This window comes from Ceratotherium simum, chromosome 7, assembly GCF_057802395.1.
Source record: "Ceratotherium simum simum isolate JZ-2026a chromosome 7, ASM5780239v1, whole genome shotgun sequence".
Taxonomy (NCBI): domain Eukaryota; kingdom Metazoa; phylum Chordata; class Mammalia; order Perissodactyla; family Rhinocerotidae; genus Ceratotherium; species Ceratotherium simum.
The window spans coordinates 71,343,617-71,487,795 of NC_141906.1; the positions used below are offsets into that span (position 1 = coordinate 71,343,617).

Genomic DNA, 144,179 nt, shown 5'->3' on the forward strand with positions numbered 1-144,179 from the left:
TCATCAGGAGGGATCTATTCCCCCCCAACCCCTCTGAGATGCTTACTGGGCATCAACGGAGGTTTCCAGGGCACGGTTTGGTTTTTCCTTGGGAAAGATCATGCCTCACACTGGTTACCTCATTCCGGTTTGATGGAAAGTACTCTGGCCTATCACACTGCACAGTGGTGTATCAGAGAGCAAAGGGAAGGAATAAAACCTAGAAAAGTTTGGGAACGTTTCTTTAAATACTTCATGCATACCTGTGAAAAAACAGAGCAAAGCCTCTCTGTGCCTACCGTTCAAAACCAGAGAAACAAAAAAAACTTTAGTGGAAAACCAACTTCATTTAAATGTTGGAGGCAGCAGCTTTGTGTGGAGTTTTAATCCCATGCTGGTGGATGCTAATTCTGTAACACTATACAGTTGCCTTTTTTTTTGGGTACAAAAGTAGAAGGGGGGAGTTTCTTTTGTGTTTTTCAGTGCAAAGTGATTCCTATCAGAAAGGACCAAGGTTTCAGCTCCCAGTACCTGACATTTCCATCTGAATCTACTTTTTTTTTCAGGGGGGAAAGAAAGGTCTAGTTTTTCAGGAAAAGAACCTCTCTACGCAATCCTGAAACTGATCTTTAGATTTACTTTTCCTTAATCAATAGAAAAAAACTTGATTGCAACTCAACACTCATCTGACTCTAACGCCGGACTAACTGAATTTTTGGTTTTAAGAGTAGGGGATTCAGACATCATTTCAGGAATCAGAAATAATTGGCAGCAAGTAGGGGAGAACTGACATGAATTCCTGTTCTACTTAATTTTTTCCTGGTTTACCAAGGTTTGGCTTAATATTTCTGACTCAATTCCTCCAGTCTCTACAGAACAGGTTAGTGACATTTTTCATAAATACAAATATTTAAATGAATCCTCCTTACTGTTCTCTGAACTATTTCCCTAAGGGCTCCAGGCTTCAACTCGCGCGGCATCTCTCTCTGCTACAGCTGTGTGTGAGCTCTCCTAAAGTCTTTATACCATTTTCAACAAAACTAATATTTATGATGTGCTTGAGATTTCAATGTGTGTGCTCGACAACTGAAGACTTACCAAAAAACTTTCCCAGGGTAAAGTCACTGATTTTCCATGAAAGTTTGGCTGAAGAATTGTGATAGCTTCAAATAATAAGAGGAAGGTTTTTATTTTTAAGAATACTGTCAGGACCAAACTTCACAGTCGACCCATGCACTTGGTCCTCAGGCGGGCGGATGGCTAACGTGGAGCTCGTGTATGCATTTGCATCTCAACTTCACAGAGCGGCACAGACCATCCCGTGGGTTCAACTGATTTTAACTAAAATGAAAACAAGTTCAATTTTGTAGTGTCCCTTATTAAAATTAATTTGCTGGAACTAATTACTAGCTTGTGTGCTAAATTCTATTTTTATTGTAATTTCAAGGAGCAACCCTGGCATGGTTCTTTTTAATCATCAGTGTATTTATCATTCATTTCACTGTGGAAAGTCAGTGAACAGTCTCACACTACCTGTGAATCTGGTCAGTGCTTCAAAATGATGGATTGGCTCCATACTCTAGAGAAGGTGATGGCCAACTCTAAATCCCGCCACCTGTAGAAACACATTGTCTCCCAATCGACTTTTATTTGACCCTGATTGAAAGCTGTTGTGAAAATTAAGAGAGCCAGGTCTCCCAGAAGATAAATGTCTGTTCCAGAAACACAACACGCTCTATTTAGAGTCGGGTCCTATTTTTTGGTAGCTTCCGAGTAGGTGCCGTTCCTTTACTCATTGTCGCTCCCATTGATTCTATATAATTTCCTGACAATTTGAATGATCTCATTACCCTTCCAAACCGGCTTCTCATGGGGAGTCTAATTTGTTCATGAAGTGTTGAGCTTAGGAGGACCTGCCAGCATTCAGGGAATTTCAGCCTGACTCAGAACTGCTGATGTTGTTATGTGAATTTGTCCTATGATGGTTGTGCTGTGTCTTGGGATTCGCCACCAGACACACCTGGTGTTCTGTTTACTCTGGCAAGCTGGGGATTTTTTTTTTCTTTTTCTTTTTAAAATTCCAGGATGAATTATTCATCATTACTTAGAATTTGGGTCTCTTTCATCTTCACGCTTGTACGGCACCAAGGTGAGTACTACAGAATTCCATAAAGCTCTTGACTAGCATGCTCTTGAATTTATAAAGAGACGCTTTTGTTGGAACCATAATTGTCAGGGCAGGTGTACATGTGTCTACGGATACAACAAGAAAAATGTAAATTAAATTCTGTTGTCAAGGGCAAAATACATTAACTTTAAATGACGTTCACTTACATTCCTACTTTTTCTTATTTAACTTTGAACACTGTTTGTATATACTGCAACACAGTTTGTTGCCCTGTGTTAATGGAGTACGTCTTTAAGATGATGCAAATTATTTTCATTAAAAGTATATAGGGTAAGTGTGTGTGCACCCCATGCCTGATGGTTGAGTCCCATTAAGGCATTTAACTTGTGGCTCAGACTTTAAAGAATACACTTATTTTAGCCAAAATTCAGAAGTTACAACGTGATTAATGTTGGTAACTTGTCTATCAGTGGCCTTTTACAATGGCTAAGAATCTAAAACTGCCAGTGAAACGAGAAAATTATTCTCCTCAGAGATTCCTTCTTTTTCTCTGTGTAGCATTGCCCAGGGTAGGTGAAAGCCGCACATTTCTTTCTACTGGTGTTGGATTTTAGACAAGAAAGATGGGAAAGTCTACATAGATTTGAAACTTTTATGGCTAAAATTCTGAAGCATCCTTCTTTGTTTTGTTTATTTAGTTCAGCTGGCGCGTGATTACAAGTCTGAGTGAACAAATCTATAAGGCATGCGTAGCCCTAACATTTTTCCAGAGTTGGGTAAATTTAAACAGTGGTAGCATGCAAACTATAGTGTGAAACCCTACAATAAAAAAAAAAAGATCCACTGACTCTAACCTCCTACTCCTGTTCTAAGAAAGTATGTTTTATTTGGTGAAAAAAAAAGTTCTGAAAACATAGTTATGTTTATTGTGAAATTTGCAGCCTAAAGCCAACCTGAGTAGGGATATTCTTTCTTCTATTTACTCTCATGCTATTGATAGGCCATGCTGTTAAGAAGTTATATTTTTATAATAGTGATAGCTTCTAAGGTGAAAATTACTGCAGTTTAAATCTACTCCCTTTTATTAAGCACCCTTTTTTTCAAGCAACAAGTATTTATTAAGTATTTATAGCATTAGATATCTTTATAATTTGTATTCTTCTTAAAATTTAAAAATTTTAACTGTCCATTCTTTCCTGTTCAAATTCATGAACTAGTTAGAATTACTCATGAAGAGAAGAATCTTGCAAACCTGCCTCACTTTCGGAGCAGAAAGAGAAGTTAGGGACAGTGTCCATGACCACGGTTTTCTGCCTCCTCCATGAGAAGTATGAATTTTCCATCTCCTAGGCAGATTGGCCAATGCGGCCCCAAATATCAGTTAATCTTTCCATTAAAAAGATTACAATTCAGTGTGCATGTAAGCCCTTATTCACACTTGGGCATCACTCTTAAAAAGTTCCCCAGGAAGGATAAATCCATGACATGATTTGATTTATTGTCATTAATTTGAGAAAACTCATCATTCTTCAAATTTAATAAGTACTTGTGTATACTGCTATGATAGGGATTATAAAGAGACTTTTTTGAATTCCAACCTTCTAGGGATTTGGAATTTGTTACTTTGGTATAAATACGAATACTAGAGAGTTCTTTTTTGCCGACTGATGTGACATTAAATGAAGCATATCAGCTGAGTGCTCCTGTGGTTAAACTGGCTGCAGCATCTCCTAAAAGTTCAAATTTGGTTGGCTTCCCAGAGACTTCTGGGGCTTGAGGAACAATGCTTACACCCCAATGACCTGGCTCGTTTCCCCTGCCTCCCTCCAATGTGAGGCCCTGGAAACAGATTAGCTGTCTGTCCGGGAAGATGGCCTCTTGCTCCCCGCTCCACAAGGAGAGGAGCTGGCGCTTGGCTGGGTGCTGCTGGGCTGGTTTCTGGTCACTCTGCATTCTCTCTTACATCAGCTGTTGTCTGCTCACTAACAGGCTCCTGAAGGAGCCGGACACCCTAGGCCACTTGCTCACCAGTCTATCGGCTCCATCAGCACAGAGCAGGGACTTCCCCAAGGAGAGGGCCCCAACATGAGAATGGGGTGTTAGCATCTGGAGACAGCAAGCAAGTACCTCAAGAACTGTGGTCAGAAGCTCCAAATGGATTTGCCACTGCCCCTGACAACTAATAAACTATTTAAGAAAAGGGATGGGGAGGGGAGAAAAGATGATGTTCTGTTGTTCTGTTTTTGTTCAAGAGAAGAAAGCAGAGGCAGAGAAAAGTAACACCCCAAATGTAGATTATTTCATAGATGTCCTGATCATCAGTAATGTAGACCCTGGAGTAACTGTCTAATTTTTCTCACCAAACTGGGCCACCCCTTGGAAGAGGTTAGATGAGAAACTTCTGAGAAACAAGTCAGGTTTTCAGTGGGTGACATGGTTCCAGGAGGGGAGCTGTGTGTGTTTGTACGATGACTCTCACCTTTGACCAGGGTGATGAGGAAGAGCCTTGCGCCTCCTCTCCAAAGAGTTCTCAAGGGCCCAACCTCCCTTACCCCAGAGGATCCCATGTCTGTTTTTTGTAAATAGGAGCTGGGCAGAGAGCCTTCTCGCAGGGCCGAAGCTCAATCAAGGTCATTCACGGGCCAGTTACTACATACCCTCTCCTCCCACTTTTGTCCCAGTTCCAACTGTTGTTTATTTCCTTCTGGGATCTGGTATCTTCTCTTATTATGTGGCAGGATGAAGGGGACTCCTTTCAGGAAAAGGAGAGTAGAATTCTTAATAGAAGGTAGCTTCATAGCCACAGGCCACTTTCTCTGTTCCTTGCCTTCTGATCAAGGATCAAGTGGTGTAAGCCATGCCAGACCTAGAGACCACCTCTCAGTGCTCTGAGAGCTCCAGAGATGATTTCACAACCTTTCAGCCTGTTTTAACCATTTCTCTCTCCAAAACATATGGAAGCATAGAAATGAAGCACGAATTGATTTCTCCTAATGAGAAATGGCATCATTCCCATTCTCCCCTTTCTAGAGGCAGAAGATAGTGCACTGTGTACAGCTTAGGTTTAGGATAAATGAAAACGCAGTCTGACTTGCATTTAATTTGTAAGACTTACTGAAAGAAGGTGCTTTAGTGGGTGGGAGGGAAGTAACTTGCCAGAAGGAAGACGGATCTGCCATCCATCTAACCACCCTCTCTCTTGACAGCTCAGCCCAGGGAGCTCATGTATCCGTTTTGGCAGAATGACACCAAAACCCCTAAAGTAGATGACGGAAGCTCATCTGAGATTAAGTTGGCCATCCCTATTTTCTTCTTTGGCGTTCCTTACCGCACTGTCTATGTAAGTGGAGAAACAGCCCGCTGTTGCTCTGTGGCTCTCCCCTTTGTTTGTCATTAAGGAAAACATTTCAAATACCTTCTTCCAGGGCTCCTGGAATGGAGGATTTATTGGCAGCCTAAACAACAAGTTCTGAGATTTCATGAGCTGATAGGTTTTATGATTAAGAAAGTCAAAGGTATATTTAATGGCTAATGTTCATAGTAGAGGAGTATACAGGGCAATAAATTGCTCTTGTGGGTGATTAAACACAGAAGTGGAGCAGAGGCCCCAATGCCATGAACATTATTTCTGCTACTTGACGAGGTAAAAAGATACAATGGACCACAATAGGAGCAATATCATTTATCTTCCCCTTCTGGGGGTGTGAAAAGTTTAGGCATCTGCTGTTCTTAGGCTTCCTACCAACTTGGAGCAGACTCAGAGCATAGCAGAGAGGTAATCAACTATTACATAAAAGTTGTTGGCAGAATTGGCCACTCTCATTGGGTCTGAGATACGCCATTGTCAAACCTGCATGAAGAAATGATACCATTTGCTCTCAGAGCTCTCCTGAGGTATTCGCAGGTTATTTTTTTTTGGATCATTGTGTTTGCTGCTAGTAAGACTGTTTCATATTGAGAAGAAGGTTCAGAACAACTGAACTTGCCTTTATCTTTGGCCTTAAAGGGTTGGGTGAGGCATATGTAGATTACATTACATCCTATTCTATTCTGTGTCCCGCCCTGGAGGAAGAAATGAAACTCCAAGCATCTCCACCTCTGGCCATCTCTGTATCTGAGACTGTCTTCCCCAAGTTTTGACTGATAGCTCAGGGCTGATTCCCACCAGAAGATAGGTTCCTCTTCCTTGACCTAACCAGTGGTCCTTGAAACTGCAGCACCAGCATCACCTGGCACTTATTAGAAATGTCACTTCTCAGGCCTCACCCCAGACCTCCTGAATCAGAAACTCTGGGAAGGGAGCCCAGTAATCTGTGTTTTAACAACCCCTTCAGGTGATTCTGATGCCCACAAAAGTTTTAGAACCCCTGAGCTTAACTGTAGACTAAATAGACTATATAGACAAAACACGTCTGAGTCATTACTAGCTTGCTCTGCTAGTCTCTGTGCTTTAAGTACACCCATTATTCCCTAGCAAACACATTGTTCTGGCATCCTGAAATGTCTTTTATGCTCTACTCATAGCAGAGCCTCCTTAATCAGTAAGAGCTGATTGGAAGTTTCAGAATGTGTTGACCTGATTCTGGAGATGAGAGAGGCGTGCAGGGCTTCCATTCTGGAAGCCTTAGTCTCTCAGGCTTCTAGAACAAATGTGTTTAGTTAAGCTCCTCTTTCTCCTCCGTTATACTATGTGAGATGGAGTCGGTATAATTCTTGCCCTTGCAAAAGGAAGGTCCTTAATGTGGCGCCGACATATTTGAGGGCAAATTGTTCCTTGAGTTTCCAGCACTTTGAGCAATGCATCTTTTTCAAGCCTGTGGGTTGTTCACTATTACTTGCAGACAAAAGACTCTTAATGTCCTTGTAGCTGGATCTCCAGCTTCCTTTCCAAATCCCACACCCTTACGTCCAAAACAGGTCAACATACTCTTGGCCCAGGTACCAATAACTTACCTCTGAGATCTGGGTCACTGTTAATGTCCATAATATTACTGATTAATATGAGCATAACAAACTATTGGAATGTGTAGAAAAATGATCTCCAGGTTTTCTGTATCTGGGAACTGCAGGTATTCCCATCACAGGCGTTTCTGCTGTAGAAGCCACAGGGTTAAATCAGCCTTATCTAGCAACAGATAGAGCTGCAGACACAGGCAGATGCTGAATTGTTTGTAGGTCCTGTGTCAACAGAGTGTACGTGTTGGCTTATGATTTGCAGTAAGGTTTAGTAATTTAATAAGTTTACTAAGCTATTTACAAATCATAATGAAATCACCATAAGATAGTTACTTACATATACAATGTGAAGTACTCATGTGTCCATTTATACGCAGCGATTATACATAGAAGCCATCAGACTGCAAGAGCTGTCAGTGAATTGGGCATCTATGGGTCACAACCTCGTGCTTGTTCTGGGTACAGAGTGGTTGGGACATCAATAGAAGTCCTTTAAACGTCTCTCCCAAACAAGATATGGTTCATCCTGAGATCTGATTTGATGGTGGAGTATTTGATTTATCTTTTTCTGAAATTCTTCTCTTGTCGTATAATAGGAATCAAGGTCTAATATAGAAATCCTCAGTTTTTAAATTTTTTTGCTTCCGTGTTTTTTTTCCTATTATTTTGCATCTGTGACTCTGCATCTTCTTTATTGCCTACATTACCCCCTGCCTGGCCCAACACACACACACACACATACACGCACACATACACACATACCAGTAGCATTTGGTAAGTATAAATAGAGATAACATAAAGAACATGAAAATGAGACTGATTATTAATAAGTAATGAAGCTAACTATAAATTGAAAGTGAAAGAAAACCAATGAGTTTGTCTGGAAGTAAACGAACCTCCTAGTTGAGCAATGGAAGATGGTGTTTGATGGTTCTAATTCAGTAGTTTGCAAGTTGTTTTCCATTCATATGTGATTAGGTGAATGTCTGTCTTGGTTTGCGACTCTGAAGTTGTTAAGATTTCAGATCCACTGTGCAAAACCTCTCTTATTTTTGTAGGTCAATAACAACGGAGTTGTTTCCTTCAATGTGCTAGTGAGCCAGTTCACGCCAGAATCCTTTCCCCTGACGGATGGGAGGGCCTTCATTGCCCCATTTTGGGCAGATGTGCACAATGGAATTCGAGGCGAGATCTATTACAGAGAGACCATGGATCCTGTCATCTTGAAAAGAGCCACCAAGGACATCAGGAAGTACTTCAAAGACATGGCAACCTTCTCTGCCACTTGGGTTTTCATTGTGACATGGGAGGAAGTCACGTTTTATGGAGGGAGCAGCACCACACCTGTAATAATTCACATTTTCCATTTTCCACTTCATATCCTGACATCTAATTCTTGTCCATCTTCACTACTGTGAAGGGGTCTAATTGTTAGAGCTGAGGAACGTCAGTTTCCTTGAGTTAAACTAATGAGTTTTGCCACCCACTTTCCAGGAAGCAGAGGGCGATATCATCCCTAACCAGTCCAGTCAGTGGTAATATTTCAGAAGTTGTGTCATCCCTATCACTGACCATTGCGAATGTCTAGAAAGAACCCCTCCACCATTTTCTTGCAGTCAGTCGCATTCCTAATTTGCAGGCCGTAATTGAGGCGCTGAGACCTCATCCAGGCCGCACGATGAGGGACCCATCTAGGAACTCAAAGATCCTTTTTTCTTGCCAGAGGCACAAATGCCTCTCTCCGTCAGCTAATTTCCTTTTTTTCCCCTTTTTTCACGAAACCTGGTAGGAAGAGGAAAATAGGGTACTGGATTTGGGCACAAATGACCTGACTCATTTTATTATACTATGATTTTTTTATTGTGACCGGGGCCGGAATTATTCATATTTGATGATAATTGGAGTGGGCAGTTAAAGCGTTTCATGAATAAAGTTTCAACATCTGCTCTGAAATCCCAAATGAGCAGTCAAATAAAAGTCAAATAAGAAAGATTATCACTGGCACTATTGTAGAGATAATCGACTTTCTACATAAGGGGACAGAACACGGTTTTCGTGAAAGCCTGCAGCTTGTGTGGGTGACTTTGGCAGTGGAGATTTCTGAAGTCGTAGACATGTCTTCAGCTGCATAATTTCCAGTAAGCCAAGACACTCAAAAATCTGCTCTCCTCTTTCTTAGCATTATTCCCAGTTCCATCTGTTTTCCAATTTCCTTGGCAATGAGTCAGTCGTTTAGGTGTGGAACAGAAACTACTGAGTTAGACTCCGAGGTGGAAAAGTGCTGGGCTTGCAATTCATAGCTGCTACTCAGTGAGCACACGGTGTTCTAGCACCTTCTGACCGGAGCATCAAGATACACTTTATCGCTAAGAGGTTCTGGAGAACAGAAAGATACAAGTTTAAACAGTGGATGCATTGGCTAGAAATAACCTCTAAAGAAGCATACATTTCCCTCTGTCACGTTATGGATTGCTAACGACTCCTCGGGTGATGTTTTATGTCCTTTAAGCCTCATACCTTACAGCGTTTGAATGCAGGATGCCAGCAATCAATAAATTTTAGTGTCAGTGGGGGAAAAAAAAGGGAAGAAATACCCATCAAATGCTGACCACCATTTTTTCAAAAAAACTTCCATTGGCAATAAAAATGGCAAGATAATTTAGATACTTTCTGGTTTGTACTTTGGAGTAAATTTCTGGACTAGGTGAGAACTCTCTCAATGAGGATGAATGAGGTAACATCGACGTGCTTTGAGCTCCTTGGAGAAAAAGATGATACAACCTTCCAGAGCTGCAGAAGGGCCTATCCATCCCTGTCTTTGAAATTGGCCTCTTCTTCATGTCCTGTTTTCCCAGGTTTCCTCTTCTCTATGGGAACACATATCATCAGGCCAACTAAACACTGGGTGTGAGAGGTTTTTTAGAGGGAGAAGGTGTCATGGAAACCATTAGAGAGGGAAGGGGAAGGGGACATGTTTACTTCAAGAAAGGAAAATTCATATTTATTGAGGGCTTACTGTGAGCCCTACGCTGTGATAGGCTATGTTTGCATATCGTCTAGCCCTCACAAGAATGTTCCACAATAAGCTCTCTCTCCACTTTAAAGGAAAGGAACAGGCCCAGAGAGGTTAAGTAACTTGCCTGAGCGGCAAGAAAAAAGATTTGAATCTCATAGGAGGCAGAGCAGTGTTTAAACTAAAGTCTCCTAACTCCAAACCCTCAGCTCTTTCCTTGGCTGCCTCCTCGAGGCATCATTGGAAGTCGTCTGAAGGATAAAAGGGTTTTTCAAGAATTGAAAACATGGCTTTACAGACACAGACCCAGAGGAGACTTAAAACTGATGTTGAAGAGATGTGTACATGTAGGAGTGTGTGAGAGCGAGCCAGAACGTGCCTGAGGGCGAGAGCCAGACTCCGAGTGTTGTTAGGATGGCCGGTTGGTTTTGAGGTGACTTCTGGGATCACAAATGGGTTGCTCTCAAGACCTGCTTAGACCAAAGATATTTCCCACTTCATTTCAGGAGAAGGAATTCACTTCGTGAAGGAGAATCCTAGTCTGAAGGAGAGTTTAATTTAGACCTTGTGTCACCTTGGCTTTATACCTGTCTCTTGAACCTGACCCCGCAGTGACCTTATAGCAATCTTGAGTTCCCTCATCTCTGTGCCCCACTTTCCTCTTTTGTTGAACGGGGCCAAAGAATGGAGGCATATACCTGGGCGACTCTATCCTCAACGCCGTCAGCTGTGGCAAGCACAGAGCCTGGGGAGAAAGTTCTCACTAACAAAAAGGGCTTTTCTTTACTTGCACCTTGTCTCCCTCCCTGGGACTGTCTAGGATGGGAGCTTTGGGGCTTCCAAGATCCTCTACCCCAGTTTGATTACACAGGATAAGGATTTGGGTCTTCCTCTGCATCTGACAGAATGTTAACCAGGATAGTATCAGGCAGCTGGGAAAAGTGCGAGGTTTGAATGGAAAGGTCAAAGCAGCCTCTCCTTTTAACTCTATTTTTATTTGAATTTCCTGAAAACACGTGTCAAGGGGTAGGAATTAGCAAAGGGAAATAGTAAAAGAGTTTGCTACAGCTTGTTTCTGGAAACTGTTGGCAAGTCTTGTTTGAATTTATATAACATCTCTGTCGTAAAAAGTTTAAAATGAAGACTGTGTAATGACAGTGCACTAAGAGGTAGACTGGGAGCTCTGGCTCAAATCCCATCTTCTGTTGCTGGATCATTGCAAAATTTCCAGTGATTCGTTTCCCTTAGCCCTCAGTTTTTAAGCTGTAAGATGGGAATGGGACAAAAAATTGCCCATCTTAGCGTTGGTCTGAGGTACAGACGAGTGTTGAGAATTTTGCAGATATAAAGTGATGCATAAATATGTAATTAGAGGAGTAATTTCTCCCCCACAAAGTGCTTTTTAAAAATCACTTTCAACTTCCATTTTAAAAAAGAGGAGACATCTCACCAAGATTAGCAATGTTTTCTAAGAATCGAGAGAGCACAGTCCATACCTCCACTTCAGTCACACTGACAAGCATTTGCTTGCTCTTCTCCACCCCACTCCCCATGCCCCATCCAACCTGCTCTGGGAACAGGTGCATGCAACCCTTTCCTTGGCTGGACTACAGATTTCCTATAGTTTATTCTCATGCTGCCATCTATAGGTACTCATGTATTATCACAAGTTGAGCCGGGCCTCTGAATTTTCTGTCTGGTTCGAATCAGAGATGTGAGAGAGGCACTGAGTCAGCCTCCAGGTTATTCTCGGGCAATTTCTCTTTTAGACGCATGTCTTGCTTTTGCCATTGGAGGTGAGAACATATTCAGAGAGGAGGCAGAGAGTGAGAGCTGGCAATGAGCAGCTCTGAGCTGCTTCAAGGCAGGGAGGGTGCAGGGTAAAGGGAGCTGCTGTTGGGGAGAGGAGTTCCTGGGCAAGGTAAGTCATGAGACCACCCATTCCCGTCCTATAGGTGAACACCTTCCAGGCCGTCTTGGTGTCTGATGGCTCCTATACATTCACGCTCTTCAATTATTATGAAATCAACTGGACCACTGGGACGGCAAGTGGTGGTGATCCCCTGACAGGTCTCGGGGGAGTGATGGCACAGGTAGGTTGTTCTCCACTTCATCCTCCTGCATGTTTCTGAAGCCCTGTACTTTCTACTTATGCTGCTCGGTATCCTGGAGGAAATCCTGCCAACAGCTTTTAGCTAGAGAAGTGTGTCTGATCCTGCAAGTGGATTGAGAGGCTATCCATCTTTGGTACTTTGATCCAGGTGTGGCATGCACTAGGCAGGCCTTTCTCACCTAGAATGGTGGCCCCAGGGACTTCAGGAAAAGGAGTCTCTTGATTTCAGGTGTGCTGGATTGTGAAAATAAGGCATTTGAGCAAGTTAACCAATGGGGGTGGTGTGTGTGCTCAAAAGTCCTGTCTTTCTTTGTGCTCTAGGCAGGATTTAATGGTGGAAACCTCACCAATTTCTTCAGCCTCCCGGGGTCAAGAACCCCCGATATTGTGAATATCCAAGAGACCACAAACGTCAATGTTCCAGGCCGCTGGGCATTTAAAGTTGATGGGAAGGAAATTGACCCGGCCAATGGCTGCACCTCCAGAGGTAAAGACTTTTCCGATTCTCTGTGGCAAAGCTGGGTTTGTTTAGCTTAGATTGACAGGCGGGCTTTTAAGCCACGGGGGCGGACTCACTCCTGATGCCTTACTCTTTTGACATCTCTCAGCTGGGTAATGGAGATCAAGGTAATTTGAGCATGCACATTCATCACACCAGGAGCTGAAACCCTGCATCTGCTACACTGCAGCTTCCAGACTCGGTGCCTGGGGTGTGAACACAGCTCCCTGTTCGGAACAACTCTGAAGTGGACGAGGATCTTGAGTGATTTCACAGCCAGAGGGACAGAAGGGAGCCCTCCTGTTTAACATTATTTTTGTTGTCATTGTTTCCCTTTCCCCTCTTTCAATTTTTCTTCTCATCTTTACTCCTGCTCTGCCGTCTGCACTTTGTAGATCCACAGGAGTGGGCGAACGTGGAGCGTTGCCAAGTCTCTAGGAGAGTAAATCAGTACTTTCTAGTCTGATGAGAAGGAAAGGAAAAGAAAGTGTCATAGTCTTTAGGGTAGCTTCTCCTAAAATCCTCCCAGCAGCAGCAAAGCATGCGGGAATTTGGGGAAAATCAAAGCAGGCTTTAGGTCTCTGTGAACAAGCTGTAGTTGAACCTCTGCGGGTTTACTTTATATTGGCATCCAAAGTTTGAAACCTTCTCTGAACCATCAAAACCACTTTGGGTGTACAAAACAGTCCAGGACTCTCACAGGAACATCCTGGTTTATAGATTCCTGCTTCTTATGTGTCTTAAAGTATTCAGAAAACAGGATTTCTTTCTTTCCTTTTTTTTTTTTTGTGAGGAAGATGAGCCCTGAGCTAACATCCGTGCTAATCCTCCTCTTTTTGCTGAGGAAGACCGGCCCTGAACTAACATCTATTGCCAATCCTCCTCCTTTTTTTCCCCAAAGCCCCAGTAGATAGTTGTATGTTATAGCTGCACATGCTTCTAGCTGCTGTATGTGGGATGCCGCCTCAGCATGGCCCGACAAGCCGTACATCGCTGTGCGCCTGGGATCCGAACCCAGGCCGCCAGTAGCAGAGTGCGCACACTTAACTGCTAAGCCCCAGAAAACAGGATTTCTATTAATATTTCTGCTTCTAGGAGTGGAGGCTATAGCACCTAGTATTAGTAAATATCCATCCATCCATCCATCTACCCACTCACACATCTACCTATCTACCCATCTACCCATCCATCCATTCAGCCATCCAGCCATTGCATCTTTCCAAAGAACATTCTGAGAGCCCCAACGAGGTGCTAGCCACTCTGTTAGGTGCTGGAGATGGAGCTCTAGCCTCCCAAGACACTACTACGGTAGAGAAGACAGCCACGGAAACAATGATGACACAGTGTAAGACATGTTATGATACACATGAGTGCAGGGTGTTGTGGAAGTGCCGAGGATCACCCTGGAGAAAATGTTTCCAGATCTCTAAGAAAGTTTTGGGTTGAGATGAAGGTTTCAGGCCATCTCTTGCCCTCCTCAGATAGACAGCATGGCCTGGTGACCTGCATGTCTTGGCAGCCCTGGGGGGCCTCAGGTTTCTCTTTTGGCTCAGCTTCAATTTGTGTTGTATACAGAAGAGCCATATTCACCTGGTCTGAAATGCCTGTGCTCTCTGCCCCATTCCCTGCTCTGTGGTTAGGCTTATCAAACCTCTGCCTTTACTCTAAGGAAAGGTCATTTGTGTAGATGGCCTGCCTGGGCATCCTTGCCTCTGTGGACTCTGTAAGTCCTCCATGTTCAGAATATCAAATAAATGTTTTGGAGCTAAGCTGATATTAAACTGGATAGGAAAGAATCCAGCTCCACAGCTCACCAGGATTTCAGAAAGGGTGCCCCCCTCCCTTCCAGAGTGTAAATACCACTTCACTTAAGGTCTGTGACAGATACCAAACCAATACTCCATTATCCCTCTCCCCTTTATGGCCTGGACTAGGGTCCTACCCAATGCCTCTCCCTCTTTGTCCAAGCATCACAGAGCTGACTGGCTGTGGCCGTGCAACCTAAGTGCCCAGTGACAGCCTCTTGCCTGAGTCCTGGGAATGAAGCGCTGTGATAATGGAAAGCATTGGCATACAGAGCTATGGAGCTGGTCAGATGCCAGCCGTGTACAAAGTCCCTACTTTGACTTCATTCTTTTCCTCCTGAGTTATGGGTTTGGGTTTCACATACGGGACAAATTCAATATCCTTCTACAGACTGCTGTGCATTTTTATGTGCCACTGGACATACATCAATCTAATGAGATGGGAATTTGGCCTGGGTGATGGCAGGGGAAGCGTTGCATAGCACCGGTTTATTATATCATCATTTCACAAACAAAATGATCTCAGAGAGTCTACCTTTTGGTCCAAACCTCCTCTATTCGAAGGCATTTTCCTCTCATTTATTGCAAGCCTGAAAAAGCAGAGACTGGAAATTATACTGAGTGGAGGCTGTCACAGTATATGCAGCCTGGAGTAGTGCCCATGAGTATTGAGGTGCAAGGGGCCTGTTTCCTGGGCTAATGCATATGACCTACCGGGAATATGAATAAATCTATTATCCCATTTTTGGGACCTATTCTCAACAGGTATGAAACAAAATTGCCTGTTGAGACATAACTGTATCTGTTGGACAGATATGGAAAGGACTGTTCCTGAGGCACCCATGCCTTCTGCTTGGGTTAACCTTGCAGCCTTGTGCTATTCTTTAGGTATTCAGTTTTATCAAAACTTGAGAAATTTTTTCAGACTACAGTTTCAAACTGTAGTTACTCCTGTTGTATGACATTATTTATTACACAACATTTCTTAATGTTGTGTCTTTGATACTTTCCTTTTCAGACATTCTTAATTTACAAATGCTTCTACCTCCATCAACGTGTGCCAACTTTTAATAGCATCACTGCTTCCCATGAGGCAGGGATGAGAAAATAGCGTTGTCCACATTTCACAGGTTAGAAAACTGAGACAGATGTAAGTTGTTAATAGTCTTAGATGTTGACTGCAGAGTTGGACCATTGTCTAGTTCTCTTGACTCTGACCCCCAACCCAGGACTACATCACAGCCCCCAGCCCAGAGACGCTCCTATTGCAATGGAAGTTTGATAATAACAACTGGCAAATTTCAAAGATTATGGTGGGAGAGATCATGTATTTAGGAAAATGGTTTTAAAGATTGATTGTCTACCAAATAAAGAGTAGTAAATATTTTAAAAATTAGCACATCCCTTAAAACCATTCCCCTCCCCCTTCCTCATTCTCCTCCTGACCTAGATTCTGTCAAGAAGTTCTGTCCAGTGGATAAACAGAGAGACGTTCTGGACTTGGACAGGGCCTAGAACAAGAGAGAAGACAACTTGTATAGGTGTAAGTTCTGCCTAAGCAGCGTCTGCAGGATTAATAAGCCGTTGAAGGCGCCAAGCCAGAGGTCAGCCCTTTCCAGAATCCTCCCAGGGAGCCTGTGCATCTTACTCTTGATTCATGCTATTGAGCTTTTCTGGCACATTCTGGGCCCCCAACTAATCGTTGTTGAATGAGTGGATGAGTGGACAAATGAATGAATTAGCAAATGAGCAGTGTGTGACTTACCTGGGCCGGCTAGGCTTTCTTTTGGAATACCCTTCTTCTTATTCCTGGAAGGAATGATATGGCTCCTATGTGTCGTAGCCTTTCCCATGGATTAAGACAGTGTGTCTTTCCTTGAATGAGAGTGTGCTCACCAGCCATGGAGACGACAACGCCAAGAGCTTAGACTGGATTCAGACAGACTCGGCTTGGAATCCTGGCTTGGAATCACTGAGTTGCTGAGTGATCTTGGAGGAATTACTCAACTTCTCTTAAGCCTCAGTTTTCTCACTTGTCAAGTGAGGGCGACAATACCTGCCTAGTAGGGTTCTTGTGTGGATTAAATGGTATAATGCAAGTAAAACATTTAGCCCAATGCCTGGCACAGAGGGTAAGTGCTCAATAAATGTTGGCTCTAATGTCATTATTCCCCAGGACAGTTCCTTCGGCGAGGGGAGGTGTTTTGGGATGACCTGAACTGCACCATCAAGTGCCGCTGTCTGGATTTCAACAACGAGATCTACTGCCAGGAGGCCTCTTGTAGCCTCTATGAGGTGTGCGAACCCAAAGGCAAATTCTTCTTCTGCAGCCCCGTGGAGACCAGCACGTGCGTGGTGTTTGGGGAGCCACACTACCACACTTTCGATGGCTTCCTCTTCCACTTCCAAGGCTCCTGTGCCTACCTGTTGGCCCGAAAGTGTTTGCAGACTTCCAGCCTCCCCTTCTTCAGTGTGGAGGCCAAGAACGAACACCGCGGGGGCTCAGCTGTCTCCTGGGTGAAGGAGCTCTCTGTGGAGGTGAATGGCTACAAGATTCTCATCCCCAAAGGAAGCTATGGAAAAGTCAAGGTGAGACGCTCTCCCTCCTTCACGGGGAGTTGGAGAAGCTGGTGATTCTTCAGCTTGGGGAAGACTTTCCCAGATCTACTGGTTCTACTGTTTGCTGTTTGCACCAAAGAGAGGCACGGCTCTTCCTGCCTTGCAAATATCTTGTAAAATTCTTTACTAGGCTAAATTTTATTTGTACAAAAGCTAACCTGAGTTCTCTTTTTGACATGTCTATCTTCTGTTTATCTTAAAGTATGTTTACATACCTAGTTCCCTCACAATCACTGGTACACACACCACATGCACACACATGTCCAAGCTCAGAAGTAACTGGGAAGACAGGTAAATTCAGTGTCTCAGGGACCTGGCTTGCAACAGTGGTAGCCACATGGCCATGCCCTGGAGACGGTGTAAACATGGTACAAACCCATAATTCAGTACAGCCTTTGATTAACAATCCTCACCCCTCATCCTGTTTGCCCAAGAGCTGCTGCTTCATTCTCAGAGAAACCTCAGAATGATTGGTGTCTCCAGAGGCACTGCCTACGCAGGCACCGGAATGGGCTTGGTGACTTCTTTAGTGAAGCCTGGGTGGGAAGGTCTCATGAAAACTTTGCCCCAACAACCCCTCTATCAGAATCCTCCACTCCTGCCTGGAACAAGAGAGAAGAACATGGGTCTCTTTTGGCCTGTTTAGCACAGGCACATTTGCTGTCATTGTCTACCTGGATTTCCAATGGGGGCATTGACACACGAAGGAGAGCAAAAACCACTAACAATTACTCAATCTGTGGAGGCCCCAATTTTCATAATGTTAATGAAGACCTTGTTGCAACCCTGTATTTATTCAAGCAGTAATAACCGAGACCACAAGGGGTTGATTGCTGCGACCTCGTGCATTCCTTAATCCCCATGCATGGAGGTCATTACAGAGATTACACACTGGAACTGACGCCAATGTAGGGATTTCTTTCTGTTTTTAAATATGTGTTGTAATTTTAATTGATGCAGTATGTCCAACAAAAGGCAGGACCGGGGAACTAATTCCACTTTTTCTGGCTCTGCCCTTTCTAGGTCTGTGCAGCTTATCAGTGTCATAATTAGAAAATCGAGCTAGTACTGTGGCTGAAATGCCGATTTGCTTGTTATTGGGTTAGTCTCCCTAGGGACAGCTCTGTGTATCAAATCAAAGTTAAGGGTTTGGGTGCAGAAGTTCGGAGTGTGTCCCTTTTAAATTTACATTGTGCTGTTGAGCACTATACTTATCCTTGTAGAAAGATGCTAACATTTCAGGCTAGAAAAATGTTCACTAGCTTTCTCCTACTGCCTATATTGTGGGGATGATGTGTATAATATCTGTAGTTGAAAAGAAAGCTTCATGCTTTATTCTCACTTTCCATTTTGATTAAAATTCTTTTTTGCTCACAGTCAGACTGTTTTTTTAGAAGGAAAGGAGCATCATCATTTTTTTCAGCCTCAGCAGCTCTGCTAATTTTGCGTGTCTCTTTTCCATCGTCCAAGCATAGGGCATGGGTTCTTCAATTTTCTGTAGCGACAGGGAGATGTGGATGTGAATGTAAATGTTTCAGGAAAAAAAAAGGTTATGTGACTCTGACTGCAAGCTAACAAAGTCTTCCTTTTCCTTTTGCCAAATGGCTTCCCAGTGTCTCTGAATACACCTGCTCTGTTGGGGAGGCTGGCTCAGTGGATGGCAGAGCCCCCACCCAAGGTGAAATGGGGACGGCAGGGAGAGGGATGGCAAGCAGGAGGAGCTGGATACGCCTGCCAGGCAGCTGACTTCAGACACGCTGGGCCAGGCCAGGAATGGCCACTGAGATCTGTTCTTGCAAACTATAGATCGCCTTTCTCCATATGCTGCGTTAGGAGCTGGGTTCTATCTATGGCTTTTCCCCCTCCGAACTCTTCTCAAATAACAAAATAAACAATTTAGGATTGTATATGCTAATGGGGGCCAAAGACAGCCAGCTAAAATCCATCTATAATAAACATCTCCTTCTAGCTAATACTTACCAGTTTTCATATTTCTCCCCTAGATAAACCTGAGTAGTTTAGGGTGTTCCAGTGAAAAGAGTGCCAAGGCCAAATAGCATATGGTGATGAAGAGCTCAGACCCTGTGGTCAGATCTGCTCAATCCTTATGTCACCACTGCCAGCTTAGTGGCCTCTTTGACCTTCCTTTTCTCCATCTGTAGAATGGGGTCATAGTGTCTACGAGGCGGGCTCCTGGGCAGTAGTTTGGACTTGGCAACCTGTACTCAGCACTGGGATAGAATAGTGGGGAGCAGTGGAGAGAGCAGGGTGAGCCTAGGAGGTGAGAGTCAGGCCCTGTCTTCTCAAGTCATGCAAGCCCCAAGCCTCAATTTCCTCATCAGCAAAAGGGGGAAATGATAAGGACCTTCTTGGGCTGTCATGAGGATGAAATGGAATAGCCACATGTGCGATATCTAGCACAAAGCCTGGCACACTGTTGGCACTCAATACACGCTTGCTCCCACATTGCATTCCCACCAAACTCTCTTCATTCTAAGACCTATGCTTCTACAATTCTACTTCTCTCTCCTACCCTTGCCCCTACCCACATCCTGGGTGAGACACCGGCAAAGAGGGAAATGGCTAGAATATGGGAGAAGGGAAGCAAGGAGGTGAGATTCATCAGCGATTGGTTAGTCCGGAGTTGAGGACTGGGACTGGGGGAATAAAAGAAGAAATCAACAGTTGGGGTAAGAGTTCTCTGGGAGCTCCTACTCTGAGCACTGTGAGGCACAAACACAAGGACTGGATAATATGTGGTTTCAACTGAGACACGTGGAAGAGCGAAAGGAGGTGCAGCGAACACTTATGCCAGGAAAAAGGTATAAACTGGGAAATACGGACCCCTATCGTCAGCCTAGGGATAAAGTCAGTCCGAGTGGGACAAGATCCGATGCAGAGAAACCAGGGGGACTGTTGCAATATCCAGAGACAGTCCATCCCATGGCTTCTGCTTTGAGAGGCAAAGACAGCCCTTTGTTAGCAAGAGCTTACGTGAGAGGAGAGAGAGCAATTAGCAATGGATATATTTGGCATTTACAGTTATACCAACCTTGGGGAAGATTTCACTTTCTACATCTCAGCATAGAACAACACATAATAACCATCCAATGCTCTTACTAGTTGACCTTCCTTATAATATGGTTTTTCTCACCATTGTTGGCTACCTCACTACCTAGGAGATGAGGATACATCAATCAACTCCTAGGTTTTTCTTTCTACTTATAGCTTTCTGAAGGATGGCTTATTTCTCGAGCCTATTTTTCTTGTCTCCTTCCCTCACTAAGTCATACTAATCTCTAGAGACAGAGAATTGCACATGGCATCTGCCATGGTAAATCTTGGGAGTGATGCTGGGACAGTCTAGTGTCTCACTTCCTAGACAACTCAGAAAGTAGCAACAATGATGGCCATAAGATCCTTGTCCTTCCTGTGTGCCAGAAATCAGTATGGGTCCCGGGCAGCCTGCAAAGCATACGTGCACTTACAGTCAAGCCCACCTAGGACTGTCCAGCCCAGCCCACAAGTGTGATGTCTATAGGTGCTAGGCATGGTAAGAGTAAAAAAGAAGAAAATTAACTCTCTCCATTGGAGGCTTATCAAGCCACCTACTCAAGAGAGCCAGACACTTGGGACGCACTCTTGATTCTTCCTGCATTTCTCACTCCCCACTGCAAAACACCACAGGTCCTTCTGAATGTGCTCCCTGAGCTCGTTCCTCCCTCTCCGTGTCTGTATGTAGTTCAGGCCTCATCCTCCATCACCCCTGGACTCTTGCTGCAGTGGCCCGTCTGGTTTCTCTGCTTCTCATCTTGACATGCTGGCAGAACGGACTCTGTAAAATGCAAGTCTGACTATGTCATTCCCTTGCTTAAAACCTTTCAAGGCTCTCCTTCCAGAAGAGAAATACAAGTTGTTGTTTTGTTTTTGTTTTTGTTGGTTTTGTTTTGTCTTGTTTTAAAACATGGCTTCCAAGGCCCTCCAAGGTCTGTTCCCAACACGGAAGTCAGAGCAATTCTTTTAAAATGGAAGTCGGATCGTGTCGACCTTTTGCTCTAGACGCCCTCTTGTCTCTCCGTCTTGCTCAGAGTCAAAGCCAGAGTCTTTACCACAGCTGACAAGGCCCTACCTGTTCTGGCTGCTCTTATCTCTCTGACATCATCTAGCCCTGCCCTCTCCTTGGTCTCTCTGCCCCAGCCACACTGGCCCCTGAGGTCCCAGGAGCATCCAGGCACACTCCCATCTTAGGGCCTGGCTGTCCCCTCTGTGTGAGCCACTCTTGCCCCAGATAATGGCACGGCTTGCTTCCTCATCTCAAATGTCCTCTTCCTAGTGAGATCTTCCCTGACTATCCTACTTAAAGTTAGAATCCCTCTTCCCTAGCACTTTTGATCCACATTCCCTGCTTTATTTTTCTGCAGAACACTTTTCTGGCATACCTATATATTTTACTTACTTTGTTTGTTGTTGGTCTCTCAATGAAAAAATAAAGTTCCATGAAGCAGGGATTTTGTCCTTTTCACTTGTGCCTATTCCTCAACTCTTAGAACAGTGCCTGACACACAGAAATGGCTAATTCAGTATTTGTGGAATGAATGTATCTTGCCTGTGTCTCCAGCTTCATTGCCAGCCACCTCTTCTCTCTGCAGCCCAGTAACACCTTGACAACCGTCCCCATACTCAGGCAACTCTTTCTAAGCACCCTGCCTTTCTTCTCTTGTCCCGGAATTCCCTGCCCTCCACTCTTCCCTTGGCCCCTTCTGTTAATCTTTAAAGACCCAGGTCAGACTTAATTGTCTCTGAAAAGCCTTATGTGACTCTTCCAGTGGATTAAGTGTTCATTTACTGTTTTCCCATTGCATCACCTATTAATGCATATTTAAAACAATATTTTATAAATATCCATTTGTGTCCCTCTTCCTCTGTAGACTGAGAGCTCACGAGGGGCAGGGACAGGTTTTCATTTTTTATTTCTCAGCACCTAACATAGTGCTTGGTACCCAGTAGGCGTTCAAATTTGTCGTCGTTGAATGACTACATGACAGTCTTGGTATCAGGAAGTGACAGGATGAAACACTCAGAGAATAATAGCAGGGCAGCCTCAAAGCTAAATGGTGGGGAACAGTTTATAGGACACATTTCAGCTGGGAGGAGGGGTCAGGAAGTGTTACAGGCAGTGGTGGGTCGTGGGAAACATGTGACTTAAGCTGAGACTTAGAGAATGGATTTAGAGGAGTGAAGAGGAGAAGCGAGGTAACTAGTCTTTCAAGAAAAGACTTGAAGCTAGCCCTAGAGCCAGCCAGGAGAGGTGGACAACCACCTGGTCCCCAGAGGAGTCTAGAGTGGCGCTAGCGATGCACGTCTATCACAGCTGAAATGCACAGCGCTCAGCTGGCCCTCACCAACCTGCTCTCCAGGGTTCCCCCAGGCCTCTGCCTTGTAGGAGGCAAGCCCACTGGAGCCTGGACATTTGGGGGGCCATTCTCTCTGGAGCACTGAACTGCTTTGCCTCCCTTTCCTGATCTTGGATGGACCCATTGCCCTGGCACCTGCTCACCTGCCTTTTACTATTACTGTTGTTGGCAGGTTAATGACCTAGTGACTTCTTTGCCCATCACCTTAGACTTGGGGGCAGTGAAAATCTACCAGAGTGGCATGTCTACTGCCGTGGAAACGGATTTTGGGCTCTTAGTGACGTTTGACGGCCAGCACTACGCCTCCATTTCCATCCCAGGCTCCTATATAAACTCCACTTGTGGGCTCTGCGGGAACTACAATAAAAACCCGCTGGATGATTTCCTGCGCCCGGACGGCAGGCCGGCCATGTCTGTCCTGGATCTGGGGGAGAGCTGGCGGGTCTACCACGCTGACTGGAAGTGCGACTCGGGCTGTGTGGACAACTGCACCCAGTGCGATGCCGCCACCGAAGCTCTCTACTTTGGCTCCGACTACTGTGGCTTCCTCAACAAGACAGATGGCCCCCTGTGGGAGTGTGGCACTGTTGTGGACCCCACGGCTTTTGTGCACAGCTGTGTGTATGACCTGTGCAGCGTGAGGGACAACGGGACACTCCTCTGTCAAGCCATCCAGGCCTACGCCCTTGTGTGCCAAGCCCTTGGCATTCCAATTGGAGACTGGCGAATCCAGACTGGGTGTGGTAAGCTGGCATCCCATCTGAACGGAAGGCTGCACTTGTGCAGGGGGGCAGGGAGAGGGTTTCTGGGCTCTTCAAAAATCTCCTTGTTGAAACAAATTGCCCAAGAGTGAGGGTGAGTTGAAATATCACAAATTAGAAAGAATGAATTGTAAACGGATCTTTACTTTTTTCCCCATCCAACATCATAGCCAGAGAACAAGAAACCATTGATGAGCATAAACCGTCTGGGAACGTGGGATGCGTGGCAGGAAATGTTTGGCCAGAGGAAGGCCCTGTAGCAGGGGGTGGCAATCCCAGAGTTAAGCGAGGAGGTGGAGTTTTCAGAGGTGCAGGTGGCTGTTGCGGAAATGCAGATGCTGGCCTGAGTAATCAAAACTAGCTTTGGGGAGAATAACTCACCTCCAATGGCACCAACGGTGTTTGTTCCTGGCTCTTTCTTCTCCACTTTCAGTCCCTGTAGGTTTTGTGTCTCTTGCGCTGGAGCATTTCAGCTGACCTGCTGCTGCTGGTAGAAGAAGGGGCTGCAGATAAGGAGTCTAGAATACTCCCTAGAGTATTTTCTTCTAGAAGGAAGCCCTTTTTCTGAAATGCCAGGTGGTTAGGAAAAGCCCCAACAGTGTGGTAAAATCCAGCTTCTTTTGAACTACACTTTTGGATTAAGCATTTTGTACCATTTGGTCGTCTTGTTATTTTCTCCTTCTATCCCACTGAAGTCTCTCTTTCTTTTCCTAGTTATATAAATTTTTAAAACAAGCAAAAAAAAACACAAAAACCCAGCTTCTTAGAATTTTGTTTCTTTCCTGGTCCTTGGTTTTTTCCATCTCAGTAAACAGAAAATGATAGTCCATGCGCTTGAGAGTGCTACGGAGGTGAGAAGGTATACAAGTTTCCTTAAATTCCAAGGCCAGTGGGAGATTTTTTTCCTATCAGTATAGGTTGGATTCACAAAACCATCATGTATCAGACTCAGTTCTTAGAGAACTGATCAGACAACTAAGAGACAATGGTTTTTTTGTGTGTGTGACTGACTGGCCTCTATTAGCGGGGAGCATCCAAATCCTGATTCAAGTTGAGATTGATATGGCTTCTCTGATCTTGTATAATCCAAGAGCATGCAAATTGCCTCACTAAATTTTTACCTATAATGGCTATATTTTTTTCTAGTGGTATTACTTTCCTGTCTTCCATATTCCCTCTCCTTCTCTCTCCCTCTCTCTCTCATGTTAGTGGGATGAACTGTATTTAATTCAGAGAGCTAGTTTACTAGGCTGTTGAGCCCTGCCTGTTGGATTCAACCAGACAAACATTTCTGTAGACTCAGATGTTTTTAAACGGAAGGTTTCTAAGGCAAGAAAGGGCTTCACAAGGCATCTAGTTCCCATCCAGTCTCCTGGAGGAACAGGCACACAAATTCTTTTCAGATAACCAAGATTCGTTCTTATTTTTAATGTCCCAGAGACTTCATTTTCACATTCTTCTTTGGTCACTCAAGTATTTTAAGTACTCCCTGTTAGAAATTTCATGTTTTCAAATTACTCCTCTAACAGCTACATTTTTTGTTTCTCCTCCAAGTTGGATTTATCTCTTTCCTAAGAATGGGCCATGCTCTTTAAAATCAGATCAACTTCTATGTCTGTCGGTTGAAGATCTTCAAACATCTTGATGGTTGTAGATCACCAAATAATACATCTAGATTGAATAATCAGACTACTCTAGTTAGGACAGCAGCCTGAAGTTTAATTTCAGTGGCGATGATCAAACGAGAGTCAAAGCTCACAATTCAAACAGTAGTTATCACTGATAACTTGCTCAGTAGTTATCACTGAAAGCAGTTGTGCACATTTCTACAGGCACCACCTCAAGTCTCTCTTCCCCAAATGAGTAGCTACTTGACCCTCACTCCAGGAGTGAAATGGTGCAGAGGGAGCACGCTTCCTCCAAGCTCCTGTGCGTGGTGGACTCTGGCTGGTTAGCCCCTGGGTCATTGACTTTATTGTCACGCTCTTTTCTCTCCCCCACATCAGTGTCCACAGTGCAGTGCCCGAGCTTCAGCCACTATTCTGTGTGCACCAGCAGCTGCCCAGACACGTGCTCGGATCTCACGGCCTCTCAGAAGTGCGCCACGCCCTGCACAGAGGGCTGCCAGTGTAACGAAGGCTTTGTCCTCAGCACCAGCCAGTGCGTCCCGCTGCACAAATGCGGCTGTGACTTCGACGGCCACTACTACACCATGGGGGAGTTCTTCTGGGCCACGGCCAACTGCACGGTGCAGTGCCTGTGTGAGGAGGGCGGCGACATCTACTGCTTCAACAAGACGTGCCGTGGCGGGGAGGTGTGCGCTGTGGAGGGCGGCTACCGGGGCTGCTTCCCCAAGCGGGAGACCGTGTGCCTGGTCAGCCAGACCCAGGTGCTGCACACCTTCGACGGGGCTGCCTACGCCTTCCCCTCCGAGTTCTCCTATACCCTCCTCAAGACCTGCCCCGAGCGCCCGGAGTATCTGGAAATCGACATCAACAAGAAGAAGCCCGACGCAGGGCCGGCTTGGCTGCGAGGTGTTCGGATCCTGGTGGCAGACCAGGAGGTCAAGATAGGCGGGATCGGGGCTTCAGAAGTCAAGGTAAGACCCCTGCTGCCCGTGAGGGTTTTCTGATGTCTCGCCAGGTGCAGGAGCCATATTCTTCAGGTTTGCCTGTCTGCCTCTGACAGTGAGTGGATTCTAGGGAAGCAACGACTCCGAAATGGGAGCATTTTCTAACTATCAGTACTAAATAAAAGTCTATCAGGTTGAGAAGTGGAGTGAAGCTGAAATTTCTCAAATTAGACAGATCTAGCAGGACTAGCTCTCCATAATAGCAAAGACTTATAGGACGCTTACTATGTGCCAAGCACTATTCTAAACAGTATCACATTTAATCCTATGAGGTATATATTATCTTTATTTTACATATGAGAAAACTGAGGTACAGAGAGGTTAAGTAACTTCCTCAGAGACACACAGCCATAAAGTGGGATACAAACCCAGGCAGGCTGGCTCCAGGGTCTGTGCTCTTTACCCTGTACTATACTGACTCTGTGCTATACTGTACTACCTGTAGATGGGAATCCATGTGGGGTCGTGAAAGGGTGCCCGCCAAGGTTCCTCCTGCCTATCTGACCAGGTCTAATGTACCCATTGTTAGGCACCCAGACTCATAGATCATTAGTTCTAGAAGGAATCTTAGGAATCATCTAGTGCAACTCCTCACTTTCACATGAAAATCCCAAGGGGCTAAGTGAGGGATGTGGGTCGCAGCTAAGTAGAGGCAGAGCTGGGATGACAGAGTTGGGGGTATCTCCCTTCTTCCAGTCCAGCATGCATTTCATAGGATGACATGAAGTCTAATTTAGAAAACAAGAGTCAATGCAGTTTTGTACAAGGAGATAATAAAACACACATCCACAAACTGAAAGGGCTGTGTTCTCATTCCCATTGACACAGTGGCAGAGATGAATTTATTAAAAGAATAGTAAGAGGTAGATAGGTGGATGGACAGCTAGATAATTGGACACACACTATAAGCTCCCCAGGGGCTGGGACACAGGAAAAGTAAGGTTTGAAGGGAAAAGAAGGAGTCAGAAAGATGGAGAAGATGAGGCGCCGTCTGAGAAAAGGAGATGTGAGGCAGCAGGGGGAAGCCGCAAGTTGTACTCACATTTCAGTTCTGTTTTAGGCTAGCTTAGGGTCTCGTACATACCCAGATAAAGAGCAAGTGTGTTGAATCAGAGGAGTCTAGAAAGAAAGAAGCAAAGAAGGCTATGAAAAAGCAGTTGGTGTCTGTCTGTGTGGTTTCCATAGACCATCGGCTTCTTGACATTTCTCCAGGAGCTAGACGTGGGGCAGAGCCATGTCTTTATTCCATAGTTTAGCAAATTGTGGGTACTCTGTGTGTATCCGGAATTGATGGTAGTGATTTGATTTTTCAGCTGAATGGTCAGGAAGTGGAATTACCTTATTTCCATCCTTCGGGGAAGCTGGAAATTTATCAAAACAAAAACAGCACGACGGTAGAGTCCCGGGGTGTTGTGGCCGTCCAGTACTCAGATGTAGGTCTGCTGTACATCCGGCTCTCCACCGCTTACTTCAATTGCACTGGGGGGTTGTGTGGCTTCTTCAATGCAAACGCCAGCGATGAATTCTGTCTCCCCACCGGCAAGTGCACGGACAACCTGGCAGTGTTCCTGGAAAGCTGGACAACTTTTGAGGAGATCTGTAACGGGGAGTGTGGGGACCTGCTGAAGGCCTGCAACAATGACTCGGAGCTGCTCAAATTTTATCGGAGCCGCTCCAGGTGCGGCATCATCAACGACCCCTCCAACAGCTCCTTTCTAGAGTGCCACGGAGTGGTCAATGTCACGGCCTACTACCGCACCTGCCTCTTCCGCCTGTGCCAGAGCGGAGGCAATGAGTCGGAGCTCTGTGACTCTGTGGCCCGGTATGCAAGTGCTTGCAAGAATGCCGATGTGGAGGTGGGCCCCTGGCGGACCTATGACTTCTGCCGTAAGTTGGGGCTACATTCTGGGGGAGACCAACTGAGTGGTTGAGGTATAGACGAGACAGTGGCTCTTCTTACTCAGGGCTTCTCTTCCTGCTGGAGTTGAGCTCAAGGACAATCTAATTCCTGTGGATACCTTCCCTAGTCTGATATGTCCTCTGGAAGGCCATCACCGCAAACCACACTGTGTCTCACCTTTTTTTGTTTCTAATTACACAATATGTCTTCATTGTAGAACAATCAGCCATCGTATTGACTTGTGGTTTCATCTAGCAGACGATATACGTCATGTCAAAGGACTAGAAATCTTTGTGATGGCTCCATAAGTGCCTTCTCTCTTGGCGAAGAAGGGCCCCATTCATTTCAATCGAAGGCGATCAGTCAGGATGCCTTTCCCGGAGCAGAGATTAGCACCACTTTCTGGGGCACTTGACAATGGCTACTAAGAGAGTCCCATGTTGCTGGTTTTTCATTTGGTCCCCAGGGTATCTAGTCCTCTCAGCAGGGCAGTGGCAGTACTGGTAGTAATTAGGATAATTGCTGGGAAGACATGACATGTAGCTACCTTGGTTACTGGGGAGGCCACTGGAAGGAGTAATGTGGAAGGATAGAAGAAAGAGTGGCTGAGAGGGCGGACCCCAGGCCTGGAGCAAGGACTGCCCCACCTGGACTTCAGTACCCATCCTTTACCCACCAAAAAGATTGGCCGTAAACTGAAACCAATGCTACCATTAAGATTCCATCATTCATTTATCTCTCTTCCATTATATTTCTTCCTATCTAAATTCATTTTTTAAAACTTTTTAGTTTGAAATAATGTCAAAGTTATAGAAAAGTTGCAAGTATATCTGTATACCCCTTACCCAGATTAATCTATTGTTAGCATTTGCCCCATTTGCTTTGTCATTCTCTCTCACTCCATTTGAAAGTGAAGTTGCATACTTCATGCCCCTTTGCCCTTAAATACTTCAGTGTGTATTTCCTCAGAATAAGGATGCTCACTTACAGAACCACAGTACATTTATTGACCTGAGGAAACTTAACATTGACAAAATAATATCACATCCATATTTCAGTTTTGTCAATTGACTCAGTAATGTCCTTTATGGCTTTTTTCCCCCCTCAGTACAGATCTAGTCTAGGACCACATACTGCATTTAGTTGTCATGTCTCTTTAATCTGGAAAAAAATCCTTAGCTTTCTTTGTCTTTTATGACATTGCCATTTTTTAAGAATACAACCGGGGGCCGGCCCAGTGGTGCAAGCGGTTGAGTACGCATGCTCTGCTGCAGCAGCCCGGGCTTCGCCGGTTCGGATCCCGGGTGTGCACCGACGCGCTGCTTGTCAAGCCATGCTGTGGCGGCGTCCCATATAAAGTGGAGGAAGATGGGCATAGACGTTAGCCCAGAGCCAGTCTTCCTCAGCAAAAAGAGGAGGATTGGCAGATGTTAGCTCAGGGCCGATCTTCCTCACACACACACAAAAAAGAGTACAACCTCTCTCCTTTTAAAACAGAATGGCCCTCCATTTGGGTTTGATTTGGGTTTGGGTTTCAACTTAACCTGCTGTACATCCCTACTCAGACTCTGTGCTTTTCTCATGGCATCACATCACATGTGGGGCATGCTCTGTCCAGCCTCCTCTCATTGGTGATGGGCACGTTGATCCCTGGGTCAGGTGTTGTCAAATGTCTCCACTCTAGAGTCACTATGTTTTTTCTCTTCCAACTAATAAGCAATCTGTGGGAGATGCTTTAAAACCATGCCAGTGTCCTGACCATCATCAAAATTCCCTCTGACTTAATGCCTATTGATGACTTTTGCTTGTGTCAATCTTTAGCATGATGATTGCAAACTAGTGGTTTCCAGCTCCAGCACTCTCTCCACTTTAAGCAGTCAGCGGATATCATTCTACTGTAAGCAAGAGTCCTCCCTGCTCTTCAGTCTGCCTGTCATCCATCCATCTATCATCCATCTATGTATCTATATATCTGTGTATCTATGTATGTATGTATCTATCTATCTACCCACCCATCCATCCATTCATCCACCCATCTTTCTATTTATCTCAATCATCTATCTATCTTATCAATATGGACTCATGAATTCCTATTTTTTTCAATAATTTATATTTCATATTACATTTTTTAATTATTTTGGTGTTAAAATTGTCCCATATTTGGCCTATGGGAGCCCCTTCAAGTTGCCTCCTATGTCCTTTTGACATGCCTCTGTTGTTTTCTTACTTTCTGGCATAACAAGATGCTCCACACTTCCCTGCCCCAGACTAGAAGCAGCAATTACTCCAAGAAGCCCTGATTCCTTTTGGTGGGAAATGTTATTAGAAACCAAGATCTGGGTGAGGCTTACCCATTGCTATTGGAGTATTCTTGTTTGCCTCTAAGCCGTTTCAACAGAAACATCTTAGAGCTAAGAATGCACACACACGCACGCACACACACACATGCACACGCACATACACATATATACATACTTGTCTTTTTAAATCTTTGGTTTCTGAGCTTTGGAAGTCCGAGGAGCACGTGGAGGGTTTGGTGGCTGTCGTCTCAGAGAAGGGTGGTTATATCCGTGGTGAGCCGCACTGGGGAGGGGTTAATAGCAGATGCTGTGGACCCCAACGCTGGAAATCTGGGAGCATGCTCTTTCATCAAGTCACCTACAGGGAGAGAGGCTCCAGGGTTTCTATTGACCACCACCTCTAGCGGGACCTTATAATGCTTTTCCAAAGCCTTCTTTTTAATCCACCTCCCACCTCCTCTTCTGTCCCATCTCCAGCTTATCTAATACGATCTCTGTCCCTGCTCCGGCACTCAGCTTTCTAGTTGTAGTTCTTTCACAGTACAGGATTACCAAGCCTGCCCCATATCAAATCCACTTTGTGGCCAGTCCTTTTAGACTGTATCCATGCCATCCTTTTAGACTATGAACTCTTACCCAGCAGGAAGTGTTTCTGGCTTGTTTGTGTACTACGTGGAGCACAGTGTGGTGGTATTGTTTGTGTGAAGGAAGTGTGGCAGGATGGTGATGATTCCCTCTTTTCCTGGGTGTGATGGCTGCTGAGAATAGCTTCTTACCATCCCTCATCTGGACTGCAGAGCTGGAGGAAGCTCTTGTAAGTGCCTTTTTTTAGAGAGAGACATGTGGACAGAAGCAACCATGTGGAACATGGCTTCCTTGGGCAGAGGGCCAGGGTTCAAACTTGAGACATCCCCCGGGATGTCTTGGCCGGACCTTGTGGACATGGGTCTGGCGAGAAGGACCAGAGTGTGCACACTTGGTTGATCAAGTCCCTGGGTACTAAGAGGTTAATCTAGTTGGGGTCCTACAGCGTGGGAATTGGATTTGAGCAACAGCTGCAAATCAGAAGCACAGTCTTCTTGAGACCTAGAGAGAGACAACCACCGCTTCTGTGCTCAGGTATTTTTAACCAGCCCTCTTGCTGGCTGAGCCAGGATGCCCAATTAAGTAATTTCAAAGAGGCATTTCAGGGGCAGGGGAAGTTTTATTACTTCACTTCTGTGTGTTCCAGACTTTCAGACAAATTCAGACAACACAGTAAGTCATAAAGCAAGAATCATTTAAATAAGTCATGCTATTTGCTTTCACCATAAACCTGCAGTCAGTGTTATAACATTCACAATTTAGAGACAACTGTGAAAATCCCTCTCTACAGACATATTTAATCAGTGCTGAACTAGCCTTCAACTCAAAGCCTTCAACTCAAAGCCACATGGTATTGTCGTCAACGGGAGTGGAGATGGTCCTTTAGCCCAGAGGAAAAAAGATTGGCTTTCAGTACACAGCGCAGAACTGTCGAGTTGGTACTTGTGGGCAGAGCTATTATTGCCATGCAGTTTATTTCTCTGTAGTGCCCTATGTGTCCTTGGATTATAATATGCTATTAAGGAGTGATAGTATGCATAAGAGCTAAAGTTTTAAAGGCAAGATGTTATTCTCCCAAGAGATGGTGGAGACCTTCACAGATCTTTAGTCTACACAGACTTGTGGGTAGATTTCTTCTGTGCTCCTGGATTCATCCCTGCCCAGCTCAGATTTTGACAAACTGAAATAATCAAGAGAAATAGGAAGGTTACCCGGAACTCCACAGTGAGCCACACGTGCTGTCATCATTTTATGTGCTATGCTTTGTGACTCAGACACTTGATCTATCAAGGAAGGCTTCTGGGCAGAAGTGCAGTTCTAAGTGAAGGCTGGGTAGGATTTGGCTTTGTGAGGGCCGTCCAGGTGGGGGAAAGAGTGTGGGCAAAGGAGGTGGGGGTGACCATGTGCAGAGGGTGGGGAGGCGGTGGTGCAGAGGGCACCAGGAGCAGAGAAATGAAAGGCAAAGGTAGAGACCAATTTGTAGAGTAAAAATACCTGCATAAAGCCTATCTGTATAGAAAGAAGTGTAAAGAGGGGAAGGGCATGCTATTTATTGAGACTCTGCTGCCGACTCAATGTATTAGGTTCTTAATCCTCAGAACCGCCATGTGAGGTAAGTACTGTTCTCATTTAATAAAAGAAGAAACTAAAGCCCAGAGATGGTATCCACTGGTCTCTATGGCCTCAAAGTACTTGTTCTTTCCAGAACACTCTCTCTCCAGGGTCTTCAAGTCAGGAGACTTAGAGTCAGGAGATCCGAATTCAACTCTCTCTCTGGTACTTATTCACTGGATTAAATTGTCACTGAACTTCAGTTGTCTCACCTATAAAATAGGGATGATAAGACTCCTTACCTTCCAGGTTATTGAGACAAATTACATTAAAGTGCCTAGAACAGTGCCTGGCATGCAGCAGATGCTGCATACAGGCCCCTAGTCTTGGAATCTTCTACGTGGAAAGCGAAGTGCAGTAGAGGAGCACACGAGTGAGAGGTTCCCTGAGCCTTTGATCACCCCAAACGAGGATGACAGTGGTGCTGATCACAGGGCACTCATCGAGCTCACTATGCTGTACAAATAAGAGTACACACATGGTACACTCACACATGCACGCACACGCATACATACACACGCATACACACAGCGCACGAACTCTGTCTCTGACCTCTGTCCCTTTCTCAAGCCTGTCTTCTCCTTGACCACCCTCAGCTCTGGAATGCCCGGAGAACAGCCATTTTGAGGAGTGTGTGATGTGTACGGAGACCTGTGAGACCCTGACCCTGGGCCCCATCTGTGTGGAGAGCTGCTCTGAGGGGTGTCAGTGCGACGAGGGCTATGCCCTGCAAGACAGCCAGTGTGTCCCCCGGAGCGAGTGTGGCTGCAATTTTGAGGGGCGCCAACTTGCCACCAATGAGACCTTCTGGGTGGACCTGGACTGCCAGATCTTCTGCTACTGCAATGGCACAGACAACAGCATCCACTGTGAGACCGTCCCCTGCAAAGAGGATGAGTACTGCATGGAGGACGGCGGCCTGTACTACTGCCAGGCTCGCACCGACGCCTCTTGCATCGTCTCGGGCTACGGCCACCACCTGACCTTTGACGGCTACCCCTTTGACTTCCAGACCAGCTGCCCACTCATCCTGTGCACCACAGGAAACAGGCCGAGCTCAGACACTTTCCCCAGATTCATCGTCACAGCCAAGAACGAGGACCGGGACCCGTCGCTGGCCTTGTGGGTCAAGCAGGTGGATGTGACTGTGTTTGGCTACAACATTGTGATTCACAGGGCCTACAAACACACTGTGCTGGTGAGTAGTCACAGGCCAGACCCCAGGAAGGGGGTCGGGGGGACGTGAGGACAGGGGTCCCAGGTCAGCAAGCCAGGCTGCGGCTGAATCAGGATGGTCCAGAATCCAAGGAAAAGCTTAGGATGTTAGAACAGAGAGGGGCCCTGGAGATTTTCTGTCACTTTTTCTTACAGATAAGGAAACTGAGCTTCAGAGAGAAAAATGATCTGCCCAAGTCACAGGTCCCAAGTGAGGAACACAGCCACCTCCCGAAATGGTACCTCTCATATTGTAGCAGAGTATGCTGGAGAGAGCACAGACCTGGATTCGCATCCCAGCTTGGCTGCTGCTGTGCGGCCTTGGGCAGTCACTCCATCTGTAAAAGAGAACACACGCCTAGCACGGACTAGGCGTCTATAGGTGGTACTATTGTCTAAGCCACCTCCTTCCCTTTGTTGAGAGCAGGACAATATTTGCCTGCTCTGGCCTCCTTCCACCTCTTGCAGTCTCCCTGTTGGCTCCCACAGCGTCCGGGAGTTCAAGAGTCTTGCACACTTTTGGAGCACTCAGGGGCTCTCCTACAATCTCTTTACTCACCTAGGCCTCAGTTCCCTCTTTCTACCCTGCCCACCCTGTTCACTCCCTTGACCGTAAAGACAGAAGTACGTAGGGGTGAGGAGTCCCGTGCACTCCTAGTCCGGCCTGAGGACGTCGGCCCCAGCAGCAGCCCCGCCACTCCTTCTCCAAGGTCTTGCTCTGAGCATCGCTTGGGGTACTAACAAGCCAGCCAATGGCCTCTGCTTCAGCATTTGGGAGGAGCTGATTTAGGATGTTGGCCTATTAACATTATCTTCACTGGTCTGTGGCATAATTTATCTGTAAGGAGACTCCTTTTCATCTTGTATACATTCTCTAAAATTCTGAGCTGTTACTAATGAGTTTCCTGGGCAACTCTACTGATTTCTTTCCTTCCTTAGGATTTCCTTAGTCCTTGGTTTTCCTTAAACCTTGGTTCCTATGTCCATTATTGCACGAATCATATTGTATTTTTTTATGATGTTCATGTCTAACTCAGTGAATACTAACTGGGGACTTCTTGAGGGCAGGAACCGTGCCTAATTCATCTTGATGTTAAGTGAAGACACAGGGTCTGCGTGTGATGACACTCCAGACATTCATCTGAGTGAGTGAGATGACGTAATAACCCCTTTCTTCCAAGGGCCCTTTGACTCTCATTCTGCCGCTGGGCACTTCAGCAATCTGGCAGAGCGCATGGCCACTGAGCCGGTGAAGAATACATAGATGCTTTGCTTTTAGCCTCATGAGGTTTCAACATACGTCTGGATAGTTGAAGCTGCCCGTTGCAGTAACTTCCCTCTACTCTATTTTCATCATATGTGTTAAAACAAATGTCAACCATTTTGTCCATGTGGCTTACATCATACGCGTCCTTTTCTCCTCCCCTGATATATTCCTCCCCTTCGATCTAAATCTTTTCATGCAGTTCCTTATCTCCCTGACATTCAAGACGTTCAACACTCTTCCACCTTTCTCCCTCTCAGGTTTTTGTCTTCTTTTAAAATACCATCTGTTCGTAGGTTCTGTCCCACGCAGTGTGTTATGGAATCATATTTTCTGCTTTGTGTTACGTGCTCTCGGCGTTTAGGTATATGGACATCTGAGGCCACCCATGTTGTTTTCTGGCCCAGTTATTCTCACATATAGACCACTGGATCCTCATGAACGCTTATCCTTTTCTGTGCTGTCCCTTCTCTCCTTCGTGGTGGCTGAGTCCCCTCTCACTGGGTGTTTCCCTCCCTTTTCCTCCGCTTTAGGGCTGAGGCCTTAACGGGTCAGCTCACCCTCCAGGCACGTGTCCTAATCTAATCTCATGAGATGCACTCATGGTTAAAGTCGAGAGTCATGAGAACCACAGAGCCGGTTTCTTCCTCCCATAAAAAGATGGAGAGGGAAGGGTGTATTAGTTTCTTAGGGCTGCTGTCACAGAACACCACAGACTAGATGGCTTAAAACAACAGAAACTTATTCTCTCAGAGTTTTGGAGGCTAGAAGTCCAAACTCAAGGTGTCAGCAGGGCCCTGCTCCCTCTGAGGTTCTAGGGAAGAATCTGTTCCAAGCGTGTCTCCCAGCTTCTGGTGGTTAAGCGATTCTTGGAGATCCTCGGCTTGTGGCAGCGTAACTCTAGTCTCTGCCTCCGTCTTTATGTGGCTTTCCTCCCTCTGTGTCTTCTGTTTTTCTGTGCCAAATCTCTCCTTTTAAGGACACCAGCCATTGGATTTAGGGCCCACTTTAGTCCAGTGTGATCTCATCTTAACTTGACTACATCTGCAAAGACTCCATTTCCAAATAAGGTCACATTCACAGGTCCTGGGGGTTAAGACTTCAAAGTTTCTTTTTGGGAGACATAATTCAGCCCACAATAGGAGTTAATTAGGGAGCAGTGAGTGTCAAGGAGGCATTGATTAAAGGGGTGAGGGGACCATCTTTCTAAGTCACCCATCCTAAGTTCCCAAGCTGGGAACAGAGTATATAGCTTTCAAATCTCTGGCAAGAAGACCGAGTTCAGGATGTTTGATGGTTCTTTTCTTTTGGGACCTGGGGGATAGATTTAGCATTTACTTTGAATTATTAATATGCATTACAGGATCTGCTTGTTCAATGATTTGCATTTGTTTTTCCATGATGTTATTATTAGTCACCATCTCTCCCTGAGAGAAGAATAATGGCCATCATAATGACAGTGTACAGTGAAGTGCTGGCCAAAACACAGCACGGAGCCCCAGGTCACTGCTGGTGCTCTCAGAAATGGAGGTGACATGAAAGTGACTCCTTGGGACATGGGGTCCCTCTATGACTCTGACATTTCCCTGCATTAAGCAGTACTGGAGGACGTGGGAAAATCCACCAAGCCAAGGGAAACTAGAAATAAATATGTGATGTATATACCAGACAAGGTTATGAGAGGTGAGTGACAGAAGGTGAGCCACTTCCAGGGGCCCTGCTGCAGCCCACGTCTCGGCAGTCCACAGCCAGAGCTCAACAGAGACAACATCTCTGCTGCCGTCTCCCTCAGGCTTCAGCACGGCCAGGTCCTTCGTGGTCCAGGCCATGGGGAAGGTTTTCAGGACCCTCACAGCTGGTGTCTTTATCACTTATTGCCAATCCTGTGGCCATCAGAGAAGAGTGAGGTTTTGAGCATCACTCTAGCTCAGTTTAGTTTGACGGGCTTATATTGATGCCTATTCTGTGCCAAGCTCTGGGGGTAGAAAAATGAATCAAACATGGATTCTGTCCTAAAAGAACTCAGGGTCTAGGGGGAGAGAAAGACATGTTAGCAGGTAAAGTCGATGCAATGTCAAGTGCTACAAAAATGTGACGTGCAGAGGGTCATGAGGGCACAGGTTGCCTGAGCCAGCCTGCGGAAGGCCTTCTGGAAGAGATGATCCAGAGCCGAGCCCTGAAGGGATACGTTAGCCAGGCTGAGATTGAGGTAAGAGCATTCTAGGAAAAGGAAACATCAGTGAAGACCCAGAGCAGTAGCAAGCATCTATGAGGGGACCTGAGATCAGCTGAAGAGGCCATAGAAGCAGACCAGGGGCAGTTGTTTAAAGGAAAGCTCTCTACTAAAAATCTAATATGTAGTCTCATTTCCAATACTTAAATATTTGAAATACATTTCCCGACACTCATCCCCATGCCCTGTTGTCTTCCTCCTCTGCACCTTCCTCCTTCATCCATGAGGCTCTCCTTCCATACCAACCTCTCCCTCTCTCTGCTTTCTCTCCCTCTTTCCTTCCATTTCTCACTCACAGAGAGAGACAGGGCGTGTTGTGGCAATGGAGGTGGCATTCTGGGGATTCAGAGACAGAGGGAAGCTGGGTTTGTCTGTCTGAGTTGAAAGGCATTCCTTTCTCAGGATTCTCCTGGGCGACGACAGAATTTGCAAGCCTTTTAGCTTTAATCCAATTATATTGTCTCCTGTTGATACCCAATAGCCAAGAATATAGAATGCAGGCAACTCAGGAGAAGAGCAAGCCAGCACATGTGAGCCTTTGGGTGCACAGCTTTTAGTTTATTAGTGTGAGTCTTCAAGGCAGGCGGGAGTCCCCGCCGCCTTCGCTTTCCTCGGTGACCTTCCACATCTGCATTCTGTGTCTACACAGAGCCCACGTCGCTCTGTCTCTGGACCTCCCGGTTGAGAAAGTTGTGCTCATCAGGCGTGATCTCCTCCTCCTTCCACCCTTCTGCACTGTCACTGAAATGACCCGTCACTGCGTCCTCTTCACCTCCTCTCTTCCAGGCACAGAGAATGAGGCATCTCTTCCCCTCTCCATTGCCACTCTCCACCTGTGCCATCTCTGCTTTGCCTTTTCAGGGATCTTCCCTGTCTGTCATCTCCTGTCCCTCCTGTGTCTTAGGTTCTTTTCTTCAACCCATGGACATATTCATTCTAAAACAAACGTGGACCCTGATTCACCACTAGCTTCTATCCAATCTGTCTCCTCCCCTTTCCTTTCAAACTCCTGGAGAGAGCCATCTCTACTTCTATATCTCCTATTTGCTGTTGAACTTCTGCCATCTGACTTCTGGCCTTGTCACTCTAGTGAAGTTTCCTTATCAAAGTCAGCGATGACTTCTTTTTTGCAAAATGAATGGGTCTTTTTCAGGCTTGATCTCACGGGCCTCTGCCGTGTGTGGCATTGCATACAAGGCTCCCCCGTAATCCAGGCTCTCCCCACCTCTCCGTCTTCGTCTCCCACTACTCCCAAGGCCCCATTTTATGCTCCAGCAGCACTAAATTGCTCTAATTCTTCATATATACCCTTTGTTCCTCTCCTTTTGTCATTTTCTTGGGATTCCCTTTTCTTCACTTTCATTTCTCCTTGGCTGGCCAACACTACTCATCCTTTAGGACCAGGTGAGGGCAGCATCTTCTGCAGGCATCCCTGATTCTGTCCACAGGCTGAGTCTGGTGCCTGTGCATCTATTTATCTCTATCACTGCTTTCATCAGATGATGTTATTATTATCTCTTTATGTACTCGTCTCTGCCACATGCCTGTGAGCTCCTAGGGAGAGGGCCCGTGCTTTATTCCAGCATTAGCACAGTGCCTGGCGCACAGTAATGCCAAATTTATGCCTACTGGATGAATGAATGAATTCTGCCTAAACAAATATTCATAGAAGAGGAGATAGTTGAGTTGAAATCCGAAAGGTAAGTATTGCCCCGTAGAGGGGGGACAGGAGTAAAGGCATCATTGCTGTCTTAGGTCAGGTTCCTAGAGGCAGAGTCTGAGATGGGGATTCTTGAGAAAGTGAGAGAAGCACCAGGGGAAGAGAGCTCAACAAGGATATGGTCTAAGCTGGAGACCAGTCTCAGCTTGGGCTAGTGGGAGCTCTGGTGCATGACCTACACACAGAGTTGGTCCCCTGTGTTTCTCAGTCAATGGCTGAGGGCTGCCCCTGGGATGGAGAGAAGTGGTTGGAGTGGGGGGTGTGTGTGTGTCATAACTTCCTGGGCCAGGTGGCTCCCACTCAGCCAAGGCCAGCTGTGATTTATCATTCACCCACAGTCACAGTGGCTAAGGATGAGGGGCCCCGGGCAGGACACAGAAAGTACCGACACACTTGGAGCAAAGGAAATGACAGGGTGGAATGGCTCAACTTGGTCCATTTGGGGAACTGCAAAGTGTTGGGTATTGCTTGAGTGGAGGAAGTGAATGGGTTGGGTCTGAGACTCCTGGAGAGCCCTGTGTGATGTGCTAAGCACATCAGACATTTTACTCAAGCCGTGGAGAGGGTTTTAAGTATTGGATTAGCTGCTTTCAATTTCATTAAAAAATATTGGAGTGGCAGCTGTGAGTGAATGGAGGAGAGAGGCAACACCAGAGCAGAGAGACCGGTTAGGAGAGTGTTCAATAGTTAAGGTGAAAGGTGATGAGAGTCTGAACTAAAGCAGTAGCAGTAGGGATGGGAGGGATGTCAAGATAGGAGAGAGATTAGGAGGTGAAGAGGGAGGGCACTTCTGGCCAGAGAGCAATCTTAGAACACCCCTACGAGCAGTCACCTACTGCTTCCTTCTCTCACAAGGAAGACCCAGTCACCTCTCAGCCCTCGGAGCAGTCTCTATTTTCCATCATGCACTCACCCTGCCAAGGGCTATAGGATTTGTTTCATTTGGATCAAAATAGTGCAAGGGCAGTGCAGTTCTGCAGTTTTACATTAAGGGATTTCTTTGTTTTCTGAATTAAAAATATATGGGTGGAAACGTGTCAAGGGTCCTCTCTGTGTGAGGCATCGTGCTGGATGCCCGGCGGATAGCGAGGAGAAAGTGGATATAAAGATCAATAAGGTGTGGTTCCTGCCCTCAAGTTGCTCATAATCTTTTATAGGTGAGACAGAAATGTAGCCAACCAACCAGAATATAACGCAGGTTATGATGTGTGCTTCCATAGCAGTGTGCACATGCTTGATCTTGGCCAAAGGTGAAGAAAAATACAGGAGAAGTATAAATAACATATTCTGGTTGCCCAGACGAGGGAGTGATTAATTCTGACCACAGGCTCAGTAAACCTTGCTTTATAGAATAGGCGTCGTTTGACTAGGGTCTGGAGGATGAGAGAGATGTTGACGGGTGACGAATGGCATCCTAGGCAGAGGGAGCAGCAAAGTCAACTCATTCTTCAGGGGAAAAAAAAAATCCCAACGGAATTAATAAATTGAGGCTTGCCTAAAATAAATCCACAGTAGAGCTGGAAATAGAAACACAGGAGTTCTAAGTTTCAGTATTTTAGTCTAAACTTTAATTGAATTCTTATTACCCTCTCATTACCTTGGAGAGAACAATTTGAACTCCTGGGGGGAATAATGCTATGTAAACAGAAGGCACTGAAGTAAATAGGTGTATTAGTGTACAAAGGATAGTCATTTAAGTCTGTTCAAATCCTAATAATAATAGTTGACTGACACAGACAGCACTTAATGTAAAGTATGCATTCAACCTGCTCAAACCCCCCTCTGGGACTGCCTCTCTCTGAAGACTAATCATTAGGAGAAGGGCTAGGAGACTCTGGGCCAACTCTATTTCTCTACTTAACTCTCTTTTGTGCGTGTGTGTGTGTGTGTGTGTGTGTGTGTGTGAGGAAGATCAGACCTGAACTAACATCCATGCCAATCCTCCTCTTTTTGCTGAGGAAGATTGGCGCTGGGCTAACATCTGTGCCCATCTTCCTCCACTTTATATGGGACGCTGTCACAGAATGGCTTGACAAGCTGTGTCTCAGTGCGCGCCCAGGATCCGAACCCGGGCCGCCAGCAGCAGAGACCGTGCACTTAACGGCTATGCCACGTGGCGGCCCCTTAACTCTCTTTCTCTTGCAGATCAACAATGAACGGCTATATCTGCCCTTGAAGTTGGGACAAGGGAAGATAAATATCTTTTCCTTCGGCTTCCACGTGGTGGTGGAAACTGATTTTGGCCTGAAGGTCGTGTACGACTGGAAGACCTTCCTGTCCATCACAGTCCCTCGGAGCATGCAGAACAGCACCTATGGCCTGTGCGGCCGCTATAATGGCAACCCCGAGGACGATCTGGAGATGCCCATGGGTCTGCTTGCATCCAGTATCAGTGAGTTTGGGCAGAGCTGGGTGAAGAGGGACACCTTCTGCCAAGTTGGCTGTGGGGACCACTGCCCTTCCTGTGCCAAGGTGGAAGGTTTCTCCAAGGTGCAGCAGCTATGCAGCCTGATCCCCAGCCAGAACGCTGGCTTCACCAAGTGTCACAGCAAAGTGAACCCCACCTTCTTCTACAAGAACTGCCTGTTTGACTCTTGCATCGATGGGGGTGCAGTGCAGACTGCCTGCAGCTGGCTCCAGAACTATGCCAGCACCTGCCAGACTCAGGGGATCGCAGTGACCGGCTGGAGGAATTACACGTCCTGCAGTGAGTCCTTCCCGTTATCTCTCCTGGTACCTTGATTGGTGTGGCCAGGCTGGTCTTCCAGCTCCATAGGAGTCAGAGCAAATTGAGTAGAGCAATTTAAGGATATGCGCTTTGGAATTGAGTGTGTTATCTGAAACAAGATACGTAACCTCCCAGAGCCTCCATATCCTTATCTATAAAATGGGGTTAATACCACTTATTTCATGTATTGCTCTGAGGATAAAATAAGATCACGTATATAAAGCACAGAGCACCATACATGGCATTTGGACTCAGCAAGTGCACAATAAAATTCTAACAAAGGACTAATGGGCGAAGTGTTAGTTAGGAAGTTAGTTAGTTGGTTCTAGAGCCTCACGGGCCCATCATTGTACCGGTAATTTACATGCTTTCTCTAAGTGTGTTATTCTATTTGATTCATAGATGTCATGTATCAGCCTTTGCGCTTATGAAACATAGCTTGCTCTGTCCTTAAGGATTGGTGTGACCTTGCAGCATTTCACTTTTCCTCCCTGCTTCCTAGTTTCTCCTGATAATGCTGTGATAATGCTGCTGCCTACACCCTTTATGCTACAGAAGTGTCAGGAGATCAAATTAGGTAATTGAGAGCACAACACGCTCTACGCATGCTAAGTGGTATTGTTGTTACGTTAATGGCTTGCTCTGAGCTAAGCCCAGTGCTGAATACTGCATCAACGTTGTCTCCTTTATTCTCCTCAATAACCCAATTAGTCAGGGAGAAACTGAGACTCAGCAGAGTTAAGTAACTTGCCTAAGGTCATCCAGTCTCAGTGGCAAAGTCTAGATTCCATCTTCTAACCCCAAAGCTCATGCTCTCAACCCATGTACTATACTGGTGTACTATGTACAGAAATAATTTGCCTGCATTTAGCACAACACAATAGGAAAAGATTGGGAGGAGAAACCACTATTGATCTTTGGCCAGTCTGCCTTGGTCTATTTTCCCATCTCAATCTCATTAGCTATAGCAAATTTCTTTTAGGCCTAACTGTATGAAAAGGCTACAAATTGATGCTGAATGCATAGAGCTCTAATAAGTGATACAGCAGGGGTCCCAGAGAATAAACTCTCTTTTCATCCTGGAAAAGGGAGATTTGGATGAAAAACCAGAAACAGTGTTGTAGTTTAATGCTCACACAGTTAGTTTACATTCCACATAATTGGATTCATGTAGATTGTGGGAGAGGGTGGGAGGAAGTGGGCAGAGGGAGGGAAACGATGCCAATACCATTTCATCCAGGCTCAGTCCCTGAGTGTGGGATAGGGGGATGATGCTGTAGGAGTGACTGTCCAGAATAATTGGCCTCTGGTGACTTCAGTAAAATAAATACGCCTGTAAAAAAGTCAGAGTCTGGACAAATCCCCAGAGCTACTCTGGATTCATCAGGATCAGCACAGTGGGGCCAGAGAGCTTGCCTTCTTCTAAATCAGAAAACCAGGCTCTGGACCAGGGGTCTAAAAATGGTGCAGGATGGGGAAATAGTTTTAGGAAGGAGACTCTGCCTGCTTCCTTTTGAGACTCGCTACAGGGAGTTCCCTCTTTGCCTGTAGCCGTGGCGTGGTGGCTGTCCTGCTCTCTGGCATGGCTGGGCTAGGGTGGCGGGGCATAGTGTATGCCAAATCCATTGCTTCTGGCTTCATTGAGCAGCAAAATCATAGGGAAGAATTGTTTTTAGAGGGGGCTAATGCCAGGAACTCTCACATTAAATTATGGGTATCAATTTTTGTCACTCATGGGAAGGAAAAGGAATCAAGTTAGTAAGCCCTCATAACCTCACCTCTGAGGAAGAGGGTCCCGCTACCCCTACAGAAGTGGGACCCATAGGGCTAAAAATGGTGCAGGATGGAGAAACAGTTTTGAAAAGGAAGACCATTCATAAAGGATATGAAGACCATTTTTCTTGTCCTCCAGTCCCCTCCACCAGCATCTTTTTCCTCTCCCCTCCAAGTTCTGTCCAGACATCGGTTGCCTCCTCTATGCAGAGTAATGGGGAACTCTATCCAAGGCACTCAGAGCCGAGTCTGACCTGCCTCCCCCATGGCCCTGGGCCCCATCCCTGCCTAGACCAGCTGCCTGCCAGCAAAGCCTGGACCGAGCATCAGGGCCAACCGTCCCCATCACAAGAGGGTTAGACCTTCCCCTACTTTGGCATTTCAGGACGGGGGCAAAGATCCAAAAGAGAGTGCTTGACGAGATGGTGGTAGTGACTGGCAAAAAGCAAAGCTAAAATAAGAGAAAAAATTATACTTTAAAGACGGTCTGTGGGTGGGATGGGGGTGGGCACAGTTGGAGGCAGCTTAGTTTTCCATTTTGAATTCCAGAAGCAGAGAAAAGCTCCGGGAGACTGAGTCCCAACTCAGCCGTTCAGCCTGAGAGAGCGGTGAGCACAGAAGGGCTGTCTTGAATCTGGCTGTTTGTAACCGTATTTGACATGAGTTGAACCTCTGGGAAGTGAGGGCAGGACTAGCACCCGCCCCGGCCCCGCATTCTGCTAAGAATTAATCCAATTCAACACTCACATGTTGAGATATGAGAAATGGTGCTTTCAGGAGAAAAAGAGTTAAACCAGAATTGCCCGTTAAATTGATGCTTTATTGGTAATAAGGTAGAACGCTGTTGTTTTTCAATGCTATTGGCTGTTCCTATCAATGGAATAATTTATTACTCAATTACCTTATGTAAACGCTTTGGGAAACTTCTTCATCCAAATTGAACAAATAGGCTTAGAGGGGGAAGGGAAGGTCAATTGTCTTAATTACTAACCCCTCCTTAACATTTGTTCAGCTGAGTCTATCATTCTTTCAGTCCCTTAATGGGGAACTTAAATTAGAATACTAGATGGCGAGAGTGCAGTAAGAGAAGAAAATAATAAATGCTGACAGCTCTGACTGTGGGCTGGACACTATGCTAAGCACGATATAAGTCCTCACTTTTCACAGAAACCCTATAAAATAGGTCCTATTAATCGTCCCATTTTCTAGAGGAGGAAGCTAAAGCTCAGAGAAATGAAGTAGCTTTCCCCAGGAAAGTGGCTTGGGTAAGTTGGAAAGTGGCTCCAGAGACAGTGCTCTCCCCGCTGTGCAGTGCTGCCTCTCTGACGGAGCTGGCGAGCCCCCAGGTGTTGCAGAGGGTGTACAGTTCTGTAGGGTCAGGTCTGGGGAGGTGTCTTCCAGCCTTGTTCGGCCATCGTGAGAATTAAACATGATGATGCCTCATAAACCAGGCCACCCGGTGCCTGACACCTGGTAAGCCAGCAGTCAAGGTCTCAACTCATTGTCATTTTCTCTTTCATCAGAGGCAGCTTTTCCTACCTCAGAGTCCTGGGTCCAAAGTCTGATAATTAGGGACTTTCTGACATATTTCTCTGCGGATCCAATACATTCTTGTTGAATAAATTTTTAAAAATTCCTCCTCCTCCTCCTCCTCCTATAACTGCTCCTACTGTTAATAGCAGAAGCTCTCATTGAAGTACCTGGCACTGTACTAGAAGCTTTGCAAAATCACACCTCATTTTATCGTAACAACTACTCGATGGGGGAGATATTATTATCCCCATTTTGCAGAAGGGAAAACAGAGGTTTAGTGAGGGTAAATAATCTGCCCAAAGCAGCACTGCTAGTTCATGGCAGAGCCAGGGCTCAAACGACATCAGTCTGATCCCAAAGCCCTCGTCCATTCTATTGTACAGCATGCTCTTCGGGGGGACCCATGCACCCTGCCACCCGGAGCACAAAGGCTAAACCAGGCCACTGGCCACGGCAAGAGACACATTCACGACCACAGGAGAAATCCAGGTGCAGAGCTATCATCGCTCACAGCCCTCAGCACTTCACTTGGGTGGAGAAAATCAGTATTAGGAATTTGAAAGTTTGTTTTCAAGAATCAAATGTTTATTAAGTACTGCCATGTTCTCAGGACTGTTTTGGGTGCCTTGGAAGAATCAGGAGTATAAAATATGGAGTTTATTGACTAGTTGGAGAAGTAGGACCAGCATACTTGAAACAACAATGGGCATCTCTAAACTAGTAGTGTATCTTCCCAGATACTGAAATGTATTGTAGAGCTTCAGTAACTGAAACAAGTTAATACCGGCACATGAACAGAAACACCAACCAGTGGAAAGAGGAGAAAGTCCAGAAATAGGCCCAAAGAGAAATTAGCATATAGTCAAGCTGGGGGAAAATGTATTATTCAATAAACAGGAAGGGACAAAGGGCAAACAAATGGGGGAAAAACAGCTAAATCCTTCCTTCATTTCCTCACTCCAAAATAAAGTCCCGACAGAACCAAGATTAAACATAAAAATTTAAGTTATAAAAGTACCAGAAGAAAACTAAAGAGTTTGTTTGTTTGGGGTTTTTTTTTTTTTTTTTTTTGATAATCTTGCAGTAGAGAGGGCCTTTCTAAGCAAAATTCCCAAAACCATAAGGAAAAACCTGATAAATTTGACCACTTTAGAATTTTAAATTTCTACATGGCAAAAGCATAATAAAAAACACGAACAAATGTACAAAAAAGAAAAAAGCGAAGTCAAAAGACAAATGATAAATATTTTGTAACACATGACAAAGGTCTATTTTTAATTTATAAAGAGCTTTTACAATATATAAGAAAAAATTCAACAACACAAAATGTGCAAAGGACATGAAAAGGCAGTTCACAGAAAAAGACATACAAATGGATTATAAACAGATGAAAAGATGATCAACCTCACAAAAAATGCAAACTAAGTAAGGATATAGCAGATACAGCATTTTTTTCAATTTTTTTTATTGTGGTAAAATATACATAAAATTTGCTATCTTAACATTTTTTTTTTTTTTGGTGAGGAAGATTAGCCCTGAGCTAACATCCATTGCCAATCCTCCTCTTTTTGCTGAGTATGATTGGCCCTGGGCTAACATCTGTGCCCATTTTCCTCTACTTTATATGTGGGACGCCTACCACAGCATGGCTTGATAAGTGGTGCGTAGGTCCGTGCCCAGGATCCGAACCTGTGAACCCTGGGCTGCCAAAGCAGAGTGCACGAACTTAACCACTACGCCACAGGGCCAGCCCCTATCTTAACCATTTATAAGTGTACAGTTCAGTGGCATTAAGTACCTTCATATTGTTGTGCAACCACCACCCCTATCCATCTCCAGAAATCTTTTCATCTTGAAAAACTGAAAATCTATACCCATTAAACAAGAACTCCCCATTCTCCCTTCCCCCCAGCCCCCGGCAACTGCCTTTCTACTTTTGTCTCTATGAACTTGACTACTTTAGATACCTTATGTAAGTGGAATCATACAGTATTTGTCTTTTTGTGGGTGGCTTATTTCACTTAGTATAATGTCCTCAAGGTTCATCCATGTTGTAGTATATTGCAGAATTTCCTTCCTTTTTAAGGCTGAATAATATTCCATTGTATGTATGTACTGCATCTTGCTTATCCATTCATCCACTGATGGACACTTCAGTTGCTTCCACGTTTTAGCTATTATGAATAATGCTGCTATGAACATGGGTATATAAATATCTCTTTGAGATACTTCTTTCAAATCTGTTGAGTATAAACTCAGAAGTGGAATTGCTGGATCATATGGTAATTCTATTTTTAATAATTGAGAAGAAGAGCCGTATTGTTTTCTGCAGCAGCCGTACCATTTTACATTCCCACCAACCGTGCAAGAAGGTTCCAATTTCTCCACATCTTTGCCAACACTTGTCATTTTCTGTTCTTCTTTTTGGACAGTAGCTGTCCTGATGAGTATGAGGTGCTATCACCTTGTAGCTTTGATTTCCTTGAGGATGAGTGATGTTGAGCATACTTTCATGTTCTTCTTGTCCATTCCTATATCTTCTTTGGAGAAATGTATAGTCAAGTTCTTTGCCCATTTTGAATCAGGTTCTTTTTTTGTTGTTCAGTTTTAGTTCTCTATATATTATGGATAGTAGTCCTCTATAGATATAGCACGTAACCTTTCATATTTCCAAGCATCAGAGAGTTGGTGATAAACAATCAGCAAGGATGTGGGAAAATAAACCTCATATAGCCCTGGTAGGAGGATAAACTGGCACAGCCTCTTTAGACGGCAATTCAGTTGCATCTATCAAAAATTTAAATGTGTATACCCTTTGACCCAGCAATTCCACTTCCAGGAATTTATTGTACAGATTCATTTATGAGGGCAAACATGTATGTACAAGGATGCTCACTGCAGCAGCATCACAAACACATAAAATACACACACCATGCAGCAGTGCAAAAACAATAATTTAAGGCTAAATGGCATAGAGTAGAAATTCTCATATAACAGTAGTTGTGCTCTTTGTTTATATTGATTAAAATCATAGTTTATATAAAATTTTTAAGCAAACCTATTGTTAATGATTGGCTAACACTTACTGAACACTTATGTGCTAAGCACACAAACTCACTGAATCCCTCCCAACAAGCCATGAAGTGGGTGCTGTGGGGATCTGCACTGTACAGACAAGGAGCTGAGGCCCAGAGAGGCTAAGTGACTGGCTCCAGGGCCTACACTCTTCACCAGGACCCTAACTGCCTTCCATCAAAGCATCTGCATGCACCTGAAAACCATTGAACATAGTTGACTTGGGTCAGTCTCCACACACACACACACACACACACACACACACAGTGCACATTTGCCTTCTCAGAAATCAAGGGGCTCAGGGGCCTACAATTTATAAACTACTGGTTTAGAGAAAGATTCTGAGGTGAAGGTGAGTTGGTATTGGTATAAGAGTGGGGAGCGTTATGTATAAGACGGGACTCCACCTGGGACTTGAAGAATGGAGAATTTGGACAGGCTGAGAGGATGAAGAAGGGCATATCTAAGGGAGGTCAGCATGAGGAAGGACCTAACATCAGGAAGGAGTGTTGGGGGCCCCAGGAGGTCATCAAATGGCCTAACTGAAGTTGAGATGCATATCGGGAGGTGGGTTTAAGGTAGCAAATTATAGAGGACCTCAAAAAACAAGGCTGAGGAGAGGACAAAGATGATGTGAGGAACCTCCGGTTACCTCCATCTGCTCTTTGGTCCATTGTATAAGCAGCAGTAAGTCAGATCGAGGCTTTCCATATGCAGAGAGGGTAGTAACGAAGAAGAGTGGCAAAGCTCACTCCCCCCACACCCTTCATCTTGAAAACCATTTACAGTCCTTGTGATTGTACGCGTCTTGACTTGTGCCTTCTGTTCCAGCCGTCAGCTGCCCTCCGAACAGCCACTATGAGAGCTGTGTGAGCGTCTGCCAGCCCCGCTGTGCTGCCATCCGCCTGAAGAGTGACTGTAACCACTACTGTGTGGAGGGCTGTCAGTGCGACCCTGGCTACGTCCTCAACGGCAAGAGCTGCATCCTGCCCCACAACTGCGGCTGCTACTCAGACGGCAAATACTACGAGGTAGGGGAGCCCAGCCCTGCCTCTTCCTCCTTGCCAATCATCAGTTTTCTGACTCCAAGAGGGTGGTCACAGTGGACCAGTCTTCCTATATCATTGTGAAGATTGTGGTGCCTATTTGCAGGGAGGCGGGACAGCGGCAAAAAGGTTAAGAACAGGTCGGGTGAGGCTCCTGCTCACTGAGCATCAGATTTGGAAACCCATTTGGGCCTCACTCTCCCCACTTCTCCCTCCTCCGGCGCTCGCCCCACCTCCTCACTAGCATTTGTGTTTCTCTCTCCGTCAAGCCTTTCTCAAGTCCCTTCTGACTTCCTCTCCTGTAAATCTTAGTTCAAAAGCTTCTGGTGGGGCTGTAGTTTAGAAATATGGTGGCTGTGAATCTGACATTTGTAGCTGTCTTAGCTAAGGACATTTTTAACTAGAAAATATGGGGCTTGAGGCTGGGAGGAATGGCCTTCCCTCTTATGGCTATTGAAGCTCCATGAGAGCGATCGAAGGCTACCATCTCAGCATGTGCCATTCATCACTCTGGTGCCATCCCCAGAGAATTCTGTCTGGACTGCTTAATACTGTGTCCCCACATCCTGCCCTCTGCTTCTCTCTCTATGGGGACTTAACATAGAGCTGATGACGATGCCCTTCGTAGATGTTCCTCAGTAAAACATATTAGCTCATGGAATCATTTACTTTTTGTACTCTGTAGTCTTTCTTTATGTGCCATAATGCTAAGCTAGAAAAAGTCTTGCCTGGAGAAGGTATTTAGCCCATGGTTCTGTCTCAAGCCCATTCTCTGTTTAAATGACATCAACACCTTACTATTGGCGAGTGGACAGTCGCAAATATCAAGTATCTGCTATTTGCAGATCACTGTGCTAGTGGTATTGTTAGGAATGATAAAGCATGTTCCTTGCCTTAAGGAACTTAAAAATCTATTCAGAAGAGAAAAAAATGCACTTTAAAGAACAAGAGAACAATTACAAAATAACGTATCAACAGTGAAAAATAATACCCTACAGAATTAATCAATTTTAAAATGAAAAAGAATAGCAGCATTAAAAAAAAAACTAATTGAAATGTCTGAACTGGAAATAAACTAGGCAAAAAATAAATAATGTCTCCTTTTTGTAAAGATGCATTGTTCTTGTTCAAGAACAGCTAAGTTGACTTTACTTTGAGAATAAATAAAAGAAATGAACGTCGAAGTTACCCTCAATCTCATTTTCAGTGGGAAATTTATCTAAATGTTTATATTATAAAGATGGAGAGAAGTAGAGTGAAATAGTACAACTAATCAAAGAAGACTTCCTGGGAGAGGTGGGTTTTGAAGTTAGCTCTTAAAAATATTGATTATTTTAAAGGAAAAGGCAGAACATGTGGGAGAAAATAATAAATTCCATTTTCTCACAAACTGGGAGAAGAGATGACCAGGCTCAAAACTGAAAAGCACTCTTTTAATCTCTGCTCACCTCTCCAGAGACTTCCTGACATGTATCCATCTGTCAAGTGGGTCATGTACCCCTCAGTAGGGCTCCCGAGTATCTGTGGCATAGTGGAATGACACTTGGGTTTGATTCTAGCTGAACCACTGCCAGTAGTGCGACATTGAGCAAACTGCCTCATTTCTCTGAGCTTAAGTCGCCCTATCTATGAAATGTGACTAATAATACCAACTCGGTACTGTTGTTATGTACATAATCTATGCCAAGTACCTTGCCTAGTACCTAGCACCTACTACCCAGCACCAAATACCTAATACCTAGCATCTAGCTATTTTGTTGTTGTTGTTGTTATTCTCTTGAGAAGAGTTTTGTAAATAAAAAATCCAGGCGTGTTAATGAAATTATGCATGTGAAAGCCCTTGGAACTCTCAGGAAAGGGATGGTTCAGCTCTTGGCAGCTATTAGTATTATAAACATTATTATCTGCTTTGCATCAGCTGTTTTGACAACAGCTTATGTCTGGGAAGTAGCAAACTCACAGAAGAAATAATTCACATCTACTTGCCACAATTTAAACAAGCTTAGGGGCTTGTTGATACAACAAATTTCTTCGGAAATAAAGAGAGAACACATCTAGCCATTAGCATGTAGGGTAATCACCCAGCTGTCACTGTCAGGTCTAATTAAGGTAAAGAAAGCAGCATAGGGGCCAGTCACTTTACTGTGCTGCTAGTTGCATGATCAAGTTCTCCTGGGGGGTGAGTTATTTATCCTTGATCATATCCACATACATCAGGTTATGTTTCTCTTTCCACCCATGTAATGTCTGACTTCTTATCAGAGAGAGGCCAGACCATCTGCTCAATTATTCTGCAAATCTGATAAGAGAAATGAAGTCAATTTGTGAGGCTGCTGGCACCCAGAATATTTTACAGGTCTGGAAGGAGGGAAGACTCCGGTTCCAGGAACTACTCTACTTTGAGGATGAAAGAATCAGCAGCGGCATCTTGAAGTGCACTGGATTGAGAAAACTTTTCCTGGGAGATCTCGCCCTGTGTCTATTTACCCTTGAATCTAAGTCATATCTGTACTTGATCTCCAGTGTTTTGATAAATTTATAGTTAAAGCAGACAACAGTGATCAGACAGAAGCATAGGTCTTTTTGTGCCATTAAAACATCTCTGGATAGCACTGTTTGGGTAAACTGAATTAGTGCACTGAGTGGCCACATCTCTGTGACGTAGTCTACTTGTCAGGGCCACATCCCACTTGGCCAATCATGACCAATTTTCAACAGTTCCCTGGAATTCTTAGTCTAGGACAAGTGCAAGACCAAGAGCTCAATTCCACCAAGTAAAGCTATGTCTATAGATGGTTGCTTGTTTGGGGAAGTAGAAAATAACGGCTGCCACCAATTGGGGATATACTTTGTAGTAGGTATTTTATATAACTTTATACAATTCCTCACCATGTGAAAGAGGATAAGGAGTTCTTCTCCTGTAATAAAGCAGTTACTATTTATTGACTGCCTACTCTATGCCAGGAAATGTGCTGTATACATCTTGTTTAATTTAGTCTTCACAACTGCCCTGCAAGACATTATTATCATCTCCAATTTAGAGATGAGCAAACCGACACCCTGGGAGGTCAGTAGTGCTCCTCGAGGAGGCGCACTGCAGGGTGGCAGGGCTGGGATTGAAACCCAGGTGGCCTGATCCTAAAGCTTTCCTTCCACAGGACCAGGCTGTTCTCTAGATCTCTCACTTCAGGACACAGAAATGGAGGTACTTGCAACAGAGGTAAATTAGATGTAGACTAGATACAGGAAAAAGTTTGGAACGGTGAGTATTGTGAAATGTTGAAGTAGTTCATCATAAGGGTTGGTTATCATTTTCTTTTAACCTATTTAAGATTTGAAGGGCCCATTTTATCATTCTTGAGTGAATTTAAATTTCATCCTTGATGTGGAGCAGGTACTACTTAGAATAATTTTCTACCAAATATTCTTCCTCTTCACCTAGTTCCTCTAACAGCTGCACATTCAGGTTGGCTGTGATTAGTTCTACAATTCAGCCATAAAGATGCCCAAGCTCTTGATTGAAACCAATAAAGACTAAATTGCATATTGTTTGGCATCTGAGTTACAAGGAACTGAGGTAACGTTTGAAATGAAGCTGCCTCCCTACTGCTCTCTGTTGCAAATTCCAGCCCCATTATAGGTAGGCTAGCCCAGCCGGGTATAGGGTCCAGATGGACTGCGCTTTGGGGTCCCCAGTCCCGACCATAGCCTGAGATTAATGCCCATGGCGCCTCTCTTCCAGCCCAAGCAGCTGTTCTGGAACAGCGACTGTACGCGGCGCTGCCGCTGTTTCCGGCGCAACCTGATCCAGTGCGACCCGCGCCAGTGCAAGTCCGACGAGGAGTGCGCGCTGCGCAACGGGGTGCGCGGCTGCTTCAGCACCAAGACCTCCTACTGCCTGGCGGCCGGCGGCGGCGTCTTCCGCACCTTCGACGGCGCCTTCCTCCGCTTCCCGGCCAACTGCGCCTTCGTGCTCTCCACCATCTGCCAGAAGCTGCCGGACATCTCTTTCCAGCTCATCATCAACTTCGACAAGTGGTCGTCGCCCAACCTCACCATCATCTCGCCCGTCTATTTCTACATTAACGAGGAGCAGATTCTCATCACCGACCGGAACACTGTCAGGGTGACAAGCCTTTCGTTGATTCTTAAGAAACGGGCGGCAGACAAGGGCGTTGTGGTTTTCTCAGATAACCAAGTTTGAGGATCATGGGTTGTTGCTTCATATATGCCAGATACAGATGACCAGATTTTAAAGAATGAAAGTATAAAGATTCTACAAGCTAAGGCTGGGCCCCATTTAGTCCTTCGCTGAGGATTCCAAAGGCCAAGGTATAATGTCGCAGGGCCATAATAATGCCATGGGTGCCAATAAAGCTTCAGGCGATAAAATGGTAGATAAGTCAGCTTTTACTCTGGATTAATTTCCAAAAAGCATCTCGTTTTGTGTGTTTTTGCTGAGGAAGATTCTCCCTGAGCTAACATCTGTGCCAATCTTCCTCTATTTTGTATGTAGCTTGCCCCCACGGCATGACCCAGGATGAGTGGTGTAGGTCTGCACCCGGGAATCAAACCGGGGCTGCGATGCAGAGTGTGCCAAACCTAACCACTAGGCCACTGGGCTGGCCCCTCGTTTCTTTTGAAAAGCCTTTAAAATTATTCTTGGCTCTGCCCACCTGTACCAAGACCCACTCTTTCATCTCTGCCATCCTTTCTAGAAGCTGAGAGAAGGCAAGCATTTGCCTATAAAAACAACTCCCTAAATAAAAACCTGATGGAACATCCCCCACTGTCAGAGGGCCCCATTATGACATACCAAGTAAAAGAAAATGGGAGGCTGAATAAGGTGAATTTCTCTTTGGTTGGCTTTGCCTTAAGTCAGCTACCTGGTTTCTTGTGAATCTTAGACATGTATATAAGTAAATGTGAATGTCCAACCCACCTCCATAACTAATATGGCTCTTCAACTTGGATTCCTCCCACCCTTTCCATTTATGAAGATAATCTGCTCTGATGAACTATTGGCGGTGACCCCCAGCATCTCAGCTAAACCAGGCTGCACACAGCAGGTAGACCTGAAAGATGGAGCCAGGCCCCAGTGCTGTGACTACAGCTAGGGAGGGACAGGTAGAGGGCCAGGACATACATATTAACATTTTTTGGAGTTGAGTGTTATTCTGTGTATCTGCTTTCCACCATTGGCTCAGATAATCACGCATTGAGTGTATTTTTATTTGAGGAGTCATCAAATAGTTTAGTATTCAGTGTCAGGCAAAAGACTGGAGGTATTTTGCAAGCTTAAAAGGATGAGCCTGGATTTTAATACTGGCTTTTAACTTCACTGAAAGCTGCTACTGTTTTTGACACTGCAATTCCTTTTGCAAATTGGCCCACATAGACACAACTGCATTGTCCCGAATACAGGTGCTTGAAAGTAAAAATGACCACCTCAGAGAGCAAAACTGAGATCGTTGCTGAATAAAATACCCCAAGCTAGCCAAAATAAAGAATCATAATTTTAAAAAGGCTTCTGCTTTTTTTAAGAAACATAAGTTACTAATAACCTGAGGGGAAAAATCCCAATTTATTCTGTAAGTACAGGAAAAGCATATTATGTTCTGTCCTAAGGGCTAAGAAAAGAAACTGTTATAAAGCAGGAAAATGACAAATACAGAAAATACCGTGCCTATAGGACCTCTGTAGGAGGACCTCCTGTTTGTACATTATAAACAAGAAAACAATAAACATGGCAATGATCCCCAGATTCATTTTAACCATGATAAACTCTCCTTAGAGCAGAATTGAGATTTCATTTTCTCTAATTGGTTCATGCTGGGGAAAGTTTTATACACAAATCCAGCCATTTGGAGTGGGTTATACTTTTCTAACGTTTTCTTATCTCTCTGCCTCCAGATTTTGCTTCTTTGGGGGAACTGTGGACAGTAAGATGAGTGAGTGCCCTTAAACTCTAGGGCAGGGGTCAACAAACTTTGGAATTCAGCCAAGTCTACCTACTTGCTGCCTGTTTTTGTAAATAAACCTTTATTGGAACACAGCCTCACTCATTTCATTTCATATGGTCTGTGATGGCTTTCCTGCCACAGGGCAGAGTTGAGTAGGGATAGGGATCATATGGCCTGCAAAACCTAAAATATTTACTCTGGCCCTTCACAATAAAAGTTGCCAACTCCTGATCTAAGGATAATTTACCTTTTTTTTTCCTCCAATAGGTGAATGGCACACAAGTGAATGTTCCATTTATAACTGGTTTGGCAACCAAAATCTACAGCATTGAGGGGTTCCTGGTGATTGACACCAGCCCTGACATCCAGATCTACTACAATGGTTTCAATGTCATAAAAATCAGCATCAGTGAGAGGCTACAGAACAAAGTGTGCGGCCTCTGTGGCAACTTCAATGGGGACTTAACTGATGATTATGTGACCTTGCGGGGGAAGCCGGTGGTGAGCAGCGTGGTGCTGGCCCAGAGCTGGAAAACCAATGGCATGCAGAGGAGGTGAGAGTTCTAGTCACTGGGCTAGGTGAGACGAGCCATTAGACTCAGGGGCCCAAATCCTCTCACTTCCATGGGAGGTGTCAATGAGGAATGCACTTTCCATAGCATCGCCCTACCTCTCCTACAAAGAGCTGAGCTTTTGGAGTTTTCATGATACAAATAGGCACATCAGAGGCTTCAGTAATTTCTTGAGTGGCAGAGGAAGGAACTGGGCTTAGATGATCGGACTCTAAATTTTCACGTCATCCAGCCCTCGGCTAAACAGAAGAGTGTGCCCAGGATTAGAACTCTGAAGCCGTGGCCGGCTGCCCAGTTGGAACCTGGGTCCCCCTGCTGGGGTGGGATTCTGAATCAACTCAGAAAAAGAGGGCTATCCCTTGCTCCCCAGTGCTGGGTCTAATTGTGTGTCCATGACTCTTACCAGAAGGCTTGGTTGTAGTTGGAAAAGTCGAAGTTGGTGGCAATCAGGAAAGCCTTTTTAAATAGAAGTCACCAAAGTTATTATCAGGCCCCTCTCTGGCCAGCTGAGACAGAATGAGCTAAACAAGTTATTCCAAAGGTGTTTAATTTAGGGCCCCTCCGGGCTGCGGAATTACAGTAATACCTTTCCGGATCGATAGAAATGCTTCTCTTTCCTGGCATTTCTTTGCTCAATCTCTCCTTATGCATGAACATGCCAGACATCAGCTAAATACCCAGACGTGGAAATGAAGCCCCAAACCCTCTTTGACCCTTCTGCAGGTGTAAACTGAATAATGTATCATAAATTAGACTATCCTGTGAATTATGGGACCCAGAGCTGAGAGAACCTTGGGCAACGTCTAGTCCCATCTCTTCCTTTTCTAGGTGAAACGGAGGCTAGAGCAGAATGATTTACATGAGGAGGCCCTGTAAGTGGCACAGCCAGGATTAAATTCCAGAATTTCTAATTGAATGCTTTCTCTAAAATGTCACTTATTGGGCCCACAGTTAGAAAAATGACAACTTGGGACATTTAAGCTATTCTGGGGCTTCCAAAGAGGAGCAAGGCTCAGTTCCTCCTGAGGAACTATGATTCTGTCTGAGCCTCCTCTCCTTTCCTTTCCTCCTTCTTTCGTAAACGATTTCAGCCTGACACCACTTTTCTTGTGAAGGCTCTGCTTTTGGTCTCTGATAGCTAAACTGGAACTGGTTTGGAAGCTTCTGGACTTCGTTTTGATTCTTCAGTTCTACCAACTGTCATTGCTATCGTTATTGATTAACAATAATAGTAACCATTATTATTATTGTTATTGGTTATTTTATTAGGACCTGCTAATGGTTACTGTATCAATTATATCAGTCAATTATATCAAAGGTTAATGGTTATTATATCAATATCTACCTTTCATCTGACACATGGGCTACCAGTCCATTATTTTGTTTTATCATCACTTGTCCCAGTGATATTAACATAGAAATTGCCTAACTTTCCTAAGGTCACATAGTCAATTAGTGTTGGAATCAGCAGAGCACACTAACTTCTGGGTTAGCCAAAGAGGTATCAGACGTGGTCTTCCCTTCCACTGGACATCTTGGATGGCTGTCTTTGCTTCACTTGTCTGACCGGACTTCTTGCCCCCAGCTGCAACGAGCTGCAGTTCTCACAGTACGCAGCCATGTGTGACAACGTGCACATCCAGAAGATGCAGGGCGACGGCTACTGCCTGAAGCTCACAGACATGAAGGGCTTCTTCCAGCCCTGCTACGGGCTTCTCGACCCCCTCCCCTTCTACGAGTCCTGCTACCTGGATGGCTGCTACAACCACGTGAAGTTGCAGCTCTGTGGCTCCCTGGCTGCCTATGGGGAGTCCTGTCGCTCCTTCGGGATCCTCAGCACTGAGTGGATTGAGAAGGAGAATTGCTGTAAGAGAATTATTTTCTTCCTGCAGATTCTTTTCTAAGTTAAGAGAACAGCTTTGTGGGTAGCATTGCTTTGTCTGGGGCTGGCTGGCTGGCCTCCACCTCTGCCCATGGCTCTGCTTCCAGACTGGGAGAGTTGAGAGTTGTGAGCTGCAATGGAGATTCCTCGAGGGGCATTTTCAATGGTGCCTCGTGTGCCTGTAGTTCCGGCCCAGTGATGGAATTTGGAACACCACCTTGGGAAGACAGGGGTCTCTGGGTGGGAGGAGCACCAGTTTAGTGACTTATGAGGTAGAGGCACAGAGGATGGGATTTCTGATTGATTTCAGTTCCCAAACTCAGCTCTATGCCAGCTCCTTTAACATGGGTCAGAGCCCAAATCAGAAATGGAAGGCATGTGGCACGTGGCAAGCTGATTGGAATTGAGCCGGCTGTATCTGTCTGGGTTGAAAGGAAGCTGAGATTAGGTTTCTAAAGGGATCATATGTATATTAAGTTAGTTGATAAAATAAAGATCAGTAGATGCTTGTATTTTTTTCTGTAGTAGGGAAATTATTTTGATGTGTATATCCATTATTCTATTTGTTCATTTTCTTACTATGTTAATCAAATAGATGGAGCAAATATGTATATAAACACATATAAATTTGTCATACACGTATATGTGTGTCCATATACATAAATGGTCACTCTGTCCCATTAATGCAGTGATGCAGTATGATATTGTGGCCACAGAATGTGTGCATGTACCTTGACACACACTACCAACCCCGTGTGCAGACAGGTACCACTGGGAAAGCTGGCCCATCCAAGACTGTGCATGCCTGTTGGTAAATTTGCAGACGAAAGCTGACCAAGAATAGAAATGTACTTAATTCAGAACCTAAAGACAATGTAGTTAATTGAAATATGCATTCAGTAATTTCAGAAACTCTTAACAAGCAAATTACTAGTCTCTGTTGGAAATCAACAGAAATGTTTTGTTTGATAACTTTAATATTTTACCCCGTTGTGTTAATTAGCAATACTTTAAAGAACTCTAACTGTTTTGAACTTTAAAAATTGTCTGGAATTTGGAAAAAAATATCAGTTTTTGTTTTTAACCTCAAAGCTTCCCTTTGTATAAGGGCGTGTCTTATTTGCCAATTGGCAGACGGACCATCAGACTTGTAAATGAGTGTTTTTCTTCCTGTGGGCTGTAAACTCCTCATTTTCTTTATAAAAGGAAGCCTTTTAAAAATAAATGTATTTAAATGATGCTGATGGCTTTCTTTCAGTCTTTCCAGAAATTAAGACCGAGTGATGCTAAGCCATCTGTCACCTCGAAACTAGTACAGTTAGTTCCTTAGCAGAGGGGTCAGGAGAGGCATCGGGAGCTGTGGGACAGCTCGGGTCATTTGTTTCATTATTAAACTCTTGAAGCTAACGTGGCTCATGCTGTGATTGAACAGTATCTTTAGCACTAACCATCGTATACCGTGATGAATCGGAGGCTTATTACATCTGGATGGGGAGAGAGAGTCTTTAAATAAGGATGTGAGTCTCTAAAAGGAGATGCTCTCAATTAGTGGTTCTCAGACTAAAGTGTTGACCTTGCAAATGATCTGTGTGGACTCCTCTGCCACAGAAATATTGTTCATAATATGATGATGATACTTCACATACATTTATATTTTACTTAGAGTTTTACCCTTTTTGGCAAAACAGTACCATTAATCTAATTAAGGGAACTCTCTGGAATCTTACTGGCCCTAAAATTTTCATTCTTGACAAATATTTGTTGAGCACCAATTATGAGGTGGCTGGGTGTTGGGAATATAGAGATGAATGGTTTGGACCCTACTCTTTATATAAAGATACAAAGACGCGTGATTGTAGCACAGCATAGAAAGTGCAGTAATCATGGTGTATCCTGGCAGTTAAGAGCGTCTGTGCTTTCCGTCGTCACTGCCTACCTTCGTCTGAGTGTGACCTTGGGCAGGTTTCAGTCGTGAAATGGGAGTTATAACACTTAGCTCACAGAGCATTTGTGAGGGTTGGAGGAGATAACGTAACCAAAGCATGAAGCACAGTGCCAGGCCCGTATTAGGGGCCCAATGACTAGCTGTTGTCATTATTTTTGGGAAGGTTGCCCTGTCTGTTACTTTGCGGCCGCCGTCTGACCATCACCACTTTCTTTAAAGTGGCTAGTCCAGAGTGTAACCACATGCTTCCGTGTGTTGGTGTGAAAATCAATTCGTGTGTGTTTCTGTTTGTTTTCCTTTTTAGCAGGAGTGGTTGAAGACCCCTGTGTGGGGGCAGACTGTCCCAACCGAACCTGTGAGCTGGAAAACGGAGGAGAGCTGTGCGGTTGCATCGAGCCGCCCCCCTATGGAAACAGTGAGTGACACCTGCCACTTCCCTGCGCAGACAGGTGCAATGGGAGAGGCCTGGCAGCCGAGTAGGAAGGCTCCAGGGTTGGAGCTCATACATCCCACTCTGTAGGTTAGAAACCCAAATAGAGAATCTTTCATGAGCATTTAGGCAGAACAAGGAAGCAATCCGATAGCTTCAAAGTAGGCTAATGTTTGTTTCCTCGTAGCTACATCCTTTTCTTCAATAAATTACAACACATAAATTTGTACATGAATAGAATCAGCCAGTTCCATCTGAGGCCATGTTCAACATCAGAGAGATCCAAATTGATCTTTTAGACTCACAGGGAAGTAAGGGGGTTGGACGAAAACATGAAAGAATCAGGGGGAGGGTGCCAGGTGCTGTAAGACTCCTTGACAGCCAGCTTTATCTGGCCCGTGGCTTTTCAGTCCCGAATATACAACTGAAATGTTTGAAGGAAACAGTAAACAACTAGGAGTCCGGGTCCTGTTCCTAACTGCGGCCCCTGAAGGTAGGACTGGCCTTGTCGCCCGGCCGAGCGCACCCGTGATGTCAGCTGGAAGTGGAGCTGCTTTGCCTCCCGGTTCTGCGCCCTTGCCTGAACCAAGTAACTCAGAAGGCACGTGCTAAATTTACCATCATTAGAGGATGAAAGCCTAATTGACTAAAAGGCTCCATAGGAGGGGACGACCTGCTGTTCAAGGGTTTCACCTAAGCAGATAAAAATGTTTCTCTCTGTTTCTATAGTGCTCATTAGCTTGTGTTTATGTACTCACAGAAAATGTCAATTGGTGTGTCACCGTGTCAAAAAGCAAGAGCGCCTAGGGATCAGCTGGGGCTTTAGGGTGGCCCGGCCAGTGCTGCTCTCACCTGGGGGCATGTTCTTGAGCCAAGCCCCAGTGAGCCAGATGCAGCATGCAGCTTACGGAAAAGTCGCTACCATCACAGTGCAGGAGAAATCCTGGGTTTGTGAAGAAAAGACAAAAGACGCTTTATTAGCATTTTCATCTTTTTAAAAAGGCCCTACAATGCCCCAGTTATTGCTTTGAATGAATTCATGTCCTCATTTGGTTTGATCAAAGCTTAGTTAGAAATGCCGCAGCCTTTGTGCAAAGGTCATGAGCCTCTTCTAAAGGCAACGGTAGTGCGGTGCCTCGCCGCCACCCCTCAGCAGAACCAGCTACCACTGACGTGCCTCTCGTAATAACTGTTCCCCCACAGACTCACATGACATTATCGATGCAGAGGTGACCTGCAAGGCGTCCCAGATGGAAGTGTCCATATCTAAGTGCAAACTCTTCCAGCTCGGCTTTGAGAGGGAGGGCGTGAGGATCAATGACAGACAGTGCACCGGCATCGAGGGGGAAGATTTTATCTCCTTTCAGATCAACATCACCAAAGGGAGTTGTGGAAACATTGTGCAGGTGAGAAACGGGGGCGGGAAGAGCACCTGGCAGAGGTAGTGACAGCTCTGGGTGTTTGCACGTTGATTGTCCTTAAAGCCAACTTCAGGGCAGTCTACTTAGAAACATCCTCCTTGGAAAACAGCAAAAGGCACGTACGTACAAAATGAAAGGCATCAAGGAGAACGATCATTTGGTGCTAAGTGGTTGATTGAACTGAACGAGCACAGTAAGTGACGTGCTTCTTTGCTTGGTTTGCGCCATCTGCTGTCATCCTTTGCCCTGCATATTGACAAATTTTTGTTCCCTCTTTCATGCTTCTGTTGTTCCTCCAGGTAAATACAGCTGGGTTCAGCTATTTCAGGAGGTAAGGGTGTCCCAGACATCGTTTAACACTTGGCTGCAGAAATAGAGCAAGGTCCCAACTTTTAGTGTCAGATTACCCAATTTATAGGTTAGCAAAGCATCTTGCTTCTCTTCTCCCTGGTCCTTCCTGCTGTCTGTCTGTTCCTGAGACCCACATTCATTAACACTTTTATTAGTTAGTGAAAGGAGTAAGAAGGTGAAACTTGCATTTGTTCATTTTGGCACTTGTGGGCATGTCTGGTAAAAGATTTGGTGGAGGAGAGATTTTGAAGCAAGAATTTAAAAAGAAGACTTCTATTACCTCGTGACGGCAGTACTTCGTCCTGTCGCCGGCTTGGGTTCCCACAGACAACTAGGGGCTGGTTGTAGTTAGAATTCGGTGGTACGCGAAGTCACCCTCCGTGGGCATTCCCGGTTATCAGACTGAAGGGTACTGTTGACATCTATTATAATCCTTTTTTTGTAAATGCTGTGGCCAGCTCCATACTGATTTATACTGGCCTCTGGGTTATGTATGGAGTGAAGCCATTTCTCTACTTTCAGGGCTGTGGATTTGAAATGCAAGCCACATACTCACTCCCAGATCTAATGATTTCTGACCTCCCTTTGCTCTGCAGTCCAATGGCACTCATATCATGTATAAAAACACAGTCTGGATCGAAAGTGCCAACCACACAGGCAACGTCATCACCAGGGACCGGACAATTAGCGTGGATTTTTCGTGTGCTTATGAGCTGGATATCAAAATCTCCCTAGACACTGTGGTGAAGCCAATGCTGAGGTAAAGAATCTCATGGGCTGTGCGCTTTGCTTTGTCTTTTCCATGACAGTTAAGGTTAGCATAATCAAAATTGCTAGCATTTGTCTTCGAAGCACTAGGGAAAAAATAATTCGTATTTTCTGAATCTAAATGCCCTAGACCAACACTGTTCAATAGAATTTTCTACAATGATGGAAATGTTCTATATCTGTACTATCCAATACAATAGCTGTGTGTGGCCATCGAGCACTTGATATGTGGCTGGGGGTGCTGAGGAATTGAATTTTTAATTTAATTTTAATTTTAATTGCCACATGTGGTTAGCAGGTACCATATTGGACAGTGCAGCGTTTGACTTTGCTACTCTCTGCTTTGCCTTTCGTCTGTATTTTCAGCTTGAAAATGGTAGGTAATTGAATAAAGATAATTGTTTGGGGTTCCCTGCCTCATGATTCTTTCTGTTTTAGTGTCATTAACCTGACAGTTCCAACCCAAGAAGGCAGCTTTACCACCAAGATGGCGCTCTACAAAAATGCCTCCTACAAGCATCCTTACCGCCAAGGTGAAGTGGTGTTGACGACTCGAGATGTGCTGTATGTAGGAGTCTTTGTGGTTGGAGCTGATGCCACACATTTGATCCTGACGCTGAACAAATGCTATGCCACCCCCACCCGCGACAGCAACGATAAACTCCGATACTTCATCATTGAAGAAGGGTGGGTGGCCTCTTATTAGAGGACAGTCTCGAAGCCTTTAGAATAATATTAGTCTGCATTACTTTTTAGAGAAGGGAATAGGAACTAATATTTGTTGACTACCTAGAGGGCCAGCATTTTGCATCCATGAACTATCTAATTCTCATAACAGCTCATGAGGTAGATATTATAAGCCTCATTTTATAGGTGAGAAGGCTGAGGCTTAGTGAGATCAAGCAACTTTTAAAGACACAGCAATTTAGTGATAGATCCACAAGTCCATGTGGCATTAGCTACAAAATACTTTATTCTCAAAGTGATCAAAGAGGGGATTCTATTCTGCCTACCTTCAATTTTGATTTGAGAGAAATGTGGACCATCTGCAAATGAAAGAATGTAATGAGAATAACTAAAGATTGGTGAATAGGACATCTATCAAAATTAAAAAGCATTACAATAATAGCTGATAAAATCAGTAAGTTTCTTTTTGCTCACTACTCTATGCCTAGCACTTTACTCACTACTATCTGCCTAGCACCTAGTATATTTCCTGAAACGTAGTGGTTATGCAACAAAATTTATTGAATGAATGAATGAATGGAAAGAAGACTATAGACCAAACAACAATAATGATAATTATCTTTATTTTTAAAAAACACTTACTGTTTTTAAACAATAATTCTTTTTTAACAGTTTTATTGCATACATAATTCATATACAATAAAATGTACTTGCTTTAAGTGTAAAATTCAATGATTTTTAGTAAACTTACAAAAGGAGCGCAATCATCAACATAATCTAATTTTGGAACATTTCCATCACCCCAATATGATAATTCCTAAAGCAGATGACTATATTAACTAAAATTCTTTCTCTTAGAAGCGGTAGAGACCAATTCAAACTAGCTTATGCAAAAACAAGGTGTTTAACGATTACAAAACCAAATCATAGGAGTGGATGTGCCTTCAGGGATGATTGGATCCAGGGAGCCAGATGCTGTCAAGACTGTCTCTCCCTTGCTCTGTCCCTTGTCTGTCTGTGTCTGTCTGTCTCTCTCACTGATCTCATTAGATGCTGGCAATCCTGGACCCGCATTCTTACAGCATTGTAACCACCAAGAAGCGAGCTTTCCTTCTCACCCCGATTCAGGGCCTCCCTGGGGAGGAACGTGACTAGCCTTTCTTGGACGATCTGCCTCTCATTTGTTTGAAGGGGATGCAACATTAACTTGCCTGGTGTCAGGGACGACAAAGTTCTCCTCGACCCTCTCGGGGTCCTTGGCTGGGTCTGAAAATTAAACGGGCAAAGATTAACAGGAGGAAAGTGTACAAATTTATTTAATATAAATTTTATGTGACATGAGAGCCTTCGTAAGGAAATGAAGACCCAAAGAAAGGGTTAAACCTGAGTATTGCATGCCAGGTTTAATGAAGAGGGGACAGTCATGGAGAAATATGTTAGGTCGAAGAGTAGGAGGTAAGTGTAGTAACCTGAGGGACACTTGGCCAGGCCTGTTTGTTGGGATTCTTCTCCACATCCCTTTGTCTTTGGAGATAAGGATGCTCCTTTCCTCCAGGTATGGGGGGGCACCTCTCACAAGAGGGTTTCATGACCTGTTTTAGGGGAGAAGGGTTGGGGGAAGGTCAGAGGGACCTTCCTGCATCTGCCATTTTCTGAAACTCCTTCGTCTTAAAATATTCAATATGCCAAGGTGCCACATTTTGAGGTAGTATATCCTGAACCCTGTCACTGACCTGGGTCAGCACCCACCCCTGGGTGGTCAGAGAATATAGTGTATACTGTAATTAGCTTTAAGGTTGGGGGAAAAGGAATGGTTCCCCAAAAGAAGAAGGGTGTGGTTCAAACAATAAATATCCACTGTTTTGCAGATGAAACAGGCTTAGGTTAGGTACACAGCTCACCCAAGGCCACCCTACTAGGAGGGGGCAGAGGAAGAATCCTCCCAGATATCAAGTCACATTGACTCCCTAACTGTCCAGGCGTGGCATGTGGCATGGGTTGCTGCGGTGTATTGTGGAATTTTCAGCAAAGACCTCACTAAGGCATTTGCCTTTCTGAATTGGTTTTAAGCCTCCTCAGAGGCAAAGGCAAGGATGTGGTGACTACTGGTTGTCTTGCAGGCCTACATGCTGGGATTGACATCAAAGTTCTCCATTTCTCCCTGTGTCTTCCCTCCTCTCTCATGATCCTTTCCCAAAGTGAAAGGGCCACAATCTGAGCCACTATACAAATGCAAACCCAGGCTATAGGGTTGGTGCCTCCTTTGAAGGATGCTGTGTTATTTAGCATTTTTTAAATAGTATTTAATAGACTCAACCCAGAAAGGGAGAGTAAGCGAGCATGTTCATAAATCTTAGCTTCCCCCAGAGTCTGAATAATGGCCTTCAAATTAAAATGTTGTTGGGTGTGAAGTAACTTCATCATGTGGGAGAATTTTAATTCTTGAGTCTTTCTTACCTTTTTTGGAGGGATACGGTTATTGTTTTTTCCAGTGAACTTAGGGGAAACCTGATGCTCAATGCATCAGTGAATAAGCAACAAAGTGAGTCCACCTCAGAATTTTGGAGGGTCAGCTGTCCCTCTCCAGCTATGTGCAGGGCAGAGATGCACCAATGTCTATTAGTGACTCAAAGCCTGGGGACACGCAAGTCACTTCTCTTATGTGCCTAGAGAGAGGAAAGGACAGTTGTTCTGTGAGAGTGGACAGAGGATTCTAGTACTTGGCTTGTCTGCTCACACTAAGGCAGGCGTTCAGACAGCCTGTCCCTGCCTCCCTAGGACCCTCCTTCTGCTCCATGTCTTTCTGATACCTAAACCTCAGGCTGTCTTTCTGGGAGTTAGTGGTCTGGTTAAGAGGGAAGGTCTGTGTGAAGATTGGAGGGCTGCGAACATTTTAGAATCTTTGAACCAATTTAGATTATTCAAATGAGTCACACTGACAAGGAACAGTATGGCAAGTAAGTTTTTCTTTCAAAGCATTTAAGAGACTATTGCCTGAAGACTAATTACAAAACTTAATAGGTCTGGGAATGCTGAAGGATAACTTCAGTTTTTAATTTTCCTTATCACTAAGCTATTTAATTCTGTGGACCAGGGGAAGAAAACAAGGAAAAGAGTCACTCTTTTTATCTTTATCATTTTAAAGAGCTTCTTGGCTCCCATGGACCAATCTTGGCCACGGTTGCACAATTCATTCATTCACTCATTCATTCACCCAACAAAGATTTTTAATACTTACTACATGCCCTGCAGTGTGTTGGAGACACAGTGAGGATTATGACTTGATTCCTGCCCTCCAAGGGCTCAGCGGATGCTGTCGGGAAATCCTGGAAAAGCCACCTGTTCCTGCCTGGTTGGGACAGCACTAGGGGATACTTATAAAGGAGGGGGAGCCATAGACTGGTGTTGGAGAGAGAACAGGAGTTATGCATGGGAAGAAGAGCAGAAAGACTTCCACTGGGGAAACATTACGTGAGAAGACTCTGGGGCATAGGAGACTGTGATGCACTGGGGAACTCTAAGCAGTGGAGGCAAAATATCTGTGCCTAAGGGAGGGCCGAGGCTGTCATTGGCCGCTGGCTCAGCACCACAAGGAGGAGAGGGAGGGCAGGAATCGGCCGTCACCTACATCCAGACGACTCTTGAGCTCGTCTTGACTGCTCTGCCTTCTCCTCCGCCTCCCACCTACTTTATCATATGGGAAGATTTTGCAAGAGGGTTTGAATCAGGAGCCCCTCCCAAAACTGATAATTAACTGAAGAAACTACAGAAGAAGTAAGGACTAATCTTGCATTTGTTAAATTGACGTCAGTAAAACACAGCATGATGTGGGGGCGGAATGAGAGACTGAAGTGCAGGGAAATTGAGCACAGTCTCTAGGGTCATTTTGGTTTTAGTTGCAGTTAGGATACTAATTTGAGGTGCTATTTGATGCTTTTAAAACAAACTATGAAAATATAAGGGAGTGGTAATAAATGACAAACCCACACGGTCCAGAGGTCACTTTCAAATGCAAAGGCATCTTTACCATTTATGATGATTTTATATGAAATAGTGAAGCAAAGATTCCATTTTTTCTGAATAGGTGTCAGAACATTAAAGATAATACCATCGGCATCGAGGAGAATGCTGTCTCCCTCACCTGTCGCTTTCACGTCACTGTCTTTAAGTTCATCGGGGATTATGATGAAGTTCATCTTCACTGTGCAGTGTCACTCTGCGATTCAGAAAAGTACTCCTGTAAAATAGTAAGTGAGAGTGTGAAAATTAAATGCTTAGTCTTATTTATCATGGCCCCAGTTTCCTCAACATGGGCATCATGAATGCCAGGATCTGTGTGGCTCTTTAGAGTTCTTAGGGCTCTGAGCACCTGGAAGTGGCTGAATTGGAATCATCCTCAGATACTTAGGAGCGGCAGCCGTCTTTGGTGGGACACTAAGACAGAGAACATGGTAGAATGATGTCCAATACTCCTCTATCTCTGAAAATGTCAATCTGTCATTGGCGTAACACTAGACCAGGGTTTCTCAATCCTTGGCACTTTGGACCAAATCATTCTTTGTTGTGGGTCTGTTCTGCACATAGTAGGATGTTTAGCAGCATCCCTGGCCTCTACCCACTAGATGCCAGCAGCACCTCCCCCCCCAGCTGCAGTGCCCAAAAATGTCTCCCGACACTGCCAAGTGTCCCCTGGAGGGCAGAGTTGGCCCTATTTAAGAACCACTGCACCAGAGTCTCAAGGAGCCAGGCCACCTGAATCTGAAGTGACCAGTGGGGCCAAGCCCCACTCCACCAAAGAAGCAAACTCCTGGGATCAGGACACATTTTATCCAGGTGTTCTTTAGACAGAGATTATCCCACAGCTCACCCTGAGGCTCTGGAGGCGCTGGTGGGATGAGGTGACATACCAGTCATCTCTTCTATGCCAGGCTTACGTCCCCACCGCGTGTGGCTATGTCCCTAAGATTTCATTGCACTGGTACCTGGTCTCTAACCTGTAACATTCCAGCTCTCAGCTTACGCCACATTTGCAGAATCCAGATGTGAATTATGGTCAGAGCTCCTTACAGATGCTGCTGTGTACACTATTGTTCAATGCGATGCAACAATCCTCATTCCTGGGAAGGGAGCCTCTTTGAATCTAATTCTGGTGTGGAGAATATATTTAATTCTGTTCAACATGAAGCCCAGAGTCTCAATGGGCTCAGTGATCAAGAATGCATTGGTTCTAATTAATCTGTGCAGCGATAGTGCTCGAGGCCAGAGCCACTGCCTCTTTTGGAGGTGGAAACATGGTGAAGAATAAGTTATCAGCTTAATTGTGTGAAATCTTCCCTCCGGTATTCTGTCTTTCAGGTTTGCCCACAAAATTCCAGGATTGCAACAGATTATACCAAAGAGCGTAAAGAACAGATCATTTCAGTGGGACCTATTAGGAGAAAAAGTATGTGTGTTCCCTAAAACACATTATGAATTATTAAAATAATGGGATTTGAAGGCTTAGGCTAACTCCTGGGTGTCTTTCATCTGTGCTATGAATCTAGTGAGTGAGGTGCTGAGGACACCAGTTTGAGAAGATGGCCCATTCCACAATGAAATCTTTTCATGGGCTATTAAACACTCACAACAGCATTGGGTCTTCCTCCTCTCCTCTCTTTAAAGCCTTGCCCTTAGATACAAGTTGAAGAGTTGAACTGTCTGCAGTTAATTTGCTCAATGGCTCTTTTTTAGGACTGGACTGGTGTGAGGACAACGGAGGGTGTGAGCAGATTTGCACGAGCCGGGTAGATGGGCCTCTGTGCAGCTGTGTGACGGGGACCCTGCAGGAGGACGGCAAGAGCTGCCGAGGTAAGTACGCCTCCCGTGCAGGGCAGGCAGCTGGGGGCACGGGAAGTTCTTTACTCTGAGAAGCAGAAGTTCATATGTGAAGCCCACTCAGTCAGCAACTGACCTGTGAGAATTCCAGAAATGAAGAAGGAAAGATGGGGAAACCACCCAAGGAATTCTAGCGCCATTTTGTTTTTTTAAAACTTTTGGGTCCCTACTCTTTTATCTAAAAGATGAAGGTGATTTAAAGAAAAAAAAAGTTATCCAGCCATTTAAGGACCAAATATTGGCCTTAAATCTGGCTGCCAAATCTAGTTGGGCTGTGGTTGGAACTGGGATGTTTGATTCAACAAACAAGATGTCCTGGAGTAGCCTTAACACATGGTTTCCCTGGTACCCTCTGAGGTTAGCAGGACTCTCCTAAAGGTTGGGTTAATTCTGTTTCTTTGCTGCCTCAGTCAGGGCCATTTGGGTAAAGTGCATTCTTGGCAATGAGGAAGGCAGCTTCCTTTATTCTGCTGAGTACTGCAAAGACGTCTGATCCCTATCAAACAGGTGTTTTTTTTTTTTTTTCCGTAGAACTTACTATGTTCCTCTCTCTTCACAGCCTCTAATTCTTCCATTGAACTTCAAGTTTGGACACTGCTTCTCATCATGACCCAGATTTCATTATGGCATTTTGTCTATAAATCAGGCACGACCTCATAATTAACTCAAGGTTGCCATATAAAGTACTGTAATTTACTTACTTCAACTCCCCGTAGGATAAAAGGTGTGTGCCCTTCAGTCAAAACCTCTTTGAAAGTGTCCAGCGTCTCGAAGTGATGCCATCTGCCTCAAACTTTGGTCAGAGTTCCAGAAATGACTGAAATTCCAAGCTCCTGTTTCAGAGTATGCAACGGGGCTTCTAAAAGCCAGTTGTGGAAAGCATATATCTTGCCTCATATTTCCCAACAGTTGTCACTAGAAACTTTGGTTCACATGAATAACCAGCAAAGGATAAAATTTTGGTTAGAAAAGTCTGACTGGAAATCTGACCAGAGAAATCTGTCAAACCAGTGTTGTTTCTGGATCAGTTGTTGCAGAGAGAGGGCCTGTTGGGAAGATATTGAAAAGCAGTGACCAGAAGTTTTGACTCCCTCTAAGGAATCTCTCCCATGTTTGAAAGTGTCTGCTCTATGACACGTGTGTGTTGCTCCCTTCTGTTCATGATGAGCTCCTCCCCTACCCTTGTGTCCTTCAACTTTGCCATGGCAGCTTGGCCACTGGCTATGTTGTTTGCAGACCTGGGGACCCCACCCCCCAAGCCATCCCCTCGGACCCAATCCCTTCTCTTTTACAAATCAACCAAATAATTTTTAATGTGTTTTATGCTTAAATAAACTTTGTGTTCAAGTATTCTCATTACTTGGTGGTTAGAATCATTGTTATTGATGTTGAGCCTTGCACACTGAATAGCATGCCATGATTTAAAGAAAGCAGCAGCAGCAGCAACCGTTGGAGCAGGTCGGCGCTACCGGCCAGAGCTTTAATGCGCTTTGTTATGTGACTGTTCGTGTGCACTTACAGAGCATTAGCAGGGTATTAAGGTGCTAATAGAAGAGAAGCAGGCAGCGTCCTCTTTTATGTGTAGTACATAAACACACATTTACTGTAATTAACTACAAAATGGAGGGCCTGCTAAATATGTCCCTGGAGTGCCTCTCTTTTTAAAGTTAAAAACAAAGGAAAACCCACTTCAAGTTTGTTTTGAAGTTGTTTTGGATTTAAGCTGATGGCATTTTTGTATTTTTCTGGGAACTCTGTGAAAAGAAGTCCTTAGCATCCTTGACCGTGGCTGTGGATACAATTACTGTTGTGTTACGTGTAAAAGGCACCGTATCACGCTGTCACTGGGCTGGAGAAGTGGGCTTTGGACTGAGTCTGCACTGAGCTGCTTTGTTCTCCCAGCCCCTTGGGAGGGTCAACAAATCCTAGCTTGTCTTGGCATCACACATGCTCTGTGGCTAAGACGACAGTGGGTATCGATGGAGAAATACATGCATCTGCTTCAACTTGGACACCTTGAGATCTGTTGGGCAAATGCTGAGCATTGAGATGGATTAAGGAATCAAACCATCTGTTCTAGGTGAGGCACAATACTTCTTCCTCACTGTGACAGAAATTGACGTTATGAGCACGTTCCTCTTTCACGTGAAAACCTCAACTCCAGACTATCCCCCGCTTCGGGATCAGAAGATTCAGAGCTGATGCCCCATTCTCATTGACACAGTTTAAGGTTTAGGTATTCACAATCAGACATATTCTGAGTGGAACACAATAATGTCTCATTTATTTTTTCACCTGATTACTTTAGATGAGTTTTAACTAAAAACATACAAGGAGAAAGTGTTTTGATATTTAATAACTTCTCTTTATTGATTTTCATGTCAAAGTCATTAGCAATTTCTAAATTAAAGACTGTAGTTGTTTTTTTAGCTTTTTAATTCAATCCTTTCTTACCGCACTTTTATTCTCGCCCTTTGATTTTCTCACCTGGTTGACATCCTTGACTTATCTATCATCAGGATAAGCTAGGTTGTGGTGCTATAACAGAAAACCCCAGAATCTCAGTGGCTTAAACAACCCAGGTTTCTTTCTTGTTCATGCTGGGGGCTCTGATCCTCACTCTTACCCTGGGGTAGAGGTTGATGGAGACTTCATTATGTCTTTTTTTTCTCAACAGAATTTATTTAACAATTTATCCTTTCCCCGTAAAACTGTGGTACCGCCTTTATTATATATCAAGTTCCAATCTCTGTGGTTCTGTCTGTGAGCTCTTTACTTTCTTCCATTGGTTAATTTTTCTGTTCCCATATCAGAACCACATTTTTTTATTGAGGTATAATTGACATATAACATTATATTAATTTTAGGTGTACAACATAATGATTCAATATACGTCTATATTGGGAAATGGTCATCACAATAATTTAGTTAACATCCCTCGCCACACAGTTAATTTTTTTTCCTCGTGATGAGAACTTTTAAGATCTACTCTCTTAGCAACTTTCAAATATACATACAGTGTTATTAACTATAGTCATGATGCTCTACATTAAATCCTCAGGACTTACTTATTTTATAACTAGAAGTTTGTACCATTTGACCTCCATCACCCTTTTTGCCCATCCTCCACCCCTCCTCTCTGGCAACCACCAGTTTCTTCTTTGTATCTAAAAGTTTGTTTCTGTTCTTTTCTTTGTTCGTTTGTTTTGCTTTTTAGATTCCACATATAAGTGAAATCATTTGGTATTTGTCTTTCTCTGTCTGACTTATTTTACTTAGCATAATGCCCTCAATGTCCATCCATGTTGTCGCAAATGGCAGGGTTTCCTTCTTTTTTATGACTGAATAATATTCCATTGTTTATATATATCACATTTTCTTTAGTCATTCATCCATAGATGGACACTTAGGTGGTTTCCATGTCTTGGCTATTGTAAATAGTGCTGCAGTGAACATGGGGGTACAGATATCTTTTTGAGTTGGTATTTTTATTTCCTTCAGATAAATACCCAGAAGTAGAATTGCTGGATCATATGATAGTTGTATTTTTAATTTTCTGAGGAACTTCCATACTCTTTTCTATAGTGGCTGCACCAATTTACATTCTCACCAACAGTGCATGAGGGTTCTCTTTTCTCCACTCTCTCGCCAACTCTTGTTGTTTCTTGAGACTTCATTATCGTTTGATGCTGCCAGCTTAACATGATGCTTTGGGGTTCACCTCAGCAAGGGGAGAGAGTGTGGAGAATCATAACCCAGAAGGGATCATATCACTTTTGTTCCCATTTCATTGGCCAAAGCAAATTATATGGTTATAACTAACTTTCAGAGGGCAGGGATGTGCAAATTTCCATGAGCCTGGAAGGCAGAAGAACTGGAAATTCGTGGGGACTGCTGCCACACTGTCTCTGAGTCGATCACGTCTATCTGTATTAAAGAAAAATACGTCTACAGAACTAAAAATAAACAAGCCCCTTAGCTGACTGTCTGGAAGGCAAAAGAGCTGGAAGACCATCCTGACCCTTCTACTAATTCTCTGCTTGAAACAAATTATTCGATATCACAATACCTTAACTTTCTTCTCTAGAAAATGAGCACATTAAGCTTCTTTAAGAAGAAGAATCTTTCAAATATTCTTTAAGAATAGGAATCTTTCAAATATTCTCATGTTAGAAAATAACACTATACAAACGTAAACCATATGATAGTATATATTTAGATAACTCCAGAACATCGCTTTTTCCTGCCACTCAAAAAGATTTGCCTCAAGGAAAGAGGAAAAAAAAAAAAAGCAGATGTTTAGCAAAAGTTAAAAAGGAAGTTAACTGGGAATCTTATTAACTTAGTATTTGTCTGATATCAAAAGAAACAACATCTTGAGGTCTGGCATTTCTGACAATTGGGAATTCCCTAATTAGTTTCTTAGCCAGTAGTAGGTATGTGCTCTACTCAAAACCCTAATGGCAAAAGTTGAGAGCACTAATTGTTTCACATTGTCTAATATTCTAGCTATTTTTAGAACAATTCGACATTTAGTGAGAGCTTGAGATCTAATAAAATTTCTTTCAACCAAAGGAATTAAGTAATTGTGAAATGATGACAACCACGCTTGTTTAGGGTAATAAAGAATTACTTCTTTACTAATTCTGAATTAATTAAGCATCTACCCCATTCTGAACCTTCCAGCCTCTCTTCTAGAACTCAGGGGATTTCCACACCCTGTACTTCATTGCCATTTGTCCCTGGTTAGGAGAACACGATGGCATTTTTCAGTGCCCTAAAGCACTGGCATCTGCAGCACAACCCAGTGAAAAAGAAAATCAAACAGCACCCTCTAGTGGCCTTTTGTTACTTCTGCATGAAACCCAAATGCATATTGAACCACACCAATCAAAAATATGATTTCTCCCCCTCCTCGAAACCTCAGGCGCAGAACGTTACCAGAATACAGCTTTAGAGAACACATCAAATGCCAAGGACGTGTTCTGGAGAACAGTGTGAGATTTATTTTTATGCACACAGTAAGCCTCATTCCAGGAAAATACTAGCTCTTGGCATCCCGTGCAGATTTTGCCCTTAATATCTATTTCTCTAACGTGTTTACAAAAATAGCTGTCGAGAAAAATTAAGTATCTCTTTAAAATGTTGAGAAATAAACAATCTGATCAAGAAAACCCCATAAAATATTTAGCAGTCTTTCTCTTCCCCCAGCAGCATGTGAAATACTTTCATAGGCGTCTACAGCACAGCAGCAATAACTCTGGTCTGACTAATGGAAGGCTCTGTTTGTGATGATTTAATTATGTTTGCTGAAATATGACAGTCATATAAGACAACATCTCCATGGCAGAGGGACAGAGCTCTGTGTCTATAGATAGAAATAAAACACAAAAGACTCATAGTTCCGTGAAGATCTCGGCAATAAAATTCTATTTGCTACGGAAATAAATGGACGAAGAATGTTCACTGTACATTCGTTCTGTGTTTCTGTTTGTATGTAGCCTCTGGGTTTGCTACTGTTTTATTTGTTAGAGTAAAATGTTGATTGTGAAACAGTTTTGAAACTAAGATATTCTCTCATTAGATCAAGTAACAATACCTTAGACTCACTAGCATCTTTCATAACCAATGCTTTCCTGCCTGTATTTAATATTGTTCAATCCTAAATCACACTGCACTTTGACAGAGAAATTAGAGGGAAAGTGTTAGGTTGAAGTTATATTGTATATGGCATGAAGTACTAACTAAAGAAAAACACAAAACCGCTCATATATGTGTTCTCGGATGTGCAGATTTATTTAATAACTTTCAACTTCTAATGAGGCATATTAGAACGATAGCAGCCTTTAAGTCTTTTAAGCTTTTTAAGAACAAGGAAACTTAACACAGACTTCTTGATATTTTCCCCCCTAACTCTTAAATTTCTTTGTGGTATAGTATAAAGTACAAAAAATTTACTGACGTTACCCTATTTTAGTTGGGCAAAAATATATTATTTTACTGAGAGGGATAACATATTTAATTACTTCAGGTCTTGAAAATCTTTGCAGTGGATCCATCTGTAATTCGTAGAAAATTTTTGATTTAGAGACTATATTCACATAGAAATATGCTAGTAAGTTAATTATATGTTAACCAAAGGCAGAGAATGCATGATTCTTGGTATTTTCTTCTTACCTGCCACAAACATTCTTAATGCAACCGGCCATCCTGGTCCTTAAATGTAGTTTACATATCTACATGGATCATTCAGATCAAGGAGTTACAAGTGTGTATTCAATCATGCTTTCCACGAGTCTCTGCATTGATGACTGCAAAATGCAGTAAAGGAATGTCTGCATCAATGCAAAGGTGGGAGTCTGCCCTTCTGAAGAGCCTGATCAGAAAGTAATTTGGCAAACTAATTCGACAAGGGGAAAATGATTGAACATCTAATGTGAAAGTGTCTAGGTGTCCTATCAGAATATTCAAGGCATAAAATGAGAAAAAGAGCTGTGGATAGCACAGAACACATTTTTTTGCCCTAAGAAAGCCCCAGATTCTACACACTTACTTTGAACCTCCAAGAGAGAAGAGGAGTAGAAATATTCTGAATATTAATTCAAGATTAGCAGAGTCTAGAGATGCTTGGCCACTCTAGATTTTATTCACGTCTCCCATGAGATAGCAATTTTTTAATTGTTGTTTTAATCTGGTTCTTTTCATAAACAATTACTTTCGTTAGTTAACTTTAAGTGGCATCCAAGAACTAAGTCAACAGAGGAAGAGAAATCTTACCATCTTATCTTAAACATCCTCCTGGATCACGGTGAACAATTTACCCAATGATTGCAATCAGTTTAACTATATGCTATTCAGGCAAATTGCCCTAAAATCCTGGGCTGCCTAAATCATAAGGAAACATATCTCCAGCACACAACTCTAAGTAGTTTTTATTTTAAGAAAAATATTTTCTGACAGTCACAACACGTGAGGACTTCGTTGTATTTCCAGTCACTGTACTCTAGAAACACAAATTCATCAAAAGGCAGCTTTCCTAGGAGACTCCCAAAGAGACACCTGTGACTCCTAGAAACCAGGAGACCTCAGAGCTACAGCATCAGGAACCACTTCTATTTCCTCTGCCTTAGACTTTTCCATACTTTGTTGGCAGGTTGAAACTACAGAACTTAAAATTGGATGGTGATTTGAAAAATTTCATAATAAAATGTTGTAAAATGTATGGGTGTATTTCTAAGTCTTGTACCAGAAATTGTTGAATGTTATAGAAACAACAACAAAATTCCTCATCTCTTAGTCTAATCGTAGAAGTGAGTTCTTTAAAAGCCATCCCCAAAACATGAACCCGAGTCGCTGATCATTGGCACAATCTGCTCCTGCGGCTGCTTTATTTGTGTGAACAACTGAAGATGCAAGCATGTTCACCAATTCCTACATTATTTATCCCAATTCTATTCTGGGTTTTTCCCTCTCATCAGAAGAACGATTGGAAAAATGAGAGCGGCATACCTTTTAGTTTTGCGAAGCGGGGACGAGAGCGTTTCATTCCCACACGTAACACGGTGCGGCTGAGGGTCGTAGAGAGAATACAGACAGATCGGGGCGGCCCCTCTTCCATGGGACTTTGAGGGAGCCACGTTGACCGGGTGCCGTCGAAGGTATCTTCCCCTTTCAAAAATGTTGAAAAAGGAAAGTTCACTTTTACTAAAACTCCTAAGCAGATTTTATTTAAAAGCAGGAGAAAATCATCTTAATTCTCTTTCTGAGATATTTGGAAATACTATAAGAAGGACAATGACTCCCTTAGATTTAATTCAGTGAGTAAAAATCTAATAGAATCCAGAACCAAGAAATGTAAAGACAGGATTACCCTGAGGAAGAAAGTCTGAATTTAATAAAATATTCCTTGTAGACGCTAAACTAATGTAAAGGAAAGAACAAAGTGTCTTGATACAATTACTTTTGGGATAAATGAATGATTTCATAAATAGAAAAGCTAAACTGATTCCCTTGAACAATAAGGAAATACACATTAAAGCCAATCCATAAGATACATAAGAAACACCATTAATCTTCCCCTAGGGTTTTGTAAAAGTGTCTCCTTGGCCATTCCTCTTTGCCTCACTCCCAATTATCAAGGACAGCTAAGCTTCCATTTATTTCTACAGTTGTGTGTGTGCGTGCTCGCATGCGCACACTTGCACGTGCACGCATATGTGTCTGTGTAGAAACGTAAGGCCTCAGGGTGTGTTGTAAGGAAAGAATCTTATTATGATGAATCTTAAAATTTGTAGTATTTAGCTCTAATCTTTTCTTCTCCAAAACGTGTAAATATTTAGCAAAAGGTCTATTTAATTTCTCCTGAATTAGATGGCATGGAATCTATTGTTCAAAGTCCATCCAACTCCGTTTTTTACATTTTCAGATTCTCAACAAATTCTGTGGCTTCCTCTGCCAGCTTGTCTAGGTTTGTCACAATAACATCCAAAACCTGAGAGAAATTCTGAGGTTTTTCTTATAAAGAAACATGGGCCTCTCAAACTGATCTCAAAGAAAAATGGGACCCAAGACCTTCACTAAACCGTAAGAAATAGAGCACTTGGCACATCTTGGATAGCAAAGTCCCCTGAGGCAAAAAAAAAAAGAAAAAAAGAAGAAAAAAATCTCATCCTTAAATATCAGTGTGTGTTTTACTTGGTTGTTGTTGTTCTAAGCAGAATCAATGAACTGAATCAAACTTCTCTTTAAAAGTAATTTAGAAAAGAATATGTGTGTTGCTCTATTCTTCTTATATATTCCTCAAAGCTGTACCTTAGTGGGAAATGTAAACTCATGAGCCAAACACAAATCCCAAGAATGGCACTGACTTCAAACTGGGCCTATAGCCGTCCTTTGCAATAAAGTGTAAACCCAATGTAAATTTAGAACCTGGCTCATCCAGATTTAGAGCCTGCCTGTGGATTTCTAAGTCCCCCTGCAGAGGCAACTCTCCTGCCTATTTCTTCCCTGTGTCATTACTCTTTGATGACTTGGCTTGTCAATACAGCTCATCTGAATCATGTCAGAATTTAGAAGTAGTTAAAAAAGGAACCCTAGTTGGTTAACCCTAAAGATTAGAGTTTTTCAATCAACTGAAGAATTAAGACTTTTGTTTTTTAAAGAACTATAGTTATCATCCACTTGGTGAGGGCTTTTCATCTATTATTTTCTTTAGTCCTCCTAAATGATCCTATGAAATAGTTATTTCCCCATTTTATAGATGAAGAAACAGTGGTCTAAAGAGGTTAAGTAATTTGCCCAAAGTCATTTTATTTGATTTTATGGAATATTTGATAGAGTTGAAAGAATCATTACAAGGGATCTTCTCTGGGCATCTTAGTAAACATAATGCCAAATATGGTATACTTTATGTTATTCAGCATCACTGTTTATTTGGAGGATAGAGGTCAATCAAGTACTCTATTGTCATTGGAGGGTTAGCATATGATTATCAAATTTTTAAAAAATTTTATACTAAAACTAATTTTACACTAAAATTCCACTGAACATGAAGTAATTTTACTCATAGCATAACAGTTTAGAACACAGATTCTGGAGTCAGATAGATTCTGGGTTTGAATCCCGGTTCCACCACTTACTACCCAGATGCACTTCATTCATTCGTCAAATATTTATTGATTGCTTACCTTGTACCAGGTATTAGGTCTACAGAGGCAAATGAAAACAGATATAGTCCTCCCCTCACAGAGTTTATGGTTTCGTTGGGCAGACCAATAATAAACATGTAAACAAACCGATAAAGATGTAATTTCCAAGGGAGAAAAGTCCTGTGAAGAAAACAAGTAGGGTGTTATGGAAAAAATGGGAGTGGAGCACTCCTTTAGATACAGCAGCCAAGCAGGCCCTCTGAGATGGTATCATTTCAGCCGAGATTTGAGGGAAAAGAAGGAACCAAGCAAGGATGAAGAGGGGGCATCAGGGGAGGCATTTCAGACAGAGGCCAGATCAAGGGCAAGACCTAAGGCTTAAGAGTGGCAGGTTTGCAGGGATGAGAAGGCTCCAGTGTGGGTGGAATGTTCTAGGCTGGCATGAGCTAGGGCTGGAGAGGTAGGCACGGGCTTTGTTAGCCTTGAGAAGGCATTTGAATTTTATTTCAAGAGCAATAATAAGCTACTAGAGGATTTTAAGCAGGAGAGTGGTATCACCTAATTTACTTTTTAAAAAGCACTTTTATTTTTTAGAGCAGTTTTAGGTTCACAGCAAAATTGAGCAGGTTACACAGATTTCCCATATACCCCCTGCCCACACTCGCACAGCCTCGCCCACTATCAACATCCCACACCAGAGTGGTACATTTGTTACAGTCGATGAACCCACACTGACACATCATCATTCGGAGGCCATAGTCTACGTTAGGGTTCACTCTTGGTGCTGCATGTTCTATGGGTTTTCACGAATGTATGGTGACATGTACCCACAATTACAGTATCATACAGAATAGTTCCATTGCCCTAAAAATCCTCTGTGCTCTGCCTATTTATCCCTCCCAATTTACATTTTAAAAATAATTCCAAATACTACATGGAGAATGGATTTGGAAAGAGGAAAGGGAGGAAGCAGGAAGAAGTGACTATTGTATTAGCCGGAGTGTTGGCAAAGCCCAGGGGCAGAGGATATGGGAAGAAATGGATGGCTTTGAGCTAGGTTTCGGAGGAAGAAGCCATGGGACTAAATCATACATTGGATTTGAAGACAGGGGAAAGATAGGAATCAAAAATATTTCTGATTTGTACAACTGGATAGATGATGATGTCATTTACTGAGATGGAAAAACAGAAATAGTTTGAGAGAGAGAATTGAGTGTTCAGTTCTGTACATGTTGAGCATGAGATGTCTGTAAGACATCCAAATAGAGGTGTCAAGTAGGCAGTAAGATCTATGACAGGAGCTCATCCGACTAGTCTGGGATGGTGACAAACCATACATAGGAATCATATACATTCAGATGACATTTTAAGCTTAAGACAGAATTGAGAGGGAGAGAATAGAAGGGACCTCAATCTCAAGGGGCCTAAGAATCTACAGGATCAAAATTTAGGAGGTAGGAAGAGAGGGAGAAATTATCAAAGGAAACTGAGGGATAGTCAGAAAAAGCCAGGGAAAACTAAGAGGAAGTGTAGCCGATACCAAGGAAAGTGAGTATTTAGAGTGGCCAACCATGCTGAGGACAAGAAGATCTTAGGCAAGTTACTTAATCTTTCTAAGAACCTATAAAATCTATAAAATAGGGATAATACTAACTATCCCCTATGGTTGTTCAGAGTATTTAGTGAGATGACAAATCTAAGCCGCTTAATATGAGGCTCTGTGTATGATGAGTGTACAGTATTTTCCAGTCTTCATTATCTCAGTGTCATCAATTATCATTGTATCGTAGACGTGCAGAAGAGAAGCTGGTGGAGAAGTGCGTTTGTAAAAATGCCAATTCAACTGGCTTTTACTATTTCTCTTTCCTTACTGACATTATAAATCATTAAAAAAGTATAAGAATAAATTTCTCCTTGTAGTAAAACACGACTTTTCAGTGTCAGTGAGAGAGTATACCATTAATTACTGCAAAACCTGTTTTACTTGTCCACCATTCCCTAATACCATTGGGCTGTCCTGTAAAGTGTGTGAGTATTTTTTCTCTTGCAATTAATTTTAACTGCAACTTGAGGAAGGATCAAATCATCAAAGTTATCAACATCTTAAAAATACGAGCCCACTTACTGTAAAAGCATTCATATAGATATCTCTTATGGGAATATTCTCCAAAGAGCTTGCTGGTATTTCTGAATGCTGAAGTGTTGTTTAAAAAGGAAAATTATCAAGCATGCAGGCTTTCCAAAAAGGCATGAGAAATTAAAAGCTACTAAAAACAGTGAAGCGTTAATGAAAAGAAAGTGATCAGCTTTCATTTATTAAAAATTATGTAAACACACTCATTTCAGACCCATTATTGCACTTGGATATTTTTGCTAAATGTTATCAGCAGGTAGAAATATGAGATGAAAATTTGCTCTTAACTAGCATTTTAAAATAGAAACTTCTTTTCAAAATAGTGATTCTCACTAAGTTCTCTTAAGACTAGTTGGAGTGATAATTACTTTAGCTTATGAAAATTTAAAGATTAAAATAAATTTTCTAAGTTCTCAAAAAGAATCAAGGATAAATCAAAGAAGGACTGCTCCCTCTATCATTCCCCAAATTGAACATTTGGAAATTATCCCCAATTAATTAAAAAGATTCATCTCAGACCTTTTATGATGCAATGGAGACTGCTTTATAAGCAAAAATAACAGATAATTCTCTATAAAAGGGCTTATTAATTTGTTACTATTTATCCAATGACTATAGAATTAGTGGATAAATATCCACGAAAGAGAAAGAGAAATATCCATGAAAGACTGTAGTATGAATTGGATAATTGAACCCTAATTCTAATTATTGCACTAGAGCACGTGTGAGCTTGAGCTATCCAAGACCCTTCAGTCTCTTCCATCTGCTCGTTTTTTCCTCCTCTCATCCGTGTTCCTACTCACTCACATGCTCTTCCTTCCCCTCCTCTCACTATATTCCACCAACTCTTTAAGGCAGTAACAGGAATACAGAGATAACAGAAAAATAGCATTATCTAGAAATAGGTGAGGAAAAAAGGTAAGAAATACAATAGTATGAAAAATTGGATGCTTTTTTGCATGTCATGAAATTCTACATAGGTGCTAAGGAACTGCCACTAATTTGGTTCTAAGCTCCTGAGCAAACAATGCAAAAGTCACTCAACTGACTGTCTATAGTATAAAAACAAACTGCTTAAGATAACTGGTTAGTGAGGTAGGAAAAACAAGCACAAATATTTAGTAAGTCCAACCAATGATTCACTTCTTCTGTTGGGACTTACATATGGGATAGGTAACTTTTGTCAGCTATGACAGCCATTTAACCAAGTATCAAAATAAATTGAACTAAGAACCAGACCATCAAATTGCTGTATAATAAAGAATAGCATAATTATTCCCTATTCTAAGAACAGAAAGAACTCGCTCCTAAGTGCCCTCGTAAGGAAAATTAATACATAATACAGCATTATAACAATAAGAAGCCACCATTTATTGAGTATGCAGTCTGTTCTAAGCTCTGTGATCTGCCCTCTACATACATTGTATCATCAATTACATCTTCATTCTAGTTGCTGGATGAATTTAAAAGGGCGATTTCTTCCTTACAGAGCCCCTCAATGCAAGTCAATGGCATCATGCCAAAGTTCAATTCAGTAAAAGCAGTTCTCCACAGTCTGGGGACACAGCTCTCTAAAGATGTGGCTTAATTGTTGTCTAAACTTAGAGCAAAATTGTGGCAAGTGAGCTACTTGTATCAGAAGAGCCTGGAGTGAGTACTAAAAATGCATATTCCAGAACCCTCTCCATACTCACTGAATCAGAATCCTGGGGGTTACGTCCAGGAGACAGCAATTTTTTTGTTTGTTTTTGGTGAGGAAGATTGACCTGAGCTAGCATCTATGTCAACCTTTGTCTATTCTGTATGCTGGTCGTGCCACAGCATGGCTTGATGAGTGGTGTAGGTCCGCGCCTGGGATCCGAACTTGAGAACCTGGGTGCCAAAGCGGGACACGTGCGCCAAACTTAACCACTATGCCACCGGGCGGCCCCAGGAGACAGCATTTTGAACGTGCACTCAGGTGACTCTTAAGCACCCTTAGTTACAGAAGTGCTGCCTGACAGTTTCTCCAAATGTTTTGATTGCCTACCCAGTAAGAAAGTTGGGGGGCATAGTTCCTCAATGTAGTATGTACAAATTAGATGTCAGTGCTAGTTTACTAATATTATATATATTATAAAGCATACGTAAATTTTAAAAGGATGAGGTTTTAAATAATTATTATGTAATAATAGCTGAGTAAGAGCAAAGTGATAGAACAAGCTTCATTATTTTTTGAAAATTTAGATACTCATCCAGGAATTCTATAATCATTAGGCAAATACCAGCAAATTAATAAGGTTTTCTAGTGTTAATGTGATTTTCGCTTATGAATATGATTTCTAATTCACTAAAAAGCTTCGAGATGCATGTTTGTAAATAATCAAAGAAAATGTCCAAATATTCACTTGGCAGAATTGTAAATGTTTAATTAAAATTTTTGTTGTGCAATGTATCATATAAATAACAGAGTGTATGAAGATAAACAAAGAATTATAATAAACTGAACACTCATGTACCAACCACATAGGTCACAAAACAGAATATTACTAGTATCTTGAAACCTCCTTGTACGGCCCTCCCCCATCAAATCTATGCACGTAACCATCCTCAAGGTAACTATTATCTTATTAATCTTTCATCTGTCTTTCCTTGTAATTTTACCACCTATATATGTATCCCCAAACAACATGTTACATCCTTTTTCCTTTGTTCAAACTTTGTATATAATATGGACAATATTGTATGTATTTACTGACTTGCTGTTTTCGCTCAACACCATCATTTTGAGATTCATCCTTATTAATGTGTGTAGCCTGTAGTTCATTCATTTTTACTTCTGTATACTACTCCATTAAAGGAATAATCCACAATTTATTTACCATTCTATTATAGAAGAACATCTGAATTGCATCAAGGATTTTTTTCTTTTTATTACAAACAGAGCTACCATGCACATTTTTGTTTCTCAAGGTATATATCCAGGAGTGGATTTGCTGGGTCCTGGGGGATGGTGAAGTTTACAAAGTAATGCCAACAGTTTTCCAAAGAGTTTGTATCCATTTGTTCTCTTAGCAACAATGCGTGAGGGTTGCCATCGCTCTGCCTCCTTGGCCGCATTGGTTTTGTAAAGCTCTTTTATTTTTGCCAATCTGTTGAGTGTGAAACAGTATCTCATGTTTTTAATTTAAATTTTCTTGATTACTATTAAGGTTAAGTATCTTTACATGGATTTGTGAGTCATTTTTGTTTCTTCTTCTGTGCCATCTGTTTATGTCTTTTGCTCTTTTTACTAATAAATTAAATTGTCATTCTTATTGATTCATAGAATTCTTTTATATTCTGGACTTGAATCAATATATGTATGATTACGTATGTTGAAAATATCTTCTCCTGATTCATGACCTGTTTTTACTCTCTATTTTCTTGTAAGGGATACACATTCTTAGTTTTAATATAGTTGATTTATCAATCAATGGTTAGTGGTGTTTGTGTATTTTAAGAAATCCTTTCTTACCTCAAGTTTATAAAGCTCTTCTAAAAATTTCAAAATTTCAAGTTTTATTTTGTTTTGTTTATTTATTTTTCCCCCAAAGCCCCAGTAGATAGTTGTATGTCATAGTTGCACATCCTTCTAGTTGCTGTATGTGGGACGTGGCCTCAGCATGGCCGGAGAAGCGGTGCCTGGGTGTGCGCCCGGGATCGGAAGCCGGGCTGCCAGTAGCAGAGCGCGCACACTTAACCGCTAAGCCACGGGGCCGACCCAAAATTTCAAGTTTTAGATTTAAGTCTTTGATTTACAAGGATTGATTTTTGTGTAAGATCGGGATGGAGTTGACTTTTTCTTTCCATCTGGTAACAAATAGCCCAGCCACCATTTATAGAATTACCCTTTCTCCATCGTTTGCAACGCCTGCTTTGTATGTGTGGATTATTTCTGAATTCTCTATCTTATCCATTGGCCTATTTCTTTATTCCTGCCCTAAAACCATACTGTCTTAATTACTACAGCTTCATAATAAATCTGGATACCTAGAAAGACACATTCTTCTATTTTTTTCTCTCTATCAAGAGTACCTTGGCTATTCTTAGGCATTTGCTCTTCCGTATAAATCTCAGCATATGTAATTTGTTCTTTCATATAAATTCATATAAATAAAATTTATAAATGTCTCAAAACAAAACAACACAAAAAACCTATTGGGTTTTGATTAGGATCCCACTGACTTCAAAGATCCATTCGAAAACCTGCATCTTTATACCATTGAGATTTCCTACTCATAAACATAGTATTCTCTACTTATTTAGATTTTTAATATCTTTTCAAATATTTGCATTTTTATCTTGCTAAGGTTTCATACATTTTAAAAAGATTCCTAGATATTTTTTCATTGTTGTTAATGGAAATGGTATTTATTTCTGAATACTTTTTCTAACCGCCGCTTATGTGTTGAAGTACAATTGCTTTTTTCTTTTTCTTGAGGAAGATCAGCCCTGAGCTAACTAACATGTGTTGCCAATCCTCCTCTTTTTGCTGAGGAAGATCGGTCCTGGGCTAACATCTATGCCATCTTCCTCTACTTTACATGTGGAACGCTGCCATGGCATGGCTTGATAAGCTGTGCATAGGTCCACGCCAGGGATGCGAACCTGCGAACCCTGGGTGGCCAAAGCGGATCATGCGAACTTAACCACTACACCACCAGGCCAGCCCACAATTGCCTCTTATACATTGAGTTTCTCTCTAGTAACCTTGAAAAGCTCCCTAAGTAATTCTAAGAATTTATCTCTAGAGTCTTTGGGTTTTCTATACATACAATCATATAATCTGAAAATGATAACAATTCTGTTTTTTCTGTTCCAATTCTTATACCTTTACTTTTCTTGTCTTACTGTGTTAGGGAGATTATCAGAGACACTCTGATGGGAGTGCTGGCAGGGGCTTTTGTCTTGTTCCTGATAACAATTGGAAACTCTCAATGTGTCTACATTAAGTATGATCTTTGCTTTCAAACTTTTTGTGAACGCCTTTTATCAGTTTATGGAAGTTCCCTTATATTTTTACTTTGTTAATAGTTTTTATTATGACTGGATGCTGAATTTTCTCAATGCTTTTCCAGCATCTACAGAGTTGATCATATGAATCTTCTCCTTTGACCTACTAAGGTGGTGAATTGCTTAATTGATTTTCTAATATTATGCTAACCTTGCATTCTTGGGATAAATACGACTTGCTTGTGAAATATTAACCTTTTTGAACATTGTTGAATTGCTAATAACTAGTTTATATTGGCCTATAGATTTTCTTTCTTATGCCATGCTTATTGGAATTTCACACCAAAATTATGCTGTCTTCATAAAATGAGTTGCAGAATATTTCCTGTTTTAAAAAATTATCTGCAATTGTTTTTGGAAAACTGGAATTACTTTTTCTTTTGATATTTTGTAGAACCCATGTAGCCCTACAGTTTTCTTTGTGGAACAATTTTTTTTTCTTGGTGTGGAAGATTGGCCCTGAGCTGACATCTGTTGCCAATCTTCCTCTTTTTCGTTGAGGAAGATTGTTACTTAGCTAACGTCTGTGCCAATCTTCCTCCATTTTGTATGTGGGACACCACCACAGCATGGCCTGATGAGTGGTACGTAGGTCCACGCCCAGGATCCGAACTCATGCACCCTGGGCCACCAAAGCAGAGCGTGCGAACTTAACCACTACGCCACCAGGCTGGCCCCTGTGGAACAATTTTTAACCACTGATTCAACTCTCTTAATAGTTATACAACTATTCTGTTTCTCTATTTCCTTGAGTCAGTTTTACTTTTAATAAAACTGAGTTTTATCAGTTATGTTTCTCTAGGAATTTTTCCATTTTATTTAATTTTGAATGTTACTGGCACTAAGCTGATTATATTTATTTATTTTTTGTCTGCAATATCTATATTAATGTTCTTTTTTTTAAATTCCTGATATTGATTATTTTGGCCTTCTCCATTTTTTTCTTAATCTTGGCAGAGGCTTGTCAATTTTACTGGTGTTTCAAATCGTTAAACTTTGGTTTTGTTAATCTTTTCTAACTGTATTTATATGTTCTATTTTATTAATTTCCACTTTTGTTTTTATTACATTCTTTCTTTAAGTTAATTTTGCCATTTTTTCTAACTCCTCAAACTGTAGACTTAACTAATTAATTTTGCATAATTCTTTTTTTTAACATAAGTATTTAAGGCTATACATTTCTCTCTAAGAACTGCTTTAGCCTGATCCTAAAATTTTTGATATGTATTATATTTTTTTATTATTACTCATTTAAAATGTTTGCTAACCTGTACTTCAACACTTAGTGTTAAGTTTAGTGAAATTTTATAAGCTATACATAATATCGCATGACTCTAAAACTCACTTAAAATTGTACAGGTGTTTTCACATATGGATGCTTGATTTCAATCTAATTATTGTGTTGTGCTTATGCCAATGTTGTTATTGTGTTTTATCTATGATTTCTTTGTAGGAATCTTTTAAGCCATGTTCATTTGGAAACCATAAAGTCCACTTAAATTAATGTAAACTGACTAAGTCACAATATGATGAAAGTTAACGAATGAATGAAAGCACCACTGTTAAGCCTTTCACAGGGTGACATTCCCACTCTTTCCTCAGAATACTCAGGTTCAGTATGTCACAGGTGACTGTTTGACTTACAAATCAAGTGAGGGTATCAGAGGTGTCAGTGTTAACTAATTTATTAATTATCAGTAAAGTTTAAATTGTTTCCCTTGTTAGCTAGAAATATTAACACAAATACAAGTTTAATGTTTTCTTCCCACCCCCCAGTGGATTTGGAGACCACTCATTTGGAACAGTAATTCTCATCCATGGATGGAAATAGCAGGACATTGTCTTCCAATGGGGACGTATCAGTTTTCCAGGGGAAGGGACAATATGTTTGCAGAATAAAAAAGCATAATTAAAATTATAATTACATATTTGGAAAACAACAAAAGTATTTGTTTCTTTTATAATACATACTACACAAAAGATGAACATCTTGGCTGGCAGAAATTTGCAAAGGATGCAATGATTCTCAAGGGGAATGCACATCACAATCTTTGGGGGGAGGTGACAGATTTTCATATTTATTACAGGAGGCCTTGGTATTAAAAAGATTTTTAAAACATCTTTCATCTTTGCTCTGTAAAGGTGCTTTCTCTGCGCAGAACTGTTGAAAGATGCTGTGTGGTAAACCTCTGAAGGTCAGCTAGGTTCTGTGGCCAAGGAGAAAAAGAACCGTCACTTTTACACACAGTTGAGCTGAGAGTAAGTGCTATAATATATATTCTCAATACACACCAGCCGTTATAATTCCCTTCTCCATCATAGTTCACAAATCGTCCACCCTCCTTTCTGTTTTCCATCTAAATTAAAAACTGGGAAAGAGTGTGAGGAAGCCAAGGACACAATGACACACCAAGGGCCATGAGGCATTGGGTCAAGAAATGGCTTTTATTTTTTAATATTCTTCAAATTGGGTGTATGGAAAATAATTTAAATTATTGGTGTTAGTAAATGTTCACGAGGTATGAAAAAAATCCTCTTATATGAAAAATACCATATTAGAGATACTTAAGTATATTTAAGTTATGCAACCTCTCATCTTTCTAATTCAGGGCCCACTATCTAAAATGATGCTTAAATGATTCATTCCAGAAAAATATGATCTCATGCATTTTAATCACTCCTATCAAGTGTTTCAGAAGAAACATATCAATAAGTTGTTTACCAGCAAATATTGTAACCTACAGGATAGACCACTTTAATTACACTTTAAAAGGAACAGAAAGTAAAACTATTTACAGGAACTTCTATTACTGTTCTTGCTGCTCAAGCCTAGAAAACAAGAATTCCCCTTCCCTCATCTTCTTGCACAAAGGGTCGTGCCTCCATGACTTGCCAGAAACTTGTCTTAGTTCCTGGAATAGTAAATTCAAAAACACAGAACTGACTTTTAGACTCAATGACAAGATTATTTTGATATATACAACCTAAAACCTACAAAATATTTCTCAGGTCGTCTTCTAGGTTAGAGTGCGTTTTTTAAGAGTAGGTGTCATCTTCTTGAAGGAGTTTTCTCTGAGCCCAAAGATGGGGTAGGTGTCCACGTGGGTGCTCCCTAGCTTCCTGTACTTAAGTCTACTAGAGTATTCATCACACCACACTGTAATTGCTTGTTTCCTTGTCTGCTTCCCACTAAAATATAATCCTCCTCAAGTAGACACCATATAGTCTATCTTACTCTCAGTATCTAGCACAGTGTTTGCTTGGCCCATAGTCAGAATTCAATAAATATCTGTGAAATCAAACCTCAAAATTTCATAAGATTGCGGATTAATATACAGTTGCACCCCCTTATCGGAGGGGGATACATTCCAAGACCCCTAGTGGATGCCTGAAACCATAGTACCGAACCCTATATATGCTATGTTTTTTCTTATACATAAACAACTATGATAAAGTTTACTTTATAAATTAGGCACAGTAAGAGATTAACAATAACTAAATAAAATAGAATAATTATAACAATATACTGTAATAAGAGTTTTCATAGATCTTAGCAACCTCTACATATGAATTTTTTTCTTTCCTTACTAAGTGGAGAACTTCATCTTTTCACGTAAAGGAAGCACTTTACAGCTTCTCTTTGGCATCTCTGAATTGCCAGCATCACTACTCTGGTGCTTTGGGGCCGTTATTAAGTAAAATAAGGGTTCCTTGAACACAAGCACTGCAATACTGGTGTTACTGAGTAATGGGCTCGCTCTGCTTGCTGCAATCTGAGCCAATTAGCCACAATGAGTTAGGGATCGAGAAACGAAGTTTTAATTCAATTAGCCAGCCTAACGGGGAAGATGGCAGACTAATGTCTAAAAAAAACCATCTTCAAAAATTACAGAAATTTGAGGCAGTTATATAGGGAAAATGGGCAGTAAGGAGGGCGGCCAGGGATGTTGGTCTCCAGGCGTGACGGGATCCAGGCACGACAGTGTTCCATTCTTCTGTCAGCTGTGATGGATAAATTGTAGATGTGTTTCCCACCTGTGGTCAGCCTGTTCCTGGAGAGAAACTCATAGAACAAAGTTTCAATTTATCAAGCTATCGGGGAGTGCATATGTAACCCGAGGCTATAAATCAGGACAGCATGTGAATTTTTTTAGAGTATGTGCAGAGCAGTGAGTAGTCGCACAGAGGAGAGTCTGGGGCCATTTAGCGTAACAAAATGGCCTCACTTATGTTCACTTACACTGGGACAGTTGACCTGATAACCAGGCTACTAAGTGACTAAAGGTCAGGTAGGTATTCAGTGTGGATACACTGGACAAAGGGAAGATTCAGCTCCCAGGCAGGATGGTGCAGGATGGCCCGAGATTTCATCATGCTACTCAGACGAGAGCACAGTTGAAAACTTACGGATTGTTTATTTCTGGAATTTTCCATTTAATATTTTGAGACTGAGGTTAACCGTGGGTAACTAAAACTGTGGAAAACAAAACCACAGACAAGGGGGAACTACTCTAGATTGTTTTATCTAAAATAAATCCCTGATGTTATGGACTAACCAACCACGCCACTTACTCTCATCTCCTGTAAAGTGGTCTTCAAAGTGACCCAGACCAGCAGCATCAGCATCACCTGGCACTTGTTAGAAATGCACATTCTCAGACCACATCCCGGACCTCCTGAATCAGACACTCTGGGGGTGGCGCTCTGCAATCTGGGATTTACCAAGCCCTCCAGGTGATACTAATGTAATTTAAAGTTTGCAAACCACCACCCTCTAAGATTTTACTACCCAAACAGGTGTACGCATTCACAAGACAGATAATTTCCTAACCACAAACGTTGATGAAATCTCTCATTGAGCTCACAGCCTTGTGTAATGCAAAATGGGCACATTCTAGGCTATATGTTGATTTTGCACAAGACACATGAAGGCGAGGATGGACATTAGACGTAATTTTACATGCCCACAGGTTGCCAAGAAAGTAAGAGAATGCTGGCGTTGAAATAGCATGACCAAATAGACTACAGGCTTTCAAACTGTCTTCCTTGGATCCAGAGAATTCCTTACAACTTCTGCAAGTGCAGACAGAGTAGATGGGACTGCAGACCTCCCGCCTTCTGCTGCAAAGAGAGCATCTTCTGTTGATCTTTGTTTTCTACCTTGGGGCTCTCCATATGATTTTATGTGAATAAAGAATTCTGTCTTTGAAATCAAAAAGGTTTCAAAATTACTGACACAGTGTCCTGAAGAGGTGGAAAAACTTTGAAGCAATCAGGTGTAAGGTGAGTCATAGTGATCTGTTCCAAACAAGAGTATCCACTATGAGAAGCAGAACTAGTTCTTTATATGCATGATCACAGGTGTCTTTGCAACTGCCTTATGCAATAAGTGCAATAGTGCAAAGGCACTATTATCTCCACTTGATAGATGAGGAAACTGAAGCACAGAGGTTAAGTAACTTGCCAGAGGATCACATAGCTAGTACACAGTGAAGTCAGATTCTATCCTACACAATCTGGCTGCACAGACTATGCACCAAAAGCAATATGTTACGTTGTTTTTAGTTAACGTAAATTTCCAAACGTTAACTGAAATTTCCAAAGGATTTACTTTATATATAAATATACCATATATATCCTAGCATTCTTGGAGACAGGAGAGTGGCATTGTAGCCAGAATGCTGCGAATTGTCCTGCCACACAGCCCAAGTTCATCTTTGCACTAGATCACAAAGATCCACCACTACAGATGGGTAGTTAACTGTTCTGATGATTACAAATTATCAGAGTGCATGATTTCCAAATTTGGGAGATGTTTTTCAAAAATATGAATGCGTCCTTGAGAGTGTTTCCCACATAAGAGAATCATTTATCAAGCATGTCATGGCAGCAAAAAGACTGAGAACTGGCCATTGCTTTATTTTTTATTTATTTATTTTGTGTGTGTGAGGAAGATCAGCCCTGGGCTAACATCTGATGCCAATCCTCCTCTTTTTTCTGAGAAAGACTGGCCCTGAGCTAACATCCGTGCCCATCTTCCTCTACTTTATATGGGACGCTGCCACAGCATGGCTCGACAAGCAGTGCGTCAGTGCCCGCCCGGGATCTGAACCGGCAAACTCCGGGCCACTGCAGCGGAGCGCGCACACTTAACTGCTTGCGCCACCAGGCCTGCCCCTAGCCGTTGCTTTAGAGTGTATACATTGCAGTTGTGTGCTGATTTTAATTACCTACCAGCCAGAGGATGGTGTGACCTAGTATATCATTTTATGATTCTAAAATGTCTGAAAGCTTAGAGTCTTAAAAAGGGGCAACAATGTATGAGAGAGATTGTTGTATGGGTTGTGAAGTCATTTGTTGGAAAAGAAAAAAAAAGGCAAAAATAAAAAAACTGAGACGTGGGCTTCAAGTGCTTAAGGGGGTTGAATTTTCCAGAGCAAAATATTCCTCAATCATCTGTAACATAGCCATTCAGGCGACCTTAATTCCTAATAACATTCCCAATTGTTTATGAATGAATCTTGAAGAATGTGGATATTTATTTCTACTTCATTTAATGTATAAACAAAACTCTCTCCAAGCTGATATTTACACACAGTTCCTAGTCTTGTAGTTCACTTACAGAATCAGGATGTAAATCAAACTTATCATTCCCTCATTGCCTTTTCTTCAACATCTCATTGCACAACAAAATATTTGGCTATTGGAAGATCTACATCAATATTCTTTATTTACAGTGTAAGCATTCAGTTAGACCTCCTTCTCAGTATTTAAAACACATTCAGCAATATATTTTCAGTTGAAAAATCTAAGCTTAAGAAGACTATAAGAGTGATATTAGTGAAAATGGCAGAGTAAGGACCTCCAAAAGTTCTCTACTCTATAAAAGCAATGAGAACCCCAGCAAAAATTGTCATAATCAACTTTTCAGCACTCTGGAAATTAATCAAAGGCTTGAACAATTGGGGAAGATTTTTTTCAAGAAAAATGGCTGAATCTTGTTAAGAACATTGAGCCTTGTGGAATTTTAACTTGCCCTATTCCCATCCCCCCTCTAGCTCTATGGTAGCTATGAAAACCAATAGCCCACAATCACAGTTAAAACCAGCAGTCTGGCAACCACTGAAGGTAGCAGAAAGGGCTGGTGTTACTTCAAAACACAAGCGGATAACCAAAAATCTGGGGTAAAAGAAAAAGCTGAGGAATAAGATATCTACAGGGGGCTTTGAAATGGTTTGACATATTCCTGGGAGTCTATAAGGCCATGCAGATGCATATATGTGCAAGGCCATGCAAGTTGTTTTCAAGCCCAGGGCTGTGCATATGCTCAAGAAAGACCTGAGAAGGTCCTAACTCCTCACCTCTGGCTAAACTTGAGGCTCTACTCACTCAGGAAGTGAAGGCTAAAATGGAGTTGTAAACTGCCCGGTTGAATGTGAAGCCATGCCCCAACACACACATAAAGCCCTTTTGCAAAGACTAGAAGACAATGGTTCCAGGCATCTAAGGAAATCTCTGTCCAATTATTGGCTCACCAGTAAGCTAACCAAGCAGAGACTTCAGTGGCCACACATAAGACAGAATACAGACTTTACGGAATTAGTTAAGAAAAAAAAACTAAACAGACAAATAGCAACAACAAAAACCCTGAAGAGTCAGGAGAATCTGCTTTCCAGAATTGCTACATTATTTTATTTAAAATGTCCATTTTTTTAACCATGAAAAATTATGTGATATGAAAAGAAATAAAAGTACGACCCACACATAGGAAAAAAAGCAGTCAGTATAAACTATCCCTGAGCAAGTCAAGACGTTAGATGGATTTACTAGACAAAGACCTTAAATCAGCTATTTTAAATTCACTCAAATAGGGCCGGCCCTGTGGCTTAGCAGTTAAGTGCACGTGCTCGGCTGCTGGCGGCCGGGGTTTGGATCCCGGGCATGCACCGACGCATCGCTTCTCCGGCCATGTTGAGGCCACGTCCCACATACAGCAACTAGAAGGATGTGCAGCTATGACAGACAACTATCTACTGGGGCTTTGGGGGAAAAATAAATAAATAAAATCTTAAATGCACTCAAATAAATAAAAACAAACCAAGTCCAAAGAACTAAATAAAAGTATGAGAATGATGTCCCATCAAATAAAGAATATCAATAAAGATATAAAAATTTTTTAAAGAATCAAGTAGAAATAATGGATCTTAAAAATACAATAACTAAAATGAAAAATTCACCAGAGGAGCTCAATAACAGATTTGAGTAGGCAGAAGAAAGAAACAGTGCATTTGAATATAGGTCAATAGAGATTACCCAGTCTGAAGAACAGAAAGAATAAAGAATGAAGAAAAATAAACAGCCTCAGAGACCTTGGGAACACCATCAAGTATATTAAGATATGCATAATGGGAGTACCAGAAGGGAAGAAGAGAAAAAAAGGACAGAAAGTGTACTTGAAGAAATAAGGGACAGAAACTTCCCAAATTGGTGAAAAACATTAACCTATACATCCAAGAAGTTCTACAAACTCCAAGTGAGAGGAATTCAAATACATCTACACATAAACACATCATGATCAAACTGTTAAAAGACAAAGAGAAAAGAAGGAATCTTGAAAGCAGCAAGAGAGAAGCAACTTATTACATACAAAGGATTCTTAATAAATTTATCAGTTATAGTCCCATAAGAAACCACAGACGCCAAAGACAGTGGGATGACACATGCAAAGAGCTGAGAGAAAAAGATTGTCAACCAAGAATTGTTTATACAGAAAAACTATACTTCCTAAATGAAGAAAAAATTAAGATGCTCCCAGATGAACAAAAATTGAGAGAATTCAATGCTAGAAGACCTGCCCTACAAGAAATACTAAAGGAGGTCCTTCAGGATGAAATGAAAGGACATTAGACAGTAACTCAAATCCACATGAAGAAATACAGATTATCAGTAAAGGTAACTATATAAGTAAATGTAAAAGTTTGTTTGTAACTATTTTTTTCTCATATTTCATTTAAAAGACAACTTAAATCAATAATTTTAAATCTGTGTTGGTGGGCAGACAATGTATAAAGACGTAGTTTGTAAGACAATAATAGCTCAAAAGAGGGGGAAGAGAATGAAGTTATATAGGAGTAAACACTTTGTAAATTATTGTTATTAAGTTAGTACTAATTTAAACTGAATTGTCATACGATATGAACTGTAATTCCCAAGTAACTACTAAGAACGTAACTCAAAAGATGTAGTAAAAGAAATTTCAAGGGAATTAAAATGGTACACTGGAAAACATTTAACACAAAAGAAGCCAGTAATGGACGAGTAAAGGGACAAAAATTACTTAACATATATAGAAAACAATAGCAAAATGGCAGATGTAAATCCTGTCTTATTAGTAATTGCATTAAATGTAAATGGATTAAACAATTCAAATAAAAGGCAGAGTGGATTAAAAAATTATGATCCAAAAGTATAGTATCTACAAGAGAAACACTTTTGATTGAAAGACACAAATAAGTTAAAGGGAATAAATGGAAAAAAGGTAAACTATGCAAATGGTCACCATAAGAGAGTGGGAATGGCTATACTAATATCAGGCAAAACAGATTTAAAATGAAAATTGTTGTTACGAAAAAGGACATTATATAATAATAAAAGAGTCAATCTCTCAAGAAGATATAACAATTATAAATATATATGTACAAGGTAATGAAGCCCCAAGACACAGGAAGCACAAGCCATAAAACAAGTCTCAATAAATTTAAAGGATTGAAAGCACACAATATATGTTTTCCTATGAAAAAGAAATTAAATTAGAAATCAATACATGAGAAAATTTGGAAAATTTATAAATATGTGGAAATTAAACAACACATCCTAAATAGTAAATTGGTCAAAGAAGAAATCACAAGGTTAACTAAAAAATACTATAAGATGAATGAAAATGAAAACAGAACACACCAAAACTTATGGGATGCTGCTAAAGCAGTGCTTAGAGGGAAATTTATAGCTGTAAACACCTATATTAAAAAAAGAAGAAAGACCTCAAATCAATAACATAAACTTCTACCTTAAGAAGCTAGAAAAAAAAGATTATACCAAACCCAAAGCAAACAAGAGGAAGAAAAGAACAAAGAATAGATTAGAAATTAATGAAATGGAGAATAAAAAAAAATAGAGAAAGCCAATGACAGCAAAAGTTGATTCTTTTGAAAAGTTCATCAAAATTGACAAAACTTTAGCTAGACTTACCAATAAGAAAAGAGAGAAGTCTCAAATTCTAAAATTGAGAGTAAGGTGAGGACATGATTCTCGACCTTACAGAAATAAAAAGGATTATACCGGAACACTATGAACAATTGTATGACAACAAATAAGATAACTTAGGTGAAATGGAAAATCGCCTAGAAAGACACAAACTATTGAAACTGTCTCCAGAAAAAAAAAGACAAAATCTGAATAGACCTATAGCACATAAAAATACTGAATTAAGAATCATAAAATGTTCCACAAGAAAACTACCAGGACCAGATGGCTTCACAGGTGCATTCTACCAAGCTTTTAAGGAAGAATTAACACCAATTCATCACAAACTCTTTCAAGAAATATGAGAGGCGGGAACACTTCCCAACTCATTTTATGAGGTCAGTGTTAGCCTGACACCAAAACTAGACAAAAACTTCACAAGAAACAAAAAAAACTACAGATCAATGTCCCTTATGAATACAGATGCAAAAAATCCAAAATCCTCAGCAAAATACTAGCAAACTGAAGTCTACAACATATGAAAAGAATTATATCCTATGACCAAGTGGGATTTATCCCAGGAATGCAAGGTTGGTTCAACATACAATATCAATCAATTTGATAGGTCACATTAATAAAGGACAAAACAAAATTATCACCTCAATAGATGCATAAAAAGCATTTTATAAATTCCAACTCTCTTTTATGATTATGATTTTATGATTTTATGATAATGATTTTATGGTTTTAGCTCCTTTGGAAAATATTCTGGCAGTTCCTCAGAATGTTAAACACAGAGTTACATATGACCCAGCAAGTCCACTCCTACGTGTATATTGTGCAGAATGTGTACACCAAATGTGCACAAAATTGTTTATTTGCCTTTTCTTTGTAATTTATCTGTAAAAAGTTTCCTCTACTATCAAAAGAATATGCATGTACATTAATTAGAACTTCATTTCTCCATGTTTTCTTTCCTTATCTTAGTGCTATTGTCCTGAAATCTTTTTTGAGGAAACTGGTCAAGTAACATGATGCATGTGGCTTACTCTGAAGATATCTAAGCCCTTCTGCACATCTAAATTTAAATGGAATTGGTCAAACGAGGGAACATTTCAGTTATGCCTTTTTTTAAAAAAATTGTTTTCTTAGGGACTGTCAGCATGTTGTTGGAGTGTGAAGTTGTAACTGCATGGACTATGGACTATGGACTGTCAACAATATACACACAAAGTTGCACTATCGCAAAAATGGGTGTATTATCCAGGTACTCATATACTTTTGTACTGCTGATATTCTGCTAGAAACATTTTCTTTTATTTTCACTTACTTTTTAAACATTTTTTAGCCACTTAAAGAAAATCTGCTTATGGCACAATTTCCCTCAAATCCTTTCTGATCTGTATATTTGTTTTCCAATTTAAAAATTACAATTTACTTGTAGAAAGATTGTGTTTAACTTTGGAAGAAACTGCTAAACTGTCTTCCACAGTAGCTGTACCATTTTGCATTCCCACCAGCAACGAAAAAGAGTTCCGATTGCTCTGCATCCCACTAGCACTTGGTATTGCCAGGTTTTTCTTTGTTTTGAATTTTAGCCATTCTAATAGGTGTATGTGGTATCTCATTGTTGTTTTAATTTGTAATTCCCCAATAACAAATGGTGTTGAGCATCTTTTGATATGCTTATTTGTCATATGTGTATCTTCTTTATGAGATGTCTGTCCAGATCTTTTGCCTATTTTTAAATTGCTGTTTGTTTTCTTATTGTTGAGTTTTAAGAGTTCATCCACATATTTTGAAACTCAAAATCCTGCCTGATCATCCCTTTGCCAAGGCGTAAAGTGAGAAAGCACTGGCTGTAGCCTGGAGGCACAATCATAGGACACAGGAAGTGGAGATGGGGGGGTGGGGATTCAGGAAACACTTTGGTTAATACTTTAAAATATTATCCCTCTCACATTTGGACTACCCGGCACTACGGAGGTAGTTCTGCTTCTCATTGCCCTTTACTGAGTTTTCTTCATCTACCATTACCTTTAAGGAATGATTTCTGTTTAAGGCTCTTTCCCTGACCCACACTCTGTCTCACTTTACCCAGCCTCCATTGGCAACCTCACTCTTCCCACAGTTTCACCTAACACTTCCCTGTGACTGTCTCCAAATCTGCATCCCCTACAGAGCCAGAGACTGCACCTCTAACTGAACACCTTATTTATCCCCCACAACATCTTTGGGCACCCCATATTCAATCTGTCCAAGATGAAACTATTCTACTTCCTCTCTGGTCCTATCTATTCATAACACTCTATAACTCTCTGTATCCATGTTTCTCCACAACACATCCAGTGTCCTCCATTTCCGTTAATGGTATCACCAGCAGTAGCCAAATTCTGTCAATTCTTCCTTTAAAATTTAGCTCACATTTCTTTCCTTTTCCATGGCCAATGTATTCATTTAAGTCTCCCTGGAATCACTCCCCTTCCAAATTGCCTTCCACGTGGAATTTTTTCTAAATAATATTGCTCCACTGTTCAAAACCTTCAATGACCCGCTTGTTGATATAAAGTAACATCAAAATCCCAGTGCTCAATGTACTCCCCAGTCAGCTCATTATAACTGCACATCTCTTGAAGCACCTTCAGGAGGCTGGTTTGTCAAGGTACCTATATAAAGCCAAGTGTAGGGCAATGGGAATGATATGTCCTGTGGAAATTGAAGCATACAGACCTCATCCCCAATGCCATTTTGTTGTTGTTGTTGTTGAGGAAGATTCACCCTGAGTTAACATCTGTGCTAATCTTCCTCTATTTTGTATGTGGGTCGCCGCCACAGCATGGTCACTGAGAAGTGGTATATGTCTGTGTCCAGGAACCGAACCCAGGACACGAAAGCGGAGCATGCCAGACTTAACCACTAGGCCATGGGGCCAGCCCCTCTGATACAGTTTTTAAAAGACTTTATTTTATTTTACCTTATTTTTATTGTGGTAAAAAGCACATATCATAAATATTATTTCAAAAATTTATTTTGTGATAATTTTAGACTTTTATAAAAAAGTTAAAAAATGGTTCAAAGAATTCCCTTATACCTTAGAAGATATCTCTTGTACCTTTTCCTCAGATTCCCTAAATGTTAACTTACTTAACAAATAAACCATACTTGTTTTATCATTCTCTCTCTTTCTGACTTTCAATGTTTGGACACGATGCTCCTTGTACTATGGTTATATAGGAGAATGTGCCCCCACCTTCCCACCCTCCTACTGCCTGCTGCTGGCTATGATTCATTTTTTCAGGGGTCTACACCCAACCCAAACCAAGCCCATCAAAGTCCCAACCCAGGAGGGAACTGAGGAAGAGCCCGGCCTCTCCTGTGAGAGAAAGGCATGGATGTCAAATGCAGGAACGCTGGTGACCTGTTTCCTGCCATGTGGAGGAAGCCAATGTGGGAGAAGTGGCTATGTGCATAGGAGGGAGAGCAGTTCCTAGGAGAAGTTAGAGGGAGTCTGAGATAGAAACCCCTACTCATGTTCACTCCTGCTGGAGTTATTAAAAATAATTTCATGAAAAATCATGGGAATTAAAAGCTAAGCACAGATGTTTGGACACAATGACATAGGAAAAATGGAACAAGTGCACATTTTCAGACACAGGTGTCTTAGGAAGATAAACTCTAGCAGTGATATTCAGAATGGTATGGAAGAAAAGCCTGGTGACAGGAGCCCACCACCTAGGAGGCTGTTATTGTAACCAGGCAACTAGTTAATCCACTAAAAGCTGAATATTTTTCTTTTGAAATGTCTCTTGAACTCATCACTTACTCTCTCCTATCCCTCATCCTAGCACCCACCATGAAGTCTTATACCTATTTATTTACAGGTCTACCTCCCTCTACTGGGTGATAACCTTCACAAGGACCGTTCACCTTTGTAAGTAGTAAGGTATGTCATAAGTGCAAATAGAGCATGGCATTTATGCATAAACTTCAGAGTCAACCAGATTTTTGAACCCCATCTGTATCCAGTTTTTAATAATTGTGAGATCTTAGGCAAGAATTTTTGAGCTGTAATCTTTTTATCATAGCCTTAACCCTTCATCAGGCTACTGTGAAGTGTAAACTAGATACACGGTGAAAACATAAATGCCGAGAACCTAATAAGATTCAGTTAATGTTAGCTATTAGTACTATAGCTGGTAGAGTGTCTGGCACATGTAAGCATTCAACAAATGGTAATTATTATTATTCTATTGATTAATAATAGTTTTTTATTTGAGTGATACCACAAATAGAAATGAGGGTGTTGGGAATGACTGCCTGCCCCAAGCAGGCAAATGGGGTCTTGGCATAACACCAGATAAAAATTGTTGGCTCTTTGGGCCACATTTAAGATAGTCCACAAAGTTCAGCTAAGTTATTTTAGTCTCCTCAGTAGCAATTTCATTCGCAGTGTTGTAAATGGCTGCTTGCATCAGGTAATCATTAAGAAAATCCTTCCAGACACCTCTAACCCCATCAGCAGCAAGCTCTCTGAAAACTTTACTCATCCAGCAAAACATGATTAGGTGATTCAAGGTGGACTTGAAATCAATAAAATACATAGAGGGCCGGCCCGGTGGCTTAGCGGTTAAGTGTGCGTGCTCCGCTGCTGGTGGCCCAGGTTTGGATAGCGGGCACGCACCGACGCACCGCTTCTCCGGCCATGCTGAGGCCGTGTCCCACATACAGCAACTAGAAGGATGTGCAAATATGGCATACAACTATCTACTGGGGCTTTGGGGAAGGAAAAAAAAGGAGGAGGATTGGCAATAGATGTTAGCTCAGAGCCAGTCTTCCTCAGCAAAAAGAGGAGGATTAGCACGGATGTTAGCTCAGGGCTGATCTCCCTCACAAAAAAAATAAAATAAAATAAAAAATAAAATAAAATACGTAGAGAGGAAAATTCAACACATTAAAAACATGTATAAAATCTGTTTTCCCTCCTTCTCTCCACCTTGAAAAACTATATTAAGGGGGAATTGGTATTTAGTGGTGAGGAATAAAAACAAGCAAGCCATCAGACTTTACACCTGCTCCCATTCCTTGTGGTTGTCACCTGCTGATTCCCTCCTGGTCACTCACACTCATTTACTTATGCCTCTAGTCCTAGATACTGCTCTCCTTTCTTTATCTGCTCCTGTCACCATTTCTGGTGATTTAAAATGCATGAGATGATCTATCCAAAGCCTTGGACTGTTGGATCTCTGACCTCCATCCCACCTCAGCCATCATTTCCATTGTCATACCTAACCCTTATCATCTGAAGAATTGAACCAAATCTGAAAACTCGATTTTAAGCTTTGCGCTCCTGCACCACCATCTCTTAGCCTTCCAACTCATTTATTCCCATTCCAACAATTTTCTGATCCTGGCAGAGCCTATAATCTATCGACCTAAGCACTTCCCATCACATCCTTCTTGTCATCACTTCCCTCATCACCTAACTTAGATTATATGGTGCATTTTATAAAACTACTCCCTTGCAACCTTTCTAAAACCTTTTGCCCAGCTTTTCCTGCATAGTCACCTGGAAAACACCTATCTTAATTAAATACAAGATTATGTGTACTATGTGCATAGGCACAAAGTACAAACCCAGGCCGCCAGCATAGTGCATAGGCACTATGACTCAGAAGCTGAACATTGATAGAGAAAACCACACACCTATGCCTATTGGCTTCCCTTTGAATGAATAACAAGAAAACCTCCAGTGGGCAGTCATCTTAACCATAGAGTCATGCTATATTTTCTATTGAATTCACTCTCACTTTCTCCAGAGACTGTTTCCCAACTTAATCTCTCTCCTCCAACGCCTTCTACCCTGCTTTCTTAACTCACTGAGAAAAAGCAGCAGTCAGATCAACAATCCTTCAGTCTCCCACCACCAAACCTACCCATCTACATGCATCTGTACCCATCTAGTCTGCCTTCTCTCCTGTTAAAGCAGACAGTGCATTCCAGCTCCTATGAGAAATGAACACCTCCTCTGTGCTTTATATCCCAAACTCTCTTGCCTTCTTAACAACTTCCTCCTACAATACTTTCTTCTTCTCCTGCGTCATCAATCTCACTCTCTTTACTGGATCATTCCCATCAGCATACAGATATGCCTTAATAATATCAATCTTAAAAAAAAAATTCATTGACCCCCACATGCCCCTCAAGTACCACCCCCTTTCTCTGCTTCAGTTCATAGCAAAAGTCCTTGAAAGAATTATGTATAGCTGTATTTCCACTTCCTCAACAACGATTCTCTCTTCAACCCACTTCTTTCAGGTTTTGGTCTTCACTCCTTCACTGAAACCATTCTTAATGAAGTCACCCATGATTTCTTCTTTTTTTTGTTTTTGTTTTTGAAGGACAGTCTTTTTATTAAAGACATTTTAGTATTTATTTATTTATTAAAGATTTTATTTATTTATTTATTTTCCCCCCAAAGCCCCAGTAGATAGTTGTACATCATAGTTGCACATCCTTCTGGTTGCTGTATGTGGGACGCGGCCTCAGCATGGCAGGAGAAACGGTGCGTCAGTGCGCGCCCGGGATCCGAACCCAGGCCGCCAGCAGCGGAGCGCCCACACTTAACCACTAAGCCACAGGGCCGGCCCCCATGACTTCTAATACTGCCATTTCCAACGGTCTCTTCTCTGTCCTTGACTTACCTAACATCTCAATAGTAATTGACACAATTTTTAAAAATCAAGTTTATTGATGTTTAATTTACAAACAATAAAATGTACACATCTTAGTTGTGTAGTTTGCTGAAATTTGACAAATATATACATCTCTGTAACAACCACTACCAAAATACAGAACATTTCGATCACCCCAAAAGGTACCCCTATGTCCCTTCCAATCAATCCCCACAACCATCCTGACCCTAGAAAACCACTGATACACTTTCTGTTACTATATTTTAGATTTTTCTTAGTTTCACATTAATGGAATCATATATGATGTATTCTTTTTTTCTGACTTATTTTGCTCAGCATGTTTTTGAGATTTATCTGTATAATTGTGTAGAGCAGCAGTTCATTCCTTTTTGTTAGTGAGTAGTATCTAGATCGTATGGACAGACCACAATTTGTTTATCTATCTACCTGTTGATAGACATTTGGGATGTTTCCAGTTTGGGGCTTCTACAAATAAAGCTGCTATAAACATCCATGTACCAGTCTTTGTGTGGATGTATATTTTCATTTCACTTGGAGTAATACTTAGGATTGAATTGCTGAGTGGTAAAGTGAGTGTGTGTTTAAATTTATAAGAAATACCAAGCTGTTTTCAACGTGGTAGTACCATTTTACATTCTCACCAGCAGTGAGGAGAGTTCCAATTGTTCCACACCTCACCAACACTTGTCATTGTCAGTCTTTTTAATTTTGGTCATTCTAATAGATGTTTTGTGATATCTCATTGTGGTTATAATTTGCATTACCCTGATGACTAATGATGTTGAACATCTTATGTGCTTATTAGTCATCTGCATATCTTTTTCTGTGAAGTGTTTGCTCAAACCTTCTGCTTATTTTTTATGGACTGTCTTCTTATTGAGGTGCAAGAGTTCTCTATATTCTAGATAAATCTTGGGTCAGATACAAGTATTATAAATTTTTTTCCCACTTTATTGTTTGTCTTTTCATTTTCTTTATGATGCTCAAGAAGCATATTTTAATTTTTATGAAGTTCATTTTATGAAATTTTTTCTCTTCAGGTCCATGCTTTTGTGTCCTAAGAATTATTTGCATACTTCTAAATCTCAAAGATTATATTCTATGTTTTCATCTAGAAGTTTTGCCATTTACATGCTTACATTTTGGTCCACAATTTATTTTGAGTTAATTTTTGTGTATGGTTGAAGTTCTTCCTTTCCATATAAATCTCTAGTTGTTCCAGCACCTTTGTTGAGAAAAACTATCCTTTCTTCTTTTAATTACCTTATCTCCTTTGTCAAAATAAATTGACCACATACGCATGGATCTGTTTGTGGACTCTATTCTGTTCCATTAGTCTATGAATTTTGAGACTCTTTCCTTGCTTGCTTTCTGTATGCTATATCTCCTGGTTTTCCTCTTTGGCCACTTCTTAGTCTCTTTTTTCTCACATCCTTCTCCTGGTTCTCTGATTTTAAGAATGAGGCATCCAGGACTTGGTCCTAGGGCCCCTCCTTTTTTCTATCCACACACTCTCCCTCCACCAAAGACGAGTAGATGTTAACTAGAAGGAGTGGGAACAGAAGCAGGGAGCAGCAAAGGATGGAGAGGAAAAGAATGAAAATGTCTTAGAATGACCAGCACGGGAAGGTGAGAGAGAATATGATGGATGGAAATCGACTGAGTAAAGCTGAAGTCTCAAATGTGAAGGAGGAAAAAAGCATGAGATGAAACAAGGGAAAGTTTAAGAACAGTCTTGTAGGCCATGCCAAGTTTGTACTTAAACCTGAGAGCCATGAGGAATTGACATAATCAGATATGTGTAAAAAATAATATTTAATGGTTGCATATAATAAATAACTGTGCAGTCATTAAAATGAAGTTTATGAAGAATATTTTGCCACTTCAGAAGATTCACATTGTATTTCATTTGAAAAACAAGATCTATATAAATTACATAAAATTTATGTTGTAATATGAGCATTTAAAAAAGACTAAAGGAAAAATGTACCAAATTGTTAACAGTAGCCATTCTCCCTTTTATTTTTCTATAGTTTGAATTGTTTTTTACAATTAGTCTGGATTAAATCTGTAATAACATATTTTTAAAAGCATGCTAGAAAATAAATGTCTCATTTTTAGAAGAGGTACAAAGTTACTATTAAGAATAATTAAGCTGAGTGACATCACCATCACGGCAGCATAGGACTGCATCCTCCATCCGCCTACAAAGATCAACAATCAGACAGTTATCCACAAACAAGAATAGCTCTGACGGAGTTCAGAGTTCACTTAAGAAACTTCAGCAACACAATGGAACAAAAACGCTGAGAATAACCGCACAAAAAAAGGAAGGAAGAACAGGATCATTTTGCCTCTTCATCCCATCCCCCAGGTGGACATTACACTGCACCAAGAGGGAACACCTCAGCTGGAAAGAGTTCCCTTTGCTGGAAAATGGAGAGCAGGGAGAGTGACCAGCTTCCCCGGCCTTTGCTGCCCAAAGGAGCTGCTTCAGTCTCACTCCACTCAGAGACCGAAAAAGCTGAGACATATAGAGGTAGCTAGGTACAAGGAAGAAGAGCAGGGCTACCAGTATCAGCCATGTGGTAGAGTGACTGTGGTCCCCAGGGACCTGCTCTGCAGAGGACCCCAGCACCTTTTGCCACTGAAGAAACTAATCACCAGCACAGCCACCCTGGATCCCTACAGCTTTCACCATTGAGGTTTTCCCCCAGAAGGTTTTCCTGATCCTAGATGCCAGCCACCTGAGGCCCTCCTTCCTCGTCCCCAATCCACTCCACTCCCAGAGCTGGGATCCATAGTGGCAGTCAGCCCCAGCCTCTGTGGCTGTGTGGGTACAAGATGCCAGCATAGATCCTGGTGGCTGACCCCCATCACTGTGCACACTTTTGAGGCTAGCTAGCCCCTCCATCTGTGCACCTGCATGCTCCTGGCCCAACTTCCATCACCAGCTTCCACTGCCACATGTACACCCGTGGGGAAACGCTGCAGCCACAGGAGTAAACATCAATATCCAGGGCCCCTACAGTTGCTTGTGGGCCTGGATCCAGCCCTGTCTTGTGGCACTGGCCAGCACTGCTGGGCTCACCTGCAGCTAGCCGCTCCAACTATGCACCTGCATGTGCCCAGGTCGACTCCCATTGCTGCTCTCCACTGCTGTGCTGTGCCTGTAGGGAGACCCTGCAGCCACAGAGTGCATGCTGACAGTCAGGGCCCCTGCAACTACAAGTGTAAGCACAGTTGGCCCTGACACCTTGCTACTGGCCCTGGCCACCACCACTACCTGTGTGTGTCTTCATCCAGCCCCTGATACTACAAGGCACCCGTGGCTGGCCCCCATGGCCAAGTGTCTGCACTCCACCAGCTCTGGCCACCACCGCTGCCTGACCTGGACCCTAGCCACTGGACACAGAGGCACCACTGAGGACTCCAACAGAACTTGTAGCGACTGCAGACCCTCTGTAGTCCTCATCTAGGACCATGCAGTTGTCAATGTCATGGACCCCAGCAGCCTGAGCTGACGAGACATCACGACCCCTGGACCTGGAGCAAACATAAGCCCCCACACGCGGTGCCCTGCACCACTAGGTCCAGGGTTACAACATTCTCCAGAAGGCCCCCACCCACAGGTAGAGGTCTTTTCTTACCAACATCAGTCCGCGAAGTCTGGAAGTGGTGACTTTCTACACTACAGATCCTACAGACATTAAAATTGCTGGGGCAGGCGGAAGGAGTGAAAAGGTAGAGTTTTTGTATGTGATTGAAATTAAGTTGTTATCAGCTTAAACTAGACTGTTATATCTATCTATAAGAAGTTTCATGTAAGCATAAGCGTATCCACAAAGCCAAAATCTATAGTAGGTACAAACAAGATAACAAGAAAGGAATCAAAGTATACCATTACAGAAAATCATCAGTTCACAAAGGAAGACAGCAAGAGAGGAAGAAAGGAACAGAGGAACTATAAAACAGCCAGAAAACAGTTAACAAGATGGCATTAGTAAGTCCTTACCTGTCAATAATTAATTTAAATGTAAATGGATTAAATTCTCCAAGCAAAAGACATAGAGTGACTGAGTGGATAAAAATATAAGACCCAACTACATGCTGCCTACAAGTTACTCACTTCAACTTAAGAACACATATAGGTTCAAAGTGAAGGAATGGGAAAAGATATTTGATGTATTTGGGAACCAAAAGAGAGCAGGGGTGGCTATACATATATCAGACAAAATAAACTTTAAGTCAAAAACTGTAACAGGACACAGAGGTCATTATATAATGATAAAGAGGTCAATGTATCAAGAGGATATAGCAATTACAAATATGTATGCACACAACATTGGAGCACCTAAATCTATTAAGCTTATACCAATGGATATAAAGGGAAAAATAGACAACAATACAATTATGGTAGGAAATTTCAATATCCCACTTTCAACAATGGTTAGATGATCAAGACAAAAAATCAGTAAGGAAACATTGGATTTGAACTATACTTTCAACCAAATGGATCTAAGATATACAGAACACTAATGGTTCTAGAAATATACAGAACATTTTAACCAATGGCAGCAGAATACAAATCCTTCTCAAGCACACGTGAAATATTCTCCAGGATAGATCATGTTAGGCCACAAAACAAGTCTTAGCAATTTTGAAAAGACTGAAATCATATCAAGTACCTTTTCCAATCACCATGGTCTGAAACCAGAAATCAATAAGAAGAGGAAACCTGGAAAATTCACAAACATGGAAATTAAACAACACGCTCCTGAACAACCAACGGGTCAGAAAAGAAATCAAAAGGGAAATCAAAAAATATCTTCAAACAAATGAAAATGGAAACAACATACCAAAACTTATAGGATGCAGCAAAAAACAGTTCTAAGAGGGACGTTTATAGCAATAAATGCCTAAATTAATAAAAAAGAAAGATCTCAAATAAATAACCTAACTTTACCACCTCAAGGAACCAGAAAAAGAACAAACTAAGCCCAGAGTCCAAAGTTAACAGAAAGAAGGAAATAACAAAGATCAGAGCAGACATAAGTGAAATAGAAAATAGAACAATAGAAAAGATCAATGAAGTTGAGTTGGTTTTATGAAAAGGCAAACAAAATTGACAAATCTTTAGCTAGACTTACCAAGAAAAAAAGAGAGAGGACTCAAATAAATAATGTTATAAATGAAAGAGGAGACATTACAACTGATACACAGAAATACGGAGGATCATAAGAGACAACTATAAACAATTATATGCCAACAAATTGGACAACCTAGAAGAATTGGAAAAATTCCCAGAAACATACAACCTACCAAGACTGAATCAGGAAGAAATCAAAAATCTGAACAGACCAACAATGAGCAAGGATATTGAATCAGTAATCAAAAACCTCCCAACAAAGAAAAGCCCATGACCAGATGGTTTATGGATGAATTCTACCAAACATTAAAAGAAGAATTAATATCAGTCCCTCTCAAACTCTTCCAAAAAGTTGAAGAAGTGGGAACACTCCCAACTCATTTTACAAGGCCAGCATTACCCTGATACCAAAAGCTGAAAAGGACACTACAAGAAAAAAAACTACAGGCCAGTATCCCTGATAAATATAGATGCAAAAATTCTCAACAAAATACTAACAAACTAAACTCAACAGCACATTAAAAAGATCATGCATCATGATTAAGTGGGATTTATCCCTGGGATACAAGGATGGTTCCACATATGCAAATCAATAAATGTGATACATCACATTAACAGAATGGAAGATAAAGATTACATGATCCTCTCAATAGATGCAGAAAAAGCATTTAACAAAATTCAACATCATTTCATGATAAAAACTCTCAAAGTAAGTATAGAAGGAATGTACCTCAACAATAATAAAGGCCATATAGAACAAGCCCACAGCTAACATCATTCTCAGCAGTGAAGGGTTGAAAGCTTTCCCTCTAAGATCAGGAACAAGACAAGGTTGCCCACTATCGCCACTGCTATCTAACATATTGCTGGAAGTCCTAGCCAGAGCAATTAGGCAAGAAAAATAAATAAATAAAAGGCATCTAGATCAAAAAGGAAGAAGTAAAATTGTCTCTGTTTGCTGATGAGGTGATCTTGTATAGAAAATCCTAAAGACTCTACCAAAAAAACTGTTAGAACTACCAAACAAATTCACTAAAGTTGCAAGATACAAAATCAGTATACGAAAATCAGTTGTATTTCTGTATACTAACAATAAACTACCTGAAAAAGAAATAAAGAAAACAATCCCATTTACAACAGTATCAAAAAGAATCAAATACTTAGGAAAGGAAATGAAATCAGTATCTCAAAGAGAAATCTGCACTCTTGTGCTCATTGTGGCATTATTCACAACAGCCAGGACATGGAAACAATGAAGGAAGTGAAATCTATAAGACATTGATGAAAGAAACTGAGGAAGACATAAATAAATGGAAAGATATTCCACATTCACGGATCAGAAGAGTTGATATGGTTAAAATGTTCGTACTACCTAAAATCATCTATGGATTCAATGCAAACTCTACTAAAATTCCAATGGCGTTCTTTACATAAATAGAAAAAACAATCCTAAAATTCTTATGAAACTACAAAAGACCCCAAATAGCCAAAGCAATCTTGAGAGAAGGAAGAATAAACCTAGAGGCATCATAATTTATGATTTCAAACTATATTACAAAGCTATAGGAATCAAAACAGTTTAGTACTGGCAAAAAATAGACACGTAGACCAATGCAACAGAATGAAGAGCCCGAAAATAAACTGACACATATACAGTCAATAAATATTTGTCAAGGGATCCAAGAATACTCAATGGGGAAAGGATAGTCTCTTCAATAAACCTGCTGGGAAAGCTGGATAATCACATGCAAAAGAATGAAATTGGACCCCTATCTTATACCACTCACAAAAATTATCTCGAAATGGATTAAGGACTTAAATGTAATACCTGAAACCATAAAACTCCTAGGAAAAAACATAGAGAAAAAGTTCCTTGATATTGGTCTTGACAAGGCTTTTTTGATATGACACCAAAAAACACAAGCAACAAAAGAAAAAAATCAATAAGGACTACAACTAATTAAAAAGCTTCTGTACAGTGAAAGAAACCATGAACAGAATGAAAACACAACGTACAGATTGGGAGAAAATATTTGCAAACCATCTCTCTGGCAAGGATTTAATATCCAAAATAAAAAAGGAGCTCATACAACTCAATATCAAAACAAAACAACCACAAATAATCTGATTAAAAATGAGCAAAGGACACGAATATACATTTTTCCAAATAAGACATGCAGATGGCCAACAGGTACGTGAAAAGGTGCTCAACATCACTAATCATCAGGGAAATGCACATCAAAACCGCAACAAGATATCCTCTCACACCTGTCAGAATGGCTATTACAAAAAAGACAAGAGAAAACTAGTGTTGGTGAGAATGTGAAGAAAAGAGAAAACTTGTGCCTTTTTGATGGGAATGTAAATTTGTATGACCACTATGAAAAACAGTATGGAGGTTCCTCAAAAAATTAAAAATAGAACTATCATATGATCCAGCAATCCCGCTTCTGGGCATATATCCAAAGGAAATGAAATCAGTATCTTGAAGAGAAATCTGCACTCCTGTGTTCATTGTGGCATTATTCACAACAGCCAAGACACGGAAACAACCTAAGTGTCCATCAATGGATGAATAAATAAAGAAAATGTGGTACATATATACAATGAAATGTTTATCCAGCCATGAGAAAGAAGAAAATCCTGCCATTTGTGATGACACGGAAGGATCTTGAGGGCATTACACTGAATGAAATAAGTCAGGCAGAAAAATACAAATATTGTATGATCTCACTTATATGTAGAATCCAAAAAAAGCTGAACTCATAGAAGCAGAGAGTAGAACCATGGTTGCCAGGGGCTAAGGGGTATCTGAAATGATGAGATGTTGGTCAAAGAGCACAAACTTCAAGTTATAAGAGGAATAAGTTCTGGGGATCTGAAGTACAGCAGGGCAACTATAGTTAAAAATACTGTATTGTATACTTGAAAGTTGCTATAAGATAGATTTTAAATGTTCTTACAATAACAACAATAAAATGGTCAGGTGAAGGATGTGTTAACTAACCTTATTATGGTAAACATTTCGCAACGTATACAAGTATCAAATCACCAAATTGCACACCTTAAACTTACACAATGTTATATGTCAATTATATATTAATAAAGGTGGAAAAAAGGATAATTAAGCCGTAAGTTTCTTGTGGTGCAAAGTTTGAATCTTATGATTGTGTTTATTTCTTGTTCTGAGCTCAGTGCTTGGTAGATCTTAGGCACAGTAGATACAGAAATAAAACTTGATGTGATCTCAAATCATCAGTTCGTGAAAAACAACGTTTCTGAATTGAAAGAACTATCTCTAGGGACATACAAATCACAATACCCATGTCTGGTTCAAACTAATGCAGACTGCCGGGAACACTTACCAAATCACGCTTCTAAAATATTTATTTATACTTTCTCAGCTTTTGATCATATGGTGTAAATGAATGAGAGAATATTTTGAAACGATCTAATCATTTAGAACAAATATTCTACTTACATAAATACAAATTGCTGTTATTATTTTTCCACCTCACACTAGAGTCCTGAGCCAGCTTTAAAAATTTTGTATATCAAATTTCTCACGCATTGGTAAGCCAAGTGGACAAAACAAAGGAATGGAGCCAGACAAATTTGCATCTGGAGTCTCTGTAGGACTCTGGGAAAGTGTTCCCTTGCAGTTTCAGAGGCAAATTTATTTGTGTAATACAGATAGTTGCCTCAAGAAACATTTGTAACACAAATTGCTATTGTTGTGTGTCGTTCTCATTAATTTAGAACTAGGTCAGTTTTGTCCCAGTTATGAATGGGTAAAAAGTCTTTCCATTTCAGGCTTTCAATTATATATATGTGTATATTAAAATATAATTATGGATAGAGAGAGATATATAGATATAGATATGTCTTAAAATCTATCTGCTTTAACTTAGGAGGTAAAATAAGGATGTGTGAATGATTATAACCCAAGTGTCTGCCTCCCTCTCTTGAAGGAGCACTTTCCTTTAGCAGATTTACGAGTTGGTGTTATGTTGGTTCCTGAGTCAGACTTTGTAACAGCTGCTATTTATTCCTCTCTTCTGTTTTCTGCTTATTTCATGTCTCATCATTACTTAGACTAACCTCTTCTGATATAAAGCTGTTATGGCCAAGAGGGTCTCCGTGGAGTTTTGCTCTGGTGAATTCAGTCTGATGGAGAAGATCATGGAAACCTTCTTAGAGGAAGTTTCTCTTGAGCCAAGACTTGGAGGATGCAAGGCAACAAGCTAGACAAATGAAAATGCATTCTGGAGGGGCAGCGTTAGTTCATGTACCGCTTATTAGTTCAGGCAAAAAAGTGAATTTGGAGCTGAGAGGCAATACATTGATAACCGGCAAAGTATACTTGTAGACACACAAGTTGTTCGGCTTAGCTGGAGTTAAGAGATGAGCCTGGAGAAGTGGCAAGCTCATGAAGGAGCTAGATTATGTAATAAGCGTGATTTTATAGATGTAGACACTGTTTTCAGAATTTAGTGTGGTCGACAACTATTTCCCTTAACTTCACATTTTGATTATTTTTTTCTGTCTAATTTGAACCCACCTCAATCTTTCTCGCATGGGTGATCTAGAAGTCTACTTCTGTCTCATCTAGTTAGCTGTTGTTCTTGAGAGCATTCTTAAATGCCCTCTACACTTGTCTCACAGTCTCCCAGCTTCAGTTCCCAACAACTGCCTCATTTGCTCACTATTACTAAAATTAAACTAATAAGAGTGAGAATTTAGATAACTTCTCTCTTCTCTAGAAGAGCATTCCATGACAGACCACATCATGAGCCAACACATCAGAGCTTGACCTTGGATTGGCTGCTTCAGGTGAGACCTCAACCCTAGTGCAGGTAAGAAGGGCAGCTGGGTAAGGTGCAGACATCACTTAGTGCAGAATGTGGCTGCAAAGGCTGTTCCCTCAGCGGGAGTTGTGAACTGGGCCTTTCCCCTTTGACTTGGCCATGGATTTGGCAGGCACTGTGTTGGCCTGGGATCAAGGCCTATTTCCACCACTTACCAGCTGCGCTGCCTTGAGTAAGAAACTTAATCTCATAGAGGACCAGACCCAGAATCATTAACTGAGAATGAAAAGCACTTAACTGGTACAGTGATTATGAGATTTAGAAACAATATACATAAAGTATCTGCTTCATAGCAAGTGCTCAATAAATGGTGATACACACTCATCATACCCTACATTTTTAATTTTTAAGAAGTACGTAATGTTTAACCCAGTTATAGATGATGGTTTTCCTAACCACTGCCGCTACTGTTGAACATTATAAGTTTTCCCAATTTTCATTTTCTAATTAATGCTGCAGTAAACATCATCATGAACATCATTTTATCTTTCAATTTATTTTAATATAAATCCTTATGATATGCTTCATTAGAACAAAAGATATGGATATTATTTCTATGGATTTTAATGCATATTGTCAAATAGGGATCCAAAATGAATTAAGGAATAGTTCTTTAAAATGTCGGGTATACCAGTTATCTTGAAGACACACCTAAATTAAATATTACACTTGCTTTTTTTTTGTTATTTAATAGATGTAAGTGATATTTTATTGCTGTTTGGATTTGTATTATTATAATTAATAATAGATTTAAAAATGTTGATTTTCCTTTTGTATGACTGGAGTGTTCGTGTACTTTACTGATGAGGTTTACAAAGTGTGTATATCATATGCGTATACATATACATATACACACAAACATATTAATACACACATGCACACGTATTAATCTCATTTATGATACTCGTCTCATTATATATTAAATTTTTATGTCTAACTTTACATCTATAGATTTTTCACTTTGTCATACTATTTGAAATTTCTGTTTTTATACCAGTACTAGATTTAAAATGCATTCTAATACGTAGAAGGAATTGTCCTTTTCCTCACTCTTTTCTTTTTTTTCTTTTTAGATTATTTACCATCATCAAGATGGTTTTCTAGAAAGACTAGTAAAATGAGAGAAAATAAAATCCCTGACATGACTGATAAAGAAAAAGACAGAGAAAAACCAAAAAATTATTGGAATAAAAAAGTGGAGGGGGCTGGCCCGTGGCGTAGCGGTTAAGTGCGCGTGCTCTGCTGCTGGCAGCCTGGGTTCGGATCCCTGCACACACTGACCGCACCACTTGTCAGACCATGCTTTGGTGGCATCCCATATAAAGTGGAGGAAGATGGGCACAGATGTTAGCCCAGGACCAGTCTTCCTCAGCAAAAAGAGGAGGATTGGCATGGATGTTAGCTCAGGGCTGATCTTCCCCCACACACACACACAAAAAAGTGGACATAAGTGCAGCAGGGATTTTAAAAATTAAAAAAAAAAAATTGTGAATAACTTTCTGCCATTAAATTAGAAAACAGGGGCCGGCCCTGTGGCTTGGTGGTTAAGTGCGCGCGCTGCGATGCTGGTGGCCCGGGTTCGGATCCCGGGTGCGCATCGAGGCACCACTTCTCCGTTCATCCTGAGGCCGAGTCCCGCATACAGCAACTAGAAGGATGTGCAGCTACGACATACAACTATCCACTGGGGCTTTGGGGGGAAAAATAAAATAAATAAAATCTTTAAAAATAAATAAATAAATAAATTAGAAAACAGACAAAACGGACAACTTCCTGCAAATACAAATGCTACTTACTAAAACTGACTCAAGGAAAAATAGAAAACTTCAGTGTATCTAAAACTAAGAAAGAAATTGAATTAGGAGTTTACAATCTACAATCAATAGAGTAAACAGATAGATACATAGGTAAAAAGCCAACCAACTTATATGTAGCTTCTGAATGACAAGGTTAGTTTCTAGATTAAGCATCAGGACATAACGAATTTCTAAAATCTGATTTTAGCAAAACTTGAAAAAGCTCTGTGATGCCCCTCTTTCTCTAGTGCCCTAATGCTATAGATTGAATATCTGTGTCCCCCCACATTCATATGTTGAACCCTAATGTGATGGTATTAAAAGGAGGGGCCTTTGGGGAGTGATTAGGTCATGAGGGTGGAGCCTTCAAGAAGGGAGTTAGTGCCCTTATAAAGAGGCCCCAGAGAGATCCCTCACCTCTTTCTCTGCGTGAGGATGCACGAAATAAGATGGCCATCGATGAACCAGGAAGAGGTCACTCACCAAACACTGAATCTGCCTGCCGGCACCTTGATCTTGGACTTCCCAGCCTCCAGAACTCTGAGAAATAAATATTTGTCATTTTAAGCCACCTAGTCTACGGTAACTTTGTTATAGCAGCCCAAACAAACTAAAACACCTAAGCATGTGCTTGTTTTGCTTAATGGTTAATCTAGTGTTCTTCGTCTGTCTAACAATAGAAGGTTTACTAGATTAACGTTTAATACTATTCATGTTATGCTCTATGCTATGCACTGAAAGTTTATGTCTCCCCAAAATTCATATGTTGAAGCTCTAATCCTCAGGGTGATGGTATTTGGAGGTGGGACCTTTGGGAAATAATTAGGTCATGAGGGTAGAGCCCTCATGAGTGAGATTAGTGCTTTTACAAAGAGAGACATGAGAGAGATGATCTCTCTCTCTCTCTCTGCCATGTAAGGATACCGCAAAAAGGTGGCCATTGTACACCAGGAAGAGAGCCCTCACCAAAAACTTGACCATGCTGGCACCCTGATCCTGGTCTCCCAGACTCTAGAACCATGAGAAATAAATGTTTGTTCTTTAAGCCTCCCAATCCTTGATATTCTGTTATAGCGGCCTCAACAAACTAAGACACTCTACCATATTAATACGAGAATGGAGAATCCAATCCTTCTTATGAATATTCATGCTCTGAAATACATTTACACTTTTATAATTAAAATATTCAAGAAATTCAACAGGAAAAGTGTACTCAAGATTTGGCCTAGCTGTTGTGTAGTTTATTTCTTGAGGGTTTTTCCTACTGTTTTATTGAAATATGCATCAGCATGCTTTCAACTGGAAGTAATAGAGAAACGAAGCAACCCAATTTGATTCAAACAATCAAAAATTGACCAGCTGGCATTTACACAAAGTCCAGAGATGGGGCAGACTCCAGGGTTGGTTGGTTGAGCAGCTCACTTGTGTCCTCAAGAACATAGATTCTTTCCATCTCTTTGCTCTGTAACCACAGGGTCTGTATCATTTCATGTCTAGTTCCCCTCTGAGTTGTAGGACAGTTGCCAGTTACAATAAGGCCTGCTTACTTCTTTATTTATACCCAGCAGATGAGAGAAATTGCCTCTTGCTAAGCCACCAAACAGAAGTCTTTATCTTCTGTCGTTGGGGGCCAATTTGCATCCCCCCAAACAATGGTAAGGGCTAGGTCCTTGAAGCAATCACTGGCTCCCTAACCAGGGCCCATCAATGGAGCTCGGGTCAGTTCCTCAAAGCTCATTGTTGCCATACGATGGGAAGGGGGAGTGAATGTGGAGGAATCAAGCACATCTACTACAAAGGATTTGCTCAGACAACACTCACGTTTTTACTGAAGTGCTACTTAATTGTACATTCATTTCAGAGTTTGCTAAGATGAAAGGAATTATAGTGTTTCCAGTTAATGTTTAAAGTAGATCTTTGCAAAGTTATCTGCCGATCTGAGATTGCTCTTAGATTTCAGGCAATTTATAAAGTATCAAGACTCAAACATAAACCAAAAGTGTAAACTGATTTTTTTTCAACCTAATTGGATGAAAAATGTCAGTTGTCTGATAAATCATTTTAAGCTAAAACTCATAGCTAAATATTAAGGGCAATGAATATGTCCAAAGACACTGGACATATCCAAATCCAAAGAGATTCTTTCAATCCAGGTAAGACCATTGCCCTGACAACCTAAGGTCACCCTACACCACAACTACAGTGCATAAACACTGAGATAAACTCCATCAGAAAGCATCAATGCTCTTTATCTGTAGGAAGTTTGTTTATCAGTGTGATAACGTCTACATATATAGAATATACACATCATTTTCTCTCTTTAAAATTTGCATGAGTAAGTAATACATGCACATTGTAACCAAAATCAACCAAAATCAATAAACAGTAAAAAAAAAAAGAGTAAGTCTCTTTCTAACTCAATTTCCCCCGAGTCTCCCTCTCTAAAGGCCTACAGTTATCAGTTTCTTATGTGTCCTTCCCTAGATATTCTCTATATACGGAAACATATACATTGTTTTTAAAAATACAAAGGGGAACATATGCTACATACAGCTCTGCACCCAGGTCATTTTCATTTAGCAATATATTTACACATCTAGACTGACCTAAATCTTGAACAGCTGTGTAAATATACTGTCTCATGACATTAAAGCAGAAGTGAGGGACGCATTTGAGCTTCGGTGAAGAACAGTGTAGGAAGGACTTATTCGATGCTCAGGCAGGCAGGAGGCAACAAAGAACAGGAGGTCTGGAGGAAAGCACCATAGCTCCTGAAGCGAGGGGACAAACCTGCCAGCAGGGGGCAAAAGGGATGCAGATAAAGGAGGCTGGGGCCTCACAAATTGCTGAAGGTTGATTTTTAACCTTTCAAAAATTTAGAAACAAACTGAAGAATTTTACGATGCTTCTGAAAACATAGAGTTCTTTGCTTGATTAATGAGGAATTTCTTTTTCTATTTATGTACGTGGTTTTCGAATAGGCTGATTTTGAGTAAAAACATTACATCCTAGTGTATTCCTTTAGTTGCGGGATCCCTGTTCTTTATCTGAGATTTTCTAATTCACCAGTAGATGGACCTATTTGTTATTTTGTCTTCCAGGAAAGAGAACAGTTTTATATTCGGTGAGGTCTTCCTAACAAGGATTTAGACCACTGATCTTAAAACAAGATTTATTTGACTTTTAAAAAAATAAACAATACCATTCAGACAAAAAATAAATTAAAAGTACTCATATATTTAAATAATGTTAATAAAAACAAACACCTGTAAGTTAAACTGCCTGTTAAACACCTATATGTTAAAGCTCCTGGTTTAAGAAATAAAACACAACCCAATAACTTTTTAAAGACGACTGTGCTCCCTCTCTGATCTCCTTCTCCTTCCAAACCATATGAAACCACCATTCTAAATTATAAATTACCAGCTACTTTAAAAAATGGTTTTACAATATATGATCCCTAAACAATATACTGTTTAATTTTTCCAGGTCTTGAAACTTACATAAAAGAACTCATATTATACGTATTTTTCTCTGACTTGCTTTTTTCACTCATCATCATATTTCTGAGATTTATCCATATTGATATGTATATCTCTAGTGCATTTTTTAAACTGTTCTATGATATTGTATTGTATACATAGACTAAATTTCATTTATCCATTTTACTGATTCTGGACTTGATTTTTTCCATTCAACACTCTGATTTTAAGATTTTCATTTTCATTCATGCAGCTAAAATTTAGGTAAACATTCTCTCTACATAATCTGTGATAATTCTAATATCAATCTTGGGAGTCAGACCCTTCAGTTTATTTTCTTTGTTCATTTGAGTTTGCATCCCCAGGTGTTTTAGTAATTTAAAAAAAAAGTTGTGAGTGCATGTTCCTTTGGTGGAAATTCTCTAAAAACAATGTTTTGTTTTTGTTGTTTCCTCCATACTAGTAAAACTTAATGAGCCACAAGGGGCTCTCCACTTCTTTCATCTGGAGATCATTTCACCCACTGCTCTGTTTGGCTCATAGTCTCTGTCTCAGTCGTTAGCAATGGTGAGGCAAGTACTCTTTCCTTGGGGTGGGAAAATCCATGGTTTGTTGTCTTCCCCGGTGATGAATAAGTTGGAAAGCCTGGTGGCAAAGCTATTGCCATTGGTATCTTTCACAGGAGCCGCATCAAGAGTCAGGTTGTCTGTTTCTCTGTTGGAAATCACATCAACTGTCCCAGGTTAGCACTTTCAGTCAACATACACAGGTTAGCAGAACTTGATAAATGACTAATTGATTTGGCCAAGCTCCAAATCAATCTGGAAGATGTTAATCTGGGTGGTGCCCACAAAGATCTTTCTCATTTCACAGAACTTATACTTGGCCTCCTCAGGCATAGTTTGATGAACAGCAAGGTGGCCCTTGGGTCACAGACGAGATGGAAATCTCACCGCCCTTGTCACTGTTGATGACATCCATAAAACTGGCAGGGTAGCTTATATCAGGGTGCAGCCTGTCATCAGTCTTAAGGAACCACTGCATGCAGATCTTCCTTACTTTCTCTCCTGTCAAAGTACACGTGAGTCTGTTCCTTAAGAAAATGATGAGAAGGAGCAACTTGTTGGGCTCAGTGGATGCACAAAGAGCAAAAACATCAGTTAGAGCGTCCGGGATCTAATGCTTTGGAGTTGCTACACGCTTCAAGACCATGCGTCATGACTGTTCTAAGCACAGAAAGACCTGAAATTAATGTTTTCTATGAATTATACAGGAATGATTTGTTGAAGCTTTGCTTTGCTTCTGCCAGCTATATAAGGACAATACCAACCTATTGCTACTTTAAAATGAAATCTTGGCTTGGTGGTATTCAGACCAGGAGGGTAGCATGAATTATGTCCCCAAACCAGCATGAATGTGGGCTTGTGGTTCAAAATTCTCAGAGGAGATTCTCTCTTTCTTTTTTTTTCCTACTCATCCTAGAGCCGAGCCCAAACAGATTAGTCTCCCTTTGAGTGGTTGGTTTCTATCCTTTCCAGAGTTCTGGCTTACACTAGAATCCTGGGTTCTATTTCTCACCCTTCTTTGGATACAGACTTTGTCTCTTATCCATTAGAGGCCTAATCCAATTCTAGGCCTTCCAATTTCAAGTCACAAGAGATTGTTGCTGCAACCCTAACAATAACAACAAACCAGATAAGCTACAAAATCATAGTTTTTGTAACCCACCAGAGACCTGAGGTCAGAAATTAACATAACTAAACTAAAATCTAGAGCTGAAAATCTAGAAAGTGAAGAGTCTTTCCTCTAAGAGTAGAAACCTGTAGCTGTCATCATCCTAGCAGAGCTGCTGAAAGAGGAAGGACTACATCACAGTGCAAGGTGATAAGGAGACACCAGCCACACAAGAAGCAAGAAAATGGAGCCCATGATCACGAGAGAAAAGACACAGACCGAGAGATGGATCAGATGTTGGAATTATGAGACAGAGACTTTAAATACCAGGAAAATGTGTTAAAGGATCTAGTGGAAAAGCTGAACAACATTCACGAACATGTGGGGAATGTCAGCAGAGAGATGGAAACGATAAAAATGGATCAAACGGAAGTGGCAGAAGTGAAAAATATGATATCACAAGTGAAGAATTCATTTGATGAGATCAGAAGCAGCATGGACACAGAGGAAGAAAAAGATCTAAAAACTTAAAGACAGTAGAAATTATATAAACTGAAACACAAGAAAAGGAAAAAAAACCCAGAAAGTACAACCAAGTCTCTGAGATGTATAGCACACGTGGATGTAATTAGGGTACCAGGGGAAAAGGAGAGCCAATGGGGCAGAAGGAATAGTTGAAGAGATAATGGCTGAGAATTTTCCAAAATTGTTGAAAGATGTCAATTCACAAACTCCAAGCAAGATAAGCATGCGCACGCACACACACGCAGAGCACACAGCACACCTAGGCACATCAGACTCAAACTGCTGAAAACTAAGATAAAGAGGAAATCTTAAAAGCAGCCATTTTATATTACAAACAGGAAACAACAATAAGAATTATTGCTCAATTCTCTTTAGAAACAAGACGGGCCAGAACACAATGGAAGGACAACGTTTAAGTACTTGAAGAAGAAAAAAAGACACCCTAGAATTCTATATGCAGCAAAATATATCCTACAAAAACAAAGGCAAAATAAAGACCTTTTCAGACAGACAAAAGTGGAGAGGTTTCATCTCCAGAAGACCTGCACTACCAGAAATGGTAGGTAGGAGTTGTTCAGGCTGAAGGGAAATGACAGAGATGGAAGCTGGAGCTGAAGGAAGGAATGCAGAATGCAAGAGAAGCACATGGGTAAAGAAAAAAGACCAATTTTGATATGTTTAAGAGATGAACATACATTTGTATCTAAATTTCTTTTAAAGACTATGAACCACTTAACGCAAAAATAACAACGTTTTGTGATGTTTATAGCATTTGTAGAAGTACAATACACGACAGAGCACAAACTGTAGAGGAGGAGATAAATAGAACCATATTGTTGTAAGGTTCTTATATTGCTCGCAAAATCCGTATAGTACTATTTGAAAATAGACTATGATAAGTTACAGATGTATATTGTAAATCTTTAAAACACCACTAAAAAATTCCTCAAACAAGTGTAGCTAGAGGAGGTAAAATGAAGTTATAAAAAATACTCAATTCATTTAAAAGAAGGCAGAAAGGCCTGTACCAGCTGCAGAGCAACGAGCAGGTCAGTGAGTGACGAGCGGGGGCTGGGTGCAGCGGCCGGGGTGGTTCAGGGGCTGTGGGTAGTCAGACTGCTCCTCATGCCCAAGATCCTCAGCAGACTGCTCGGCATTAGGCGGCAGCGGGTCGGGGCGCTGGTAGCACCCGGAGGGGCCGTATATGCAGAAGTCGAGTAGCCAGGACCAGCTGAGCTGCAGGGACACAGGTGGCAGCATGGGCTGGGCTGCTGCACAGCCTGCTAAGCCCCACAACCTAAATGCCTTGCTGGCACTGCTCTGCGAGGAGATGGTTGGCCTCCGACAGCTGGACATGTCCTTGCTCTGTTAACTCGATGGTCTCTACCAATCAATTCAGGAAGGTCAGGGAGCTTTCCAGGCAGCATCCAGCCCAGACTTCACTTATGCTCTGGAAAATGGCTTCTTTGATGCCGAGGAGGATCATTTCCAGGAGCAGACTCTCTCCACAATGAGAGGGAATGAGGTGCTCCACAGGACCTGTCATTGCCTGTCTCACCCTCCTCCAGCAGCACCTGGGTTCTGGAATCCATCTAGAGGAACTCTGGAGGAATGTGACTCTCGGAGAAACCCTTAATCCTGGACAGACCGTCAGCACTTGCTTCTCCTCTTGCAAATGCTCTTTTCAAGAAAGCTCATCTGCTACTCCATTGTGGACTGTCCTCAGACTTGTGGGATAAATGCTGCCAGTTTAATTTGTAGGTAGAAAGTTCTGCACTGACACATGCTGGCCGCCTATTTTCATGGTTAGAGTTTTTGTTCAGGTAGACCTAATGGTGCCAACAATATCCTTGACATTCCTTTATTGAGGCACTCCTGCTAAGGATTTATCATTATAACATGGTGAAAGGATCCTTGTAAAAGGCCTTAGTGGATGTTTTTCTGGGTGTGGGTATTTCATGTTAATGACTTTTAGCTGGGTATTTCCTTATACATTGTAGATTATTTACTTACACATTCTTCGTTATAGGGTTTCTGCCTCAAGTTTATGATGTATGAAAACTAGCCTTTCACTGCTTGCCTTCCTCAATACCTTCTACAGCTTTACAAGCTATTTACACAAGCCTTTAGCCTATTGGTTAACCTGTATTTATTTTCAGGCCACGTTACTAACTGTCCAGGTGACTCAGCGAAAGCTTTTTACTGACAAAGCAAACATTTCAATTCACACCGGTCAACTGCTTCTTCTCAAACTATCAAAAACTTTGTCTGTGTTTGTCCATCAGCTATGGGTGGTAGGAAGATAATATGAAGATATGTTGTATGGAAAAAACACTGGGGTAAGCTAATTTGTCATATCATTCATGGTAAGATCATAAACTTTTCTGATTTTAAAGATTCTGAGTGTAAACTAGGATGTTAGAAAGGAAACCACCCTCCTCAACTCAAAAAACCTTACCTTAAACCCTAACATATTTATTAATATATTTTATGAAAACTTTTTAAAAAATGAGTTGGGAAAGAAGAAACAGAAAAACAAATAGAAAATAGAGACAAATAAGAACAAATTCTGAGATGGTATACTTCAGTCTGACAATATTAATAATTATATTAAATATAAATGGACTCAAACCCAAGCCCTAAGCCAGCAAACATCAGCTCAAGGCAATTGCTGGTTCCAGGGCTCCTTTTCTCTTGAAGGAATACCTTTTAAAAATTCTAGCCTCTGGTGCAGCCTCTCTGGAAAACAGGTTGTTCTTCAAAAAGTAAAATATAGAATTACTATAGGATTCAGCAATTCCATTTCTGGGTATATACCCAAAAGAACCGAAAGCAGGGACTCAAACTGATACTTGTACACCAATGTTTGTAGCAGCATTATTTACAATAGCCAAAAGGCAGACACAACCCAAATACCCATCAACAAATAAATGAATAAACAAAAATGTGGTATGTACAAACAATGAACTATTATTCTGTCTGAAAAAGAAATAAAATTCTGATACATGCTATATAATAGATGAACCTTGAAAACATTATGCTGAGTGAAATAAGCCGGACACAAAAGGACAGATATTGTATGACTCCACTTAAACAAGGAACCTAGAATAGCAAATTCATAAAGACAGAAAATAGAGTAGAGGTTACCAGGGGTTGGAGGCAGTGGGGAAATGAGGAGCTATTATTTAATGGGTACAGAGTTTCTGTTTGGGATAATGAAAAAGTTCTGGAAATGGATAGTGGTGATGGTTGCTCAACACTGTAAACATACTTAATGCCACTGAATTCTACATTAAAATGGTTAAAACAATAAATTTTATTTTATGTATCTTTTACCACAATAAAAAAATGGGAAAAGATTCTGGCCTCAGATTATTTTCTCTACTTTATGTTCTAGTTGTCATGTTTTACATATGTTATTCTGGCATTTATATGCTTTGACTTATTGCTAAAAATGGCAAAGCTCCAATTATCTTTAATTTTTTTCTTGACCTAAATTCCTTTCTTATATGCATGAGCTCACACACACTCTCTCCCTCACTCCCTTCCTTCTTCTCTCTCACTCTCTCTTATTCCTCCCGTCTCCCTCTCTCCCTTCACTGATCCTAATGAATCTACAGATGTAATGCAACTCCCACCAAAATCTAATGACATTTTTACAGAAATAGAAAAACCCATCCTAAAATTCACATGGAATCGCAAGGAAACCCAAATAGCTAAAATAATCTTGAAAAAGAAGAACAAAGCTGGAGGACTCACACTTCCTGATTTCAAAACTACTGCAAAGCTACATTAATCAAAACAGTATGGTACTGGCATAGGACAGATGTATAGACTGATGGAATAGAACAGAGAGCCCAGAAACAAATGCTCGTATATACAGTCAAATGTTTTTTAACAAAGGTGACAAAATCATTCAAATGGTTCTGGGAAAACCACACATCCACATGCAAAAGAAAGAAGTTGGACCTTTAACTAGCATCATATGCAAAAATTAATTCAAATTGGATTCATGACCTAAATGTAAGACCTAAAACTATAAAACTCTTAGAGGAAAACTTAGGGCAAAAACTTCATGACATTGGATTTGGCAATAATTTCTTGGATATGATACCAAAGGCACAGGAAACAAAAGAAAAATAAACAAATTTGACTTCATGAAATTTTTTTTTAAATTGTGCATCAAAAGCCACTATCAACAGAGTAAAAAGGCAACCCATAGAACAGGAGGAAATGTTTGCAAATCATATATCAGCTGAATTATTAATATTCAGAATATATAGAGAACTCCTAAAACTCAACAAGAACAATATAACCAAACAACCTGATTAAAAAATGGGCAAAAGAATAGACATTTTTCCAAAGAAGATATACTAATGGCCAATAAGCACATGAAAAGATGCAAATCAAACTATAGTAGTCCCCGCTTATCTGTGCTTTCACTTTCCATGGTTTCAGTTACCCATGGTCAACTGTGGTCCAAAAATATTGAATGGAAAATTCCAGAAGTAAACGATTCATAAATTTTAAATAGTGTGCCCTTCTGAGTAACATGATGAAATCTTGCACTGCTCAGCTCTGTCCGGCCCAGGAGGTGAGTCATCCCTTTGCCCAGCATATCCATGCTGTATACACTACCTACCCATTAGTCACTTAGTAGCCATCTTGGTTATCAGATTGACTGTGGCAGTACCACAGTGTTTGTGTTCAAGTAACCCTTATTTACTTAATAATGGCCCCAAAGCGCAAGAGTAGTGATACTGGCAATACAAATATGCTAAAGAGAAGCTGTAAAGTGCTTCCTTTAAGTGAAAAGGTGAAAGTTCTCAAATTAATAAGGAAAGAAAACAATTGTATGCTAAGGTTGCTAAGATCTGCAGTATCTTGTTATTACAGTATATTATTATAACCGTTCTATTTTATTATCAGTTATGTTGGTAATCTCTTACTGTGCCTAATGTATACATTAAACTTTATTGTAGATATGCACGTATAGGAAAAAAACATAATATATATAGGGTTTGGTACAACCTATGGTTCTAGGCATCCCCTGGGGGGCTTGGAACATATCCCCTCTGGATAAGGGGAGGACTACTATACGATGAGACACCACCTCACACCCAATAGGAGGGCAACTATGAAAAAAAACAGAAATAGCAAATGTTGACAAGGACGTGGAGAAATTGAAACTCTTGTGCACTGTTGGTGGGAATGTAAAATGGTGCAGCTGCTATGGAAAAGAGTATGGTAGTGTCTCAAAAAATTAAAAATGGAATTACCATATGATCCAGCGATTCTACTTCTGGGTATATATTCAAAAGAATTGAAAGCAGGGACTTGAGCAGATATTTGTACACTCATATTTATAGCAACATTATTCACAATAGCTAAAACACGGAAGCAACCCAAGTGTCCATCAGCAGAAGAATGGATAAGCAAAATGTAGTATATACATACAACGGAATATTATTCAGCCTTCAAAAGGAAGGAAATTCTGACATATGCTACAACATGAATGAAACTTAAGAATACTATGCAAAGTGAAAAAAGCCAGTCACAAAAAGACGAATACTGTATGATTCCACTTATATGAGGTACTTAGCATAGTTGAAATCTTGGAGACAGAAGGTCGAATGGTGGTTGCCAGGGGCCAGGGGGAAGGCGGGATGGGGAGATATTATTTAATGGGTATAGAGTTTCAGTTTTTCAAGATTAAGAGTTCTGGAAATGGATAATGGTGATGGTTGCACAAAAACTGAACGTACTTAATACCACTGAACTGTACACTTGTATTAATATAGTGCATTACATTGATTTTCAGGTGTTAAACCAAACTTGCATTCCTGGGATAAATCCTGCTTGGTTAAGATGTATAACCTTTCTTATATGTATGTTGTTGGACTCAGTTTGCTACTATTGTGTTGAAGATTTTTGCATTCATATTCATAAGGGATATTGCCCTATAGCTCTCTTTTCTTGTGATATCTTTGTGTGGTTTTGGTATCAAGCTAACACTGACCTCAAAAATGAGTTGGAAAGTGTTCTCTCCTCTTCTGTTTTTTGGAAGCATTTGTGAAGAAGTAATTTCCAAATTCTTTAAAATTTGGAAAAATACAGCTGTGAAGCTATCTGTTCTGGCCTTTCCTTTCTGGAAGTTTTTTGATTACTAATTCAATCTTTTTGTTTGTTATATAAGTCTATTCAGATTTTCTATTTCTCATAGATTCAATTTTGGTAGTTTGTATATTTCTAGGAACTTGTCCTTTTCATTGAGGTTATCAAATTTATTGGTGTACAATCATTGAAAATATTTCCTTATAATCCATTCTATTTCTGTAACGCTGGTAGTAATGTACCCTTTTTCATTCCTGACTTTAGTAATTTTAGTTTTCTATCTTTTTTTCTTGGTCAGTCTAGGTAAAAGTTTGTTAATTTGTTGATCTTTTCAAAGAACCAATTTTTGGGTTAGGCAATTTTCTCTATTGTTTTTCTGTTCTCCCTTTCATATATTTATGTTCTGGTCTTTATTTCCTTCCTTCTTCTTGTCTTGGGATGTTTACTCTTCCTTTTCTAGTTTAAGGTGGAAGATAAGGTTATTGATATGAGATCTTTCTTCTTTTATACTATAAGTATTCACAGTTATAATTTTCTCCTTAAGTACTGCTTTAGCTTCATCTCATAAGTTTTGGTATGTTGTGTTTTGTTTTCACTCAAATCAAGATATTTTATAATTTACCTCCTGATTTCTTCCTTGGCGCATTTGTTATTTAAGAGTGTGTTATTCAATTTCCACATATTTATACATTTCCCAAATTTTCTTCTGTTATTGCTCTCTAATTTCATTCCACTGTGGTAGAACATGCTTAATATGATTTCAATCTTTTAAAACGTATTGAGAATTGTTTTATAGCTTATCACGTGGTCTATGCTGGAGAATGTTCCATGTACACTTGAGAATAATGTGTATTCTGCCATTTTTTTTTCATGGTGTTGTATAGATGTCTTGTAGGTCAGTTGGTTTGCAATGTCTCATACTACCTTGTTGATCTTCTGCCTAGTTGTTCTATCTATTACTGAAAGTAAAATACTGGAGTCACCAATTATTATTGTTGAATTGTCTATTTCTTCAATTCTGTCAGTTTTTGCTTTTTTATGTTTTGGAACTCTATTGTTAAGTACATATATGTTATGTCTTCCAAGTGATTGACCCTTTCCTCACTACCAATTGTCCTTTATTTCCAGTAACAATTTTTGTGTTAAAGCCTTTTTTGTCTGATACTAGTATAGCCACCCCAGTTCTCTTTCAGATGTTGTTTGCATGGTATATCTTTTTTCCATCCTTTTACTTTCAACTTATTTATACTTCTAATCTAAGATATCTCTTTTTTAGATAGCATATAATTGTGTCATTTTTAAAAATACATTCTTTCAATTTCCATCTTTGAATGCAGTGTTTAATCTATTAACATTTGACATAATCACTAATAAGGCAGGATTTACATCTGTTGTTTTGCTATTTATTTTCTATAAGTCTTATGTCTTTTTGTCTCTCTATTCCTCCATTAACCCCTTTTGTGTTAAATAGATATATTTTAGTATGCCATTTTAATTGCCTTGTCATTTCATTTACTACTTTTTTTGTGGTTTGTGAGGAAGATTGGCCCTGAGCTAACATCTGCTGCCAATCTTCCTCTTTTTGCTTGAAGAAGACTGTCCCTGAGCTAACATCTGTGCCCATCTTCCTCTATTTTGCATGGGATGCTGCCACAGCATGGCTTGATGAGTGGTGTGTAGGTCTGTGCCCAGGATCTGAACCTGCAAACCCCAGGCTGCTGAAGCGGAGTGCACGAACTTAACCACTATGCCACTGGGCCAGCCCCCTTTTACTATTTTTTAAAATTATTTTCTTTGTAGTGATACTGGGGATTATAATTAACATGTTAACTCATAGAAATCTAGTTCAGATTAAGACCAACTTAATTTCAATAGTATAAAAAACTTTGCTCCTATATAGCTCTATTCCTTACCCCTTCCTTTGTGCTGTTATTATAATATAAATTACATCTTTATATATTGACTGCTGATGAACATAGATTTACAATTTTTTGTTTTTTGCAGTTATCGTCTAAATCATATAGGAGAAAAAGATATTTACAAGCAAAAAATAAGTTTATACTGTTTATATTTACCTGTGTAGCTACATTTCCTGGTGCTTTTTATCTCTTCACATAGATTTGGATAGCTCTCTAGTGTCTTTCCATTTTTGCTTGAAGGACTCCTGTTAGTATTATTTGTAGAGCAGGCCTGTTAGCAACAAATTCTCTCATTGTTTATCTGAGAATATCTTCATTTCTTCTTTATTTTGGAAAGACAGTTTGCTGAATACAGAGTTCTTGGTTGACATTCTTTTTTCTTTAAGCACTTTGAATACATCATTCCTACTGCCTTTTGGCCTTGGTGGTTTCAGATGAGAAATCAGCTGTTAATCTTATTGAGGATCCTTCACAAGTGATGAGTTGCTTCTCTCTTGCTGCTTTCAAAATTCTCTGTCTTTGGCTTTCCACAGTTTGATTATAATGTATCCTGGTACGAATCCCTTTGAGTTGATCTTATGTGCAGTTCGTTGAACTTCTTAGATGTGTAGATTAATATTTTTCATCAAATTTTGGAAGTTTTCAGTTATTATTTTTTAAATATTCTTTCCTTTTTTGTCTCTCTCTCCTCTCCTTCTGAAAGCTGCACAATAAAGAAGTTAAAGAAGATAGTCTCTCATAAATACCCACAAGTGAGACCTCTGATCTAAGAGCTGAGAGTTGTACTGGATCAGATTGAAGAAAGTCAGTATACTGCAACATTCTATTTTAATTATTTACTTAATGTTGTTTCCTCTAAAAGACATAATAAGACAGAATTGCAATAAACGAATTTGTCACTTTGAATAACCGGGTTACTATTCATTCACTCATTCAACAAACATTGATTGCTTATTCCATAATACAGTACTAAGTATCCCACAGTGTGTTAATTGCAGAGTAAGGTAGCCAAGGGCTTTATTTGGTTGATAATAGATTGTATGGAACTGGGCACATGAAGTTCAAAGAGCAATGACTCCTCCTTTGAGACAGAGATTTCAATGAATTACAAGGGTCAGCCTCATCAAAAACAACATTGCTCTCTAGTTGGCTCTTTGACGTCAATGAACCTTACAAAAACATCCAGGACTAATTTATGTGATAAAGAGGGGAAAATATAAAAACATAACATATCTTCAGGCAAAAAGGACTCTTCTCCTTGTGAAAAATACTGCAGAGCTTGCCTTATCATGATTAAGCCAGGGTGACACTCACTGCTTAAAGTGGATGGAGGTGGGAGATGGAGTGCTTTGCAGAAAACCCCAAAGCATCCATTACAGTCTCCTTGTTGTCTCTGCAATGTGCACATAAACGGATTTGAAATTCCTCAAATTCCCCCTAACAATCCGTGAATCCAGATTCTCTGGGAGACACCCATTTTCTACATCCATTTTTCTTGATCTGTTCTTTTGTCTAAGAAATATGGCAAATTCCCCAAATATTCTTTTGTCTAAGAAATATGGCAAATTCCCCAAATATTCCAAGCACAAATATCAATGATTGAAGGAAATCAGACAAACAGGGGCACCAGTCCAGAACATATACCATCTTCTTCAGGAAATGGATACTAAGTTAAATAATAGGACCAGTGAAACTTGTGGTCATCAACTTTGTGACAATGGAATAATTTGGTCAGCCAAAATGGCCACTCCAGTTCTGCCTGTGAGGAAGAATTTCCTTGACAGTGTCCTTCAAGTCTTGGCCTGAGGGAGGTTGAGGAAAGGAATTTTCTATAGAAGGTTGTACTACATCAGCATCCACTTTCTCTGAATGTTGGTACTTGAGTTTGGATATTGCAATCATATGTAAGCAAACATATTTACCAGATGTGGGGTTTTTTGGTAGCACTACAACTTTTTTTTTTTTTTTTGTGAGAAAGATCAGCCCTGAGCTAACATCCATGCTAATCCTCCTCTTTTTGCTGAGGAAGACCGGCTCTGAGCTAACATCTATTGCCAATGCTCCTCCTTTTTTTTTTTTCTTTCCCCCAAAGCCCCAGTAGATAGTTGTATGTCATAGCTGCACATCCTTCTAGTTGCTGTATGTGGGACACGGCCTCAGCATGGCCGGAGAAGCGGTGCATTGGTGCATGCCCGGGATCTGAAACCGGGCCGCCAGTAGCGGAACGCACAACTTAACCTCTAAGCCACAGGGCTGGCCCACTACAACTTTTTTAAATCCATAGTCAGTGTCACATTGATTTTATCAGTTTGGGGAAACAAGTGCTTATGGGTTGTGCTCTTAAGCCCTGAGATCTCAGCTCAAAGTCTTCACCTGTGAGTATAGATGGGTCCTACTGTGTCACTGACACCCTCCCAAATTCCCCATATGAATGTGCTTTATAATAGGAGGCATTATCACTTTTGCATGAGACATATATACACATGTACACATGCACAAAGTGTAAAGGAGGAATAGGAGTGTGGGGAGGAGCTGTGTCCTTTCATGGTGTGGTAGGTGGCTTCTAACACGGTTCCCAATGACCCCTGTCCCCTGGTATTCGTGCTCTTGTGTGTGGGCTGGGCCTAGTGGTGATTTGCTAACAAATAATATATGGCAGAGGTGATGGGATGTTACTTCTGAAACTAGGTTATAAAAGATATGACCTCCAACTTGTTTCCTACTCTATCTCTGGCTCGTCTCATACTTGCTCTGATGAAGCAACATGCAGAGGCCCACATGGCAAGGAACTGAGGTGGCCTCCAGTCAATCACCAGTGAGAAACTGGTGCCAACAACCCATGTACATGAACTTGGAAGCAGATCCTTCCCTGATTAAGCCTTCAGATGAGATCATAGCCCTAGCCAACACCATGATAGCAGCTTTGTGAGGGATCTAAAGCAGAGACCCCAGCTAAGACATGCCTAGATTCCTGACAGAAATTTGAGATAATAAATGTGTGTTGTCTTAAGCTTCTAATTTTGGAGGTGGTTTATTAGGCAGCAATAGATAATACATATGGATAGCCCCATTCCAGTTTACTAATATCCCATAGCATCATAATCAGCATGCTAATGTTAGGGTGTCACAAACAATTTGGCTGTTGAAATTCAGCAAGGTACATGTTTTTCTGACTCTCAGCTAGCAGTCTCACATCAGTCACTACAAGCAGAAAGATCTTTCCTTAACAAAATTTATATATTTGTACAGCTGCTGCCCGTATGCTCAGGCTGCAACTTTTTCAACTTATTAATCTCTCTTCTCGCTCTCTGTCTGTCTCACTCTCCCTGTCTCTTTCTTCATGTCTCTGTCTCTGTCTTGTATGTCTCTTCTTGACTTTTCACTATAGCCTGAGAGAAAGAGCTAGTATTCCAACACCATGTTCTTTACTATCATAGCACCAACTGCTCCAGCTTGGTGGATTCTCTGTCTAGGATGACCAAGCAAATAGACAATGTTTTAAGCACCTTCTTTTGGGCATGTAACAAGCTCTGCCAGTTTCGCCACCTAAGAGGGAGGGTGCTTCCTTGCATTCCTCCTATCCCACTGCGACTTAATCAGTTTTAAAAGTTTTTCTTCTTTAAAAGTTGAGGTAAAATTCATATCGCGTAAGATTAATCATTTTAAAGCATACAATTCAGTGACATTTACTACATTTCCAGTGTTGTGCAACCATTGCTTTTATCTAGTTCCAAAACATTTCGTCATCCCGAAGGGAAACCTCATATCCAGTAAGCAATCATTCTCTATTACCCCATCCATGCAACCCGTGGCAACCTCTAACCTGCTTTGTCTCTGTGGATTTACCTAATCTGGATATTTCATGTAAATGAAATCTACAATATGTGACCTGCTGTGTGTCTGGTGTCTTTCACTTAGAGTCAGTTCTATATGTTAAAGTCATTTTCAACAGCCCATTTCAAGAATTGATTCTGTATTAGCTATGACTTTTTGATAGCAAGTTATGAAACTTGAATGAGTGTCCACTCCCAGATTAGGAGAACAAAGTACATATTCAGAAAGAGTTCCAGGAGGAACACTTTTCAGATAATCTCATAGTTTGATATGACATGCTTTGTCTATAGAATGCCAATGCAGTGTGCTACTATGTTTCTCATGCCTGGGAGAATGTAATGAAAAAAGCTCCTTCAACTTTTGCTTGCAGGCAAACAGGCACACATTAGAAAACTAGCCCTGGATACGATTTAGTTTCATGATAGAACCCCATTATATTACTTCATGTATACAAATTGTTGCAATATGAATAACTGCTTTCCACTGGATGACTTCAATATTGCTTCAGTCTGTTTCAAATATGTTAGTTTAGGATTTTTGTATTTGCTATTTCTAATTTGACTCTTTATAACACTCCTAGTCAATTGTGACCTAACACAATCCCACAAAACTAACCAAGAAATGATTCATTGTTGGCCTTTCCCTAAGTGTGTTCTTCAGAATGTTCTTCAGATACTAGGGGGAAAACCAGAGTAGTTAACAATGTTGGGGAATGCTGGCTTAAGAAAAATGATGGTTTCTTTATTGCAGGTTTTCTCAGACTCTTTAAGATAACTATACATACTGTAATTCTCTAGGAATGGGTTAGATTTCTCAGATTTTCTCAAATGTTTTTGGCTGTAGAATCCTTTATTGACAAATCACATCATAGGACCAGTATCCCATGGAATATTTTGGGAAATATTTGTTTATACAGTGTGCTAGATAGTCTGTCATCAACTTGAGAAATATTTCCTTCATCCTTTTATGTGCTCAGCTGAAAGGTTTGTGAGAATGATTAGAAGCTTTCTTCTCATTGTTGCCTCTTAATATTCCCAGCAGTTGAATGTGCTTTATTGATGGTGGAATCATAACTTTTCCTTCAAAATTTTGAAGCGTATGCATTACATTTCCAAGAATCCCTTGCCAAGGAGGTTTTACAAATGAAAGGCAACTGTTTGACATTTGAAGAATGGAAGAGCTGTGGAAGAACTGGCAGGTAGACTTGTCGGCAGAGGGCGGATACAAGGTTTGTAGCAGCTTCCAGGAAGTTTCAGTGAATTACCTGCTTCAGTGCTGGGGATAGCTGATATCATCTATGGCAGCTTCCTGTGATACTAGATTCTTTACTGTTCTGGAAGCTCAGAGCAATTCTCCCTGACCTTCACTGCCTCCAGGCCTTCCTATAATTTTTTAAGCATCTAAATACATATTTTAAATCCGTTCTTGCTAAATATCTGGTTTCTGATTTAGTATCTGAACCCTGACTAATAAAGAATTGTATGTCATTATTGGTTCCAGAGAACAGATCCTCAAGAACTGAAGATCACCTAGAATTGGTTTTCTTACTCGGTTACATCTATAATCAGTGATGACCTCACTAGCAGAAAACAAAACACTAGTAATCCATGGCATTCAGTGAAGACTAATTACTTAAAAATCATTACCCATAGTTGAAGCAATAGAACTTTAAGGTGGAAATGAGGACTACAATAACTGTAAGGGGGTTAGCTGCTTCAGACTATATTGGAGATCTCACAGAAGTCAAATGACAAATTCAGGGCTTTAAAATCTTGAGTCAATGTACCGTTAGAGAACCAGAGAACTTCTAGGAGTTCCTTGAAAAAGTCTGTGATCTCTTGTAGTCTCAGAGGTTGATAGATCCAAAAGTAGAAAAAACAGATCTAAATCGTGATACCGAGGATTGCAGAATTATGATATATTGTGGTCACAGCCTTGTTGAGTTTCTTATGTAAAAATTAGGTCATTGATTGAAAAAGAGTGGGATCTTGAATATTGAAAAGATGACATTTGTCATCCAAAGACTCAGAAATTGAACATCTAAATTCCTTGCTTCCAGAGGAAGCCCTCCTTCCCATCTGAGGTCAGCCCCCCAAGCTTGAAGACCCTGTGATTTTCTCACGTAAAGCAGATTGTGATTCTCCTCAAATATACCCCCACCATCTCTCATTGTTTCTAGTTATTTAACTAGAGTTATATCCCATCATAATCTAGGGCAAATGTTGGCTTTTTTTTTCCTTAAAGAGCCACATAGTAAACATTCTAGGCTTGCAGGCCATACAGTTTCTGTCACAATTGCTCAACACTGATGTTGTAGTGCAAACGCAGATATAAGCAATATGTAAAAAAAAATGGGCGTGGTTGTATTCTGATAAAACTTCATTTACAAAAACAGGTAATTAACACATGAGCCACGGTTTGCTATTCCCTGCTCTAAGGAGGTCTAGGGATAAGCTTCTCAAAATAGACACAGTGTATGAGGATATTTGAATATCATATGAATTCATAGATCATTCATTGCTGAGGCAACTTTCAATAATTAGTTCATCAAATGTCCTATTATGTAGGTCATTAGTCAGCCTCTTTCCACGGCCATCCAAGTATTTGCTCAAGAAGTTCAAGTAAAGTATGCATGATGGCACAGGCTGAGGTTTTGCCTGGGATCATCAACATGGGTGTTCCTCACTAGGTCTAATCTAGCTAAGCCAGTGCTGAAGGTCAATTCTTAATAGATAATAAAATGCTGAGTTTCTAACTTGGCAAAATTCCTGTGTGGGAACAGTCATCCACAGGGTAACAGGTTGATTTTCTTGGATCCCTTTCATCATGGAAGGGGCAGCAACTTGATTTCACTAGAATAGACACTTGCACTGGGTAGAGGTATGCCTTCCCTGGCCATAGTGCTTCTGCCGGCAGCACCACGCACAAACTTACAGAGGACGATTTACCATTGTGGTATCTCACACAACGTAACTTCTGACAATTAATTCATTTTACAGTAGAACTCGTGAGACAATGGATCATGCCCATAGAATTCACTTATTTTGCCATGTATTTCATCACCACAATGCAGCCGGCTAGAACAGTGGAATAGCCTGTTGAAGATTCAATTATAGCTGAATAGATTCAATTCAGTGATGACATCTTGAGGGGCTGAAGTGGTCTCATGCAAAATGCAGTAGATGTACCAAACCAGCAACAATTTTTAATACTATTTCTCCCATAGCCAGAATATATTTTTTTCTCTCCCTTTTCCTATTCTATATGTCATAATAGTGAATATTAAAAATTTAATTTTAGGTTACACGATATAAAAGGATGATTGTAACTGTACTAGAGAAAGAATGATCATTACCCAGATATAGCTACAGTGACTGATGGGATTTTGAGTCTCTTTTTTTTGGGAGAAGGTGGATGTCGTCGCTTGAACAAGGGTTAGCTGCGTTATATTAGGCAGAAATGGGATGGTTTTGCTATTGCTTTTGTTTGGAAGATAAATATGGGCAGAAGGGGTTGTACGAATGAATGTTGAGTAAGCAGTGGTTGGATTGTGCCATATTGTCTGTTGCTAACTCAGCCCTATCCCCACCCCTTCCTATCCTTTCTTCATTAAGGGACTGGAAGCACAGTAACTACATTTCCGTGAATCCCTTGTCAATAAGGCTCCAATTTACGGAAATTTGGAAGATAGAAGTATAAACCATTATTTCTCCTTTCAAGGAAGATGTATTAGCAAAAGGCAGATGTGAAGTTTCCAATAGATTTTGGACGAACTTCTACAAATCACTCAATACCACACTGCGGGCAGCTGAGATCACCGGCAACTGTTATCACAACCCTCCACTTCCTGAGTTTCTGAAAGGCAGCACCAGCTCTCCCTTGACTTCCACTCCCCCTCCCCTTTCAATGATTTTATCAGCATTAATTCATTGCACTAAAGCCCTTATTATTAAAATACCTAGAATAGTTTGTGTTTTCCTGAATAAACTATGACAGATGTATGCAATAAAACATCCATGATGCTTAGCAATCATAGTAACTGACTGAAATGATTTAATTTTCAGTTCAATTTTTGTAATACAAGCTTGCTGTCTAGTTTTCATACCTGGAATATGGGTCTGAAGAGCTGAGATTAATGACTTCATTCAGGGTTTCTCAACGTCAACACTATCAGCATAGCGGGCTGCATAATTCTTTGCTGTGGGGGAGTCTTGTGCATTGTAGGAGATTTAGCAGAATCCCTGGCCTCTACCCACTAGATGCCATTAGCACCACCTCCTCCCAGCTGTGATATGACAAAGGAAAATGTCTCCAGATGTTTTCAAATGTTCCCTGGGGGTCAAAATTGCCTCCCAGTTAAGAACTATTGGTATACAGAAACTCTCTGCACTCTTTTTGCAAATTTTCCATGGGTCTAAAAATATTCCAAAACAAAAAGTTAAACAAAAAAATCTTCCCACCAAAACTCCAGACACAGAGGGCTTCACCAGTGAAGTCTTCCAACTATTTAAGAAAGAAACACCAATCTTACACAAACTTTTCAAAGACTAGTAAAAGAGGGAATATTTTTCAACTCATTTTATGAGGCCAGCACAAACTTCATACTCAAATCTGTCAAAGACATTCTAAGAAAGAAAAATTACAACCTCACCCAAATATATAGATGCAAAAATCCTAAACAAATATCAGCAAAATGATCCTAACCAGAAATAAAAGATTATATCAAGGCCAGTCAGGTTTATTCCAAGAATGCAAAGTTGGTTTCATACTTAAAATGGAATAAATGGAAATTCACTACATTAAAAGAACAAAGGAGAAAAATCATGTGGTCATCTCAATAGATGCAAAAAGGGATTTGATAAAATTTTCAAAATCATTTCATAATAGAATCTCTTAGCAAATCAGAAATAGAAGCTTCCTTAATCTGATCCTGGGTATCTACAAAAAACTATAGCAAACATGGCATTTGAACCAAAAGCCTGAACGTTTAACTCTTGGGATCAGGAATTAGACAGAGATATCCACTATCAACAATTTTATTCAATATTGTACCAGAGGCCCCAACCAGTGTAATAAGGAAAGATAAGAAATGAGTGGATTGGAAATATGAATATTATTATTTATGTATGACAAGACTGCATATGGAAAAGCCAATAGGTCTCCAGAATACTCTTAGAATTAATGAACAAATTTAGCAAGATTGCTGGAGGTAAGATCAGTATACAAAAATAAATTGTATTTCTATATACCAACTACCAATTTGAAAATGAAAATTTTAAAATAGTACAATTCATTCCTTGATATTTGTCCAAAGGAGTTGAAAACGTATATCCACACAAAAACCTGTACACAGATGTTCATAGAAGCTTTATTCATAATTGACAAAATTTGGAAGCAACCAAGATGTCCTTCAGTTTGTGAGTGGATAAATAACCTGTGGTACAGCCAGACATTGGAATATTATTCGGCCAAAAAGAAATGAGCTATCAAGCCGTGAATAGACATGGAGGAACCTATAATGCATACTGTTTAGTGAAAGAAGTCAATCTGAAAAGGCTCCATGCTGTATGATTCCAACTATATGATATTTTGGAAAAGGCAAAACTATGGAGAGACTAAAAAGATCAGTGGTTGCCAGGAGCTGGGGGGTGGATAGGGTAGAAAGGGATGCATAGATGGAGCACAGGGGGCCGGCCCCATGGCTTAGTGGTTAAGTGCGCGCACTCCACTACTGGCAACCTGGGTTCGGATCCTGGGCCCATGCCGATGCACCGCTTCTCCGGCCATGCTGAGGCTGCGTCCCACATACAGCAACTAGAGGGATGTGCAGCTATGACATACAACTATCTACTGGGGCTTTGAGGGAAAAAATAAATAAAATTATAAAAAAAAGAAAAAAAAAGATGGAGCACAGAGTATTTTTGGGGCAGTGAAAACACTCTGTATGACACTATAATCATGGACACATGTCATTATACATTTGTCCAAACCCATAGAATGTACAACACCAAGAGTGAACCCTAATGTAAACTATGGACTTTGAGTGATTATCATGTGTCAATGTAGCTTCATCAATTGTAACAAATGTACCACTCTGGTGAGGGATGTTGAAAATGAGGGAGGCTACGTATGCTTGGGGCAGGGTGCATAAGGGAAACCTCTGTATCGTCCTTTTAATTTTGCTGTAAATCTAAAACTTCTCTAAAAACATAAAGTCTTAAAAAAAGCAAAAAATAAATTTAAACAGCTTCAAAACATCAAATATCTAGAAGGTGTCTAACGAAAACTGTACAAGATTTCTACAAAAAAAAAATTATTAAGCAAGATTGAAAGAAATTAAAGGATACCTAAAAAAATGGAGGGACATGCCATATTTGTGAGTTGGAAGACTCAATGTTGTAAAAGTACCAGGTCACCTCATATCAACCTGTAGAACCAAGATTATCACAATCAAAACACCAGGAGGATTTTTTTTTTAAATTGACAATCTGATTATAAAATTTATATGGAAATACAAAAGGTCAGAATAGCCAAGATGATCTTTAAAGAGAAGAACAAAGTTGGAGGGTGTATACTACCAGATATCAAGTCTTATTATAAACCTTCAGGAATGAAGACAATGTGGTATCAGTGCAAGAATAGTTAGAAAAAGCAAATAAACAAATTAGAGTCCAGAAATGGACTTCATATGTAAGGATACTTGGATTGTTGACAAGTGGGCTGTCAACATTCATGCAGGGCAATGAATAACAGACATTTTTTCAGTAAATGGTGTTGGGTGAATTGGATAGCCATGAAGGAAGACAATGAATCTTGATCCTTACCTCACATTATACATAAAAATCAATTTTAGGTGGATTATAGATCTAAATGCAAAAAGTAAGACAGCTTTAGAAGATAATATAGAATGTCTGTGTGACTTTGGGGTAAGCAAAGATTTCTTAAATAGGATCCAAAGAACATCAAATATAAAAAAAGGTTGATAATCTTACTACATTGAAATTAAGGATCACATCATTTGAAATAGCATAAAAGTCATCAAATACCTAGGAACAAATCTAACAAAAGATGTATATCAAAAGATGCCATTAAGACAAAGAAAATTCGGGCTGGCCCCATGGCTTAGCGGTTAAGTGCGCCCGCTCTGCTACTGGCAGCCCGGGTTCGGATCCTGGGCACGCACCGACGCACCGCTTCTCCAGCCATGCTGAGGCGGTGTCCCACATACGGCAACTAGAAGGATGTGCAACTATGACATACAACTATCTACTGGGGCGTTGGGGGAAAGAAAAAAAAAAAAAGGAGGAGGATTGGCAATAGATGTTAGCTCAGAGCTGGTCCTCCTCAGCAGAAAGAGGAGGATTAGCATGGATGTTAGCTCAGGGCTGATCTTCCTCACAAAAAAATAAAAAATAAATAAATAAAACTGTTTGAAAAAAAAAAAACTTAAAAAAAAAAGACAAAGAAAATTCAAGTTTGGGAAAAGATATCTACAATACATACAATTGACAAATAATATTTCCAGAATATATAAAGAATGCCTACAAAGTAACTTTTTTAATGTAAAACAATTCAGTAGGCAAATATAGTGGGTAACATGTCAGAATGGGCGCATCAACAAAGTAAATATTCAAATGGACAATAAACATGAAAACATGTTCAAACTCATTAGTCAATGAGGTGGTTTACATTAAAACCAATATCTGTATAAGATACCATTACATACTTACAAAAATAGCTATTAATTTAAAGACTGATAATAACCAGCAGTAGGTACTACAAGAGAATCTGGAGCAACTGAAACTTTCGTATGTTGCTAGTGTCTTTGGCATAAGGATAGGCAAATTTATACTGCTGGAGGAAATGTAAATTCATACAAATGTTTTGAAAAATTGTTTGACAGTATGTACTCAAGCTGAACACATGTAAAAGCTAAGATCCAGCTATTCCACTCCTAGATATACACAAAAGAGAAACATATGTTTATATGTACCAAGAATGTATGTAGGAAAGTCCTTTACAGCATTATTTGTAAGAGCGCAAACTGAAAACAATCTAAATGTCTATCAATGGCGTAATGGATAAATAAGCATGATACAGTCATATAAATGAATATTATGCAACAATGAAAATAAATGAACTGCATGTGACAATATGCATTAACTCACAAACATAATGTCAACCAAATGACACAAAAGACAAAAAAACACAAACCAAAACATTCTAATCATATAAACTTCAAAACAGGCAAAACAAATCTATGATATTAGAAGTCTCCAGGATAGCGATCATCTTTGTTTAGGAAAGATAGTGACTAGGAGAGGACATGAGGAGGGTTCTGGAGTGCTGGTAATGTTCTATTTTTATCTGGGTGTGTTAATTTTGTGATCATTCTTCAAGATCTACATTTATGATTTGTATGTTTTTATCTATATGTATGTTATCTGTCAATAATAGTTTATTTAAAAGGATGATAAGTGCTATAACTAAGGTATGTAAGATATGTTTTGAGGAACACAGAGAAGGGAGTGACCTGGAAGGTAGGTGTTATAAGTTGAACTGAGTTCTATGAAACGATATGTTAGAGTCCTAGGTCCTAGTACCTCAGAATGTGATCTTATTTGGAAACAGGGTTGTTGTAGATATAATTAGTTAAATTAGATATAATTAGTTAAATTAGATATAATTAGTTAAATTAGATATAATTTGTTAAAATGAGGTCACACTAGAGTAGGGTGGGCCCTGAATCCCATATGACAGATGTCCTTAATAAGAAGAGGGAAATTTGAACAGATGCACGTAGAATGCTATGTAGCAGCAGAGGCGGAGGTTGGAGTGAGGCAGCTGTGAGCCAAGGAATGCCAAGGATGGATGGCCACCACTGGAATCTGGAAGAGGTTAGGAAGGGTTCTTCCCTAAAGTTTTCAGAGGGAACATGGCCCTCCTGACACCTTGATTTTGGACTTTTAGCCTCCAGAACTGTCACACAATAAATTTCTGTTGTTTTAAGCCACCCAGTTTGTGGTACTTTATTACAGCCACCATAGAAAACATACAGTATGTATTATTGTTCTATTTTTACAGAGGAGGCAACTAAAGTTCTATGAAGAGGAACGAATTCCAGAAAGTTACAAACTTTATATGTAACAAAGGCTGGCAGTGGACCCAATTCTTCAAAAAACTATTGTTCTTGCCACTAGACTAAAGATTAACTCTGGCATTTAAAGTCCAACGGTGACAAGCAAAGCAGTGAGCAGATAAAAGATGTTTGGAAAAAAGTCCAGCTCTCTGTCATTTGACCCAGCCGTTTCCATGTTTTTTCCTTTACTCAAAATTTTATAAAGCAAAGAAACTTGGAAATAGTTTTCTCAGCAGATAAGATGCCAGTAAATAGGGGGCCGGCCCGGTGGCGCAAGCGGTTAAGTGCGCGCGCTCCGCTGCGGCGGCCCGGGGTTTGCTGGTTCGGATCCCGGGCGCGCACCGACGCACTGCTTGGCAAGCCATGCTGTGGTGGCATCCCATATAAAGTGGAGGAAGATAGGCACAGATGTTAGCCCAGGGCCGTCTTCCTCAGCAAAAAAAAAAAAGAGGAGGATTGGCGGATGTTAGCTCAGGGCTGATCCCCTCACAAAAAAAAAAAAAAAGATGCCAGTAAATAAAATGCTAGCCTCTTCCATCAGAAGATTTTTCATTCTGTTTCTGATTATTTGGTGACCTAGACATCGGAATAAACTTTTTCACTAAAAAATTTCCACCATCACCCCGCCCCCCACCCCAGGGGACTACAAAAGTAAATCAACAAATTCAAACATTGGTGCTGAGCAAAAGAAGGAAATCACTGACAAGAGTTTAGAACTGAAAGCCAGCCTTCAGGCTAAATTCCTGTCATCTAGGTGGTATTAAAAACCTCAAAAGGAGCATTTAAATTAGAGTGATTTTGGATTAGTAGAATCCCCAGAAGCCTGGCAGAAGCAAATTAAATCCCCCCACGGAGAAATTCATCCCAGGCCTCAAAGAATTCCTACAAATAGAAATCATTCATCAATCCATCCTCCTTACGCCTCGTTTATAAAATGATTCTCAACTTTATCTTTATAGTTCCATTTTCACATTCCAGAACATGCTGTACTCTTTCATTTTGTCCCATTGCAGAGGCAATTCCCCTCACCCTCTAGTCTTATCTGTCACCTGACACTGTGAGCTCCTGTTTCTCCTTCAAGTGTTCGCTTAAGCTGTGAGCTTTCACTCCCTTAGACAGAGTAAGTCAATAACTTCTCTGTGCTCCTATTCTATTTTAGCACATATTTTGTATTTATAACTCCAATTTCCTCAGGATCCACCAGTCCATGGTTATGAATGACAACACATCAACATTCATAGATTCACATCTCAGGTGCTCCTTTACCCGTAGGTCTCACACAAAGTCTCCCTTAGTTATTTCTGGAAACTTAGGAGTGTGCCTCATATGTGTACGTGACTGATCCCATGTTCTGCTGTTTCTGTGGAATCCTTCCAAGGGAGTCACATCACCAGCTTTCTGTAAAAGCATTGTTTGTAGTCTAGAGTCCTAACCCCAGCACTCCAAAGTGAAAAAGCATAGAGATAGTCAAATGACACAGCAAGCATGATTATTTTTTGTTGTTTGTTTTAACAGAGGTAAATGGCAGAATGTACAGCTAGAACTGTAAAGGTAGTTATCTGGGCAGGGCACGATTAGGAGGTGGGTATTGCTTTTTTTTTTTTTCTTTATAAGCTATTACATATTATTTGTATTTTTAAATGATATACATCTGCATCTTTGATAAAAATAGAGTAAATTTTTAAAAACCGGTATAGCATGCCTTTCAGTCCTCACTGCACTGTAGTCAGGCTGTGTTCCATGAAGAAATGAGGAGACTGCCTCTCTAATTGCTGGGTAGCTCATTTTGTCACCTGGTCCAGAAGCAGCACTGCTTCTGTAATTCACAGAGGTCTTTATGAAAACTTCTCCTCCAGTTTGTGCCTGCAAACTCATAATACAGGATCATGGTCCTGTGGATGGCAATGAGGATGGCCACAAATTTCTCAAAAAATTTATGCACTTTTTTACATGCTGTAGAAAATAGTATAAGAAAGTGCTTAGAATCTGAGTTCTGACTTTTGCTTTTTTTTTTTTTTTGCAAGGAAAGAGTCACCCTGAGCTAACATCTGTTGCTAATCTTCCTCTTTTTTTTTCTCCCCACAGCCCCAGTGCATGGTTGTATTTCCTAGCTGTAAGTCCTTCTAGTTCTTCTATGTGAGCCACCGCCACAGCATGGCAATTGACAGACAGGCGGTGTGGTTCCGTGACCAGGGAATGAACCCGGGCCGCCGAAGCAGGAGCACCGAACTTTAACCAGTAGGCCATCAGGGCTGGCTCTGACTTTTGTTTTTAAGATGGAATAAGAGGGACCAGATTGACCCACCTGCCTAAAACAAAATACATCAAAGAACGGCTTTCAAGACCCTGGACGTCAGGCAATGAAGGACAGTGTTGCTGAGAAATGGGAAACGAATGAGCCAAGGATTGCCACAGTTTACCGCCCTGAGAGAGTTTGTAGGGTGCAGGACTGGGACAGAGAACTAAGACGGAGCCCAGTAGACTCCCTGAACTGATGAGACAGAGCTGAGAGCATGGAGAGACCAAGGCAGCTAGAGTCCATTGGACAGAGTACCAGAGAGGAGAAAGCTGCACAGAGAGAGAATCCCGGAGATCTGTAGAAGGTCCTCCTTAATCAGCACATGCAATCAAGGAAGCTACACAAGGCCTGGGGGGATAAACCATCCAAGAGGATTAGAGGGAACAGGGCCCAACACTCACACAGGGCCAATTTACCCCCTAGCCAGATAGGAAAAACTCAGAATTCTTCGTCTACCTCTTACAAATTGCATGCCCTTGGCCAAGTTATTTAAATGTTCTGTGCTTCGATTTCTTTGTTTGTAAAATGGACAAAAATAACAACACCTACCTCAAAGGGCTGGTGTAAGGATTTAAGGAGTTAATAACACATAAAGCACTTAGATAGTGCCTGACACTTGTTAAATGTTAGCTATTACTGTTATCCAACATATTTGGGAGTGGTTGGCTAATTGCAAAAGTTTATTAAAGTGAGGAATCACCAAAAAATGAAACATAAATACCATGGGAGAGGTTACTCATTGTTTCCCAGTATATAGTTTTCCCTTCTCTCATAGAGTAATTGTGATAGCCTCTAAAATACTACCCAATGTAGTA

At 41.1% G+C, this 144,179-nt stretch overlaps 1 protein-coding gene and 1 pseudogene across 1 annotated transcript; one reads left to right on the forward strand and one right to left on the reverse strand.

The window, feature by feature from the left end:
* The first annotated feature begins 2,064 nt into the window (after positions 1-2,064).
* TECTA (tectorin alpha) lies at positions 2,065-69,455 on the forward strand. Its single transcript, XM_004427198.3, has 23 exons — positions 2,065-2,128; positions 5,314-5,447; positions 8,122-8,409; positions 12,032-12,169; positions 12,511-12,676; positions 16,670-17,082; positions 22,699-23,269; positions 25,294-25,886; positions 27,233-27,806; positions 32,912-33,513; positions 40,893-41,454; positions 48,688-48,887; positions 52,645-53,028; positions 55,133-55,418; positions 57,007-57,303; positions 59,569-59,679; positions 60,898-61,100; positions 62,063-62,226; positions 62,673-62,921; positions 67,006-67,168; positions 68,277-68,364; positions 68,652-68,768; positions 69,355-69,455. Exons 1-23 carry the CDS (start codon positions 2,065-2,067, stop codon positions 69,453-69,455), a joined length of 6,468 nt encoding a protein of 2,155 aa, XP_004427255.2.
* A 48,956-nt stretch (positions 69,456-118,411) lies between these two features.
* LOC147916704 (small ribosomal subunit protein eS4, X isoform-like) lies at positions 118,412-119,072 on the reverse strand (annotated as a pseudogene).
* Positions 119,073-144,179: the final 25,107 nt, after the last annotated feature.

Excerpts from the sequence above, each read along its gene's own strand:
- TECTA (XM_004427198.3), top strand. The coding sequence starts at position 2,065 with ATGAATTATTCATCATTACTTAGAATTTGGGTCTCTTTCATCTTCACG. Across the intron at positions 2,129-5,313 it reads CACGCTTGTACGGCACCAAG|CTCAGCCCAGGGAGCTCATG; the intron begins GTGAGTACTACA and ends CTCTCTTGACAG. Across the intron at positions 61,101-62,062 it reads GTTGTGGAAACATTGTGCAG|TCCAATGGCACTCATATCAT; the intron begins GTGAGAAACGGG and ends TTTGCTCTGCAG.